Consider the following 102,410-nt stretch of genomic DNA (forward strand, 5'->3'; position numbering starts at 1 on the left):
GACAACTTTTAGAAATTAATTTTGAAATTATCGCATAACTACGTAGCGGTTGCTATGAAATTTTGAATGAGCCGTTTAATTTGATATTTCGGGTACATTTGTCCCTTATTTCTTTTTTCGGCGGAGTAAAATAAGTATCATCAGACACAAGTAACGTTATGCCTTTTTTGTGTGGATTCAATGGGGTCTTAAGAGCATTTGTGTCTTTTTAGTGATCATTATCAAAGAATTTCCTTTTTAAAACCACATTGAAAAATCGGCCAAGTGCGAGTTGTACTCGCGCACGAAGGGTTCCGTACCATTATACAGTAAAAATAGCTATAATTATCACTTACGTCATTGAATTCTTTATTATTACCACATTTTTCTTTGCTGTTATTATGAATTACTTTAGACTCGTCATTTTCTTTCATTTTGGCCACATTTATTTCTCTCCAAGCGTAGCACTAGTTTGAAATGTTAGCTTTGTTGTAAACATCCGTTTCTAACGTAATTGCTATAAGTAAAAGCGCAAATGACTTTTACGATTTTAGAGTTCCGTATAGTTATACAATATACAAAGTATACGAATCGGAAACTACCGCACTCAGAAACGTATATTATCTGTAATGAAATAAAATGTTTTACAGCTGATAAATGTATGTCAAAATCTTCAATTAAGGTGACGCCGCGTTAAAGAAAAAAATCCGTTTGGATTTGTTTCAGATCACTTGACCCATCCATATGAAGCATGTTTGCTATTAATTGTAGTTTGCTGTTTGCTATTGGTTGCCAAGCATCATTATGGTCCATCCATATGCTTGGCAAATAAAAGCTTGAATAAAAAAACGACATCGAAACCGAACAGTGGCAAACATAAACAAGCACACAAAGACGCACCTTCATGTTGGTGTTTGCTATAATTGTTTGCTAAGCGTGTATAAAAGCTTAAAGTAAAAAACCATGTTGGATAATATGTTTTAGGTTTATTGTTTTATATGAGAGGCCGGCCCCGCCTCTAATACACAACAAGAACCATTTATTGTTTTAGCATAGCATATAAGCAAGAAATGGAAAGGGCGTAAGCGACAAAATGGTTTTTGTCGCGTAATTTAAAAAACATAAATATATTTCATAATATAAGCTATGGGCAAATTAAAGTGTATGCTTGAACCAATCTATGTATAAATATTGGAGACTTAAATCACTCTCCTCTGTTGACAAAATTAGAATCCCTTTTTTTACAGAGGTCTTTTTGTTTGATTTTTCTGTGTTATAAAAGTTGACCAATCGTGTTATGCCATGGGTAATTCAAATATAAAGACATGATGAATACTGACAATAAACTTTAATTTCTTAGCTTTAGTCATTGTTGAGAAAAATCGATATCGCTGCAGCTAAATTATCAAGGCGTCACCTTAATTACTGTTAACTAATTAATATTTAGTCCCCCCAAGTAGGGACCGATATCAAAGTCCTTCGCATATTAATAAAATGACAGCCGAAAACTATTGTTTAGTTTTGGTTGTATTAATAACTTTGTTATTAAAAGGGAAAATTAAAACTCAAAACTAACGACGTGACATCATTTTGATGTAAGCAGATATCCCAGGATATCTGCTTACATCAAAAGGGCGCAGCCCCCCCCAAGTACGGACCGACGTCAAAGTCCTACGCATATTTATCAAATGACAGCCGAAAAGTGTATGTTTAGTTTTGGTTGTATTAATAACTTTGTTATTAAAAGAGAAAATTAAAACTCAAAACTAACGACGCGACATCATTTTGATGTTAGCAGATATCCCAGGAGGGGGGGGGGGGGGGGGTTTTCAACGTCAAAGTCCTACGCATATTTTTAACAAATGACAGCCGAAAAGTGTATGTTAAGTTTTGGTTGTATTAATAACTTTATTCCTAAAAGGGAAAATTAGAACTCAAAGCTAACGATGCGATATCATTATGATGTAAACAGATATCCCAGGAAGGGGGGGGGGGGTGTTTGGGAGGGCTCAGCCCCCCCAAGTACGGACCGATATCAAAGTCCTCCGCATATTAATCCAATGACAGCCGAAAACTATTTGTTTAGTTTTGGTTGTATTAATAACTTTGTTATTAAAAGGGAAAATTAAAACTCAAAACTAACGACGCGACATCATTTTGATGTAAGCAGGTATCCCAGGAGGGGGAGGGTTTGGGGGGGCGCAGTTTACTGTGCGGAAACCGTACATTTTTCCGGGACAAAAAGTATCCTATGTCCTTTCTCGGGACTCAAAGTATCTCCATACCAAATTTCAGCGAAATCGGTTCAGCGGTTTGGGCGTCAAGAGGTAACAGACAGACAGACAGACACACTTTCGCATTTATAATATTAGTATGGAAGTATGGATAAACACTACACCTTAATGACACTAATAAAATATTTTATATTCAGTTCCCATTCATAAATAAAAAACATATTATATTATTACTCGGAGTGTTGTAAATGAACTCTAGTATTGATAGATTATTTTGAATAACACGCAAACTTTCGTTTAACTTTAATCAAGTCTGTTGTTTTACAAATAGATCAATTTAAAATAATATGTTCCTTTTTAGGGTTTCGTAGCAAATGGCAAAAAGACGGAACCCTTATAGATTCGTCATGTATGTCTGTCTGTATGTCCGTCCGTATATCACAGCCACTTTTCTCCGAAACTTTAGAGCTTTACTATTGAAACTTGGTAGGTAGATGTAGTCTGTGAATCGCATTAAGATTTTGATACAAAGATGGAAAAAATTATAAAAAATTTTAGGGGTCCCCATAGGTACAACTGAAACAAAAAAATATTTCACAGTAATAACATACACTTTTCATGCACTTTTTCCACTTTTATTAATTTATTTTATTACAATTATATTTCACACGACCTATATGAAGATTTTAGAATTGTTGTTTCTAGATCATCCATGAAAATATCTGCGCACAGAGGAGACAAAGGGCCGCCCATCGCTAGTCCATCTGTTTGTTTGTAAGTCTTGCCATTGTATATAAAATAATTATTTTGGTCTAGGCAAACCTTAAAAATAGCCTTCAAATCAATAATCTCTTGTGCATCTAAATGTGAAGTGCATAATACAGGATACTTAACATTATATTGGACATAATTTTATTTTAAGTTTGACATTTAATTTAGTTATTAGAAATTTTATATAATATTGACATTGGCATTACTTTGACATGATTTATATGATGTAAATATTGTTTTATAATTTAATTTTTTTGACCTATTTTATATTTATGTTGCTATTTAAGTACAACTCCTATTTTAGTCATTAATTTATCAATAAAAAAGGTTATAGGTACATTTAAAAATTTAATTTGTAATTTTTTGGTAGAAGAAATTGTTTTTGGTAGAAAATTGTACTAAATGGTAGAAATTTTTCACGATGCTGACAACCCTATTTTTGTTTACCAATTTTTTAAAAATTTAAAATTACCTGCACTACACCTGATGATGATTTTATCGAAACCGGTCTTGTGAAATATAATTGTAATAAAATAAATTAATAAAAGTGGAAAAAGTGCATGAAAAGTGTATGTTATTACTGTGAAACATGAATTTCCACCAAGAAGTTACGGTACATTCAATATCATATACAAAAAAATATTTTCATCTAACCTATGGGGTATCTATGGATAGGTATTCAAAAATCATATTGAGGTTTCTAATATAATTTTTTTCTAACATAGTTTGTGAGTGAGACTCTTCAAAAGTGGTAAAATGTGTGCCCCCTCTAACTTCTAAAGATAATTCTAAAAATTGATAATTAACAAAAAAAGATGTACATTACTAAATAAACTACTAACGAAAATTGGTTTGAACAAGATCTAGCAAGTATTTTTTTTTATACGTCATAAATGGTAAACCTTAATTATTTAACTTTCATTAAATCAACTGAAATATAAAAATAAATCAAAAACCTTTTAATTTCATAGAAATAAACCTTATTGCTGATGCGGAACCCTTGGCCGGTTTTATAGTATTTGATTGATTTAAAATTGCACTACTTAGGTTGTTTAACTTGCAATGCTTAAAAAAATATTTTAAACCGGCTTCCAAGAAGGGAGAAGAAAGGTGAAGGTAGAAATATTCTTTTTGTTTCTTATTCGTAATCGAAAATTCCCCTTGACTTCTAATAAGCATCCTTATAGATTCTGTGTATTTGTCTGTCATAAGATTTCTAATAAGCCAGATAAAGATAACCAGACTTGTAATAGCTATTGAAATAAACATAATATTTAAACGCTCGAAATAATTATATTATGTTTATTATAAGGAATTCATAGGCATCTCAGCTGCTGTCTCGGCCAAATAAAATATCTGTGTCACAAAAAGTTTGGTCAGTTCGTCTTGAACTCCACTGGTTAAAATCGATACTTATGTAACAAATCTTTTTGCTGGTCTTTATTCAAAAACTTGTTGTGGCCGCGACGTCATCCCCGACGTTATAATATGTTTAAATTATAATATCGTACAGGAACCTTGAATTTGAAGGTGTAAAAAGTTACTTTTGTAATTTCCGGTGGTCTTCACTATGTCTGCGCACATCAAATTTCACGCGTGGTGTGACGAAGGTAAACAGGGTTTTTTTTATTAATAAAAGATGAAAAGAAAAAACGTTGCGTAACAATTATTTTATTATATATTATTATATTGTGAAATGTGCCCAGTAATACTAGTAATTTCCGGTTGATGGCGCAAACGTCGGTTCTTCAGCGTGTATCGTTGACGAGTTGAACTGCAGCATCACCAGCTCATACGTCACTATAGTGCCAGCTACCTGCACAAATTAACAATAACAATAACTAGACAGTCTAGAGAGTCTAATATACAGTGTGTTAGTGTAAACACCGTTATCCTTCTTCTTCTTCTTTTATTATAAACACCGTTATCCTTGAAATCATCAAATGAGCCCGACAAAATGAACCACTTTTTCTATGAGGACAATGCTGGGAACTCAAAAAAAAACCACTTTCATACCCATACAATATTATGCCCGACAATGATCGACAATATTTTGTATGGGTATGAAGACGGATTTTTTTGATTTTGATAATGGTGCTTACACTAACACACTGTATAAGATAAATGAAATTCTGCGTAAACATATATTTGTAGGCAACATCTAAAGTAGTTTATAAAATTATGTAATACATTTTATATTATGATTGTAAAGTTTATAAGAAAAGCAAACTATAACAGTAGACCCGAATTGATATTTTGATTTAAATTTTTTAACAGATCCTTTTTTAAGTGAAGTAGATATCTACTTTTAATAGTAGGCCCCGCGTCACACTGAAGAATTTAAGCCCAGTCAGAGCTATTTTCTCGCCGTTCACTTGATCTAAGAACCTCTGAACCTAAAATATTTGTAATTATTATTAATTGTATTAATCTTAATCGCAAAACATTTAAGTAATTATTTTGAATTTAAAATAATCGCAACTTTAATTTTAAAATTATTAACTATCTCTGCCTAATTTGAAAACAACTTTTTGTTACACTTATAATAATAAATAGGAAAGTAAGTCAAATACCTCTACGCAATACACTGGTGATGGGACATCGTACAGTACTATGGCTGGCACCAACGAAGCACTATGTACGTAGGACACTATCAGCGACATGGCTATAGAACGGGCCAATAGATATAGTAACGAGAAGACAAAGTATACAGCAGATTCGTAACCCCCCAGCAATACAGTTGACCTAAAAAGTAGATACTGATAAAATATAGGGGATTTGAAAGACAGGCTGCGCGTAGTGCAGGACCCAAAGTAGACACTACATAGTATAATAATATTGTAACATATGGTATGAAATTAAATTGATGAGTTGTATAAAGTTTAAGAAAAAGAGGTTGTAAAATATTAAAAAAAATAAAGATTTGGTAACCGCGACGTATTGCAGTGGACGTGTAGTAAAGATTCTTAAAGATGGTGTCATATGTGTAGAATGTAGAGGATTCACTACTACATTCAACACAATATACTACACCATCTAATAATAATCTGGATATAGTGATATGGATATAGATCTGGATATAGATAGTTCAGGAGGAGATACCGTTTGACGTGGCTAAACGATGCCCCATTACATGTAGGTGTATCTGTTATTCCACCACTGAAAATAGAAGAGTACTATTAATTAAATTAAACTAATATTATGATAAATTATTATGAAAATAAAATTGATCAGTAATTTTATTTTGAAAAAATATAGTGGAATAAATTGCAAAATATTTACGCCAATGTATTGAAGAGTTGTAAGCAGATGAAGAAGAGGTTGTTAGCGAAACAAATAAATATAACGCCGTTGATGACGTCATCAACTTCTCGGACCAACTGGACTACTCTTGCGAAGTCCTCACGAGCTGTGCGCCAAAATGATTCGGGAAGAAACTGCAATGCATAAAACATTATAATAACTGTAACGAATAGGTACTCGTAAAAGATGATTTTACAGAATTTAGCGATGAAACAATTAGATAGCAAATAAAAAGCAGATAGCGAACTTACGTTGTTTAGGGCCTGATTCACCACTTCCTGATAAGTGCCGAATAGGCTATCCACCACTTAAATTGACAAATGAAGTATGGGGAATCTGTCAAAAAAGCCTATTCGGCACTTTATCAGAAAGTGGTGAAACCCGGGGCCTTAGTCTAGTTGCTGATCTTGACGGAACCCTGCCAAACAACGTGAAAGTAGGTCCACCTCATGCATTTAAGTATTTTATCACTAGAAAGACCGGAATTCTGAACTTCCTAGAAAGACCAAGAGCGGTCAAATGACCCATCATATGTTTTTACATTTTTTTGTGTGTCTTACTATTTTGCTTTTGCATTTTATTGATCATGTAATTATTTATAAATGTAACTAAATTAAATTATAGAACAAATATTCAAGAAAATTATTTAAAAAAGCATTTTATAGACCTGCTACTAATATAATGACATTATAATGACTTTACAAGATTGATTGGTTTTGTTCCTGTATTTGAGCATAAAACACCGTTTTTTTTCAGATTTTATATTTTCTCATTTTAGTAATAGAATGGTAAAGTAACTCTTATGTACAGTAATTCACGTCTAGAAGGCATGAACATCTTGACGAAAATACCCTATTGGAGGACAAAACTATTGTTACGGTACATGGTATACGGACACGTGGTGCGCAAGTACATACTCGAACCTTCTAAAAAGGTCCAATGTTTGTTTACGTGTTTACCCTTTATTTGTTAGCGTGTTTGAATTTAGACCTTATGACTGAGTCCATAAGGTCTAAATTAAATTCAACCTACTGCACTATCGCAAGGACGGCAGTTTTATTGTGGCACATTCCGAGCCTACTAGAAATTTCCCACGGTTGTTTACTTGTTTACGTGAAATCGGGAAATTTCTGGAATTCGTCTCGCCATATAAAAAGAGCCGCAGGCACGCCCGGCAAGTCAGTTTAATCTAAGCGATCATCAAGGCGATTTCGGAGTGAACACAAGTGATCAATAGTGAGTGAACCAGTGAAACCTGCGACTTGGCTACGACCTAGGACAGTGATAGTGCTTAGTGATTGGACCTAGTGATTTGTGTTTGGACTTAGTGCTAAGTGTTGTGACCTAGTGTTTAGTGCAGTGTTAATAAAGTCTTCAAGAGAGTCACCAGGTCTTTCTCTCCAAATCCCCGAACCCTAGCACGTAACAACTGGTGTCAGAAGTGCGATTTGGAGATGCCATTGACTCCGAGAGAGGACTTCAAGGGGAGTGTCAGGACAAGGGCGCAGCGAGCTGCTGCCATTGACTCCGAGAGAGGAGTTGCGGAGGCCACATCCACTGGGGACCAAGCTCCGCCCACTGAGGGACAGGCCCCACCCACTGGCCCCGCCCACATGGCTCCGCCCACTGGCCACGCCCACCAGGCGCCGCCCACTTTGGCTGAAGCCACGCCCACTGGCTCCGCCCACCGGGACACGCCCACTGGCCACGCCCCTCAGGCTCCGCCCACTTTGAGCATGGCCACGCCCGCTGGCTCCGCCCACCAGGCCACGCCCACTCAGGCCACGCCCACTAGCTCCGCCCACCGAGCTCCGTCTGCTCAACCCCTGCCTACTGGCTCCAGCCACCATGCATCGCCCGTAGCTTCTGCGGCCCCTCAAGTGGCTCCCCAATTACAAAGCCTAATTGAGTTAATTCAGGCTCTGCAAGAATCACAAGACCGCAAGTTCGGCGCTTTACAAGAGTCACAAGACCGCAAGCTCGGCGCTTTACAAGAGTCACAAGAACGCAAGCTCGGTGCTGAAATCAGAGCGATTCGAGAATCACAAGAGCAACAAAAAGACCTCCAAGAAAAAGCGCTTGGAGCTATAAAGGATGTCAGTGACACGGTGGTTAAGCTTCGAAAAGATGTCGACGTAATGGACGAACGAGTTACGGGGTTAGGAGTGGATATGGAAAATGTGAAAACTGGCCTCACAGAACTACAGAAGTGGAAAGTGCGCGTGGAAACCACAGGAATCGCGACGTCTAGTGGAACTTCCGTAGTGGTACAAGGACCAAGAGTTAAAGTGCCACCATACGACGGTACTACTTCTTGGAACGCTTATCGTCAGCAATTCCAGACGGTTGCTTCTGCCAACGGATGGAATGATGAACAATGCCTGACCGCTCTCACAGTTGCGCTCAGAGGACAAGCTTTGTCGGTCCTAGAAGCGCATACAGGAAATGGGTTTAAAGACCTGATGGAGGCACTTGAATCCAGATACGGGGAGCGACACCTGGAGCACGTGTTCCGTGCCCAACTGCGTGACAGAGTCCAACGCCCAGGAGAAGGCCTACAACAATGGGCGTTGGAAATAGAAAAACTGGTCAAGAAGGCACACCCAGGAGCCGATTCCAAGATGATCGACACGAACATTGTGCAAGCATTTGTCGACGGAATCAGGGACCTAGAGGTCAGAGCTGCAGTGAGGCTACGTCACCACACCTCGCTTAAGGAAGCATTGGCGCATGCTTTAGAGGTCGAGGCTGTTCGGCGTGACATACGGCAGACATATAAGATCCGCGAGGTCTCTGAGGAAGTCAAGGAGGTTAAGGCTCCTACGAAGAGAAGTTCTGGAGCCATGTGCTACAAGTGCGGCGAGAGGGGCCATCTTCAGCTTAACTGCCCGCAGAAAGAGACCCAAATGGCAAGGATGAAAATGCTCGAGGAACGTCTGGAACAAATGGAGGAGCTGCAAAAGCAAGGGGCCTCGTTCCCTGCCCGGGATCAGGGAAACGAATAAAAGCCAGGACTAAGGGGCGAGTGCTGGCTGACACGGAGGAAGCCCCGATAACTGTTATCTCCCAAGCATGCAGCAGGAACAGTCTTGTGATTCAGGGGACTATTAACAGGACGGATTGCAAAATGACTCTAGACACAGGAGCCTCTAGAACGATAGTGAACCCAAATCTGGTAAAAACCGCAAGAAGGCACAAGAGGAGAATTAACTGTCGGCTCCTTACTGCCTCCGGTCAGCCAATACCCGTCCTGGGAGAAATGTCAGTTACGATTAATGTAGGGGGATCCTCATACCCTCATGACGTTATCGTGGCTGAGATTATGGATGATTGCATCTTGGGTTTGGATTTCGTGAAGAAGCACAACTGTAGAATTAATGTCGCTGACGGAGTTTTCAAGTGTGGTGAAGAAGAAATTTTCATCCTTGGAGGCGCCTGCGGGAAAGTTGAATGTGTAAAGAAAGTCATAATACCTGGACGTGCGGAAGCTCGGGTGCTGGTGAAACTACCGCCAGCTGGAAAGAAGAAGTTGAATAGATGCGTGTTGATCGAAGACACACCTACCAAGACATCAGCGCAAAAACTGATGACGGCGAGAACCCTTGTTAGTGGAAGCAGTAACGCTGTGGTCAGGGTTTTGAATCTTGCTGATCGCGAGATCTGCTTGAACAAAGGTGACGTCATTGGAAAGTGCGAGGAAGTTGTCTGGATGAGAAAGTGTAGTTCGATCACAGGCTCAGACTCAGCAAACACCAGCAACTATGGAATAGTGACTGAACTACTCGATGACTGCAAGAGTAATCTGACTTATTCGCAGGGCATGAAAGCTAAGAAGTTTTTACAACGCCACGCGAATATCTTCTCCAGTCAGGAAGGCGACCTTGGAAGAACGTCGATGGTTCAGCACAGGATAGATACCGGAAGCGAGAACCCAATTCGTCAACGAGCAAGACGGATACCCATTGCAAAGGAAAAAGAAGTTGAAGGCCTTTTGGAGGACATGAGAAGGCATAAGATCATTGAACCGTCTGCAAGTCCGTGGTGCTCACCGGTTGTATTAGTGAAGAAGAAAGATGGCAGTACAAGATTTTGTGTGGACTACAGACGTCTCAATGATGTCACCAAGAAGGACAGTTATCCATTACCTCGAATTGACGACACTCTGGATACCTTGAGTGGCATGAAATGGTTCTCGACCCTGGACCTGAAATCTGGATACTGGCAGGTGGAAATTCATCCAAAAGACAAAGAGAAGACAGCTTTCTCCACCGGTAAAGGTTTATGGCAGTTTAACGTCATGCCCTTTGGATTGTGCAACGCACCTGCCACATTTGAGCGACTCATGGAGTGTGTACTGGCAGGCTTAGTTGGAGAGGCTTGCTTAGTCTACTTGGACGACGTCATCATTGTTGGCCGCGACTTCGAAGACCATTTGCGAAATTTAGAACGAGTTTTCGCCAAAATAGAGGGGGCCAAGTTAAAGTTGAATCCGAAAAAGTGTCGTTTATTCAGGAGTAAGGTGAACTATCTCGGCCATGTTATCTCCAGTGATGGAATTCAGACGGACCCGGAGAAACTAGAAGCAGTCCAAAATTGGCCAACCCCTAAGAACAAAACCGAAGTGCGGGCATTTCTCGGCCTATGCTCCTACTACAGGCGTTTTGTTAAGGGATTCTCAGAGATAGCCAAGCCATTACATCGGCTGACAGAAGATAAACGACAGTTTATTTGGGACGAGACTTCCGAAGATTCTTTTCAGAAACTAAAGAAACATCTGTGTGAAACACCAATCCTGGGGTATCCACAACCTGAAGGTCAGTTTATAGTCGACACGGACGCAAGCAACACGGCCATTGGAGGGGTGTTATCTCAAAAACAGGGTGAAAGAGAAGTTGTAATTGCATATTTCAGCAAATCTTTATCTAAGCCAGAGAGAAACTACTGTGTGACAAGAAGAGAACTCTTGGCTGTCGTAAAGACGCTACAACATTTCAGTAAGTACCTCATCGGCAGACACTTTTTACTGCGAACTGATCACGCAGCCTTGAAGTGGCTACTACAATTCAAGAACCCAGAAGGCCAAGTAGCTCGATGGATTGAACAACTCCAGGAGTATGACTTCAAGACGGAACACCGCAGCGGAAAGGCACATGGGAATGCCGACGCACTTTCGCGAAGGCCGTGTTCGGAAGGCTGCAAACATTGTGTTAAGCAGGAATCTAATGAAGTAACATTAAAGTTAACGAAAACAAGTCCTTTGGGCCCATGGGAGAATGATGCTATGAGGGAGGCTCAAGAAACAGATGACGACCTTCGGCATATCATCACATGGAAGAAACGGGGTGATGAAAAACCAATCTGGAGTGAGGTTGCACCCACTGGCGCTGTCACTAAGGCGTACTGGGCGCAATGGGACAGTCTGATACTTCAAAACGGAATACTCTACCGGAAATGGGAGAAGACCAACGGCAGAGAGTTCCATCTTCAGATAGTTGTCCCAAGTACGAGAGTACCGGATGTTCTCCGTGAAATGCATGATGGCGTATCAGGAGGTCATCTAGGAGTAAAGAGGACGTTAACAAAAGTGCGAGAACGATTCTACTGGTTGCATTGTCGAGACGATGTACAGGATTGGTGCCGCAAATGTACTACTTGCGCTGCAGTGAAGGGACCACAGACAAGAAGCCGTGGGAGCCTGCGCTTGTATAACGTTGGCGCACCGTGGGAACGAATCGCAGTTGACGTAGCTGGGCCATTTCCTGTAACGGAATCAGGAAACAAGTATTTTATGGTTGTCATGGATTACTTCACCAAATGGCCAGAAGTGTTCGCCATACCAAACCAGGAAGCTACAACAGTTGCTTCTAAGCTAGTCGAAGAAGTAATATCTCGCTTTGGTGTGCCTCTAGAAATCCATTCCGATCAGGGCAGGAATTTCGAATCGCAGGTCTTCCAGGAAGTGTGCAGAATTTTGGGAATGCATAAAACGAGGACCACCGCGTACCATCCACAGTCTGATGGAATGGTTGAGAGATTTAACCAGACCCTTGAGAGGCATTTGGCGAAATTGGTAGATGACAAACAAAAGGACTGGGACAAGTATATACCACTCTTCCTTCTGTCGTACCGTACCGCCGAGCATGAGAGCATAAAAGCTACCCCGGCGTATGTCAATTACGGTAGAGAACTACGAGTACCAGTAGACCTTTTGACAGGAGGATCACCGGAAGAACCAAAGACCGTACCAGATTATGTCTGCGATTTAAGGGAAAAGATGCGCTATATACACGCCATGGTTCGGGAAAATGGGTTACAGTCAAGTGAGAACATGAAGACCAGATACGACCGGAAATCGAATACAAGCGGCTTCGAAGAAGGGTCACTGGTGTGGCTGCATAACCCAACTCGCCGAAAAGGCAAATCTCCAAAGTTGCAGACCAAGTGGGACGGCCCATACAAAGTGGTTACCCGATTGAATGATGTGACTTACAGGATTCAAAAGCAACCAAGAGGGACATTCAAAGTGGTACACATAGACCGTCTGGCGCGATACCATGGCAGTAACAATGATGCTCGGGACGAGCATCTCTAAGAGGGGAGTAGTGTTACGGTACATGGTATACGGACACGTGGTGCGCAAGTACATACTCGAACCTTCTAAAAAGGTCCAATGTTTGTTTACGTGTTTACCCTTTATTTGTTAGCGTGTTTGAATTTAGACCTTATGACTGAGTCCATAAGGTCTAAATTAAATTCAACCTACTGCACTATCGCAAGGACGGCAGTTTTATTGTGGCACATTCCGAGCCTACTAGAAATTTCCCACGGTTGTTTACTTGTTTACGTGAAATCGGGAAATTTCTGGAATTCGTCTCGCCATATAAAAAGAGCCGCAGGCACGCCCGGCAAGTCAGTTTAATCTAAGCGATCATCAAGGCGATTTCGGAGTGAACACAAGTGATCAATAGTGAGTGAACCAGTGAAACCTGCGACTTGGCTACGACCTAGGACAGTGATAGTGCTTAGTGATTGGACCTAGTGATTTGTGTTTGGACTTAGTGCTAAGTGTTGTGACCTAGTGTTTAGTGCAGTGTTAATAAAGTCTTCAAGAGAGTCACCAGGTCTTTCTCTCCAAATCCCCGAACCCTAGCACGTAACACTATTATTTTTTCGTGTCGTATTTTTGGTCACAATATAAAAATCTTTTATCACTATAGGTAAAAAAGTACAAAAAATATGCTTTAGAAATGAAATATACTTAAAATTAGCATAAATATAACAATTTTTATTATATTTTCATAGAACTATAATTCGCAACCTTTATTATGTTATTTGCTTCGTTTGTATAGGTAAAACAAAAAATAAAATTAACTCCGCATAAATATTTTATTGAAATTTGAACTACTAATAAACACTGGCTGTGTTAGGTCAACTCAGGCAACAATATTTTGGAAAATTGACACAGATTTTTGTAGTAACGTTGATAATTTTCAAAAAACGGTTTGATTAGGCAAAAAACTTGAAATACGTTACAATATCAAAACAGGCAAAGCAAAAGGTTTTATTTGTGCACATACTATATTTGTAAATATATTACCATTATTTTTATATATAAAAATGTGAAATTTTAGACCATTTATGTAAATAAAAATATTTATCCCACTATTTTCTTATGAGTCATTGACAAGTCTATTTCAGTCAAGTTTCTTATAAATTTTAAATCAAATTTCAAATACAATACACAAACAAAACATAATACCCTCAAACCATACTCATAACCCTCAAAATTCTGTATTGCACCTACGTCAGACCCCATTTAGAATATGCCTGTCAGGTATGGAACCCGTGCTATGATAAATATATTACACGGATCGAGAATATACAAAGGCGATTTATGAGATACCTATGCTACAGACTTAAAATATACTATAATTCAGATAACTACCTTACCCTTTGTAAAAAATTTCACATTCAAACTTTGTTTAATCGTCGGTACATTTCTGATTTCATATTCATTCTAAAATTAATTAACAACGAAATTGACTGTCCTGACCTTCTCAGCAAAGTAAACTTTTATGTACCAACTAGACCACGTAGATTTAATCCACCACTAGCTATCCCATATTATAATTCTAACTATAGACGTAACTCCTGTCTAGTGCGAGCTAGCATTGAATTTAATAATGTCTGTAACTCTTTCGATCCTTATACATTGCGGACCAAGAATGCAAGAGACAAACTGAACCTTAACTTCTTCGATTAATATTTTCTATTGATTTATAATTACTGTTCTATTCTATATTATATTCTCTTAAACATCATTGTACTTTGTAACCTTAGTATATAATTATAGTTACACAAAATTTTGTTTGTTGTGTTAAAAAATCATGTTTGTTTGCTAGATTATCTTTGTTAATGGTGAAAACCTGTCATTGGCTTCTTGTTTTATCTATAATTTAACTATTTAAGTAAAATTGTAAGCTGTTGGTTTTCCAATATTAAATAAATAAATAAATAAATAAATAATGATACTAAAAAATTGAAAGAAAAATAAAACTTGCTAGAAAAACCCACCTTCTTTAGAAATTTCATTCAAGCGGTCAATTGACCGCTGCGGTCTTTCTAGGTAGGTTGTTATTTAAAACTTATAATTATTGAGTAGTCATTAAAAACACGTTATCACAATTTAAACAATCGAAAATTATTAAATGTCACGAGAGGAAAACGAATTTCACGCAACGGTAACAAAAATATCGCAAATTAAAAACGAAAATGCGGTCATTTGACCGCTCCGGTCTTTCTAGTGTTAAAGCATATACATCTATATCCACAAGATAATATTATTATAATGACTAATTACGACTTTCATAAACAAAAACATAAAATGTATAAAATTGTATATTCCACTTTCAGGTGGTGATTAGCGCATTCAACAATTAACAAAATATTATACTTTTCCTTTGGCAGCCAGCAGTTTTCTGTTGACACTTTCTAATCTAGAAGTGAGGTAGTAGCTCATACAAATTACAAACAGATCCGAGAAATTCCAAACGAACGTTGATTGTAAGTGAAGGACCTTAAAAAGATGAGAAAATTTGGAAGGTTGAAATAACTTTAATAATATTTTTGACTAAAGTAGAAAAGGAATTTAAAATTAATATAAATGAATATTATATTTTATTACCTCTATGAAACCTCCAAGAACAGGGGAATAGGGGATGAAATTGAAGATCCAAGGGTAAATGTACTTTACGAATCTTTCGTATCCAATGTCTGGACTGCACGTCAGAATATCAGCGAGAGACGATTGAAGAGATAAAATGTGTTCTACTGTAAATTATTTACGATTTACTAAAATGTTTCTGTGAAGTAACAATTTTTTTAAAACTAAATCTAACTCCATAAAAATAATAATAATTGACATAATTTCAAGAACTGAACCAAATAATGTACAAGTACTAATTAATCGTAATAATTTTTGTGGCCTGACTTGAGTCATAAGATAAACCATAATCAACAGAATTCACTTTTTAGTAATTATTGTTTTAGTAAAGTAATAACTTTCTACTTACATATCGATAAACTAAGAATAACAGCACAAGTAACGTTACACTTATAAATCAGCCTGCTATCATAATCATAATCATGATCTTCTGTTCTGCTAATGTGATACACAAGTTTTGGCCATCGTCTGGCTATTCTCAAAAATAGTACCATGGTTATACAGGTTGTGGCGTAAAAAATGACAGATGCTGTAATATACACGCTCATGTTAATGTTTTGTTATTTCCTTCTCTTTAAATTTCTGTACTTTCCTCATTTTTTTATTCAGAAAGAAACATTTTAATTAAAAACCTTTACATAAAAATTAAAAGCACTTACTTTTGCCGTTCAGGTTCGTTTTCGTTATGAATACTCTATATATGCACATTATTGTAATGAACATCTGACCAAGTAACGATACCAATATGTACAAACATTTCCATGATCGCCAGGTAAATCTGCCATGGTTTAATAAGAATGAGCTTCTTGGATGTAATGTTTATCAATTAATTGAGCTAAAGCGTTTTAAAGTGATTTAAATTATTTTTGCTCGCATATCTTCTAATGACATCTTTAATTTTTGTGCTGTGTTATATTCTGTATGTCTCTCTTGGTTTACATTGTACACAATGTAAACCAAGAGAGAACCCTTGTTAACTCTTGTTAAATAATTAATTTGTCTGCTTATAAGTTAGGTTAAGTTTAGGTAATCCTAATACTACTTACGTAACTTTTTTATTGTTTCTACTGAATACTCCATTAACTGGTAGCAGGGAGAAAACCTGCCCAATCATCAACGTCAATCTCATTGATTGTTGGAAGAGTCCTACAGACTGAGATTTTGGATCACTAACGTTTACCTTGTTTTCTGAAACAAAAACTATAATTTGTGTTCATAAAAAAGTGTATTTGAAATTATTTTACCCCTTAACTCTAGAAGAGTTCATGCAGCTTGATGATTTTTTAGAATTTGATTTACAAAATATTTGAAAATGTCAATAAATGATTTAGCAAATAAAGTAGGCAAAACTGGCAAAATATTATATTTAAAAAGTATTTCTTTTAATAATTCTAATTACTATCAGGATTCATTCCGTATACTTACTTCTGGTTGGTATAGAGAAATGTTTTATATATTTCTGTCTCATGGTCCTCTTTCTTATCTTTCTTATTATGCTCCTCGAGTTCTTTAGCAGGAACATCAGCTTTATTTTTATCTTTAAATATTTCTTTTCCTATTTAAAAATTAGATTTTTTATTTTGTAATTTTATTCTCACGAAACTTTCATCGTCTTCTTTTATTCAACGAATATGTTTTAGGGATATTAAATCATTGAAACAATGTGCGTGTTGTGAACCACTATTTGACCACCGATACTTATCTATGATTTATTGATATTCTATTTGCTTGTCCACTGACACCTTAATAATATACCTACATCAAATTTAAGGGACCACTTTTATTAATCGGTAAACTATTTTCATTATTCGAATTAGATTTTAAATCACTATTTTGTTATCCAGCGATTTTTTCTGCAATTATACATTTTATGTGGTGTAACTTTTCTCATAAGTCTTGCGAATGCGACTCGACTCTTTTATAAGAAAGTCGTTACGATGTAAAGGCATTGTCCGGAAGTTCTTGGACTCTTTTGCAAAGTTGGAATTATTTTTATCTGAAAGTGCAGCGTCGTCATTTCGTTGTTAAATATGTTTTTGTCAGTATAGTTTACGTTAACCACATTACAAATTACAATACACGTGAATATTTACTATCAGTTTGTTGTTTGTGTGAATAATTATCTCATTAGTAACACGCGAGCAGAGCTGACAAACATCGTTTATTTGTAATTATTACTAGATACTAATTGTGTACAATACAACTGATATCCCATCGAAATATAATACAATAAATCAATACTTCCATATCCATACTAATATTTTAATTGCGAAAGTGTGTCTGTCTTTCTGTATGTCTGCCTGTCTGTCTGTTACTTCTTCACGTCCAAACCGCTGAACTGATTTTGCTGAAATTTGGTGTGGACACACTTTGAGTCCCGTTAAAGGACATAATATTATGATAGTTTGTATTCCGGAAAATTTTTACGTTTCCCACGTGATAAACGAACTTCGATGGAACGGAGTTGCGGGCATCAACTAGTATAATTATAATATAGTTTTATTTTTTCCTAGTGTAGGGTAAGGGCGCCAGTAGTCAGCCCCACACCAGTAGTCAGCCTTTTCCAGCTAAAAACCTATAGAAATAGCGTTCTATTGCAAATTAACCAATCAAGTTACTTTTAAAAAAGCTTGGCCTTCTTATTGTTCAGTTCAGAACGTCACAATGACGCTAAGTGGCTGCAAGAAATGGTAATCTGATTCCAATTCGACGTTGTCACTAGTCGAGCCAAGATGCGGCTTGCGCGCCAAAATTTTCTTAGTGGGAAGTGCCCGACAAAAAGGTGAGTTATTGTGATTTCTTCTTAACTTTTGTGTCATGTTTTATTAAAATATATTGTTATTACATTTTTTACGTCTAAATCAAATGAGTTATAGAACAGTTTCTTTATAGTTATTTAAATAATGAGGTGGCTGACTACTGGGTATGCGTTTCTTGTATATTATCTAGTGTTCGGCCACCCCCGGCTGAGTACTGGTCATACATAATTCCATATAAAAACCAGTAGTCGGCCGCCTAACTAGATACGGTCGAACCACGGCTGAGTACTGGTGAGGTATACCCAGTGTTCAGTCGCCAGTAACTTATGCTGCTTAATTTATTCATTTATTTATGAAGCACCTACCTACCAAGTAATTTCTTTAGTTTTTTGGCATTGTCAGAGACCAGACATGCATTGTTTATTTGTTTCAGTTCCATAGGTCTCTTTCGAGGCCTATCTAAGGAAAGGCTGACTACTGGTAGCTATTTGGCCGAGAACTGGGTTGTGACGGCTGAGTACTGGGGAAATGTGCCTTATTTTGAAAAATACTTTATTTTCAATACTTATTAAGAAAAATTATCTTATATGTTAATTTCATAACAATGTTTAATAAATGATTAAGTGAATGAGTACAAAAGGTTTTTGATTACTATTTTAAATAATTTTCTATCCACATTTAAACTTGCACTTTCCACTAAAAGGCTGACTACTGGTGCCCGTACCCTATATATTAGTTTTTACCTCTAGGTAAAGTAAGGTTCATGAACCTATTCAAATTAACTATAATAATATGGAAAAAATACCTTCAAAAAAATCAATACCTATACTAGGAATTTGGAACCTATTAGTAATTATTTTATTGACTTTATTTAGAAAAAGGTGTTCAACTAATGGAAGAGCTTAGCTTAATTTATTTTCTAACTTCCCAACGAAATTTTTTAAGACACAAAGTACTTACACAAAAATAGGTGTAAAGTGACGAATTTTGTGTAAATTCTACTGAAGTCCAGTGATTTGTTTACTTACAAAACACCAATATTATTTGTTTGAAGAATAAATGTTACCTTTGCCTACGTAAATACAAAATCGCCTTCAATATGTCTATCAAGTGAAGAAAATTAAAGGAATTTCTTAACTTTGACAACTGATGCAATGCCTTATAGTCCTAAATACAAATAATTTATATAGGCTAGGTCAGTCATATTTAAAAATTTTAATATACTCTTTCAACGCATGGATTTAATTAAACTTGAAAACAAAGTTTTGTTTTCCATCACGCAATTGAAACCGCGACTAGTAAAAAATCGAAGTTTAAACCACTTGAGTCCAGCGGTCTAGTGAGTCTAGTGGCTGGGCCACACAAATTCATAAGGTACCATCGAGGAAATTGATTCCTAGGCAGTCGACAGACCAGCATCATTTGGGTCGGATCATGTCAATTCAATGTGATTCTGTCGGCTAAGTTTTACGTAACGCGACCAAACTACGTAGGTGCCCCATCTGCCTAGGAATCCACTTCTCTGATAGCACATGACACGTGCATTTTGTCCCTTCTTGGAGAATGTACATAAGTACGGACTAGCCTTATAGACAAAAACGGCTTACCTTGGAAAGGAAGAATAATTTAATAATTAACGCCTGCCTTATAAAGCCCTCTTTTAATTTTTTTCTCTCTACCTTTCTTGCGTCACGTCAAAATCAACTTTTGTTCCAAGCTATGTAAGTTAACTGTTCTGATTGCTACAACCAAACTCGTGAGGACTTTTCGGTAGATCAAGTAAAACTGTGGTATTTCATCGGACACGGTAAGAAATTAATCTTTATAGAAAAGTTTATCACTAGCTTGGTGGTTAACCTACATCAAAATTAATCAATCTCTGAGGCCGTAAATAATATTAAGGTGCTTACTCACCGCGAGCATTCACGTGTAATGGAACATTTTAGATTCGACTTTGAGTATTACATTACAATACTACCTCCCTGACTGACGAGAATTCACGCGTAATGTGACAATATTAAAGATTTGACTTTGAGCATTACATTACAATACTACCTCCCTGAATGACGAGCATTCGCATGTAATGTACCATCGAGTAAATTGATTCCTCGGCAGTTAACAGACCAACGTCTTTTAGTCGGATCATGTCAATTCACTGTTAATTGTGATCTGTCGGCTGGGTTCGATGCAACGCGACCAAACTACGTAAGTCCCCACCTGCCTAGGAATCAACTTCTCTGATAGTACATTCGACTTTGAGTTGAGCATTCCATAGCTAGTTGTTTCCATAATGTCAGATTAATGTTACAAGTTGTATCAAGAATCAAGATATTACACACTGTATAAAATTTACACGTTGTGCATTGTAATACTCGGCTCTCCTCCCTCACTGATGTGATGCTCGACTCTGTAACATTACATTACAAGCAAATGCTCCCGGTGAGGGAGCACCATTACAAACCTCTGATATAATAAGCCTGACCTAAATGATATAATTAGTGAAATTGGAATTATTTCACTCTGATTAGGATAACTTTTATTTCCTCTAATTTAGCTCAGCGAGGCTTCATTTTACTAACGTTTTATAATACTGAATTGTAAATTATTATTATTACTTCCAGCCAAGTATGTTTAATTATAAACATTGTTATCTACTTATTTATATTATCTGTTTAAAATTTTTAAAGAGTAATTAAATATTTAACTTTAAAGGGCCAGGCCACAACACTGCGTTGCGGCGTCGTATCGCAAAAACAACATTTGAAAAGCAATGTAGTTTCTTGCAATGCGATGCCGCAACGCAGTGTTGTGGCCTGGCCCTAAGTTTTTTAACCTTAGGGCCCTAAGTTAACTTTGAAACTAACAGCGCCATCTTTTAACAAAAATATGTATAATATGGACCCCGGAAATGTTATAGTGCCATCTGTCGGTGGCAATAAGAACTTCGAGCTTATGTATAATATGGACCCCGGAAATGTTATAGTGCCATCTGTCGGTGGCAATAAGAACTTCGAGCATAACACAGTAGCGGAGGAGGTCTGAGCACAACCGATTACTAAGTAGGTACTGGCCAACATAGTTACAACTGCGGAATTAAAATATTTGGCGTTTAGATACTCTGCTACCTTCGAATCATATTACCACAATTCACACCAGGCGGCAGTGCCTGTGTTAACGAGCGACAAACTTATCTAAGCCCGCCCAAGTTTAAAGAAAAGATAATAAAAACATAATTTACTAAAAAACTGTCATAAATACATCACAACAGCAATATTATAATCATTTATTTAAAAAAATACAAAATAGAAACAATATTTTAATACGCGTCATTACGATTTGCTTCCTTGTTATATTTAACTCATCTCATGCGCTTAGATAAGTAATCTTTAAGTAACAAAAATGAACTTAAGATTTTACTCCAACTTAAATATGTCTAGCAGAAATTGTTTGTATTTCTCCGTCTTGTAGGAGTACACTATCCGCGCGTTAGCGTTTTCTTTCTCCAGAAACTCATTTGTAGTGATGCCTCTCTTTTCACCTGAAATTACAACCATATCTATATTAAAAACCTATGAATGGCTATGGAATTCGGTTGCACCTATGTTATAAAAATAGTGAAAACCTACCCAAACCTAGTAACAAAGATAGAGAAGTACCGAAAATTCTGCCATGTGAAGTGGAAAAAAAGCCATTCGCAGTCTTAAAATGGAGAGAGCCCCAGGCCCAGATAAAGTACCAAATGAAATCCTAAAAGGCAGCCTTAATTACTATTTAGGGAAAGTTCTAGATAACCTTTAAAAAATCTGGTGCTCATCGATGATGTCATTTTGTTTAGAATAATAGATGTTCCCAGATTGTCGGTCATTTTATCCCTGATCTTTTATCTTTTTCCGGGGCTCTTTAAAAACCAAATTGCATAAAATCGGGTAGTGTTAGTGAAAGTCACCGCATTTATAGAAGCGATCCTTAACAAATAAACTATGAGAGATATTAATCCTCACCACAAGTAACAATATCGTGTCTGGAGAACTTGAACTCATCCACCAAGCTGGGGTTGATAGCCGCAGCCACTGCCGCTGGGTCCAGCGCTTGCCAGCTCTCCTGCGAGGCCAGCGACACCTGCTCAAACAGGTTTTGGGCCCGCATGATGTCGGTTGGGATAGCTCCTAACACGTCTTTCCTCCACTCCTGTAAATTGTAAACAGCCCAATATAGGTAATATAGGAATCTTGCATGAAGGTTTCTAAACTAAGGAAGCTTTTGGGCACCAAAATCCAATTGCCAATTATACAGTTCAATTGTTTTTGAGATGAAACCTCGTAACTGCAGCAGAGCGATGCGACACTTCACATCTCATTCTTGGAGTATAATAATAGCTCCCACACCGGTTTCGGTGACGGTGGCCGGTTTCATTGAAACCAGGCCAGCTACGAAGGAGTAATTTTATAGTGCTCAAGTGTATGCGCAATACACAAGAGCACTCTCTATTCCTTTACTCTCATAACTCAGTGGGACGGAAGACCGACACGACCGGCGAGAGATCAGGCGCAGGGCCGACTTTTTACATGCCCATCCGACACATGGATCATCTGCCTGTATTTTCCTTACCAAACTTGGAAATAACATGTTTCCAACGCCGGAATCTAACCCACGACCTCCGAGTCAAGAGCCGCTCTTACCACTAGACCACGGAGGCGTTATTCTTGGAGTGAAGCGTCGCGAAGTACCGCTGCTGCGTCTTGTGATATGCCTCATAAAATGCACGTAAAGCATATTATATAGTCGTGACGTGTTGTATAGTTTTCAAAAGTTACGCCCATTGTGGTCTTTTAGGTACATTAAGTCGCCACTAGTGCAGCAGCAGCGCGTAAAAAGTGACTAGTAAAAAGAACAGCTTGACAGCCGCGCGACTCTTTAGTATAGAAGTCGCGCTGCTGCCGCACTACTGGCGGCCTAATGTGAAGGCAGTCTTAGCGTCATGCTGTCATACTTACACATGCCGGTAATGCATGCGACTTCTCATTGCTTTACTATCTTGTAGAAGTACTATCAGAGAAGTTAATTCATAGGCAGATGGCGGGCCTAAGTAATTTAGTCGCGTTATATCAAACCCAGCTTTAGCTTTGATTTGACATAATCCAACCACATGACGTAGGTCTTTCAACTGCTTACGACGCCTTATGGATCAATTTCTTCGTTACATTGGTGGCTATCGGCCACCACGCAATCAGTTTACACCTTTGCCTCCTATTTTCTAAAGAACATAACATGCTGCAATTGGTTTTCATTTGTCAATAGTACATACCACGGTAAAGTTGCAATGCTGCTGCACCTGTGAGAAGGGTAGGAAGGTGACGCGGTCAGGAGTCGCGTGCGCTGCTACCACGTGGTACGCTTCCACATCCATATGAGCATTGAATTCCGCTTTCGGCCAGGAATCATCTGAAATTATATCACTATCTTCTAAGTCTTGGCTTAAAGTTCCATTGATGACAGAAATGCTTACAATACATAATAATATTATAAATTTACATATTGAGTCATTCTGAGATGTTTAATTTGAAATTTGGACTTTAGCATGCTTTGTCAGATCTGGCTAAAACATTGAAGTAAATGACTCACGTACTATGGATATGCCCAGCACCAACGTACAGATGTGCTATTCGACTGAGAAAATCTGGATCCAGTTTTATCGCCAGTGCCACATTAGTCAGCGCACCCAAAGTCACTACCGTTAGTTGATCTGTAAGCAGTTTTTTTTATATGTAAGTAAGGTAAAAGTCAAAAGCAGGAATTGTCAATGTGAACTAAAACATGTACTGGTATAAAATTTTAAAGCTTTTTGAAAATTGAACCTTATCTATATATAAAAAAATGGATTTTCAATTGTGTTAGTAACGCTAAAACTCGAAAACGGCTGAACGTATTGGGCTAATTTTAGTCTTAAAATATTTGTAGAAGTCCTGGGAAGGTTTTAAAATCACACGTGACACGAAGTTCACCGGGACAGCTAATCAATTGATAAATTTCGAAAAGGTCCCATTTCCATAAACCTGGATTTTCGGTAAACCAATTTTGACTACCTTTATGTTCTTTAGATAGATCAATAAGGGCCTCTACGGCATTTTTGGTGTGAGCGGGCTTCAGACCGTCGAGGTATTTCCCCGAGTCTCCCAGACCGTCCTTGCCGTAGTAGTGACCAGCGTCCGGAGTCCTGACTAGCGATGACTTTGAACCACGGTATATGGGAACCTGTAAAGTGAAAAGGAAACATTGACTACTTAAGCCCAGAAAAGCTGTAATCCATGTTATTATTACTTATTTCTTCCGTATAGTCGTATTCTCATGGCTGAGGGACGTGACCACCAAAAATTGCTTTCCGGGATATAGGGCTCTCCACTTATCTCTGTTTTTGGCCTGATAAAATGCCTCCTGGAACGTGCATTCAGCAGCCTTGACAATCGCGTCTGTCTTGACTCTGCCTCTGCCTCTTTTCCGCTCTGATTTCCCAGCTAATATGAGACTCTCAATATTACTTATTTATTATGAAGAAAAAAATTTGTTTCTTTGCAGTAAATATGCTCCGAAACTAAGGCTGATCTTGATAAAATTTGGGGCAGTTAAAATAATAGTAAAGTAGACCACGGGCAAGAACATAAGACATTTTTATGATGCAAGAACGAACGATTCCCGCGGATTTTTCAACAACTTCTAGTCATTTTGAAAATGATTAAAAATGATCTAGATTTTTTTAACATACACACAATTAAAAATGGTTTCTAATTATTGTGACACGACTTTAAAGAATCTCATCTATTAAATAATTTGGACTTACATCTTGCCTCTTGATGATCTTTAGCACTCTCTGATTGTTGAGGCACACATTATCCTCATTCGTATTTCCATTAACGGTCGTCAGACCGATCAGTTTTGGACTGCAAATATAAAACAATATAATTTAGGATTCACTGAATTCAGACTTATTAGATTACTTTGGATTTTCTATGAGAATAATATTATGTTGGTGGGGCTTATAGTCATTAATTCGGAATGAAAATTACTTCTGAGAACAGATCTGTTACGGCTAATTTTATCTCAACAAGTACAAAAAAATCAACGTGAAAATATAATATCTTTATAGTCTACAAAAGCCACAGAAGACAGAACAAAAAAAAAATAAGCTATTGTTGACCTTAAATCAAGTTACCGATATAAAAACGGTGCTAATTACAAAGTTAAAAAGGAATATTTTTCCATTCATAATAATGATGCATCTTACCCATTGTAATGCTTCTCATACAACAAGGCGAGGAAAATCGCCATTGCATCGTCTCCACCCGCATCGTTGTCTATTACCAGCTTTGGTGAAGGGTCCCTGAAAAATAGAAGAATAAGAATTATTTTTTAAACACTAATAACTTTATGCATTAGGCTTCTCACAGACGAACGGCATTTGCCAACGGCAGATACAACTGCATTGCAGCCGTCGCCTGCACTTATCAATGGCTGCCGGCAACGCATCGACGGCTGCCGTCGACAAGGCGACGGCTGCAGTTGTATCTACCGTTGGCAAGTGCCGCTTGTCTATAAGATGTCTAGCGCACGCGTGTGCGTTACTGCATATAATTGCATAGGTTCTATTTCCACGGACTAAAAAGTGCGTCACGGATAGTCTGTCGACTGCGCTGCGCCTTATATACATTACAAGGTCCAGGTCACAACATTTCTTGTAATACAATTTTTAGCTGATTTTTGTGCTGGCCAGGAAAAACCTAAATTGTGTTGAACATCTGTCAGATGTTTGTACACGTGCGCTATTATCATTGAGCAGCTGATCATAATAATAATAATGTTATCGTAAACGTTATGTGCGCCGGTTCTTCTCATCGTCAAATATGGCACAATTTTGTAAAAAAAATATACGTAAGTACATAATTTCTGATACTAAGCAATAAAGACGCCTGTAACCTATTGCATGGCAGTCGCAAGATACGTATCACCCAGCATCCTGCCAAGCCCCTACTAGGTCCGTCTACTAGAGATCATGTAAAATAATCCGAATATAATATTATGGTAAAAGGTATTTTAGATGCCAATGGAAACATAATAGTCATAATATAATCATGTTATGACCTTTCTAATTTAGGTCACGAGTATTCTACCAAGCGACTTCTGATCAATGACCGGTTTTCAAATGCAGAACTAAAATGATTGAATGAATCATTAATAATGACAAAACAAATGAAAAAACCATTAGGTTGGCAGTCAGTCCATTAGATAGAATCTAAATTACTTGCACCAAAAAATTAAATGACGTGCTTCCGCTTAAACTAAATTATGCTATTAGAGTGGTTGTGTGTTATGTTTAGAGCAACGGAGTTAAGAGTCACTTAGAATAACTTAGCCAATATAATTTAGTTCTAATCATACTGGTAAATAAAATATAACTTACGTAATACTACATAACACGCAGGACAGATTTATCAACAAAAGCAACAGTAACAACATTATACACATGCGGACTGACCGATACAACAACTACGAATGGTCACTTAATAAGATTTAAACTAAACATAAGATAGAAACTGTGATAGAAATAAGATAAATATGAACTAACTGAACTACTGATAAGTAATAACTCGTTTTTAATTGTTACTAGCTGTTTGACCGAGCCTTGCTCGGTATTCGATAAAACACGAATAAAATGACATTTTCTAAAAATGATTCCTAGCTAGATAGGATAGAATATATATAATATAATCAAGAATTGAACCATAGAATCAAGAATTGCTCGTTTAAATATATAAGATTAACGATTACTAATTATTTATATCATTACAAAATACAGATATTTGATTATTGCTTTATGTATTTATTGTTTTTGTTATCTATTATAGGCTCTTTGTTGGGCCGTTTCTATTATAATATTTTATTGTTATATTACATAGCTATTACTGTTAAGTCACTAATTGTACAGTATATTATGATTGAATTATAACAAAGATAACAATGACTGTTGAATTTAAAAGCAAATAATAATTATTACTGTAAGGAAACCTAACGTAGGTATATATTTCATAAAAAATCTATATATGCATTTCGTATTATCACTTATAGCTCTCACATAAATATTTAAGGAGCGAGCTGGCGAACAAAACCGGACATGTCCACCAGAGTGCGAAAGTATATTTTTTTGGAATCGTCTTCACTTGATCCATCTGTGTCAATCCCTGTTATTATTTTGAATCAAAACCGGTTAATAAGGCTTTAAAAAGTCAATTTTCAAACAAAACCGGATTAGTTCAGTAGTAGTAGTAGTTGATACTTGATACTAGTATTTTAGCCAATGTGTAATTTTTTTTTCTCATGGTTTAATCCGGTTCTTTTCGCCAGCTCCTCATTTTATGTACGGCATAAATATTGTGATAATTTTAAGTTTTTAGCAGTTTCAGACTTTCAGTTCGTTCCTACTTTGACAATGACACTGATAAAGATGCAAACAAGGGACTGTCAAATAAAACAGCTGATTACAAAGCCGATAACATTGTTTACATCTATTTACATTTTATGGCTGCACCAAAATATTAAGGCACATTTTCTATTTCTATAAATAAACTAACATTTTATATGATAACAACTACTAATTAAAAACCTACGTACCTCATATTGCAGATTTTGTCAGAAAATAAACAAGAAATAAAGATAGAGCCGGCTTTGTTTCAGTCCCTTTACACTTCACGTATATCATTAGAAAAACACACACTATATAAAAGTCATAGTAAAGTGTAATTATTGTGCATTAATTCTAAGCACAGAATATTATTATTTTGAATCACAGACGACGCGACCGTGTGCGTCAGCAAATACCAGACATCTGCGATACTGAAAAGGACGCCAATATCTAATCTCGCTGAAAACAGAGCGAGATAGAACGCTGACCTAACCCGGCTTCGCAATGCTTTGTCTGACTTGTGCATATCAAATTAGAATTTAGGTCTTTGTTATGAGTTATGACTGTGTTGTTTAACTCATTTATGAACAATCCAATCGTCGCAATGGATAGCATCTTAGACTGAACTATGTTAAGTTTATAATACTAAAAGACGTCCACAACTCCGTTGCGCCAAAATATGTTTATCGCGCGAGAACCGTACATTTTTTGAGATAAAAAGTATCCTATGTCCTTTCCCAGGGCTAAAAGTATCTCCATACCTTTTAGCAAAATCGGTTCAGCGGTTTGGGCGTGAAGACGTAACAGACAGACTGACAGACGAACACACTTTCGCATTTTTAGTATGGACTTACCATTATCATGAATACTATAGTCGCCTCTGATCTGATATGAATACTACGCCTCTCCTAGGCAGATGGCGGACCTAAGTAATTTGGCCGCGCTAAGTCAAACCCAGCCATGATCCGACCGATCACACTAAACAGCGTAGGTCCGTCAACTGCCTAGGAATCAATTTCCTCGATGGTACTTATCACGAAAATAAACGACTATACAAATTTCACTCAATTTATTTTGTTCGTCTTTCTTTTTTTGATTTAGTCTACAACTTCCAATTCCATGGCGCTCTCTTGCTGTCCTTCGCGAAGAGTTTTAGCAGCAGATCCTGGTAAGGTTCCTTCTTTACTTCCGTCACCACTCTCGCTGTTGCGTTAGCGCTCTCGAAGTCGTATCTTGTGACGCCGCGTTCACTATCTATAATAGTAATTACATCCTTTAGGGCCTGTTTCACCACTTCCTGATAAGTGCTGGATAGGCAATCCACCACTTAACTTGACAGATAGGGTATGGAGAATCTGTCCAATAAGTTGTGGATAGCCTATCCAGCACTTTATCAGGAAGTGGTGAAACAGGCCCTGTCTTCACAAAACAAAAGCAAATAAGCACGGTTGTATACGATATTAAATGTCCGTATGATTGCCCAAGCACATACGGCATTATCGCAACATAAAGACGCCCCAGTCCAGAAAAAAGAACAATTCAATACGTCTGAGAATTCCTGTGTGTGGGTTTCTTCACGATGTTTTTCCTTCACCGTACGACCGTATTATACTTGATTATTGTACTTGAGATCAGAAAATGTCAGATTGGTACACGCCTTCACCCGGGATTGAACCTGTACCCACTACGAGTGCGAATCAAAGGTCTACTAACTAGACCACGGACGCTCTTTGCTTGATAATAACTTAGTTATTTCTCATCTTATTTATTATTCTGCGTTGTGAGAATGCACTTGGACAATACGGGCTCTTATCGCTGGCCCAAAACTTCCTTAGACACTGGAGTCATATTAGCCACGGAACCGAAATTCCTTATTTTTCCTCAAGGTCACTTACCACAAGTCCCAACAGTAGCTTTTGCGTACTTCGCCTCCACGACTATGTCATCTTCATCCAACACGATGGCCATCGCTGCTGGGTCCAGGAGACACCAGTAGGTGGAGTTGGCCATGCTAACTCGCTCGAATGCGTTCTGCCTCTTCATGATCGATGTCGGAAGAGTTCCGAGTTTGTTGATCCTCCAGTCCTGAAATCATTGTTTGGGACGATATTATGTTTGATATGAATGCTTAATTAATGTGTATTTTTATTATCCTTTGTTACTTTATACGTGGGAGAGCCATGCTTCGGGACGAATGGGCCGGCTCGACCGGAGCAATATCACGTTCTCACAGAAAACCGGAGTGAAACAGCGCTTGCGCTGTGTTTCGCCGAGTGAGTGAGTATACCGGAGGCCCAATCCCCTACCCTATTCCCTTCCCTACCCTCCCCTATTCCCTTTCCTTCCCATCCCTACCCGCCCCTATTCCCTTTCCTTCCCATCCCTACCCTCCTCTATTACCCTCCTAAAAGGCCGGCAACGCACCTGCAGCTCTTCTGATGCTGCGAGTGTCCATGGGTGACGGAAGTTGCTTTCCATCAGGTGACCCGTTAGCTCGTTCGCCCCTTATTTCATTTAAAAAAAACTTATTTATTTGTTAAGTTATTGCATAGCTTTTATCGCGGGCTTTAAAAAATTCAACAACAAAAACAAACCTAACACCCCTGTGTTAGGTTAGGTTAGGGGGTGACCCCTCCCCCCGATGGTTGCACGCCTTGTCGTGGCGGTGGGGCTCTAGTAACCGCGGCTTGGACAACCGCGGTGAAGCAAAGAGGCAACCAGGGCCGGCCGGTGTCGCCGCCTGGCCCGAGGAGGGCGCTCCCAGCGGACTGGAGGAGTCCGCTACGGATGCGCACCGAGGTGGGGCCGCAGAGGAAGAGGCAAGTAGGTATTACGGTGCGCCGCTTGCCCTATCCTCTGCGGCCGAGGACGGATCGCGGGGGGGAGAGGCATTGTGGTAGGTTGCCGCTTTCCCTACCCCCCCTGCGAGCTGGCGGGGCCGTTCCGCTTGAACGGCATTGGTGGGGCCGCAGAGGAGGAGGCAAGTAGGTATTACGGTGCGCCGCTTGCCCTATCCTCTGCGGCCGAGGTGTGGTCGGTGGCAGAGCCACAGACTTGATCTGCCACATGGCCTCCAAGTGGCAGACTCGGGGGGCGTCTGCTACAGCCTTGGTGGGGGCCGAGGAGGAGGGCGCATGTGTTGTGCGCCCATTGTGGAGTCTTCGGGCCGCTGGCGGGGTCGCAGATGTGTGTATCGTTCCTGTGGCCCCGTCAATATGCGGCGTGGCGGAAGATGGGGGGGGGGGGTTTTAGTGGGTATACCGTGGTCTCATTAGCTACGGGAGTCCCACATAACCGCTCGGGTCGCCCCCTGCGCCTGGGTGGTATGCGTAATGCATTTCCCCCTCCGGAAAAAAAAAAAAAAAAAAAAAAAGGGGGTGACCCCTCACTCCGACCGACTTAGCGGTGCGGCGTTGCCGTGCATCGTCTAAGGGTCGATTTATAATAGCTCCAATTTAAATGAAAAATATCTTTTCTATACGTAAGTTCAATAGTACGGGAGCCCTAGAATATTTTTTTTATTACTATCAAGCAAATTTTTTGTAAGTAGCTTCATTTTGATAAGACGAACAACCGACGAAAAATCTTGAAAGTGGTAGCTAACAGAAATAGAAAGGATTTCATACTTTGACTTGATGGTCCTAAAATATGGCAAGCTATAACAACAACGATCAAGTTCTATTTATAGGACAATATTACTCTTTATAACTATTAACCTATCAATATACAAAAAAATCAGCTTGTTAGGGTTCCGTTTTTGGCTTCAGTAGTCAACCAAGTTTTGTTCATTACAGAACCCTACAACGGAACCCTAACGAGCTGATTTTTTGTATATTGATAGATTAATAGTCATATAATTTAAGAGTAATATTGGCGCAGATTACACGCATGAATATTATCACGATTCCATGATAATATTGATAGTATAATAGGCCGAATCGCAGTATCACAGTACACTAATTGTGAATCGCGTGATACTAGAATAATGATAATGTTGATGCGTGTAATACCAGCCTTTCTCCTACAAATAAAACAGTCCATATTTTAGGACCATCAATTCAAAGTATGAAATCCTTTCTATCTCTGTTAGCTACCGCTTTCGAGATTTTTCGCAAATAAAAATATTGTTCGTCTTATCAAAATGAAGCTTCTCACAAAAATTAGCTTGATATAGTAATAAAAAAAAATGTTGTAGGGCTCCCGTACTACAACTGCCGTGGTCTTACTTCGGTGATGTTCTGGTTTGCGTAGATAGTGGTGAAGGGTACGAGCGTCAGCTTGTCTGGTTGTCCGTGGCTAACCACAATGTGGTACGCCTCTGGGTCCATGGCTATGTTAAATTCTGCTTCATCTGTAAAATATAACAGAAAAATTTCTTTAGCACAAAGCAGCAATCATTATAAATCTTCCCTTTCTTTAATAGCTAGAAGATAATCTAAATGTATACAAAAAAATCGGCTAAGTGCGAGTCGGACTCGCGCACGAAGGTTTCCGTACCGTTATAGAGCGAAAATAAGGAAAAATTGTATTTTTTGTATGGGAGCCCCCCTCAATTATTTCTTTTATTTTAATTTTATTATTTAATATTAAATAACACATAAAATTGAGGATTTTGTGAAAATTTCAAGTGTCTATATGTTGCCGTTATGGATTACGAACCAAAAAGACCAAAAAATAACGTTTGTTGTATGGGAGCCCCTCTTAAATATTAACTTTATTTTGTTTTTAGTATTTATTGTTATAGCGGCAATAGAAATATCTACATAATCTGTGAAAATTTCAGAAGTCTAGCTATAGCAGTTATTGAGTTACAGCCTGGAGACAGACAGACAGACGGACAGACATCGAAGTCTCAGTAATAGGGTCCCGTTTTTACCCTTTGGGTACGGAACCCTAAAAATGAGAGAGGCTCTATGTTCGGGCGTATGTATTTTTTTAAACTATTATTCGACCGTCCTTGGTCCGATTTTCATTTTTTTTTTTGTTTTATAGGGTAGGTATAACTCGAATTTGGTACCATTTTCATAAAAGCGGTGACTGGTGACATGATGATGGGACGGAATTTTGAGCAAAGTCTATATGGCGATGGTGAGTGAAAATACATGGCGATTTTAATTTTTTATGAAGTAATCTAATCGGTTTAGTGACTTTCTTTTTAGAATTTAGGTGAGTTTTCTTATGCCCGGTTTCTAAGATTTTTGACAGGGTAAGCCCATGTCAAAACATAGTGATTGGGTTTATTGGGTTCGAATATCGATTATTAGCTTTGTCCATACTGTGACTTTTTCTGTTCGTCAAGGGAATGCGTTATAGCGCAGTCAACAGCGAACGTGAGGCATGCCCGCGACGCATGCCCTCTGACCGCGGTATCCAAAAAACAAAAATGACAATGTTGGCGTTGCGTTCGTTGACGTATTCAATTATTGAATGCGCCAAAACGAAAGTTGAATGAAAGAAGATGACGAAAATTGAAGACGAAAGCGCATAGTGTGGACATAGCTATTGGGTTTTATTAATTTTTAATACTTACTTACCGTTTATATTTCCACCACCTATGTACAGATGTCCAACCTTGTTTATGAATTCAGGGTCCAGTTTGATAGCCAGAGCAATGTTGGTCAGAGCACCAATGGCAGCAACTATTAACTTTTCTGAAAGAAGGTAGAATTTTACAAAATATGTCTTTGTAGTATATAGAAATCAATTTATTTGTATTATCGAATTACATTTAATATACCTGTTTTGTAATGAATTCGTATTATATTATCTTATTCATATTTTATTCTAATACGATAATATACTTGTTTAAGTTTTTTAAACTATTAATTATTTTAATACAATATTATGTTACTAAGGTATAAATATACCCCGCGTTACATTTAGCCTTAAAAACGATCAAAACGCTTAAAATAGGAGGCATTTTGGGCGTTTTGATCATTTTTAATGCTAAATAGAATGCGGGTACATATTGGATACTAGATGACGCCCGCAACTCCGTTGCGCCAAAATTCGTTGAACACGCAGGACCTGTACATTTTTTCGGGATAAAGAGTATCCTATGTCTATCTCCATGCCAAATATCAGCAAAATCGGTTCAGTGGCTTGGACGTGAAGAGGCAACAGACAGACAGACAAACTTTCGCATTTTTAATATTAGTAAATTAGTATGGACAGCAAACTTCGAAAATTTTTTGACGGTTGGTAGTTTGTTTGGACTCTGGTTATTAACATATTTTGAAGAGCTGACTTTGGTTCTGGTTGTCAGTCTGGTTGTCAGAATAAAAAGGATAGATTGTGATTTAAAAGACCTTTAATACTCTAGATACCCTATTGTTTTTTTTTTTCACCCCAGAACATTTAGAGCCATACCTTACCGTGATGCCATAGTGACGTGGCCAGCGACGTTACCATGGCTATGTCTGGCGTCGCCACAAAGGGGTGTTTTTCTTAAATTCTATGAAGATTTAAGAATATACCCGAAAAAAAAATAATCTGAGGATATCACTAAAATCAGCGACTGATTGAGTGAAGGAGCATACAAAGACGCCACATGCGGAGTGGTCGACTCTGGCTATGTTGGCTACTTGGCAACGGCGCCAGTCAGTTGCCTGGTGAGTTACCCGTCCGAAAAGCGGTCTGCCGCTGGCAGACGACCGCTGGTGGAGATGCGGTCGCGGTGTCGTACCCGTGGCTCCGTCGTCGGAGAGAAGGCGCACCGCCAAGTTTTAGTGGGTAGGGCTTTCGAGCGAGTCCCACATATCTGCGTCAGGATCCCCATCCCCCGCGGAATGCGTAAATGCATTTCTTGGCGTAAAAAAAAGGTGAGTTACCCGTCATACATCTCAATAGAACTAGTTGGCGACGTCGCTGGCCACGTTGCAATGGCGTCCCGGTGAGGTATGGCCCTTAAGAAACGACTTATAAATACACATACCTCTATATCTAGAAGCCATCTGAATCAAACCCAGAGCCGCGTGCACATTTTGTGCCCTTATGGGTCTGTAGCTCTGAAGGCCGTTGTCTCCGAGTCCGTCCCTGCCGAAGAAGTAGTCTGACTCTATGCCTTTTACGAAAGGTTCGGTACTGCCTCTGAATAACATGACCTGGAACATTTTAATAATTTATGCATTTTAAGATCCCCGCAGAGTGTATCAGAAAACGGATGGCGCCGTTGCATGTAGATATGCACATAATATTATATGAGATGAGTTCTTGATTAGAGTATGATAACATGACTTTTTGCCTAAGCGCTAATTCATATAGGCAGTAGATCGTAGGCACAAAATATTCTTAGTTAATTTAACTTAAACATAATTTTTCCGTGATGATGAAGGCGTGATGGACTTACAGTGGATTAAGAGGGCGACTAACCCAAAAAATCAAACATCGTCCTTCTCTCTTCACACTCACGCCCGTCTTTCATATGCCAGGCGAAAAATGCCGCGGATTCATCGCCAAATTAGTTTTTTCTCAATAACTTGATAAATATACAACATTTTAAAAATCTACTAGGTAGGTCGGTTTCTCAATGATAGAATTTTATACAATGTGTTAAAATATTAACTTAGTTCATTGCACGGTTATGGTAATAAATAAAAAAATCGTGAAAATTAGATGCATTTTCGCGATTTTTTTCTATCAAGAAAATTTTAAGACATCGTGTTTTTGCTCAGATCGGATTCTTGGAAATATAATGTAGCATCTAATTTTAGACAATAAAACAATTCGGGGCTTATTTTCAAGTATCAAAATGAATTATAAAATCGACAATTTAGGGTTAGTCGCCCCCTTAAGAGAAAATGTAATCTTGGTACGCGACAAAATTAGATATGTAAATGAAACAAAGGATATGGGCGACTGGCCCATAGACGACCCTAATTATTGTAATAAAAAAATATATATTTTGCCTTGACTCAATCTCTTCAATCCAGTTATTTAGACGTGGGAGAGCCATGCTTCGGCACTTTAACGTTGTTAGTGGCGGCCGAAAAGGAAGATCTTCCGACCGAGCGAGATAGCATGCTCGGTCAGGCCGAAGCCCACTGACGTCATCTCAGACGTTGTATATATCTTGCCATTCTCCGAAACTTCGATAGCGCGATGCAGGATTGTTAGGCGAATTGTGGGTACCGCCACAGCACGAATGGGCCGGCTCGACCGGAGAAATACCACGTCCTCACAGAAAACCGGCGTGAAGCAGCGCTTGCGCTGTGTTTCGCCGAGTGAGTGAGTTTACCGGAGGCCCAATCCCCTACCCTATTCCCTTCCCTCCCTTATTCCGTTCCTTTTCCATCCCTACCTTCCCCTATTACCCTATTCCCTCTTAAAAGGCTGGCAACTCACCTGCAGCTCTTCTGATGCTGCGAGTGTCCATGGGCGACGGAAGTTGCTTTCCATCAGGTGACTCGTTTGCTCGTTTGCCCCCTTATTTCATAAAAAAAAAAAAAAACTAGGCGACTCAAGAAATAAAACCAAATATTTTTTCTTTGTTTCCACTTACATCAGACCGTCCAGCTACATCCAGTATGATCTGTGAGTTGATAAAGGCTTGGCTCTCTTCTACATTACCGAAGGTAGTTGTGAGCGCTGTGAGTTTAGGCCTGGAATAAAGAAGAAGCTCTCTAAACATCCACAAACTTAACAGAAAATAATATCATGGGGTAATGTAGTTAAAGATTACTAAGTTAATAAGTTGGTTAGATTACATTAATCATAATAATATTATAATGTAAGTAACAACACGATTGTTCACACTAAAATTGATTAAAATTATAAATTTTAATCAATGTTATAATGTTGAACCAGGAACATTGAAAATTTGTTCCGTCGGCGGGATTCGAACCCGCGATCCCTGGCTTGAGCTGCCACACACTCAACCATTGATCCACAGAGGTCGTCAATTAATATTGCTTTAACAGTTAACTTATACCCTCCAAAATTTTCATCTTTTAACGACGCCATGAATATGGCCATGGCATCGTCAGCTCCGCCATCGTGGTCTATCACCAGCCTCAGTCTGTCGCCATCATTAGTCGGTCTGAAAACATTGTAAACTACCGGTTACAAATCGTTAAGAAGGTATACATTTTTTCATTCGACGTTGGTAAATCAGAGGCTGGTACCATCATCATTTTTAATGTGTGTATTTTTCTACGCTATCTTTTTCTGCCGAAGAAATTCAGCCACTGTCACCAGCTTTTCACATTGTAGAAGGCAATTGTATTGTCCTTATCTTGACTCTATTAAATAAAAACCGATCGGTTTTTGTTTTTGATAAAGAAACTCGTTCTTTAACTTCACGAGGAAAATAAAATTTGTCATACTTAATTAAAAAGGATACTTAAAATGTTATCTTTCAAGATAAAACACGACAGCAAGGTTAAAATTGAACCATTAACTAAAAATAGAGTCGTAAAAATTTGAGATCGTTACTATGTCATCGCTAAAATATTATCGTTATATAAAACAATAGCATCTGTTCACGAGAGATAAAGATAATAAATACTGATAATGTCGAGTTATATCGTCTCATCTATCATTCTCAAAGTTTGATAAGAAGACCACTTGGTTACCTAGACCCCCCCTAGTATGATTATAATAATTTTCGTATCTATTATAAATAAAAATAAACATGGGCGTACCGAGGGCTGGGGCAGCTGCCCCCCCCCCCCCCCCCCCCCTCCTGGATCATGTTGACGTCCCTACTAAGTATATTATCTAGTACTTTTATCTATAAAAATTAAGAAAACGAATTTTTGCCATTTGTTTGCAATATAATATTTTTACAACTAAAAATTATATTTTTTTTATTCTTTATAAACTCCTAGCTTATAAAAAATCTGGCCTGGCCTAGAACCTGGGTTATTTGCCCATTTGCCCCCCCCCCTGGCCCAGACCTGGGTATTTTGCCCCCAATGGCCCAGAACCTGGGTACGCCCATGAAAATAAATGTTGTTAATCTTGCTAAAAATATAACCGCTGCGCCGATTTGGCTTGTTAACCTATTTAGAAATAAATATTTTTCATTTTCATTTCATTTTTGTTTACTTTGCTGGGAATCTCAATATCTCTATAGATATTTTAAAAAGGGCATAGGATGTTTTATTGGCAAAATTTTCGGTCCTATAGAAACGATTTTTTTAATAACAAGGTTGCGGATATCTTGTTTGTTAAAATCATTAAATTTGTTAAAGATTATTATTTTTATTCTTACCTTACTCCAGTACAGGCCGCCAAATAAAAATTCAATAAAAATACAATCGAAAACATATTATTTTTCGCGTGCCAACCACTTTCTACGGACAAAAAGTCGAGACTAAGATCTCGATTTGAATATCAAGGATTTTAATACATTCAGACTGGTTAATCTCGCTTTGTTTACTTGTACTGTGTTTCTAAAAACGATAATACTAATCCTCTACGTGTAGATGATTATCGTTTTTAGTAAGAAGAAGACAAGAAAAAGATGATTTTTTTTTGGTTCTACGGTTTCAATAATACCTAATCGTGCGGAAACCATTAATGCCTAAGGGTGGGTTGCACCAGAGGCGTAGTTATAGTTAAGGTTAAGGTTATTGTCAAATATGGCGTCCATTATGGACTTTTACTAGGAATTTGACAGTTCATTTGACATTTTGTTATGGTTAAAGTTAAAGTTATTGTAAGTTGGTGCAACCCACCCTTAGTATGTCCGTTACGTTTGAGGGCGAAGTAAATTGGATTTAAATCTAGAATCGACATCAATAAAACTTGCTTATGGATTTAATTTTATAATGTTACCAAAATGGCAAAATCCCGAAAAAAATTACTGATGTGATCTCACCCCTATATTTAGGTCACTCTCCATGTCAGGCTCTGGTGGTCGGTGGATATCCATGATTGTACAATAGCAAAGCTATCATTAACGAATATGATGCTCATCACACACCCGCAATAGCTTTTATTGGTCCATCTGAGCTACCAGCTGAGTACACTGTCATAAACACAATGATTACTACTCTTACTGCGGCAGCTAGTAATATTGCAAAAATCTATACTTAATACTATAAAGCAGAAGAGTTTGTTAGTTTGTTTGAACGCGTTAATCTCAGGAACTGCTGGTCCGATTTGAAAAAATCTTTCAGAGTTAGATAGCCCATTTATCATGGAGGGCTATAGGCTATATTTCATCACGCTAAGACTAATAGGAGCTAAGAAATAGAGGAAAAAGTGGAAAAAACAGACGAAATTATTTAAAATTGTATATTATCTTAAGCAACCACTGAAGCAATTTTTATGTTATTTTGCACACATGAAGAATAGACCACGTGAAAGGACATAGGTTTCTTTTTTGCGGAAAAATGAACGGTTTCCGTGACATTCCTAAATTACGCGAGAGAAGCCGCGCGGAACATCTAGTAATAAATAATTTAAACGATTTTAATATTATTATGATATATCTACGATATCATTTAGCGAAATATTTTAATTTATTTATAGATGCATACAGCATCTATAATAAATTTAAAAAAAAACTAGATACTTAATCTGACATTAACGAGTCCTCCACAAGGTCACATACGAGGTCAGCTCAAGCCTCTTGTACAGATCTAGATTAATGTTAACCCTGGATTAAACAGGTTATTCTTCGTAATTTTGGAATAAAATTTTGCACGGAATATACAGGGTGTAACAAAATTAAGTGATAATACTTTAGGGTCTGTACATGTTCCTTGTAATGAGTTCACTGTGAAAGTAGCAGCGTTGAAAGACCAAAATTTTTTTTCACTTTTGTATGGGGAAACTCGTGACGCTCGGGCCCTTGCCCATACAAAAGTGAAAAAAAAATTCGTCTTTCAGCGCTGCTACTTTCACAGTGAACTCTCTACAAGGAACACGTACGCACCCTAAAGTATTATCACTTATTTTTGTTACACACTGTATTTTCATCACCAGTACCATTTGCATGGGACAAATGGTACTGGTACCACTGAAGCAGTCATATCAGAGTAGACAGAAGTAGTTATGTCTATTGTGGTCATATCATGTCATATCCAGTTTTTTTTTTAATTTAACGTATCGATTAAATAGACAACGTATAATATTATTTAACCCGGTGTCTAGACACACGGTAGCCAAGTTCAAGTATAACACGATTGTAACAAAACTTTTCTTAATATGGGCGTTTTTTTTTTTTTTTTTATAACAGAACTGGCTAGCAGCACCTAGCAGTAATACTTATTAGATTTAATCAGGATCCGGGAAAGTGAACCTTAACCCTCGGTTGATCGCGTGGGGTCTTTAAAAGCCCGGAGTTTGCGACAACGAGAAAAAAAACTATATTATTTAAATTAATCGTAGCAAATCCGCTCGCTTCTTTCGCTCTCCGGTTGCTTCCTAAAGTATATTTCGCTATAATTGCCACTAATCTGAGCTCGCGTGCATGTATTGTGTGTTACAGATATTGTGTTTATTCACGCTAGGATTTCTTTTGTGATTTTCATTGTATTTTAATAATAAATCAATTGAAACGTTCCTGTGTTAGTTTTTATTGTTTTATATCGCTTATAAGAAGTTTTAGACGCACTATTCAAGAAATGCATATTTTGCTACGTAGATCAAAATAGTGATGATTATTTTTTGGTGATGATAAGACCAACACACTCAACGTGCCACACGTTTAAGGTATATGGGTTCCGTACCGTTATAGAGCAAACATAGGCCAAAAACAGTGTTTTTGTAGCCCCCCTTAAATTTTTATTTTATTAAAATATTATTATTAAAGTACACATATGATTAAGGCTTTTGTGAAAAATTCAAGTGCCTACCTGTTGTCATCATTGATACCGAGTAAAACATGTTTGAAAAATTACGTTTCTTGTATGGGAGCCCCCCTTAAATATTAATTTTATTTTGTTTTTAGTATTTGTTGTTATAGCGGCAACAGTAATACATAATCTGTGAAAATTTCAACTCTCTAGCTATTACCGTTCTTGAGTTACAGACGGACAGACGGACAGACATCGAAGTCTCAGTAATAGGGTCCCGTTTTTACCCTTTGGGCACGGAACCCTAAAAAATTCAAATTACTTAAAAGATCTTTTTTTTTTTCACTTTTATATTTTGGCTTACTTACCTGTAATGTAAAAAAAAACTAGTAAGTACTTAAATCTTACCTAGTCAGCACAAAAATGAGTGTTATCACGAATACAACTACTAATATAGGCCCTAATGCTATCAACAACCTGTAACTTTGATTCATTTTTAAAATAAGTAGTTTTTTTTTTTATTTCACTGGTACTTATATATTTCAATATTTAGTTCACTTTATTAGTAGCGATTCATTTTTCATATTTTTAAACATTTTTCTGTTACAAAAACTTTTTTGTATGATGGTACTATTTTTGGGAATTTTAATTTTGAATATTTAACACACAATGTACCTATTTCACTTCTAAACAAATATTATGACATCTTCATACTAAACAGAATTGATAACTGTTTTGTTGCCTGTTATCAGCAGTTGATTATTCTAATCACTGAAGATGCCGTGACGTATTTATCATTATTGTATTACTTTACTCAAAGTAATAAACGCCTGCCTTTTGATAAAAACAATTTTAAATATCCAGACAAAATAATAAACGCCTGCTTATATAAAGTAGCAATTATTAATTATTTAAACAATATAAAATAAATTTTGTGTTTTTTTTGTATATTCTTGGATATTTGAAATTCAACTAAGTACTTATAATACAAATAATATTATCATTATTGTTGTACTGGTATTGTAATAATTATTTATCATAATATTATAACAGCGTTATCTTCTGAAGTTTTTTGGAACTAAAAAGCTTCCCTTCAAAATATAAGGTGAAACGTGTCGTAGTCCGATGACAACGTAAACGTACTGTTGCTGCGTATTTGCTGTAGATGGCGCTGCACACCATTGTTAATCAGGGTAAATTCGGACACAGGAGGGCAAGTCCGGGTTAATTCAAGTTAAACTACAGTACTGTCACGGTACGGTACTACAATTTGCGATCAATAAAATATAATAATATTAATAAATAATATTGGCAATCGATATTTTTATAATATGATTAAACTACAGTAACTAGCAAAGGGCAAAAATAAAACATCAATTATGTAGTGTATAATTTATTGCACTAGTAATAGTTTCTAATTCAGAAACGGCTTGTAATCATCCTGTAAAATAAAAAAGAAATGAATTAATATTTATATTTAATTATTCTTTTCACCACTTCCTGATAAGGCTATCTACCAATTAACTTGAAAGATGAAGTATGGAGAATCTGTCAAAAAAGTTGTGAATAGCCAATTAGGCACTTTATCAGAAAGTGGTGAAACAGGCCCTAACTCTTCACTGACGGAATCTGTGTCTGATACGATTCTAAACCATTCGACAGACAGACAAAACATTATGTAATTATGAAGTAAACGTAACTCTATACACAGTGTTTTTATTTGTAAGATAGCTGTTGAACAGAAAGAAAGAAAGAAAAATAAAGGCCTATGGGGGATTTTGTATGGACCCCGTCCTCACCCTTCAACAGTCATGGGATGCATCTCGATTTGTTCACTGGGACCCAAAAAAGTCTTAAGTACCAGTGTCAGTTTCAAAATCAATGGGGCTTATTAAAAAAATAAACTTTTCTCCAAAAAAAAAGGTGTTTATTTTTGAACAAAAAAATACTTTTTTCTACAAACATAAATCATATCAGGGTTCCATAGTCAACAAGGAATCCTTAAAGTTTCGGTCTGTCCGTCCGTCTGTGTGTCTGTCTGTCTGTCCGCGGTTTTTCTCAGAGGCTATAGGTCCTACAAAATTGTAATTCGGCTGGTATGCATATTATCTTAATGATGGCGACAAAATGGTATGTAAAATCTTTTTTTTTATGGTACCTTCCCATACACATCAAGCAGGGGTGATTTTTTTACGCGTTCATCCTATCGTGTGGGATGTCGTAACGGGTCGGCGTCGGGTACGTTTGTAAAAAATATTATTCAGAGTATCCAAAGATCATTTTCCGATTTAGGGATCCACTTGTGAAATATGAAGTTTTAAAGTGGAAAAAATCGTCAGAGTCCAGTCCACCCCCCACATCCATTAGCTCATTCCACTAGCTCAAATTGTTTTAGCTCAGGTTTCAGGCTCAGGTTTAGCTGTTTAGCTCAGGTTGCTTCTGGAAATGTGGAAAAATTCGCGGGAGTAGGAGATATTATGCTGACTTAAAAGGAAAGCTATCACGGCTAAGAAAACTTCTTAAATAATTGAGTAATAGTCGATCAACTTAAAAAATGTATTCGAAGAAGTATAAAGAAACTTTTCGTTCAAACTCTTTTGAACGTAACTGAGATGGTATTGTTGGTAGTGAAAAACACGTTACAAATGTAGATTCATTGATGATACAAAAATTATCAAAAACTAGCGGTACTACAGAGCACTATATTGCGCGTGACCCGATACGTACTGTGCTGGTTTTTAATTTCATGTACAAACAAATGACGATTTAATTGAAGACAATAATATTAATATGATCTCTATATTTTAACACTATTTGCACATTAAGGAAATGCGTATGTAAAAGAGAAAAAATAAAATAAAAACAATATATTATTATAAAATATAAGGCCGCGTCACCATCAAACATGGCGTCGCATCGTTACCGTGCCACGATACGTCAGGGTGACGGCGTCGTGTCATGGCACGATGACGGCGTCGTGTCATGGCACGATGACGACGTCGCGTCAAGTTTGATGGAATTGCACTGTAACCCCACATATTTGACAGATGTCGCCATAGTAAAAAATTCTCTATTCTAGTAGATCTTTCGAATAACACCTGTTTCTGCTCTGTTGGTTGGTGGGGACGTTTCTTCTCATAGTCCTTTATTTGGTACTAATTGTATGATTTAGACGTGAGAGAGCCGTGCTTCGGCACGAATGGGCCGGCTTGACCGGAGAAATACCACGTTCTCACAGAAAACCGGCGTGAAACAGCGCTTGCATTATGTTTCGCTGAGTGAGTGAGTTTACCGGATGCCCAATCCCCTACCCTATTCCCTTCCCTACCCTTCCCTATTCCCTTCCCTTCCCATCCCTACCCTCCCATATTACCCTATTCCCTCTTAAAAGGCCGGCAACGCACCGGCAGCTCTTCTGATGCTGCGAGTGTCCATGGGCGACGAAAGTTGCTTTTCATCAGGTGACCCGTTTGCTCGTTTGCCTCCTTATTTCATAAAAAAATGTGCGCAACTCAAAATAAAAAACGAACAAAATCAGTACAGCGGTTGAAGCGTGAACAGTCAACAGACAGACCGACAGACAGATACTAGTGTGGCTAGCATTATCAAAGATATACGAACCTGATTATAAAACCACCACTTCCTTTTATTATTATTGTCATCCGACGGTGAATTCGGAACCAACTGTTGAATAGTAGGCGCTCGGTCACTTATTTTGACATGGTCAAAGTCACTCTGGAAAAAAACCGCACAAGTTTACACCTGACAACGTTTAACCTGTAGGTCCCTTGGGTCATGATTCATAATGGAAAAGCATAATCCAATGAGTTTCTAAAATACTAGAGTAGCAATGTCTTACAAAAGATTCTCAGAAATGCGTAACCACTTTTTTGTTCAAAAGACAATGTCAAGTCATAATATATTCGTTATGTCATTATGTATGTGAGATATGCCTGCAGGCATCTTCGAAGTGGCAACGCGTCGCTACCGTAAACTTCCAATCTAGTTACGTTAGTAACATAGAATATCATTGGCATAATCAATATAAGTGATGTCTATTTTATTGTAGAAGTAGTCTTTAGTATGTATTGATTCCTAGGCCGTTGACAGACCAACGTCATTTGGTCGGATCATGTCAATAAAATGTTAATTATTGTGATCTGTCAGCTGAGTTTGACGTAACGCGACCAAACTACGTAGGTCCCCCATCTGCCTAGAAATCAACTTCTCTTATAGTAACTACTATCAGAGAAATTGATTCGTAGGTGGACTTTGTTACTTGGTTGGGACTTGGGTTAATATGCAGCCAAGCCAGGGATACACGATTGTCTTGACATAACCCGACCAAAAAGCGTGGGTCTGCTATAATAGATTACCATTAATTTCTATGACGATACCTATTATATCAGTGATGCTTTTTTTGCGTATAATAATAATATTATGCTTCAAGAACTACGAATAATAAAAACTACAAGAATCTAGCATTCTTGTCAAAAGTTTAGGGAAGTAACTCACTCTAGTATTCAAATAGTCGAGGAGTCGTTGTGGTGGTACATCATACTTTTTTCTTTCTTCTGACCTGGATCCTGGATTTATAAGTACTGGTACCGGTTTCAATTTTGCGGCCCTTAGTACGTTTCCTCTTTTTGGTATGGGCTGTTCCTGAAAGATTGGATATTCTTATGTTTATATACTTACCCAAACCAAAATCGTTTCTTCAGGAAAAAAAATATGGACATGCTTTTCAGAATACTAAATCTCTGAACTGACTGGAATGTTTGAGATAGTTTGAAATGTTATTTTTATGTAAATTGTTTATTTTTCTTTCTGTTGTTGTTGGCTACTATACTTACACCTGTACACTTTTAAACTTTCACATAGAACGGCCCTCGCCTAATTTGGGGGATCGTTTTTTGTCAAAATGCTAGTAAAGATTATTAATACAAATATTAACTATTTGTATTGATTCTCGCATTAATTCAATATCTCAAACAACTATGTTTAATTTTAATTTAATGCTATGTATAATTATTATAATTACTTATGTTTTTCGAAAATTTGTATTGTTCAATGCAATTAACTGTATTTTTAATTTTTAATAATTTTTTTTTTATGAAATAAGGGGGCAAACAAGCAAACGGGTCACCTGATGGAAAGCAACATCCGTCGCCCATGGACACTCGCAGCATCAGAAGAGCTGCAAGTGCATTGCCGGCCTTTTAAGAGGGAAATGGGGTAATAGGGGAGGGAAGGGAAGGGAACAGGGGAAGGTAGGGTGGGGAAATAGGTTAGGGGATTGGGCCTCCGGTAAACTCACTCACTCGGCGAAACACAGCGCAAGCGCTGTTTCACGCCGGTTTTCTATGAGAACGTGGTATTTCTCCGGTCGAGCCGGCCCTTTCGTGCCGAAGCATGGCTCTCCCACGTTTAGTAGTAATTTAATTTAGTTTTACTTAGTTTAAAATATTGTTTATTATTTAATGTATGTTGAGGCCGAATGTAACTAGTTATTGTATAGCTGGCTGTAATTTTTTATTAATCATGAATTAATGCATTTAGTGATACAAAACTGTATTTGGTCCTTAAATAAATAAATAAATAAACTTGTTATTAACTATAAAATTGTTCAACAACGGGAATAATTCCCGAATTATTCGGGATATAAAAAAAAATCAGGAACGTATATCCATTTTTTGGGAAAATAAGTAAGTTAAGATAAAGCCCGCTTTTAAAAATCTAGCGCTCTTATTTTAGTGTAAAAAACTTACTCTAGCATTTGAAAACTCTACAATTTTGTCTGAATTTACGTTGATTTTTCCTATGCCTTCTTCCTTTGATTTATCGAATTTTATTTCTTCCTGCTTTTTAGCGGGTTCGTCATCAGCCAAAATTATAATATATTTCTGAAAATATAAAATAATGATATTGGTTAAAAATAATAATAGTAGATTTAAAACCTAGTTTAAAACATATTTTATTTATTACTACATGTTTCTCTATAATATTTGACGTCAAACTATCACGTCAATTTTTCGGTATGAAACTATTAAATATACCTACATATTATAATATTATATCGTTTACTAGAATTCAACGTCTCTTACGGCCGTTCCCAATATTTGATCTATCTCTGGTTTTGCCCTACTAGAGATAGGAATAGCTCACAATTGACATAAACTATATGTCTCTAATGTCTTATGTGAGCTATTCATATCTCTAGTAGGGCAAAACCAGTGATAGATCAAATATTGGGAACGGCCGTAAGTCCCTCATACTAAATTTCATCAAAATATGTTCTTTGGTTCGAACATAGATAAGGACGTGTCTAGCAGATAGTAAATTTTTTATAGGGCATAAAGTTGTGACTTACGGAATGTACAGGTATAAGTTTTTTATCGATATTTCTTATTCCCATGTCATTGTAGTCTTTCTGAAATCATAATATAATTAAATAGCGTAGCGTGGCTTATTCACCTTTTTTATTTAAAAAAAAGTGGAAAATAATAATTGCTACCATGATTGCTCTGTCTATATAACAAAATCTGTATGTCTACTGTACTACTGTACTCGGCGAAACATGGCGGTAGCGGTCATGGACCTTATGGTATATTATATAATATTTGAGAATAAAATTGACCTCTCATAAAGACACAGATTATTACAGATTCATCGGAAAACCTCTTGGTAACACTTAGAATGATAATCTCCAACTTTTATGAGTTCGAAGTGATATGCTTCATATTCAGCTCACATCGAGTATGCAAAATACGTGGACTGATTTGCTTGCGTACCCTGCAGCCCAGCCGACATATCTCGACTAACATAATAAAGCCAAATAAAGTTATGAAAGTAGCCCGCATCCTTCTATTTTAGATGTTTATCCTGGCATGCGGGTTACATGCGCGCGGCCAGGCTTCCCTTCCCATCTCTACCCTCCCCTATTACTCTATTCCCTCTTAAAAGGCCGACAACGCAGCTGCAGCTCTTCTGATGCTGCGAGTGTCCATGGGCGACGGAAGTTGCTTTCCATCAGGTGACCCGTTTGCTCGTTTGCCCCCTTATTTCATAAAAAAGGAGCATGTTGTCACCCGCATGCGGACCAGATCCGGGCGCAAGTGACAATACGCAGCACGCATGACAGGAAAAACGCCCTCAGGAAGAAAATTACTAACTTAAATAAAACACTGTGAAATTCTGGAACTGTCACCTGCAGGATTTCTAGACCAATACGACCTGCAAACCTTGAAGAGAGCGTATTCCATCTTAAAAGGCCGGCAACGCACCTGCAGCACTTGTAATGTTTCGAGTGATTATGGGCGATGTTAGTTGCTTTCCATCAGGTGACCCGTTTGCTCGTTTGCCCCCTTCTTTTGTAAAAAAAATACTTACCCTAGTATTTGGAAATTTAGATCTCATGACACCTTCATTTTCCTCCATAAACATTGCACCCAGTACGTATACTTTTTTCGAATTTTTTGGTTTTGGCTTTTTTTGTGGCTGCAGAACATAATATGGAATATTATTAAGAAATTAAAGATGCATTGGAAAAATATATGTATGTACTATCAGAGAAGTTGATTCCTATGCAAATCGGGGACCTAAGTAGTTTGGTTGCGTTACGTCAAACCCAGTCGACAGATCACAATTAACATTGAATTGACATATTCGACCAAATAACGTTGGTCTGTCAATTGCATAGGAATCAACTTCCTCGATGGTACATCATCTTTGACGCCACGTAACGATGGCTTTAATTAGGAAGATGCATATACTTATACTACTTAATATTGCGCTTGCAAGCTATTCTTTGCAACTTCGGTCACAAGAAAGAAAATCCCGCAAAAGCCATGGTTAATTTATTTATTTCTTTATTAGACTCGCCAACAGCAAAACACAGAAATACATTTAGACTTAAAACTTAAACTAAAACATGCACTTATGTGTAAGCCAATTATAGGCGTGTACGGCATTCATTAGAACAGTAGATATATTATTTATTAAATGTAATAATGATTACTTGATATGAGTTTTAATTTTCGAAAGCAGAAGTTTGAGTATTATAATTGGTTAATTTGGTTTTTAAACTCTTACAGGAATCATTAAAAATATCTAAGTCTCTTACAGATGTGCAAGCTAGGTTGTAATCAGAACAGATATTAGATAAGGGAGAGTATTTTAGGATGTTTGTTTTGCTTTTAGGAGTGTAGAATAATTTGGTAATTGGATAACGAGGATAGTGATACGGGACATTTAATTTTATACAACGAAGTAGGTTGTCGCAGTTAATAATTCCGGATAATATCTTTTTTAAGAAAATTATATTAGTTATCATTCGGCGATTACTAAGTGTCAATATTTTAAAGTGTTTTAAGCGTAAATCATAAGTAGCACGATGAGAAATACCAGGAGAGTGAAACGCGAGATGTCTCGTGAATGCACGTTGGACATTTTCTACGCGCATGGAGTGGGAAATATATCGAGAGCTCCAAACTACTGATGAAAACTCCAAATGGCTACGAACTAATGAGTTATATAGAATAATTTTAGGCTTAATACTTAAAAATCCTGTAGTGTTTCTTTTAAGAAATCCTAACATTCTATACGCTTTTTTGACACACATATCTATGTGTGACTTGAAATTGAGCTTGGAGTCAAAAACCACGCCCAGGTCTCGAATCTCTGTAACCTGTTTAAGTACGGCAGAGTTTATAGCATAAGTTGCGGTTACATTATTTTGTTCACGTTTTCGTGTAAATTTAAGATAAAATGACTTTTTAGCATTTAGAACCATACCGTTACTACAGCACCAGTAATATATACTATTTAAATCTTGCTGAATAAGATCAGCATCCAGTGCGCAGGTTACCTTCTGTATATTTTAAGATCATCAGCAAATAGACTGAACTCACTATTGTGTATGGCATCTGAGAGATCGTTTATAAAAGCTAAAAAAAGTACTGGACCAAGGTGGGAGCCCTGAGGTACACCAGAAATTGCTGTGTAATCGTCAGACATAAAACCATTAACAACAACATATAAAAGTCTCTTTGCTAGGTATGATCTAAACCATTCTAAAAGAGATCCTCCAATGCCATATCTTTTTAACTTTTTTAACAGCCGGGCATGACAAACCTTGTCGAAGGCACTAGAAAAGTCCATATAAATTGTGTCTACTTCCCGACCACTGTCTATTTCATTGCACAAGTAAGTTTTAAATGTTACCAAGTTAGTTTCCACTGAGTAGCCTTTTCTAAACCCGTGTTGGTGGATGGAAAGATTTTTTTCTAACTGATGCGTGATTAGAGGGCAAATTATAGACTCAAATAATTTAGGGATACACGAAATGATTGCAATAGGCCTATAATTACTAACATCATTGCTATCGCCTTTTTTTAAAATGGGAATTATCTTGGTTCTTTTCCAAATCTCCGGGAATATTCCGTCCCGCAATGATCTGTTAAAAATAATTGTTAGAGGATGTGATAGGGCAGAACTACAACGCTTTACAAAGACAGGGGGAATTCCATCTGCGCCAGCACCTTTTCGTATGTCAAGTTTCTTAATTGCTCGTGAAACCTGGTTCTCGGTAATATAAATGTTGTTTAATGATAATGTACCATCAAAAGTTAAATCTGTATCATTGTCTAAGACAGTGTTAGAAAATACGGACGAAAATTTATCAGCAAACATTTGGGCAATTTCGGTACCATTTGTTGCTATCGTGTCGCCATTATTCATGACTGTCGGTATAGTGGTGTTACCCTTCCGTTTATCTTTAATAAAACCCCAAAAGCTTTTCGGGTTAGCAGAAATGTTGTATTCTATTCTCTTTTTATAATTTAGAAGACACTGTTCACTTAATTTGTGGGCACGTTCGCGCAATATTTCATATTCAAGACCGTCACGCGGATTGTTATATTTCCGAAATCTATTTCTAATTTTATTTTTTTCATAGAGCAATTTTATAAGAGAACTACTGAACCAGGCAGGAAATTTTGTAGATTTGGGTTTTAGTAACGGCACGAAAGAATCAATAGCACTTTGTATATGTTGGTAAAGAAGATCAGTCATTGCACTAACATTAGGACAGTTAGCAAATGAATTATTCCAATCAATATTCTTTAAGTAAGCAATAATCTCACTGTAATCCGCTCTAAAAAAGTTATGGCGACGATTGCAATGTGGTTTTAGGAATTGAGGAGAATGATTTGATAGGGAAACGCAAATAGGGGGATGCTTGGGATCAATTTTACTTAGTGAATTAACAGATTTATATACATTTATACCATGACAGTTTGATAAAATAAGATCCAAAATTCTGTTATCCACATTTAACACGTCATTGTATTGATAAACATTATTCATTGACATAAAATCGATAAGTGCTAAACCCAGCTTACAATCATAGTTTAAAGGACTACATGGACCAACAATATTTTGCTTAGACCACTTAACAAAACCCAGGTTAAAATCACCTAATATTATTACTTGATCTGATTGATCGATCACAGAGGTTGCACTCTCAAAAAAAGATGTCAGAACCTCCAAAGAGACGGGAGGTGGTAGATACACAGCGCAAATAGATATTTTCTTAGCAACATTATGAATTTTGACTGTGATTGTTATCCAAAGATCTTCAGCAGTACTCTCCCAATTTATTTGTCTAACCGAAGGAATAGCTTTGGATACCGCGATTAAAACACCTCCACCGTCTTTTTTGGAACTGGTTGTGCATGAACGATCTTTTCTGTAAACAAAGTACCTTTCGTCTATAAGTTCTGCACTAGATATATTACAGGTTAGCCAGGTTTCGGTGAATACAATCAAGTCATAATTACTAATCGAAATATTTCTTAATACATCATCAGTTTTGGTACGCAGACCTCTAGTATTCTGGTAGTATATATCTAACGACATTTTAAAGAAAGGTGTACTATAATATCATTGTAAAAATTTGGTAATGTAGGTTAAACAATTAATTTTAAACTATCTTCGTCTCTTATGAATAACACTTTACTTTGTTCGTTTTTTCTTGCAAAAATCCTACCATCTCTAACCCAGATAAATTTAAAGCCTGCTTCTTTTGTTTTCAGTCGAGCAGCTGCATGTAAGTGTTTATTTGAAGGGGTGAGATGCTCAGATACAAAAACAGGAATCTTGCATCCACCTATTCCCAAATGTTCAGAGTTTAACTTATCCACGTTTTTTTTATTAAATTTCATGACTGCAGCCAATATTTCATCGCGTCGTCGTTGACTGGAGAGTTTGACAATAACGGAGCGTGGACGGTCAGAGTTTTTATTGTGCTTAGCTATACGAGTCACATGGAGAATGTCCTTGTCTTCAATAGGAGATTCAATAATTCTGCCCAATTGTTCTATTGTCTTGACTAGATTTTCTGAATGATGTTCCGGTATGCCATTTATTTCGAGATTCGGTGAACGCATGATTTGTTCAATGTTGTTCACCTTTTCCGTCAAGGTTTTAACCTGCTGAGATAAACCTTCATTTTTCGTAACAAGTCCTGCGATAATTTTGTTTTTTTCATTTACAGATTGGAGAAGATCATCGTACTGCTTACTAAGAAATGTTAATGACTCATGAAATCCTGTAATTTGCTGAGAAATATTCGCAAGTTGCTCCGAGACCAGTTTTTGTATGGTGGATGTCATCTCCTGTTTAATCATATTGCGTAAACCTTCCTCATTAACTGAACTCGGTTTGTTCTTTGGTCGCATTGTTATATTCTCCACCTCACGAACATTGTCGTCGTCTGATGTCATAATGTTGGTACGGTTCTGCATTCGTATAGGAGTGTTTGAGTTATCAGACTTTGGCAATTGACTTTGACACTCAAAACACTTCCAACTCTTCTTATACTCGGATGACATAGTAGAAAATATTTTCATAGTCATATTTGCACAAAACAAGTCGTACAATTTTTTTGAAAAAAATTAATGTATTATAAATTAGTATAAATTGGTTCACGTGGTCTCCTCAATATCTCTGTCAATTTTCATTAAAATCGGTCAACCGGTCACGCTTACCGCCTCTAAAATGACTGATTGATTCATTCATTCATCAAAATTCTGGTTTCTTTTACTATATTACAATCACCGACTATAACAAGAGCACTGAGTGGGCTTGAGAGCTGCAACTTACAGCGTGCGAGCCTTTATAGTAGCTGCTGTTCTTGATTCAAAGGATATTAAAGCTTTTAGAAACAAAGCACGTCAACAGGTATCAATTTTCAAGCTTTGCTGTGCAAATTTGGAATCTCGCTAAACTGAACTGATTTAGCTTATTAATAATTAGTGATTTTAACTGTATAATTGGAAAATTAGTGAAAAAAAAGTTTAATGGCGCACTTTCATTGGTCGATGCGGGGTGCGGGAGATTTCTGAAACGCATGCTACAGGGCCCGCATTCGGGGAACCGTTTACATCAGTCGATAGAGCCCGCATGTCTTTCAACTATAACAAGCACTTGTGACCGACCGATGAATTTAATTGGTCGATATCACGGTCGGTATAAAGCACGCGGGAAATCCCCGCAGGCGGTGTAACGAACACGTATCGACTTGTAACTTTCATTAGTTGTTATCTCGGCTGCGGGGACTGCCCGCATGCTGTATACCGAACAAGTTAACGACCAATGAAAATGAAGAAAATGATTAGAAAACTTACGCTACAAGATGCAGTATTGCCATAGGAGTCAGGCTGACAATTATTAATAAGAAAATTTTGACTCGGATTATAAACAATATCGCTTTTGAAATTCAAATAGTTTTCGTCGCTTGAATCTTTGTTTACTTTCTTTAAATATTTCTTCCCGGGGGCCTGAAATAATTTTAGAATTACCGTGTTAAGTTTTTTAAATCATAATAATTACTCCCGCACCGGTTTTGGTGACGATGGTCGGTTTCATTGAAAGCAGTCCAGCTACGCAGGAGTAATTTTATAGTGCCCAGGGGGGTGAGCCAAAATCTTTTCGTTTTTGCTTCGTTATAGAATCGCCGATGAAAATGTATGAAATTGACATAAGCGTTCGTTAATATGACGTTGACGTTCGACTCGTCTAATGTCAAATCCATACATTTTGATCGGCGATTCTATAACGAAGCGAAAACGAAAAAGTTTCGGCTAAATGGCCAGGTGTGTGCACAGTACACAAGAGCACTCTCTATTCCTTTACTCCTATAACCCAGTGCGACGGACGACCGACACAACTAGCAAGAGATCAGGTGCAGGATCGACTTTTTACAATTGCATCTACCTCGCTATTTCTGCATCACTCCGAGTTTTGGCTAGAAGAAAATGCCACGTGGCATTAAACTTGCCTTTGCACCACTATGTGAAAGAAAGTTTTAATAAAAATATCCATAGTAAAAAAGTTTCGGTTTGACGACCTGAAATTACGAGCTACATGTAAAATTGTAATCTAAAACTCAAAGGTGACTGACTGATTGACATAGTGATCTATCAACGCACAGCCCATACCACTGGACGGATCGGGCTGAAATTTGGCATGCAGGTAGATGTTATGACGTAGGCATCCGCTAAGAAAGGATTTTGATAAATTCCATCCCCAAGGGGTTCAAATAGGGGATGAAAGTTTGTATATAATAATACTTCTTAACGCGAGCGAAGTCGCGGGCAAAAGCTCATAATTTCATAAATTTGTATTTGATTATGTAATATTAAACAAGTATTAGATACATAATACACCTTAATCAAGTTTCCATACTAAACAAGACCTTGTTTCTGAAGATGTTCAGAATTTCTGCGCTTCTTTGAAACAATCTATTATAGAAGTTTAATGTAGAAACAAAGTAAGTACTTTTTGTTACATTGCAGACGTTCGGAGTTTATTAGCTGGCTTATTTGTTGGGAGCTATACCCCTTTCAGAGTAGTATGACTTGTTTATCAAGATCTCGGCCTAGTAGGACGAGTTTATGTGACGTGTAAATTCTTAAATTTTTGATGGGAAATCTCGTCCAATGTAATTTTTTATAAGATTAAGGGGCTGTTTCACCACTTCCTGATTAGTGCCGGATTCCGGATAGGCTATCCACCACGTAACTTGACAGATAGAGTATGGAGAATCTGTCAAATAAGTTGTGGATAGCCTCCCCGGCACTTATCAGGAAGTGGTGAAACAGGCTCTTAATTGTATTTGAAAAATTGTTATGAAAGTGTCCTCAAATCATTATCAGGTTCTGTTGTGATTTTTTTGGATGTTTAACGTTATATTTAGTGCGTGGTCTACTTTTATCTGTGTCATAACATAAAAATTGCTCCAGTAGTTCGTGAGACAAGCCCTTTCAAATATTTTTTCCCGTTTTTTCCACGTTTTCCTCTGTTTCTTCGCTTCTATTGGTCTTAGCGTGATAATATAGAGCTTATAGCCTTCCTCGATAAACGAGCTATGTAACACTGAAAGAATGTTTCAAGTCGGACCAGTTGTTCCTGAGATTAGCGCGTTCAATCAAACAAACTCCTCAGCTTTATAATATTAGTAACTAGTATGTATTATAGATGACTCCCATCTAGCCCTCTTGGGCTTGATAAAATATAGGCAACCAATTCTACTAAGCCAATTTTTTTTAATTTACCTCATCTCCACCATCTTCGTCACTATCATAATCACGACGTGACCTTCGGAATCCTGTGTTAATAATCCTTTCGTTGTTACCGATGCTGAAAAATTAAAAAAAAAAAAATTAGTTCTTATTGCAATTTTTGTTTTCATAGCTTTGCGTTATAAGTTTAAGAAAATCATCTCAGATTGCCTGTTTCTCTATACTCTCTGTCAAGTACCCACTTACTGATAAGTGCCTAACCGGCACTTATCAGTAAGTGGTGAAACAGGCCCTTAATCTTTTATGATGTGAATTTGCCTAGCAATCAAAACCTGAGCAAAAGTCTTTTATCAGAAACACCAAATTAGTACATTCTCATATCAACGCTCCCTAAATAAATAGCGTTAATTGACTCTTGGGCAGAACTACACAATTTGGTCGGACATCAACCCCATAACCTAACCTAAATGCATGCTGTTTGCCATCTGCCTAATAATCAATTTTCTCTGATCGTACTTGTTAAGGTGCTCCCTTACCGGGAGCATGCGCTTATAATGTAACGTTACATAGCCAAGCATAACATCAGTGAGGGAGGAGAACCGAGCATTACAATGCGCACCTTGTAATGATACAGTGTGTAATATCTTGATACAACAACATCAACTAACTATGGAATGCTCAACATTACATTACTCGCGAATGCTCGTCAGTCAGGGAGGTTGTATTATAATGTAATGCTCGAAGTCGAATCTTTAATGTTACAATACACGTAAATGCCCATCGGTCAAGGAAGTATTTTTGTAATGTAATGCTCAAAAACGAATCTATAATGTTACATTACACGTGAATGCTCGTGGTAAGGGAACACCTTTTAACACAACTTGCCTAACTCCTATAGACTTGATATTTCCGTATACTCTCGCGCCATCTTCTAGCTCTTTATTAGGGTACCTGATGGCAGACCTCAAGGAGTCCATGTCTGGTCTGATCAGCGTGTGGCCTGGGAGTATATCTCTGGCCCGGGGAAGGTCACTCACGACGGAGGGGAGAACCACATGCCTGGATACCCCAATAGGATTGTTGAAGGTTTCCATCTGAAAATACTCTTATGGGGAACAAGCTGAACTGAAAAATTAAGAGCGTGCAAGAGCGCCCTTTATAAAGTTTACTTTGAAAGTAGTAAAGGTAAAAGTGTAACCTTTTAAAACTTTTGTATGGGAAAAGTCATGAAATCTTGGGTGCTTGTCCATACAAATCATAAAAAAATACTCTTTAAGCGCTGCTATTTTTACGGTGTTTTATATAAGTGTAAAGACCACAACCTAAGTTACTTTGTTTTGTTACGCCCAGCTGTTTATTATACTTTCAATGTTATTAAGTATCACCTTCCATATTTCGTCTGACAAAACTCGTCCAACCTATAATACCAGAGTTGACGAGAGGTGTATTAAGTCTTAACTGAATTTACGTCACAGCTTATGAGCTGTAACTTGTAAGCGAAACAAGCCAAAGCGACGCGTCTAATTTTATAAGCGAAATAAGCGAAAATGACTCGTCTAACTTTACAAGCGAGCTAAGCGCTTGTTACGAACAGCTTGTGATCACTTAAGCTTGAATTCCAGACACATTTATGTGCAAAATATTATTTTATGCTTCGCGATATTATGTCTACATAAAATAAACTCTCTTTTAGAGATACTAGGTATATTATGCGGCCCGCAGCTCCGTTGTGTTTGCGTCAAAATTCATTTTTCGAGCGGGAACCGTAAATTTATAGTAAAGTATCTCAACACCAACTTTTAGCAAAATCAGTTTAGCAGTTTGGGCGTAAAGAGGTAACAGATACACAGACAGACATTTTTACATTTTTAATACACACCTTAAAGTATTAAAAAAAAATTGTGTCACTCTGTATATTTATTTCCAACTAGATGACGCCCGCAACTTTGTTGCGCCAAAATTCGTTTGTCGCGCGGGAACCGTACATTTTTCCGGTTAAAGGTATCCTATGTCCTTTCTCGGAACTCAAAGTATCTCCATGCCAAATTTCAGCAAAATCGGTTCAGCGGTTCGCGCGTGAAGAGGTAACAGACAGACAGACAGACAGGCGGACAGACAGACACACTTTCGCATTTAAAATATTAGTATGGATTCAATTGAAATATCATTAAATATTTTAATGATATTTCAATTGAAATAATATAATTAAATATACAGTGTGTAACAAAAATAAGTGATAATACTTTAGGGTTTGTACGTGTTCCTTGTAGAGAGTTCACTGTGAAAGTAGCAGCTCTGAAAGACGAATAATTTTTTTCACTTTTGTATGGGCAAGGGCCCGAGCGTCACGAGTTTCCCCATACAAAGGTGAAAAAAAATTTTGGTCTTTCAGCGCTGCTTCTTTCACAGTGAACTCTCTACAAGGAACATGTACACACCCTAAAGTATTATCACTTATTTTTGTTACACCCTGTATAGATGTGAACCATACAGTGTCGATGAATGTGTTGTGTAGATTTTTTTTACAATGCAAAATGCAATTATTAGGTAGATAATAATTATGTGATTATATGTTATAGGTAATATTTACCGGCTTATAGTCCGGCTGCCGCAACCAGCTCGACCCCTCACATTGCAGAAAAAACTGAAACATTGATAATCCACTTCAAAGTACTTCTTCCGCCTAGTCGTGTTTTTGACAGAAATATTATTATTATAAGTAAAGCTTAATTCAAAAATTGCAAAATTAAACAAAAAAATATTCGTAATGCGGGCAATCATGCTGATGTAAAAACGTGACGGTGCCTTGAGATCATTGGGTAAATCAAAATTTCCAATGACTAGGGTGCATTTTCATGTGAGTTAGTAATTTTTATCATAAGGGTAATTTTTCCTGTCATGCGTGTTGTTAGCATGAGTCGTGAGTCGTGACAGAAGAAAATATGATAGAATGCGTGCTACATTTATACAGATCAGATCCGCGCGCAGGAGATGACAGGAAAAGCGCTCTAAATATAGCTAGCCGAAAGTCATAGCTACGGATGTATGGCAAATGACCATAGCACGTTTGATCATGGGTCAATTCAGACCGCAAGGCGACGCGTAGATGCATTTCTAAATTTGCATGGATATGACAGATTTGCAAGACGTCTCGCGCAATTGAAAACTGTCAATTCAGTACAACTTTAAAAGTGCATCTATGCGTCGCGTTGCAGTCTGACTTAACCATAATAATCGTCCAAATGCGTGACCAATCAACAATGCTATTAAATGGATAGATTTCTGTAAAAATAAAACAATTTTAAACAGAAAAAAGTACTTTTACCTGTTAATTGAATAAAAAATTTAGGGCGGGTTGCACCAGAGGCGTGGTTAAAGTTAAAGTTAAACTTAAGGCTAAATTTAACTTTAACTTTAACCTTAACTTTGACCGGAGAAATTGAAAGATGTCTGTTGCGTTTATTTTTTTATTTAAGCTACAGGTCACGGGATTGAGAGTATAAAAATTTTATTATCCGTAAAAATCAACAGGAAAATTTTTTCTTATAACAACACAGTAAATTTTCACGAAAAAATGTCGATTTAAGTGGGGATGAGCGATTATAGTTATAGTTAAATATGGCGTCCTTTACCAGAGATTTGACATTTTGCACTGTTGTTATAGTTAAAGTTATAGTTAAAATTATAGTTATAGTTAAAGTAAGTTGGTGCAACCCACCCTTATAGTTCTTGCATACGATTTAAGGTGATATTGCAGCGTAGAAGGAATTGTTCGCATGCATACTGCTCGCAGACTGAGCATACACAAAAACCATCCAACCAACCAACAAAATCTTACAGTTAATCTCCGATGGAATAAGAATAATTATTATTCTATTGCCTATTAATTGTACCCTAATTCTAATACGTTAAACTACATTAGAGCGGTTTCGTTCCTGGTTCGGTCGAGCCTGTTCCTTACTAATCCACAACATGAAATACTCATGTTCACATGAAACTTGGTGTTTTAAAGTTATCAAACATTATTTTGTACTTTCATAGGACTGAATAGGGATGACGACAACGTCAAAGATTAGCTGATTTTTTAGATAAAATAAAGACACAGCAACAATAAGTATTCTGGAAATTTCAGCTTCTTAATTTTATGTTTTTTTTTTTTTTTGTAATGAGCCTTCAAAGACAGTCAAGTCGATTTTTTTTAATAAAAATATCTTAACTTTTGTATACCATTAGATAATTTATGGAATTTATTACAATTTTTCTTAAAAGACCACTTTCATAAATGCAATATTTAACATAGCTGTCGAAAAAGTCTTCCCGCGATGCGTACTTAAACAAGCTAGGCGTGACGTCATAGTTACCTGACATGTTGTATGGAGCGTTTTAGGAAGGTCTATTAATTTATGTGAGTTTTTAATTTGTTATATCTTTGAGAGTTTTTAGCTGTCAGACTCCGATTATTCTATTTTTGAATTGGCTGTAATCTATATATATAAAACTCAAAGGTGATTGACATAGTTATCAACGCACAGCCCAAACCACTGGACCGATCGGGCTGAAATTTGGCATGCAGGTAGATGTTATGACGTAGGCATCCGCTAAGAAAGGATTTTGATAAATTCCAACTCCAAGGGGTTAAAATAGGGGATGAAAGTTTGTATGTATATAATAATCATTCATAACGCGAGCGAAGCCGCGGACAAAAGCTCGTGTTGAATAAACACAGAAGAATTGGGGTATCGGCGGCCATTTCCGAGCTGATTAACGTCACTATTGTTCCACGAACTTCAATCTCTGCCTCTTTGTGCCGAAGATTCTTCAGGTTTCATAACATGAAAAGTATTTAATTTCTAGAAAGAATAAATTCTTTATCGATATTAAGTTCAGTTCACAGCATTGTTAAATTTCGGGACTTCCGACGCATACAGTATTCATACCTTCAGGTATGTTCACTAAATAAAGGTATGTTCTATCAGATGATACGCGCTTAACGCGCGTTTAACAACTTTTAAGCTATGGCATAGCTTTAATTGCGAGCGCTGAGCGCGGCGACCGAATCAAAAAATTCCGTAACGAAAACCAACTAACATTCGTCTAATGTAGTTTCAGTTTGCAGACTTCATCTCACACCGAGCTCGGGGTTCGGAGTGTGGTGCTCGCCGCACCGATCGGCACAACGGTGCGGCGGTCGGTGTGACGTTGCCAGACTTCGGCACGGTGTTTGTGTGCGTGAGACTAGACGTAGGTATGCAAATTATAATTCCCTAAGTTGATAAAAAATGCTATGCAATAGCTTTACCGCGGCAGTCCCCGAGTGCCACACGTATTTTGATAAATTTTATCCCCCGTATAAGACTGTAATTTTTACACGTTTCTTGCAAAATCTATACGCAAGAAGTTAGCTTTCTTGCTTTTTGGGCGAAATTTAGCCAATAAATTTACAATAAGTACAATAATTATAGTAAAATGTTATAAGCAAAAGTTGAGATGGCTTACGGTTATAAGAAGTTTGACAACGTGCGTCTTCATCCCGCGCTGGTGTTGTAATTAGACGAATAATGAAACTTAGCCGGCGTGAAATTGAATTTCATTTCTGATTGAATAACTCTTATAACTCGATAAGAAAGTATCAGTGGCTTGAATTTATTCATGCGTTAGATTACTTACTCGATAAGGTATCCTAATTTAATGCAAAGTCAGCAGTCGATCCAGTCGTTTTCCTGTAAAACTTTAAAATTTATGTGTATTGAAAAACGAACCCTGTTGTGTGTTTAAACTTTAAAATTTATGTTTATTGAAAAACGAACTGGATCGAACAAGGTGCGATCGTAATGTTGCACTACTTAAGTTTAGTTGTAGTAATATATTGTTACGTGCTAGGGTTCGAATAATTTGAAGAGAAAGACCTGTTGACTCTTTTGAAGACTTTAATCACTAGCACTAGGTCTAGCATAAAGCACTAGGAACAAACACTAAGCACTTACACTGTCCTAGATCATAGCCAAGTCGTAGGTTTCAATTGTATCACATCTTGATTACTAAATTTCACTCTGAAGTCTCCTCGAAGATAGCTCAAACTGAACTGATTCCTGGCTCGCCTCCCTGCGGCTATCTATATGGGACGAGGCGAGCCCCAGACTGTTCCAGAAAGTTCCTTTCTAGTACGTACCCGACTCTTAGAGGTGTCTGGAATTCTAACGCCTAATCTAGTATCGAGTAAGGGTTTTATTGTTGTCTTTTGTTCTCCAAGTAGTTCCACTGGTCGACGCAAGATGGCGCTGTGTGTTCGTAATATTCTGGCACGTTTAACTTTTAGCTTGTATTATTATAAGACAGAATTTAATGATACAAGATAACGCCCGTAGCTTCATTGCGCCAGGGACGGTTTTTATAATGTTCACCGGGTCATTTTTTTAAGTTTAGATATAACAATTCCAACCCATGAGACGAGACACCTAGGACCTAGGTACAGATAGATTTTTTTTATGAAACCTTCTTTCACGACGAAATTTCTATGTGATTAGTGAGTCGTCTACTGGTTCTGAATATATTATTCAGGTTAGTTTAAACCCCCGGTGAATATGTCCCGTCTAGTCAACATAAATGGAAAATGAGACGTATGTCACCAGCATATACTGCAGGAAATGTACGGTCACGGACACATCAAATGTCACATAACTTGAATCTTAATACCAAGCATTACAGTCCAAACGTAGTGCTTGTAACATGTCCCGTGGCATTTTGTGGGCAAATAAATTCGGTCACTTTTAACGAACAGCCTAAATTGAAGAGCGTTCGCGTTATGCAAATAAGGTTGGTTTGCACCAGAGGGGTGGTTAAAGTTAAAGTTATGGTCAAAGTTATGGTTATAGTTAAGGCTAATTTAACTTTAGCCTTAACTTTGATCACAGAATTTGACAGAAGACGTTGCTGGTCCGACAAGTATTTATAAGAACGTGGGCGGGGGCGCTGCTGGTAAAGGAGAACTGTCAAAAATGGCGTTTTTGTATGATGACAGCGTTAGTTCCTTTTTTCGCCACGTGCATTTAAAGCCTTGTCGAGCTCTATGGTTAAGGTTAAATATGGCGTCTTGATGGCGTCCATTTTTAACTGTAACCAAAGTTTTGACATTTTGCATTGTAGTTAAAGTTATAGTTAAAGTTACAGTTATAGTTAAAATAAGTTGGTGAAACCCTGCAATAAAGTACCCAGTTTTTAGACTGTTTTGTGTCTTTTTTATTCTGTGACTTTTTCCATTCCAAAAACTGGGTAGTTTAGTTTTTGGAGTAAAAACTAAAACGGCTATCCTCATTCTCTTGGAGCCCATTCACAACTAATACGAGTTTTGAGGCATACTGTAGTCAAATTGTAATATTTTAAAATTCATAACAAGATTGTTCTGCTTTCTTGTAGTAATTATTATAATTATTATTACTGTCGTAGTAAAATCTTCACTTAAGTGCTATAAGTATATGCCATTGATATCAAACTCATAGTTAAATACCATCTTTAGACGAGAAAAGGAATATCGGCATTGTGAGTCAACGGTAATTTAAAATACATCGCAGGCGGAATCAAGCCGAACTTCCGCCGCGGAAATTCAGCATAGTGTGTTTAGACACTAAAGCCCGTATTTAGAGGATACACCAAGTATTTGTAAAATCTATTGCTGTCTGATGTCTCCCTAACCTCAAGCCTCCCCCCCACAGAGCGCTATTATAGAGACGACTACAGCATTGAAAATTCTGAACCGAAAATCAACAATTCGTTCGATTTCGTCTCCAAAGCTTATCCGATTTAAGTACTTTTTTCATAAAAAATTAAAGCTAGGCTTGAGCTGTGTTTCTGTGTTTTTTTTTTGTATAATCTAGCCAAATTTGTTTTCTGAATCTTTGAATACATAACATAACAGCGGAAAATCAGGCCATTTTTTGGGTTTTCAACGTTCATATCTTTTTTAAGAAAACATAGGGACATGCTAATAGTGGCCATAATTATTCAGGAAACAAATTATAACTCTACCATGACTCTACTGGCATTATCCAGGGAGGAAACAGGGGACAACGTTTGTATGGAAAAATGGCCCTAGTGTCTCCTCTTAAGACAGGTGTATATATATATATATATATATATATACAGGGTGTAACAAAAATAAGTGATAATACTTTAGGGTGTGTACGTGTTCCTTGTAGAGAGTTCACTGTGAAAGTAGCAGCGCTGAAAGACCAATTTTTTTTTTCACTTTTGTATGGGGAAACTCGTGACGCTCGGACCCTTGCCCATACAAAAGTGAAAAAATATTTTCGTCTTTCAGAGCTGCTACTTTCTCAGTGAACTTTCTACAAGGAACACGTACACACCCTAAAGTATTATCACTTATTTTTGTTACACACTGTATATACTTCAGTATCATCTCACTATCATCAGTATAGCGTTAATGGCCCTTTTCTAACCGCGAATAGACCATAGTCTATAGTCTTTAATAGAAATTGGTAGCTTTATTTCCGACCCGTATTGGTTTGTACCAAATGTACAAACACATGTTTGTACAAACTGTATTGTTACAGTCAAAGCGATAAATAACACGAAACTTCCCGAAATATACAATCACCGTAATAAAATATTGCTCATCATAAAATATTGTTTGCGCTGAAATTAAATGGCCCGTTCTGTTTGGCTACGGCCTTTATCATTATGATTTATAATTATTATACTAGTTCATCATCATCAGCTTGTTCGTCCACTGCTGAGGTCTTCACCAGCAAACGCTAACTTTGGGCAGCTCTCATCCATCGACCATCTTCTTTATCCTACGTCCTACGTTTGCCTAATAGTGGTTCAATATACTCGTTGTTGACTGTAATTGCCCATCCTTCTTAATAACCAAAGTCCTTGGGACTCAAATTATATCTCATGGACACTCGCAGCTCTTCTGATGTTGCGAGTGTCCATGGGCGACGGAAGTTTCTTTCCATCAGGTGACCCGTTTGCTCGTTTGCCCCCTTATTTCATAAAAAAAATGTATACGAGTACCTTTCATCAATAAAATTATTCATGTAGCACGAGAACACAACGCAATAAAGTACACAATATCTCTAGATAGGTACCTATAGTTCTAGTTATAAACTTAATCTTATTATTAGTAACTAGATAACTCGTAAACTTTGTATCACTTCCCTCCTACAATATCAACCATCTCTGGACGTCCATAAATTACCCAACATGATGAATAAGACCAAAATTACCCACTGGGTTCAGCCATTCTCGAGTTTGGATTAGAATAACAAAATTCAAAATTTATTTTTATTTATACAGACACCTTCTACATTCTTTATACATTTTCATCAATCTCTAAAATCGTAATCCCAAACATATTCAGCACGATCACCTTATTATGTCGTGTTTGTATGGAATCAGTAACTCTAAACTTCTGATCCATTTTCCAATTTCAAGAAACTTCTTAAGTGTGGGGGATTCGCGGCTCTGTAAATCACGTTTTCAGCTCAGGGCATGATAAATAATTGCTAAGTGCTTTTTGGAATCTTTATTTAAAAAAAGGGCCGCGCATAAGTTTAAGACCGCTCTCAAATTTAGGGCTTCTCATTAAATAAATTGTGTTGGAGTAAGTTTACATTTCAAAATGTAAACTTACTTAGTCGATGCAAAAGTGAAAGCTCATTTAAAATGTGTAAATTGCGTAGCTTTACAATTTAAATTATCATTTATATTTTGGAAACTAAAAAAGCGATTAAATTGTAGTTTCTGGATCAATTCATTGGCAAGTAGTCGTCCTGAAACAAAATGTTTATGATGAGTTATAATTATTATGGACATATTTGGACATATTTCAGGTGCCAGGAAATAATAGTTTTCGTTTCAAAATAGTGTCGGTTTGCAACACTATTTGCGGGTAACAACCAGTTAACCATAAAATAATTATTACAAAAATTTGTTTAGAAACCTCTTATTTGATAGGATTCGGACTGGATCCAAACTAGAATTAATGTTGAAAGACCACATGAGCCCATAGAACTTAACAATTCATCATATATAACAATTTTATGTGACTTTTATGCAGCGAACAGAAACTCATTTAGGTCTGAATGATTGAATGCTGAAAAATGAAAAACGCTCCGGGCGATACTTGGAGCTTTTGTGTGGGGAAATGCGAGAGGAATTTTCCTTGGAATATAATTTTGGAGATTTAATACGAGACCTATGCGATCTTCTCAAGTCTATATTGAATCCATTTTGTGCAAACTCTATCTTGAAAACGTAGATTTTTCCACAATTTTTGTTTATTATCCTGCACATAATATCGCGTAAAAATGTTGTACTACACCAACGGCCGTTCCCAATATTTGATCTATCTCTGGTTTTGCCCTACTAGAGATAGGAATAGCTCACAATTGACATATTAGCTCACATTAAAATATATGTCTCTAATGTCTAACGGCCGTTCCCAATATTTGATCTATCTCTGGTTTTGCCCTACTAGAGATAGGAATAGCTCACTACATGGGGAACTCACATGGGGAAACTCGTGACGCTCGGACCCTTGCCCATACAAAAGTGAAAAAATATTTTCGTCTTTCAGAGCTGCTACTTTCTCAGTGAACTTTCTACAAGGAACACGTACACATCCTAAAGTATTATCACTTATTTTTGTTACACACTGTATATACTTCAGTATCATCTCACTATCATCAGTATAGCGTTAATGGCCCTTTTCTAACCGCGAATAGACCATAGTCTATAGTCTTTAATAGAAATTGGTAGCTTTATTTCCGACCCGTATTGATACAATACAGTCAAAGCGATAAATAACACGAAACTTCAAGAAATATACAATCACCGTAATAAAATATTGCTCATCATAAAATATTGTTTGCGCTGAAATTAAATGGCCCGTTCTGTTTGGCTACGGCCTTTATCATTATGATTTATAATTATTATACTAGTTCATCATCATCAGCTTGTTCGTCCACTGCTGAGGTCTTCACCAGCAAACGCTAACTATACCTTGGGCAGCCCTCATCCATCGACCATCTTCTTTATCCTACGTCCTACGTTTGCCTAATAGTGGTTCAATATACCTACTCGTTGTTGACTGTAATTGCCCATCCTTCTTAATAACCAAAGTCCTTTTTTTAAAAAGAAAATGTCCCATGTCCGTGTTGGGACTCAAATTATATCTCATGGACACTCGCATCTCTTCTGATGCTGCGAGTGTCCATGGGCGACAGAAGTTTCTTTCCATCAGGTGACCCGTTTGCTCGTTTGCCCCCTTATTTTATAAAAAAAATGTATACGAGTACCTTTCATCAATAAAATTATTCATGTAGCACGAGAACACAACGCAATAAAGTACACAATATCTCTAGATAGTTTTTTTTTTATGAAATAAGGGGGCAAACGAGCAAACGGGTCACCTGATGGAAAGCAACTTCCGTCGCCCATGGACACTCGCAGCATCAGAAGAGCTGCAAGTGCGTTGCCGGCCTTTTAAGAGGGTAATAGAGGAGGGTAGGGAAGGGAAGGGAAGGGAATAGTTGAGGGTAGGGAAGGGAATAGGGTAGGGGTTAGGGGATTGGGCCTCCGGTAAACTCACTCACTCGGCGAAACACAGCGCAAGCGCTGTTTCACGCCGGTTTTCTGTGAGAACGTGGTATTTATCCGGTCGAGCCGGCCCATTCGTGTCGAAGCGTGGCTCTCCCACGTATAAATACCTATAGTTCTAGTTATAAACTTAATCTTATTATTAGTAACTAGATAACTCGTAAACTTCGTATCACTTCCCTCCTATAATATCAACCATCTCTGGATCTCTACCCAATGGGTTCAGCCATTCTCGAGTTTGGGTTAGAATAACAAATTTCAAAATTCATTTTTATTTATACAGACACCTACATTATCTACACATTTTCATCAATTTCTAAAATCGTAATCCCAAACATATTCAGCACGATCACCTTATTATGTCGTGTTTGTATGGAATCAGTAACTCTAAACTTCTGATCCATTTTCCAATTTCAAGAAACTTCTTAAGTGTGGGGGATTCGCGGCTCTGTAAATCACGTTTTCAGCTCAGGGCATGATAAATAATTGCTAAGTGCTTTTTGGAATCTTTATTTAAAAAAAGGCCGCGCATAAGTTTGAGACCGCTCTCAAATTTAGGGCTTCTCATTAAATAAATTGTGTTGGAGTAAGTTTACATTTCAAAATGTAAACTTACTTAGTCGATGCAAAAGTGAAAGCTCATTTAAAATGTGTAAATTGCGTAGCTTTACAATTTAAATTATCATTTATATTTTGGAAACTAAAAAAGCGATTAAATTGTAGTTTCTGGATCAATTCATTGGCAAGTAGTCGTCCTGAAACAAAATGTTTATGATGAGTTATAATTATTATGGACATATTTGGACATATTTCAGGTGCCAGGAAATAATAGTTTTCGTTTCAAAATAGTGTCGGTTTGCAACACTATTTGCGGGTAACAACCAGTTAACCATAAAATAATTATTACAAAAATTTGTTTAGAAACCTAGAAACTTCGGACTGGATCCAAACTAGAATTAATGTTGAAAGACCACATGAGTCCTTAGAACTTAACAATTCATCATATATAACAATTTTATGTGACTTTTATGCAGCGAACAGAAACTCATTTAGGTCTGAATGATTGAATGCTGAAAAATGAAAAACGCTCCGGGCGATACTTGGAGCTTTTGTGTGGGGAAATGCGAGAGGAATTTTCCTTGGAATATAATTTTGGAGATTTAATACGAGACCTATGCGATCTTCTCAAGTCTATATTGAATCCATTTCGTGCAAACTCTATCTTGAAAACGTAGATTTTTCCACAATTTTTGTTTATTATCCTGCACATAATATCGCGTAAAAAATGTTTTACTACACTATAGGCCGTTCCCAATATTTGATCTATCTCTGGTTTTGCCCTACTAGAGATAGGAATAGCTCACAATTGACATATTAAAATATATGTCTCTAATGTCTAATGTGAGCTATTCCTATCTCTAGTAGGGCAAAACCAGAGATAGATCATATATTGGGAATGGCCGTAAGGCTGCCTTCACATTACTGCAGCACTGCGGCAGCAGCGCTGCAGCCGCGCGACTTCTACAGTCGCGCGGCAGCTGCTTGACTCTCTCTTGTATATAAGTTGCGCGGCTGCATTCTAAATAAAATATCCAGTCCTTTATTAGGACTGAGTATTGAGTATCCATACCAAATATCAGCAAAATCGGTTCAGCGGTTTAGGCGTGAAAAGGTAACAGACAGACAGACACACTTTCACATTTGGTGGTTGGGGTTGGTTCCACGAATTTCCTCTGTGGATGAGTGTTCGTCGTAACCAAGGTGCCTGTTTCTGCTCTGTAGTAGAGCAGGACATTCAAGGAGGCGGTGTATATATTAAATTTTAATATTACTAGATGTTACCCGAAACTTTGCTGTGCCAAAATCTGTTGGTTAATGTGAAACTGTACTTTTTATTGACAAAACGACTATACCTTGAAAATTCCAAGAACTTAAACGCTATCATACCAAACAGCAAAATCTGTTCAGTAGGCTTAAGCGTGGAGAAATAATAGACAAACGCAATTTAAAAATCAGCATGAAAGAATGGATTCAGCTTAACGACATCCAAAAACATGGTTAAATAGCTACCCACCTGGTTAAAGTACCACCATTTTCTACCGCGAAATAGCTTGACTGGGGATGGTTCCATGCTGCCAAAACTTGGGGCTTTGGGGTTCAGATTCAGATGGTTACCGCTCATCTACAAATAGATGAAATGCTACGTAAGACAGACTACGAAACACTGCTAAGTAGTATGGCGTTTCTTCAACACAGCACAATACTGCATCGATTTTATTTGATTGCCCGCTGCTGTCGACAGTCCAGAAATATAATTTGGCTTAGGAGAGGACATCCAGGATTCATTGGAATCTCTAGTACTGTGTACCGGTTGTGCAAGCGGGCGTTGTTATGTCACAGGTATTGCAGGTGACTGTTGCAAAATATATTCTGATGCCTGTAAAAAATCCTATAAAATTTTTCTGACAGCAGATATTGAATCATAATTCAAGACGAGATTGGGAGAATAAGATAAGTAACATGAAAAAACTTCCCCTTTTTTGTTGTTTAAATGGAGGCGTTAGGGCCGGAAAATTTATTTGAAATAGAAAAACTATGGATTATGTGTGTAGCCAGATATAATAGCTAGGTTATGAAGTAGATAATAGACAAATTTTATCAAAATAATTAGGGGAAAAATGAGTTATTGTCCGTATGTTACGAAATGTTACTTTTGCTATTCTTCCATTCACGTTTTCATTATTATGTGTATAATAACTGCTATCAAATACTTGTTGTGTTGCTGTCGCGAGATATAGTAATCACCCCGCGGGTTTGCTGGCTTAAATCCTTACAGCGGCCGCAGACTTACAATTTCGAGTTGGTAAACTAAATCGCAAACTAATAGCTATAGTGACTTATGAGAGCTCGCACATTGAATCCAACTAAATTGTTCAACTAAATAATTGGACACCGATCGTATAAGAACCGCGATTCCTTTCCAATTATTACTTACGAACTTACAAAAATAAAAAGTTGTCCAATTAAATTGCGAAACTACGCAATTTCGTTGTATTGTACTTTAATTTAGGCCAACTTGAAATTGTATAATATTTGCGGTGATGTTTACACCTACCGAGTAATGTGGGAAGACAGCGTAAACGGACATTTTGATTGGCCGCGAGCACCATCTCACCACTGTCTTGCCACTTTAATCGGTAAGAGTAACAAGGTAACCCTTAAGCCTCTCATCATTGTTGTGAAATGTTATTATCATACTTGGTAATTCCAAACAGTGTTAAGCTTGTACTTATTATCCCGCGTGCTGTACGGGTTGTCAGGATTTCTGTCACCTCTGCTCTCCTTTGAATCGTCCTCTTCAGAACTGCTGTCAGAACCTCGTCTTCGTGTCTGCTCAAATAATTATTAGAAGCAGAAATATAGTTAAATCATATATCGTGGTTAAAGAGTAGACATTATGATACAAATAAAAAAATTACGGTACAAAATTTCAGATAATTATTTCTGCGTTTGCTGTTTGTGCATGGGTATTTCTTTAAAAATTTGAGGTACATGTTGTGTTTTCTGGTGTGTGCTTAAACACTTTCTGTGGCATTTATTTCTCATACCATTGCAAATGAAGTTGTTAGCATGCGAAACAAAACGAAACAAAAGAGCTGAAGTTACCAAATAATCATTAAGAGCGAAGCCATACTTCTTCGTTGCACTGCGGTGCGTTGTGTTGTCGGACCAGGTAAGGGCCAGGCCACAACACTGCGTTGCGGCGTAGCATCGTAAAAATATACGATGCCGCAGAACGCATCGTGTAAATTTCCGATGGGACAGTGACTATTTCCAATGAAACTTTTAGCTCCGACACGCATCGCATTTCTGCGGCGTCGTAGATTTTTATGATGCGACGCCGCCACGCAGTGTTGTGGCCTGGCCCTAAGGTCATCTCTCCACCGCCGCGATCGTCACTGGGACGTCGACGTGACGGAACCGATTGAGCGATTTTCTATTCTTTTCATTTTCCTTGACGTGACGTCCCTGTGACGGCAACGGTGGACAAACGGCCTGAGTGTAGCCAAACCTTTATGTCGAAATGCAATGGAGTCAAACGGCCTGAGTTAAGCCAAACCCACATGTTGAAATGCAATGGAGTCATATTATACCACGTTGCCAAACGCGTTGTCATTCCGCTTAGAGTCAGTCCACACGGTGCGTTGAGTCGACGCAGCGGTGCCATTGCGTAGTTTTGCATACAAATAACCAAGGTGTTCACAGGGCGCGCTGCGTCTTCGCAACGCACACATGACCCACAGCATACCCCTCCTCCCACTTCGCTCGGGGACTGTTGACTGTTGACGTGACTGCTTTGTAATATCGCGAACGCTGTGATAGCGCAGTGCCCGTGTGGCCGGCTATGCGTCAAAATATTTGCGTTGTGACGACATCATGCAACGCGATGCGCCGTGTGGATTGGCTCTCACTTCATCTCTTGTCGGACGTTCTGTCAAAAGACTCGAACGAGTGACGACGTAACGCATCAATGATGATAATTATTAATCTATAGCGCATCAATTTAATTGTAATTAAATACTTTTATTTCTTCATTATACAGGGTGTGACAAAAATAAGTGATAATACTTTAGGGTGTGTACGTGTTCCTGAAAGACCAAAAAAATTTTCACTTTTGTATGGAGAAACTCGTGACGCTCGAGCCCCTGCCCATACAAAAGTGAAAAAAAAATTTGTCTGTCAGAGCTGCTACTTTCACAGTGAACTCTCTACAAGGAAAACATACACACCCTAAAGTGTTATCACTTATTTTTGTTACACACTGTATATTTGAAAAAGGTATATAACATAATCGTTGGACCATCGCCGCTGTGTTGTCGCAACGAAATGGAGTATCGTGGCTTCGCTCTAAGATTCTAGAACATTTCCTCGTTATTTTCCACAAAGGAATGTTTCACGTTTCACGTCTTGCGTCCGCAAACAGGTCTCAGGGGGCTTATTGCCTTCACGTGTACCTTAATTAGTTACTATTCGAGTCCTCTAAATATACTAAGGACAGCACACCTTGGGAATAGGGTGGCTCCATGCAGGTTACTTTTCTTTTAATTTTGTTACATAGCTGTAAGCCATAACATTGTAATTTTTCATTTTTTTTTGCAAAAGATGGCCCCGTGCGAGTTTCTTACGCCGGTTCTTCTCGGCGGGGTAGTTCCCGAACCGGTGGTAGGCAACGTAGTTTCTTCGTTCGACTTTCAAAAAGTGTATCATGATACCCATTTTGAATAAAAAGATATTTTATTTTATTTATTTTATTTATATCTACGGGGAAAATTACTTGTTTATTTTTAACTGAACGTATTCTAAAATTTAAAAATTTAAAAATAAGCATAAAAATGTATAATTGTTATAATAAAAATAATAAAAATTCGGTACGAAAATAGACTCTTGAATAAAAAAATAAAAAAAATAAAAAGCATTGACTTAAAAATATAATACTTAAGTACCTATATGATAAATTCCAACCCCAAGGGGTTCAAATAGGGGATGAAAGTTTGTATATAATAATACTTCTTAACGCGAGCGAAGCCACGCGCAAAAGCTCGTATAATATAAAACTCAAAGGTGACTGACTGACATGGTGATCTATCAACGCACACGGCACAGCACAAACCACTGGACGGATCGGGCTGACATTTTGCATGCAGGTAGATATTATGACGTAAGCATATGACAGTTTGTATATAATAATACTTCTTAACGCGAGCGAAGCCGCGGGCAAAAGCTCGTTCTATATAAGATCGAAATAATATTATGATCGAAGTCATAAAAGTAGGCTAATCACATTTCTTAGAATATCAAATATAATTTGGTATTTTTATGTTTTCCCCAACCACTGATCGATTATCGGAGATTTCCTCGTTCGACAAAGTTTTTATGACGCCGCGCCGCCGTGTTTATTTGTGACCGAGTGCGGACTTTTGAATTGGTTTTCCATATTCGGAATTATAAGAATGCTTTTACTTCAAATCTTAGAATTCTTGTTCAAGTCAGTTAGCAGTTAGCATCATGTAATAACATGAACAGAATTTAAATAGCTTGTAACTATGTTATGAAGCTATGTTATGAAGTTATAAAGCTCGACAAAGAGGGGCCAATCACAAGATCGTGCAATATGGAAAAAAAGAGGGGAAGCCCTGACCCAGTAGTGGGACACTGTAGGCTGGTAATGATAATAATAGTATGAAGAACTAAACTAATAACATTGCTGGAGAGTCTTCTACATAAAATGTAAATCATGTTATTTCTTTTGATTACTACATACCTTAGCTTTATTGGCGACATCCCTGAAAAGCAAAAGGCAAATAATAATAATATTATAATACTATTACAATAATGTCGATTAACTAAAATAAAGTAGTGGCTTATAATAATTGAAATAGCTAGATCATGTCCTTCTCTCAACATGATTCATGTATTCTGAATATTCTCAAATTAAAATCATCAAAAAAGTGTCACGCAATTTCTGCCTTTAAAGTTTGCCTAACGCTGGCCGCATAGGCGGCATACATACTTTTTCCGTATTCGATTTCTGAATTCGTAGTCGTTAGAAAATACATAAACTGAGACACGAGTTTTTTTCCGAACGAAACGAATTCCTCACATACGAGTACGTTTCAAGTGCAAGGCGGCGCGTACGCGAAGGAAAACGAACGTTAGCTATAATATAGCGCCTCACGTCTCACGGAACTTGAAATCGGAAATTGGAAATTCCACATTATGAAATCGTATATGGAAAACGAGTGTATGCGGCCAAAAATATACTTGAAATTGGTGATTTTTGGGAACGAAGACCCTTATGGCGCGTTCGGCGTTGTGAAAGGAGGCTAGACAGAACGATAGCATAGTAGTGGCAAGGGGCGTTGATGGTATTCCTGTCGTTGATGGTATAGGTGGTGTTTTTTTTTTGAGTGTATATTATAAACAGGGTTTTTTGAACATAAGAAATAACTTCGTTCCATTCGGGTCTCCCTTGACACCTCTCAAGTTTTTTATCAATATTATTTGGTCGCTGTTAAGCATTAGTGTCCTAACCCACAATTTTTTTGTTGTTAAATTTTGAATGCAGTCTTGTTCTAAATCATCTACAGAACATAACTGCATTCATAACTCAATATATTATATGAATTATATGATGAGAGGTGTAGCAACAGTAGTGAACCATTTAAAGCATATGTTAAAAATTATTCTAAAACCTTCAGAAAAGTTTGTAAAGCTGCTAAGGCTCTATATATCAAAAATAAAATTAAAAAATCTAAAAATAAAATCAAAACTACATGGAAGGTTATATCTGGTGAGACTGGAAACGTCACCTGTCGTAACACTGATTTTGAATTATACTTTGAAAATAAAAAGATTACAAATAATCTCGAAGTTGCGACGGTTTTTGAAAAGTTTTTTGCTGACATTCCGGTCTCAACTACAAAAAATCTAAATTCCTCACCAGAAGCTGCTGAAAAGCTACTCAGAGACAATGTAAAGGAATGTGATGTCAATTTCAAGTTTAGGGAAATTAGCCCTAGAGATATTATTGATACCTTTAAATTGTTGAATATTAAAAATACTACTGATCTCTGGGGCATGTCTACAAAAATTATTAAATCGATAATTGACATCATAGCTCCTCATCTGGCAATAATTTTCAATGACTGCATTAAGAGTGGTGTTTTTCCTGACTTAATGAAGCACAGTAAGGTCGTACCTTTATTTAAAGCGGGAATTAAATCAGATCCGACTAATTACCGGCCTATTTCGATTTTACCGACTCTTAGTAAAATATTTGAAAAAATAATTTTACAGCAATTACTGTTACATTTTAATTTAAATAATTTATTACACAATAACCAATACGGTTTTACTAAGGGTCGTTCCACAACGGATGCTGGTATAGGTCTTCTTTGTAGCATATTTGAAGCTTGGGAGGAGTCACAGGATGCCTTAGGTATTTTTTGTGACCTCTCTAAGGCATTTGACTGTGTCGAGCATGCTACTTTAATCAAAAAATTGCACCACTATGGCATAAGGGACTCAGCACTCAGCCTTTTGACTTCTTACCTCAAAAATAGGACTCAAAGGGTTGAAGTTAATAGTAAAAGATCCAATGGGACCAAAATAGAATTAGGTGTACCACAGGGATCCATTTTAGGACCATTTCTTTTTCTCATCTACATTAATGACTTACCTTATCTAGTTAAGGATAATGAGATAGTACTTTTTGCTGATGACACTTCACTTATTTTTAAAGTGAAGCGACGGCAGTCAAATTACGACGAGGTAAATAGTGCTCTCTCAAAAATAGTACATTGGTTTAATGTTAATAACTTACTTTTAAACTCTAAGAAAACCAAATGTTTAAAATTTACTTTGCCCAATGTTAGGCAAGTTCAAACCAATTTACTATTAAATGATGAGAAAATGAATTTGGTGGACTCCACTGTATTCTTAGGCATTACATTAGATAGTAAATTACAGTGGGGTCCTCATATTGCTAATCTTGCAGGTAAGCTCAGTTCTGCAGCATATGCAGTCAGAAAAACTAGGGAAATTTCTGATGAAGACACGGCAAGACTAGTTTATTTTAGTTATTTTCACAGTAGAATATCTTATGGTATCCTTTTATGGGGAAACGCTGCCGACATCAATACAATTTTTGTGCTGCAGAACCGAGCTATACGCTCAATTTATAAAATGTCAGCTTTTGAATCTCTGAGAGAAAAGTTTAAAGAAATTGGTATTCTAACTGTTGCTTCTCAATACATTTTGGATAATGTATTGTATGTTAGAAAGAATTTAACTAAATTTAAAACTAAAAGTGATAGTCACGGTAGAAACACTAGAAATAGGCACAAGCTGGAAATACCAGTGATCAGACTTAGCAAAATAAGTAAATCTTTTAAAGGTCAATGTATACGCCTTTACAATAAAATCCCAGAAAACGTTCAAAATCTATCAATTAATAAATTTAAAAAAGTAATTAAAGAACGTTTGTGTGTCAAAGCCTACTATACGGTCAAAGATTTCCTAAACGATAGCACATCTTGGGAGTAGGATGGCTGCTTGCAAGGCTGCTTCTACATTTATTATATGTGACTTACAATTGTGTATTCATATTGTATAGATTAAGTTATTTACATTCTAAATTTTATTTTTTTAAAAGACAAATTTTCCACTTTTTTACTAAAAAGTTGCGAGTTTCTTACGCCGGTTCTTCTCGCCGGGTTAGTTCCCGAACCGGTGGTAGGCAACATGTAGTTCAACATTCTGAAAATATTTGATTCAAATTTATTCAGAAATAAAACAATTTTTATTTATTTTATTTATTTATTTAATACGTAATTTTTGTGTGGGTTAGTACACGAATGCTTAACAGCGTCCAATTTATTTTATGTGTCGTTTTCTAAATGTCTCAATCTCACAGTCATGAAATCTAAAAAAAAGTCGCATGAAAAGTATCATGCTTACTTGAAAATTTTGGACGCCCCTATCTACGTTTACTTAATCTATCAATTGTCTTTGGCCGTATAAAACCTGACAATAGTTATAGAACACGACTGTCCGGTATTCCAATTTGGACGTTGATTGCTTTTTTGGCCTGTCGAAATACATTTTATCCGTTTGTTGAAATATTTAACTGCAGTAGCCAAATGGCTGCTGAAAAAACCGTTAATGTAATTTCCTAAAAAAGTATTTTTAGGAAAATACATTAACTAAGGACACTTATCTATATAATACTAGCTGTCCGGGCAAACGTTGTTTTGCCATATAAATAATTTTTGGTATGAAAAATAGATGTTGGCCGATTCTCAGACCTAATGACCTGACAAAATTTCATGAGAATCGGTCAAGCCGTTTCGGAGGAGTATGGCAACGAAAACTGTGACACGAGAATTTTATATATTAGATTATGTATATGGTATGGTATGGTATGGTGTTTATGTCAAAATCTTCGTTTGATTTCTATTATTAAGTTACTCTCTGAGAACGGTAGTAACTCTCTAATTATAGTTGTCACATAAAATTTTGTGTTCCATGCTGTGCCCCGCTGTGCCCCGCGGTGACCCGTGATTATTAGGTAAACTAAATTGTGTTTTCATAGGTAATTGGGGGGGCGCAGCCCCCCAAGTAGGCGCCGGGACGAAAGCCTATTAATCAAAAGACACTCGAAATCTATACGTGTTTAGTTAAGGTTAGAATAAATTCACATTTATGATAAATAACTTAGTTTCATCCTTTTTTTTAAGGAGAGGAAATGCATTACGCATCCCCCGCCCTCTCGGGGGAAAGGGCAGGGGTATGTCGGACTCCCTCCACAGAGGTTTACCGACTAAAACTGCCCTCGTCAACACTACACGCGGAGGAGCGGGATCGCTACGCATTCTACGCGTCCTCCGCAGCGCTTGCCGCTTCCGGCACCACAATCACTGCAGCAGCCTATGCTGCCACCTGTCTTCACCGAGAGGCTCCCCGGGCACCGAGGGAGCCTGTCTCCTCGGGGTCTATATTGTGGGCGGTGAACCCCCAGACCTTCATAGCGGGGGCGATTTCACTCGCCCCGGCTTTATCGGCTCCAGGCCGCTTACGCGGCCGAGCCTTGGAGGAAAGCCTTACGCTTCTGCCTCGTGCCGGGAGGCTTGCTGGCTGCTGTGATACAGCCTTTAGTCCCCAGCACGTGGCCGCTCTCTTTGCCTCAAGCCCCGCCAAGCACATGACAGCTATGTGTTAATCCAAGATGTCAGCTACCTTCTTGTAAAATTTTGTCGCAATCGGTCTAGCCGCTTAGGCGTGAAGAAGTAACAAACACACAAACTCACATACTTTCGGCTTTATAATATTATAAATTGTTTTCTGATGCTCCTTATTAGGTTTTAATGCGAATGCGTAAGGCTCAACTCACACTAGGGCAGAGTCGAAGCGTTCATAAAGTTGTGCTAGAAATATACTTACAAGCTGCTCTTTTCTTGTTGATTACCAGTTAAGAACATGAGCTGAAAATGTAAAATAAAATATTTTTAGTATATATTTATACCCTGTACCGATGTAAGCCTAATGGCCTTAAAATAATACTGATATTAAAGGAACAACCCTAAAAGAGTATTTTTTTAATTTTGTTTGAAAAAATCCATAACGCTGGAGCGCTTTCTCATAAAAACACAAACAAATCCTTTTAGTGCTTCTACTTTACAGTGACACCTAAACAGGGGACTCATACACACCCTAAATCACATTATTTTGGTCCATCCTGTATAATAAGTATGGAAAATCCGGTCACACTGATCAAAGTTCGATCTGACTGGACTTGTGCGCACGCACTATCGATGTACTGTCAAAATTAATTCATAGGCAGATGGCTGACCTACGCAATTTGGTAGCTTTATGTCAAATTCAGCAGATCACAACCAAGGGTCAATTCAGACCGCGACGCGACGCGTCAATTGAGTACAAATTTAGAAATGCATCTTCGCGTCGCGTTTCGGTCTGAATTGATCTTAAGGGTTAAATCAGACCGCAACGGGACGCGTAGATGCTTTTCATAATTTGTATGGATTTGACAGATTTGCAAGACGTCTCACGCAATTGAAATCTGTCAACTCAGTACTAAATTTAGAAATGCATCTTCGCGTCGCATTTCGGTCTGAATTGACCATAACAGTGAATTATTGACATAGCCCAATCAAAAGACACAGGCCTGTCACCTGCCTAAGAATCGATTAATTCTTCAATGGTACAAAAGAGTCCGGTCAGGTCCATATGGGGGCCTAAATGTTTAAAATTTAAACATACTTACTATCAGCGGAGTCTTCCTAAAATACAATAATTTAATTACTAAGGGTTTTTGGAGTCCAAACAAGAAAACCTTTCAATTTTGCTCTGTTCATCAGTTAGTTGCAGATATAGAATCAAAATTCCAAAGTTTTCACCCTTTCCGTAGCCAAATGGCAAAAAAACTGAACCCTCATAGACGTCTGTTCGTCTCTCCTGTATATTATAATATTACAGCCACTTCTTACGACATACGGCTTAATCAGGGCGAGCGAAGCGAGCTCCAGTATATCATACAACCTGAGCACTTTTGCGCTGCCGTGGTATGACTATAATGCCGTTAACTACCAAAACCTACTTTTGAGTTATAAGCAAAAAACGCGGTAAAAATTTAAACCTATGTAACTCCTCAATGACAAAACCGATTTGAGATCGAAAAGCACCAGAACATACATAAAAGAGATACTTATTATCTATTAATATGTGATCTAGAATTTCTTTATGAATAATAAAAAAAACCCGTTTTTCGTTTTAGTTCATCATTAATGTTTCTTTCTTTCATCTATAATTTGACTTAAATGCCGTTACGTATACCTTAACGGCATTTTAGTGTTTCTATTCCTAATAAAAACGTTGTCTATTAAAACACTACAAACATTTTCTCATAGGTTTAGTTAAAATGTCGTTATAGTACATAACCCTGATTTAGTTTAATATCAAGTAATACAGAACCAACTTATGTTAGTCTTTAGTGCTGTTATTGGTATTTTACCGCATTTAAGTCTAGTAAGCTACAATATGTATATGAATAACTCCACTCATTGTTCCGCTAAAACGCCGTTACACTATTTACTTTTTACGTTAACGGCGTTATAGCGATACAAAGCGAAAAATATTGCATTGTGATATTTAACTATACGGAGTTAAAGTATTAAATAGGGATCTTATTTTGTAATAAATTAAAACTCAAGTTAGTAAATCACAATATTTATTATGTACTTTATTGAGCATCTTAGATAGCTCTATAGTATATCTGGGAGCACGGCAGTGCTCCAGCCAAGCTTTTTAGCAAAGGCACGGCCGTACCATACTTTTCTCGAAGCGGTTCGCGGCTTTTTCACACCCCATTTATCTTCGATGTTTACAAAGCTAGGAATTTAGAATTTCGGTGACTAGGAGTAAGTATTAAAACTAGCATAACCTCAAAATTACATAACATTTCGATAAATAGTTTAATAGTTACGGATGATCAAAGTAACTACATTTTGTCACTCACTGACAGATCATCAAAATTCTAAGGTACTTCTAGCAGACTTAGAACCTTGAAATTTGCCAACAAGGTAGGTCGTTATCCACAATGAAAGGAAATATTATGAAACTGGCCAAGTGCGAGTCGAACTGGCGTACATAGGGTTCCGTACCGTAAATTTGTATGGGAGCCCCCCTTAAATCACAAGTTTATGTACTTTTTATTACTTATTATTAAAGTGGAAATACAATTAAGTATTTTCTGAAATTTTCAAAAACCTCACTTTTACCATTATGGATATAGGGCAAAAAAGGGCAAAAAAACGTGTTTGTTGTATGAGACCCCCCATTAATCATTCATTTTATTTTAGTTGGACTATTAGCTTTTATAGCGACAATAAAAGTACATAATTTGTAAAAAAAATAAAATATCTAGCTATTGCGGTTCTCGAGATCTAGCCTCGTGACACACTGACGGACGACAGACAGACAGCGAAATCTAGACTCATTAGGAATAGGCTCCCGTTTTCATCCTTTGGGCAAGGAAGCCTAAAAACTGAAAAGTATAATATAACTTTATTAAATAAAAGAAAAGAATTTTATTGTTTGTGGCTTTGCAAGAACATTAAAAATGAGTTTAGACTTCATAATAATTATTTTACGTACAAAAGGAAAAATAGTGAACAAAGTTAACAATGAAACTATGATAATTAAATTAGATTAAATCTCAAATCAGAACTGCGAATTACGATGTACACTCCATACTCGCTCGATAGATGGTGTAGCACTCCCTTTATATCGCGGTATCGCTTGTTTGCGGAGTATAATTATTATGGTTTGAAAAAAATCCGGAATAGGTCGTAATACTCAATCGAAAGTAACATCGATGCACGAATAACCTCTTGATAGTTCAAAAGTTATCCTGAAATTCTAGGCTATCGTCATAGAATTTGTACTTTGTAGAAGTACCTACCTGTTATTATCAATTAATTTTACGACATAGAATATATACCTAGAGATAGAGAATGTGTGCTAAGCTAAGTACAGAAACGTTTTAACGTGACCTGAAAAGAAAGGAAACCTTAAAAAAAGAAATAAAATCCCACCAAAACATTAAATGTTAAAAGGAGCCAAGCAAAATATTGCATAATATTGCATAGCCATGCAATATATCTATCGTAAAAAGTTTTCAGATCACATTCAAGCCAAGCCTTCAGCTTAATTAATTTATAATTCATATTGTGTATGTATTTTGGTGCGCAATAAAGAGTTTTATTATAATTATTATTTTGTAATTTAAATCAACATTCAGTGAATTTATATATATAGTTTTCTTTATTTTATAATAATAATTATTATAGTGGCTTGGCAATGAGCACTAGAGAAATAATCAGCGACTGATTGGGTATTTATTGGGTACAATCGTCGACATGCGTCATTACATACGGTACTAAAAAACACTTTACGCTTGCCGTTTGTGTAAGTATGAACTACCCTAAATATGAAGTTTTATATTTGTTTTTCTTGTGCTCGTTGCCGAGCCACTATAATAATATATAAAATAAAGAAAACTATTGATAAATTCACTTAATGTTGATTTAAATTACAAAATAAGATGAAGGCTTGGCTTGAATGTGATCTGAAAACTTTTTACGATAGATATATTGCATGGCTATGCAATATTTTGCTTGGCTCTTTTTTACATTTAATGTTTTGGTGGGATTATACTTACAACTAATTTGTATGGACGCTTAGCTCTTTACTTAATACAAATATCACATTAATTGGGTGGCTAAGAGGCACGATAACATTTCTACATAATAATATTATAATTATAGCATGCTCTTAAGACGGCCGTTTTTAAGTCTTTCTGTCTCAAATAAAAACAACACAACTAAATAAAATAAAACTTACTGAAACTACAAAATACAAATCAAGTCAAAATTATCAATTCGACGTGTACATATTGTATGTAATATTTCCAGAACTGTTGTATAATATTATATCAATATATGACAGCTTCTGAACAAATGTGGCAAATTTCAAAAGTGTATGTATGTATATGTATGTATGTTTTGTGCACGCATATCTCCGGAACCACAAGTCCGATTTTAGTGATTATTTTTTATTGTAGTAGGTATTGTTCAACTTAGTTTATTATTATTATTAGGAATACTGCAAGTTTGTTTTTTGAGATAGGGAATTTTAATTCTTAATTACGTAAGCGCATTCGGTAAGCGCCTGCGACGCACTGAATACTCCTGACCTCTGACCGCGAAACTAGGATGTCACCGGGTGAGATTTTTTAACGGCATTATAGCGTATTATTGTGAGATAGCGACATTTAAATCTAATATTTAATTTAAAATATGTTTTATTTCACTTTATAAATGCCGTTACTGGCTCGTAGCGTTCATTGAGTAAAAATATAAATGTACTAAATGCTAAGCTACAATGCCGTTAAGACTCGTTAGTCACATTTAAGTCTAATTTTTTCACTTTACGGCATTATTGTTTAGCAAACATAAAGTCCTGCATTAAAAAAGAGTTACAATAAAATAGTTAAAGTACTTTAATCACTTTACAGTGTACAAAATACCGTATAACGGCAATCTAGTGAAACAATCACAAGAAAAAAGTATAATAAAAATACAAGTTAATGAACATTAGCGGCTATATTGACTCCCAATATGACTTAACGTCATTTAAGCGTATTACATGCACAAAAAAGGGTAATATAACGGCATTTTCATTATTATTATTTCGGAAACTATTCAACTTATCAGAAAACCGCTTATATAGGTCGATAGAGAATTTTTTTCTTATTCATGTACAGTCAAAACTTGAAAATCGACCAAATGTCACTTAACGGCATTTTTGTTATACCACGGCAGTGCGGTACACTTTACGGAAAAACTATCACGCCTATTGATTTGTGCTTTAACATGGTGATTTTTATTCATATTCTTGGTCAGTCAAGTGGCTACTATTAAATAAAAAAAACTGCCTTAAAGATTAGCAGCACGAAGAAAAACGACGCGAGCACTTACAAAGCTCGGCTTTAGGCTAGTTAAAGTAGTAAAAGTAATTACTTTTCTCCTACGCTTTTTGTTTCGGCATACATAGAGGCTCTACACAGCTCAGCACACCGTTCTTCGCTCGGGTACTCTGTTGGTAGCTTATTGTAATTCTCATCGACGATTCCCACAGCACACTTTTTGTTGTCCAGCTGCACCGGAAATTATAAAAATTATGATTATCTAGATGAAGCCTGCAACTCCGTTTCGCTGAAATTAGTTTATCACGCGGGAACCTGACTTTTTTCAGAAATAACGACAGGATAAAAATCGACAGCGAAAATATTTGTTATAATAACACTTTGAGCCGTACCAGAGGCCGTACTTAAATTTTATGAAAAAAAAATCGATGCACGTATAAGCGTTTATGGTTATCGTTAAATATGGCGTCCTTAAACAAATATTTGACATTTTGCACTGTAGTTGTAGTTAAAGTTATAGTAGAAGTTACAGTTATAGTTAAAATAAGTTGGTGCAACCCACCCTGTGTATGGATATTGTTTTATTCAAGCCAACTTCCTCCACTTCTTGTTTATAATGTTGCTTACAACATACGACAGCAAAATGACGAAGCGTATCTTTGTTATAATGTTTTTATTCCGTATCAATCAAGGCATTTTTATGACGTATCGGACTAGGATCACACAATGAAAAAGAAAAAAAAAATATTTTTTCTTGATTTTCAAAGACGACCTGTGGCTCAGTGGTGAGCGCGTTGGTAGCTCAAGCCGGGGGTCACGGGTTCGAATCCCGCCGACGGAACAAAAAGTTTTCAATGTTCCCGGGTCTGGATGTGTATTAAATATGTATTTGATAATATCATACACATCCAGAATTATAATAAAAATCTTAAATATATGTATAGTATAAAAGTATTAAATATATTTCCGTTGTCTGGTACCTGTAACACATAAAGTCCTTTGGGTACTTAGCACGGGGCCAGACTGACGTGGTGTGAAGCGATAGATATTAAAAAAAAGAGATTTGAAAACGTATGTTGAAACGTGACCCTGATTAGCAATCAGAGATATAATTTCACAACTGCTAATAAAACAGCTGAAATAGAGCAAATAAAATGTTGCAAAAACGCCGTGCGGGCTTTGTTTCAATGTTAAAACCTTAATTAAATGCTACGTTATGTAGAGTGACCATAGTATGCGATAAATTTAGGAAATATAATTTCATTTTATCCTATTTATAAAAAAAATGACTTTAAAATATTATGTGAGTCTCGCTAAAATGGCTGATTAAATATTAGTGGAAGTCCAGGGAAGATTGTTTTAGGAGCGAAGTGATACGAACTTCACCGGGTCAGTAAGTATAATATTATGATATTTTCGTGTCACAATATTAATTGTTGTCACAATCTTCCGAAAGGGCTGAACCGATTGTGTTAAAATTTTATGTATCATGAAGGTCTGAAAATCGGCAAACATCTATTTTACGTTCCCGCAATAACATTGTAGCAGACCGGGCATCGCAGAATCCTGAGCGCTATTAAATTTTGTCACTGAGTTGGAGGTTCTGAAAGAAATTTTTATGGTTACTACTCCTTTACCTGGAACATAACATTTCTTTCAGGTTCTCAATCCCACAAAATGGCAAATCAACGTTAATAGGGAATATTACGAAAAGTTCGGAGCAGAGGGCGCTTCTAGCACTTACAGTTAACTAACTAAAAGCCGAGCTTTGTGAGGTCTCGCATCGTTTTTCTGCGTGGTCATAATCTTTAAGATTTTTTTCATATATAAAAATTTAGGCGTGATTGTTTTTCCGTAAAGTGTACCACAAAAACAACCTGAGCGTTGTGGGATATACTAGGGCTCGCTTCTGATAATCCGACCAAAATCCGTGTTGCATAATGCGCATGTCATATTAATAATAATAATAATAATAATGTGTCATTGCCGGATAACGTCTTGTAAAATTATAAAATAATAGTCACCCTACAGTACATGCACATAACGGATAATGGAAATTGAATTTGTAGTTATTACGTTATAGATTTATGAATGTGGGCTTAAGAGGATGGATATAATTAAGTATTAGTGTAATTACATTTATTATATTGTGACAATTAATATTTAATTAATCAAAATCATTAATTCATTACAATGATACTGTGGCGGTACCCACAATTCGCCTAACATTCCTGCATCGCGCTATCGAAGTTTCGGAGAACGGCAAGATATATACAACGTCTGAAATGACGTCAGTGGGCTTCGGCCTGACCGAGCATGCTATTTCGCTCGGTCGGAAGATCTTCCCTTTCGGCCGCCATTAACAACGTTAAAATACCGTTTGAGCGCATAAGGGGATTTATATTAAAATTTAATCACAGCAACAAATGTTTCCTGGACTTTCACGAATATCTGAAGATTAAAATTAGCCAAATCGGTTTAGCCGTTCTTGAGTTTTAGCACTACTAACAAAATTAGAAATTTATTTTTATTTACATAGACTAGCTTTTACCCGGTGGAATATCCTTTCATTGTATGTACATCCTAATTCCAATTTTTAGACATAATATCTAAAAATTGCAATTAAAAATTATTTATTTTAGACGTCCACACTTCTAACACTTTTTTCATAATCCAATACGTCAGAAAAGTACGGCTCTACAGACAAAAAAACTACGTCTGTAACACCAAGGACGTTTTATTAGTATTATTCATCCTAATACTTGCATTAGGATAAATGCTTTCAAAATGAACAACGTGGAATTTGTACTCATGCTTAGAATTCGAATCAAATGAAACAAAACGCCCCATTCCAAACAATAGTCTATAAATACAATGAAAGTGGCACTAATCGGCGCTTCAAACGTTCAAGTTTGTTAACTTTGACAATAAAATTATACAGCGCTATCCGTTCCAGAGTTCCAGTGTTGTCACCCTACAGATGCTCTCCAAGCTTTTATGCTTAGTGAGAGAAAAACCTTTAACATAGTAACAAGCTTAGTGTTAAACAAAATATAAAAGTGTCTAAGGACAAGTGCGTCAACAATTTTTTGCTTTTTTACACGGCATGGCACCGGGCACGGCACACGTTTCCCAACACGGCAAAATCGGAATACGTTACTGGTGGGATCGCATTGAGATACATTTACTATTGCTTTATACGTGGGAGAGCCGTGTTTCGGCACGAATGGGCCGGCTCGACCGGAGAAATACCACGTTCTCACAGAAAACCGGCGTGAAACAGCGCTTGCGCTGTGTTTCGCCGAGTGAGTGAGTTTACCGGAGGCCCAATCCCCTACCCTATTCCCTTCCCTGTCCTCCCCTATTCCCTTCCCTTCCCTCCCCTATTACTCTATTCCCTCTTAAAAGGCCGGCAACGCACTTGCAGCTCTTCTGATGCTGCGAGTGTCCATGGGCGACGGATGTTGCTTTCCATCAGGTGACCCGTTTGCTTGTTTGCCCCTTTATTTCATTAAAAAAAAAAAATGTCTGTGTTTCCCCCTCTCGCCTGTCGCCCTAGCGAGTGGTGGATACATCGGCACATGGCCATAGTAAATGTATTTATTGCTAAGTACTCACATACGGTTTTGCTCGATAGTTTTACTCCAAATCGAGTAATAATTACTGTGTGGACCGCAAAACTCACAGCTCGAAGGCTCGCATCGAGCTGGCTCGATTTAAAATATATCGATTTAGAATAAAACTATTGAGCAATGCTAAATGTGTGGACGAAATCCCGAGCCGCAGGTTTTGCTCGATCGAGCAAAACCGAATGTGAGTACTTACCATAATATAGTTAAATCGACGACGTCATCTCATTCTCGTTCACGTCCCGGTAACGGCGGGGGTAAACGGTAGAATACCGTGAAGTGCCACGGGAAATTAAAGTGACCGAAACAGGATAGCAGAAAATTATTTTTACTTACGCATTTTATAGCACGAAGGTATATTGGACTAGCGTCAGATAACACCGATAGAACCTAGGAAAAATTGTAGTTTATAAATCTACTCTTCGTGATTGATAATTGTGTAATTTAAAAATATTGTGTAAATTAAAAAATTGACACAACATTTTTCAGACCAAAAATAAATGACGGATAAAAGTGAATGAAAAAACTAATATTGCACTAAGTAAATACCTGCTGAACGTGACTTACAATTAGAGGTACAAAAACTCTCATTATGACTAACTTCGTACTGGCTTTGCACAAAATTACATAAACTTCAGTATAAACAATTTCAATCGAAGTGTACTCGGTCGGAACCCGATCGCAAGCCGTGAAATTGACTTTGTATTCGTTGTCAATAAATTTCATTGCACTTTACCTTCCTACAATATTAAGGTAGAAAGTCAGTTTTATATTTCGCTGCATATTTTAGATATGGGTTGTTAGAACTAAGGGTTAATTCAGACCGCCACGCGTAGATGCATATCTAAGTTTGTATTGAATTGACAGAAATATTGTAAAACTGTGCTAAAATCGTTACTAGTTTACTAAATTACGCAACTAAAACTGTATTATATATGTAAACTTTAAATATTAACGAGGGCAAGGGAGCGTAATCGTTACGGACGATCTCTTTCAGGAATCCAGGAGAGAAAATGACTATATTATATTTAATTATAATTTATAACATTGCAAGCCGAGTAGTAGGTAGGTACTGCATAAAAGTAATATTGTTAAAATAGAATGCTTGAATAATATTATAAAACTGAACATGTGCCTGCTTTTAATATGAAAATTAATGTCAACTTATAATGTAGACGACCACTGTGGCTCGGTGGTGAGCGCGTTGGTAGCTCAAGCCGGGGGTCGCGGGTTCGAATCCCGCCGACGGAACAAAAAGTTTTCAATGTTCCCGCGTCTGGATGTGTAACTATTAAATATGTGTATGATATAATAAAAATCTTAAATAAGTATTATATGTATGGTATAAAAGTATTAAATATATTTCCGTTGTCTGGTACCTGTAACACAAGTCCTTCAGGTACTTAGCACGGGGCCAGACTGACGAGGTGTGAAGCGTCCATAGATATTATTATTATATTATAATTGTTGCCGTTGCATAGATTATTCTATTGTTTTTGCAAGTTTTTAATACATTTTATACAACAGTCAACAGCTACAAGTTGTGAATCAATAAAAGTCCCTTGTCAATGAAATACTAAAAATACATTCTAGTTATTCATGTTCTATCTACATCAATAAGAAATGCTTCTAGTCGTCTGCGGGTCAAGGGCTTTCCCTTTTATATATTTTCTATGAATACTCACTACACACATGCGAAGTTCCTCCCGTAGAGCACGACTTATGAGCTGCGAACACGAAATCTTTCTTGTCACATGGCAAGGCTAAAAAAACAAATTTCGTTGCGAAGGACGTAATAAATCAGTAAATTGTCCTCACATCAAGTATATTGTGATAATTCATAAATATACGGTTAAGTAGACTGTAGAAACAGTGAAACATTTTAACAAAATATTATGTATAACATTTTATAAATGAGCAACATAAAAGTGAATAAAAATAAAACACCCATGAAATAAATAAAAGCGTATATTCATCGTTTTCTCACTTTGTATTTCGTGAAAAATTCACTTTATCAAAATTTTATTCGTTTCATTATAATCTTCTTATCCTATATTCTTAAATTAATCTCTCTTTTATGTACAAAGGTCTGTGTAAAAATAAATTACTTCTTTGGAATGTAAAGACAGTCTTTGGTGAATTTACTTTGGGATTTTAATTTACGGGGGGTCGTACTTTTGTAGCGAAGCTCCCTATTACGTTACCCGGTGGGAAATAATTTGCGACGACGTAGATTTGGCCCTCCTTGGTTTTGGCAACACCGACTCCTACTTCCTCGGTGTCCTCCCATACGACTTGGGTGAAATGCCCGGAACCCAAATTGTCGGGATCCCGACCGAAAGTGTGGTCCTTTATTTCACTATACCATTTCTCCACTGGATCTCTTCCCGACAAGGAGAAGTTCGGATCGGAAGACCAAGCGTAGAATATATTCTCTCCGTAGTCATTCTGATCTCTGTGCTCAACTTTTCCTCGTTTCGCGATCGTTTTTGCCCACTCCTCTGCATATTTGTTGAGTTCCTTCTTGATCCTCAGTGGGGGCACTCGATGTTTCTTTCTAAGATCGTTGTGTGCTTGTAGGAATTCTTCCTCAAATTTGTCGCTAGTTATGGAAGTCGATTTGAATTTTGCCACCAAGTCGGAGGCGATTTCACCGAAATTTTTACTGTTTCGGTGATTCGGTGAGGGCGGTGCTAGGTTATTGTTCGAACCTCTTGGAGTGATCGAGTTGCTCACGGTCAGCGACGACTTGAACTGAAAGGCTCCTGGCGGGGGAACGTTGTTCACAAACTGGTTGCTATAGTTACCCGGTGGATAGTAGTTGGCGACCACGTAAAGTTTCCCAGATTTGCTCTTCGCGCTCCCGATGCCGAGTTCCCTGGTATTCTTCCAAATCATTTGAGTGAAGTGACCGCAGTTCAAGATCTCTGGCTCCTTGCCAAACGAGTAATCGTTTATTTCGTTGTACCATCGATCGACACAATCTTTTGCTGTGATTTTGACGTTCGGGTCGGGAGACCAGCCGCAGTAGATGCTCTCCCCGTAGTTTTGATTGACGCTGTAGGACATGACATCTTTTTTCGCGAGTTCCTCTGCCCATTTTTGGCTGACTTTGCAGATGTCCTTGCTGAGCACTAGTGGGGGTACGCCATGTTCCTGTCGATGCTCGTTGTGCGCCTCCAATGCCTCTTTTTCGAAATCACTCGACTTCGAACGAAAGATTTTACTCTGAAACAGAAAGATAATGCATTGAGTATACGTATTTTGACGTGGGAGAGCCATGCTTCGGCACGAATGGGCCGGCTCGACCGGAGATATACCACGTCCTCACAGAAAACCGGCGTGAAACAGCGCTTCCGCTGTGTTTCGCCGAGTAAGTGAGTTTACCGGAGGCCCAATCCCCTACCCTTTTCCTTTCCCTACTCTCCCCTATTTCCTTCCGTACCCTCCCCTATTCCCTTCCCTACCCTCCCCTATTACCCCTTAGAAGGCCGGCAACGCACCTGCAGCTCTTCTGATGCTGCGAGTGTCCATGGGCGACGGAAGTTGCTTTCCATCAGGTGACCCGTTTGCTCGTTTGCCCCCTTATTTCATAAAAAAAAAATAAAAAAAAAAGACTAGTATTTACATACCGAAAATATTGTTTAAAGCCACGAATTTGTGCTGGTAATTATTAATCTTAGTAAACTTTTGTTTTCCCAAATATATTTGCCTAATAATTAGACTTTATTGTATAGTGATAAATATTATGCTTGTTTCGTGTTTAGCGGAATAATTATAATATAAGTAATAATTTATTGAACTTATCAATATTTTAATGAAATGCTGTTTGAAAGAAAGGAATAGAAATTGAATATATTAATATTCATATTGTAATTACTATTGATGAAAAGAGAAGCTACTAGTGGTTTTATTAAACTTATTGAACAAGATTTTAATTTAAAATGTAGAATTATTTTCACGGAAACAGAAGATTAGCAATCAGGAAGTATTATTCATGTGTTCAGTGTTACTCACAAATTACACAGGAAAATATTTTTCTATCGCTATCAGTGTTGTAAATACCTTAACATTATATTATGTTCGGTAATCTTGGATACAATTTATCGCTTTATTGGCGGTGTGACGAATATTTTTACCTAAATGCGTCAGAAGGGTTAAGTTTTACAACTCGTTTTTATGTACCATCGAGGAAGTTGATTCCTATGCAATTGACAGACCAACGTTATTTGCTCGAATATGTCAATGTTAATTGTGATCTGTCAGCTGGGTTTGACGTAACGCAACCAAACTACTTAGGTCCCCGATTTGCATAGGAATCAACTTATCTGATAGTACAATCAGAAATAGATTCGTAGGTATAGGTCTACCAGGATCTGATGGCAAATTTTGATTTTCAAAAAGTATACTTGATAATTGGATAAATTTTTATATGTGCATGTTTCACATATAGAGCCACTATAAGGAAAAAAAAGGATCAAAATGTCTTATTCCAATCACCCCGGTATTGCTAGAGTCAATTTAATTATCATTTTTTGCCATCAGATTCTGGTAGACCTATAAATGCCTTACATTATTTGGTCGGGTCATGTCATAATTAAGGAGTCATGATTCGCTGGGCTTGCATTTGTATTTATTTCCGAGAATACAATACTAACAAGGAAGACTACCATTTCAAATTACACTAACAATACTTATTAAAATATTATATATATGATATTTATTTTAAAAGAATTTCTAGAAATGGATAAAGAGTTGAAGTCATATACATACTTGTAGATTATCCAGGATTAAAATAATTATACCGATTGCTGACTGTCTGTTTGTAAAATAGAATTGTTGGAATCGATAACGTATCAATAATTTCAAGGGCGCGAGCGAAGAAAATGCTTTTTTCAAGCGGAAACGGACAAGATATAGGTCGTGCACAAGTTTAAGGACGTTCCCTAGCAATTAGCGTTAGTTAGTAGTTTACAGTTCCATTAATGTACACTGTACAGTAGCTTTTAAGTTTGCTTGATCTACATGCAATTAGAATTAATCTTTACTACCTAACCTGCCAAAAGTGGTCGTGTGCAATTTCGGATACAAAAATTGACGTTGATTAATTTTCAGACTTGCTTAAGCACACACAATTTCAACAAAATTGGTCAAGTCATTTCGGAGAGGTTTAATAAAACATTGTTTTGCTAGGCGGTAGAAAAAGAAGACATAAGACGTCCGGACGCTAGTTTAACCCTTTTTCCAAAAGCCCAACAGTGGTAAAAGGTCGTTCATTGTTTTTTTTTTTCATAACAGACCAAGGGCTATGAAATTAATGTCTAAAACCGGCAAAAGCAACTAAAATGAGAAAGCGAATAAATAGTTTGGTTTCAAGTCGCTGGCAACAGCTACTAATAACTGTACAATTTTGCCGCAAGTGCAGGCAATTGACAAAGTTCTGCCGCCATCGGGTGAGCAAACTTTGAAATACAAACAAACATGTTTTAAGTTTCATATTAGTGCTCGATGCTTTAATTCCCGACTTTGTTGCGTATTTTAACATGACTACAACAAAATTATAGAGCGCGGCTCTTGACTCGGAGGTCGTGGGTTCGATTCCCGCGTCGGAAACATGTTATTTCCAAGTTTGGTTAGGACAATGACAGAGAGAAACTTACTAGATTATAGTGATATAATGTTGCGCGTGGTGAACTCTCTCAATTAGACATAAGTTATAATTTGTATTACATAAATATATAAATAAATAAATAAATTGATAAATACATAAATATTGTGTCTTTTCGTAATCAACCATAATATAGGTGGAGCCAAACGAGCGCAAATGTTGTATGTCACATCACAAGACGCAGAATTTCGGTCGCGTAAATAATTTTTAAGCTATTGCATAGCTTCAAACGCGGGCATTGAGCGCAGCGACTGAATCAAGAAATCATGTAACGAAAAAACTTAACACACCCCACTCCGACTGGCACAGCGCTGCAGCAGCGCCGTCAGCGCAGCGTTGCCACACTTCGGCACGGTGTTTGTATGCGCGCGACTAGACGTATGCGAATTATAATTGCATAAGTTGATAAAAGTGCTATTTTTTTATGAAATAAGGAGGCAAACGAGCAAACGGGTCACCTGATGGAAAGCAACTTCCGTCGCCCATGGACACTCGCAGCATCAGAAGGTTTTCTGTGAGAACGTGGTACTTCTCCGGTCGAGCCGGCCCATTTGTGAAAGCGTTATGCAATAAAGAAAAGAAAGAAAGAAAGTGCTATGCAATAGCTTTACCGCGGCAGTCCCCGAGTGTCACACGTATTTTTCATACTAAGTGTGAATGAACTATAAAGTTTATTTGCCATATGAACCTCTAACTTCTGCGTTTATTTATGCTATGACTACAGTACGTTCCCACCATAATCAGGAATGATCTGGAACGAGCTCTAATATACGGAATTAGCTCACACGGTCGCCACTAATTTTATTTGTTTTAGACTGGATATAATTGACATGGCGCTTGTCATAACCCACTCAGGGTTATGGCAAAGTACCTATACATTTGGAACGCGCCGCTCCCGTGCCGCCGCCGCTCCCACCCCGCTGCCCACTGATTTCGAGACTAAAGTCTAATGGCTGTTATACGCGCTACGGTCTACTGGAGAGGTCACCTGTGCAGGTATGCATGCGCAGGTGACCTCTCAAGAGCGTCCGTGGCCTAATGGGCAAACCTTCGGTTCGCACTCCTAGAGGGTGCAGGTTCGAACCCAGGTGGAGGCGTGTACCTATGAGACATTTACTGATCTCAAGTACATAATACGGACGCTCGTACGGTGAAGGAAAACATCGTGAGGAAACCCGCACATAGTTGGTCCCAGACGTATTGACTAGTTCTTTCCTCTGGACTAGGCCGACTATGATGCGAGAATGCCGTATGCGCTTGGGCAACCATACGGGCATTTAAAAATCTTGTCCCAGGCACTGCAGTATTTGAGGAGTGGTTACTTCGCTCTGAAAAATACTGTATAAATCATCCACAACGGATGTAAAGGCCTAGTTTTCTCTATTCCTTTACTCTCATAACCCAGTGGGACGGAAGACCGACACGACCGGCGAGAGATCAGGCGCAGGACCGACTTTTTTACATGCCCATCCGACGCATGGATTATCTTACTTGTCAGACAATCAGGTGATCAGCCTGCATTGTCCTAACCAAACTTGGAAATAGCATGTTTCCAACGCGGGAATCGAACCCACGACCTCCGAGTTAAGAGCCGCGCTCTATACCACTAGACCACGGAGGCGTTCAAAGCACCCGTTACCCGTGGTTTATTAAGAAAATAAATTTTGATATTTTCCCACAGTAAAAATAGCTGCTTAATCCAAGGTATCAACTAACTAATACCAAATCATAATATTAATACGCGAACGAAAAAGTTTGTAACCCTTTTTACGAAAAATGGGGAAACGTAGGTGAATGAAATTTTGCACTGTTACTGTTTATTATATGGTGAAGGAGTGCATCGAACTAATATTATTTTGAAATTATGCTTTTATTTTTTAACAAATAAAACATTACACACACTACAACACACACACATGAGAAATGACAGATTTTTGAATGACAAGCCTATACATACGAATTATACTCTAATTATAATGGTTGAAGTCTGTTGACAACAAGTTGACAAATTGAAAATGGATTATAGTTTTTTTTATTGAATCTTAGATACTATTAGACAATGCTTACACGGCCAGTCTGAGATCAGGTAATTCCCAGAGACAAGAGTTGAAAAAAAATTTATAAAGTCAATGTTTTTTACAAAATATAGGTAGGTAATAGTCCTTATAACGTTGAAATTAAGGTCGAATTTCGACCATTGGGCGATCTCTAGTTATATTAAAATCGCTTTAGCTGTTTGGACGTGGAGAAAAAACAAACATATAAACTCTCAAACTTTCGCCTTTAAAATATTATTAGTGTGATATCCATGCTTTAGTTTTGAACCTAATTTGATCATTATTTTATTATACTGGTCCATGGAGGTCGAGGACGACGCCCTCGGCGTCGTCAACTACATCAGTAAGAAGACATCCCTCCACTTGAGGGTCGAACGTCTGCAGTCTCGCCACAAGGTCAACTTCAGTTCCTTTGTGGTGAGAGACCCATCTTCTATCGACCTTTGAAGCGGAGAAATGCTGGCCGACTGATGTGGTCTATCGGAGGTTCCGGGGGAGACTCCAGAACGAAGCGAGTCATGTCGCCGGCAAAACGTGACAGTGTGAGTTTTTAAGAATATATATAAAATATGTATGTTAGTTTAAGGTATTTGTTATATGGGCCTCTGATGCCCGAAATAAATGATTTGATTTGATTATTATTTGTTTGTAATCAAACAAACGTACTGTTAACTATTAAGTAATGTTAATAATATTACATTACTTGATATAAGAATATATGTCATTTCTTCTCTCTTCACAGTAAAGAGGTCACATATGGCGTTGAAAAAGAGAGTAAAGAAATATGCCGGACATGTCCCGAATAACTTTACTTTTTTGTTTTATTCTCAGTCGTACTTATTTTTCTTGCTGATTCTTTTTGTCTCCGAGGTAAAAAAGATTTAAGGAACTTTTTAAAGTAAAAAATATATAGACAATTGCAATTACCTGCCGTTAGCATTAGGGTCAGTATACACCAAAACGCAAAACGCAGAGCAGCGGAGGTAAAATTTGTTCTTCATGAAGTAAATTAAGTTTTATTCTTAATTATAATATTATATTTTTGTGTTTTTAATCGCCATTTTTAAACTGCAGTGTCATGCCGCGTAAACATTGTAAAAATTATTAAAAGTAATAAGGGGAAACTATTTTATTTTTTGTTCCTTTTAAATGAACCCGAAAACCTATCTGAATTAATGACAAAACTTAGCACTCTCTTATTTAGACCAAATTCAAAAGAGCGTTTGCCATTGTTTATTAGGGCAAAATGTATAAAACCTGCCGATTTTACTCCAACAAAGCACAAAAGTTAGCAACAAAAATATTATTAATAGCAATTTATGCTGACATAGTATGATATCCCATATCAATATATACGTCATATCAGAACGATACCTAAAAAGGATAATTTTGTAGGATAATTGTGTAGGTTTTGATAAAAAATCTATGTGTAGCGGGCCATGGAACCCAAAGTAGCATAGGTAAACCTTTCTTTCTTCTGTAAAAATTAAGGACCATCTAATATTTGGAAAGTTTCTGCCTACAAGAAAGTAAAAAAAAGTCGTCTAATAATATGATTGATAGTCTGTTTCACCACTTCTTGATAAAGTGCCGAATAGGCTATTCACAACTTTTATGACTGATTGTCCATACTTGATCTGTCAAGTTAATTGGTGGATAGCCTATTCGTCACTTATCAGGAAGTGGTGAAACAGTTTAATAATTCATTAAAGAACTTGATGACGCCCGCAATTCCTTTGCGCCGAAAATTGTGCGTGGTATGGTATACCAAATTTTAGCAAAATCGGTTTAGGGGAATTTTTTAAAATGAAATAAAGGGGCAAACGAGCAAACGGGTCACATGATGGAAAACAACTTCCGTCGCCCATGGACACACGCAACATCAGAAAAGCTGCAAGTGCGTTGCTGGCCTTTTAAGAGGGAATAGGGTAATAAAGGGGTTGTAGGGATGGGAAGGGAATAGGGGAGGGTAACGAAGGGAAGGAAAACTCACTCACTCGGAGAAACACAGCGCAAGCGCTGTTTCACGCCGGTTTTCTGTGAGCCCGTGGTACTTCTCCGGTCGAGCCGGCCCATTCGAACGGATTGGGATTCGTTCACACAGACAGACACACCTTCGTATTTGTAACATTAGTATGGATTTATCATTTTAATTTTAAAATTAATCTTTTTTTGAAACATTTAAAATATGATCAAAAGTAGTTAATTAAAAACTCGACTAAAACTTTGAACGAATCAAATTTAAAATTTCAAAATAAATATAACCTTTCCACTTTATTTTTTCCACTATTGTAATTTTTTTTTCATTTCACACATTCACATTGACCTTTAACACTTTAAATCAGTCCTTGCGGTTTTCAAAAAAAATATATATTTACCATTTTTGTTTCTTCTCGCGCAGGTCACAAAACACTTCCAATTGCTTTGCCCTACTTCTTGATCCTTATGCCCGAATACGAATGCTACTAACATTATGAAATGTGTTATCAGGATGTTTGCTGTCCCTCTCTAATTTGATACTGCTGATAGAGAGCTATATACCCGATAAGCCGAGATTACAGTTCAATGGAGCGACTTCATTCATGTTCTTTTTATTTCTCGTAATGTTATTTAATACGGTAAAAATTTTTAAGTACCTAATTGTAATGGGTTTTTACTACTCGGCCTTAATTATTACAATTATGTTTATATTTAGATATTATAATCACAAAAAAATATAATTAAAATGTGATTAAAATTATCTATGTTTACTTTGTACACTTTTGTTATTCATATTTCATTGTACAAAATAAATCAGTTCTATGTATAAAATAACAAAAACAAAGATAGAGTCGGTTCTTCCTTGCACACATAATAAATTTAATTTAAAGTTACTATTAAAACTAAGTAAACTATAGTGTCATACTAACCGCTTTCACCATTTTAACACTTCAAACGCGTCAAAAAAAACATTTTTGGCAATGTACCGTGTCGGTGCTTCGCGATGACTGAATAAAAATCACATAACAAAGCCATTATTGTTATTAGGTAGTTAGAGGATTCCCTCTACCGTCACGCAAAAATTATATACCACGTACGCTCAAAATGTACCATTTTGAACCTTAAAATCACAGTTATAGGATTCAAAAGTAGCACACTGGTCAACCAACTGTACGCAGGGGGCATTGACTCACTTTTGACCGCATTGTGAAAATATAATTGCAATTTAAGATAATTTATGTAATTGTTGAGTCAATTTATTCAAAACTTTTTATATGTATCATAATTCATAACACAGATGTGGTTGATACGTCTATCAACTACGCAACGTAACGCCGCGTCGCGCCGTCAGGTTAGGGGGCGTTTAGAATTATATTAACCCTTAATGACAAGATATCGGACTTCATGTAAGACATATTATGTTTTGACTACCATCTTTCACCAATCTTACATGAGATTTAGGAACAAGATTTTAACAGCAAAATCTCACAAAATATTGGAGAGACCTTATCACTCTGTGAGATTTGGCTGGACATAATCCTCCTAAATCTATACATCTATACATCTATATACATACATACATACATATAAATAAAATTGGAGTGTCTGTTTGTAATATTGAAAGAACCGTTTTTTACTACATGCATATGAATGTATATGCGCTACATACACCAAAACAACATTTTTTACAATTTTTGTCTGTATGTCTGTCTGTCTGTCTGTTTGTTCCGGCTAATCTCCGAAATGGCTGGAGCGATTTTGACGGGACTTTTTTTGGCAGATAGCTGATGAAGTAAGGAATAACTTAGTACTTTTACTTTTTAACCGAGTTCCGAAAAGGAGGATGATATATTTTACTTTTTTTGTATGCAGTTTACGCGGACGAAGTCGCGGACAACAGCTAGTTCTTAATGTAATTCGTGGACGCCATACTTTCTTGAGGAACATTGTTCGTAGAATCCACTCGAGGATATTCTGATGTTGGGTCGAAACGCACGTTGAATTTTCCAAGTAGCATGTGACGCCTTGCACGTATTGCAATTCTGCGAGTGTACGCATAGGCAGAGTATAGGAAATAAGGGTGGTGTGGACATAATATAAAATATAGTACTTATGCTTGCAGCTATCATAATAATATTTCTAACAAATGTTATTATTTTTATCTATATTTACATATTTTTTGTTAAATGTTTTGACGTAATACAGATAACTTATGAACTCTAGTGTCTGCTAGTGTTTTGCTCTCTCGACAATAATTGACAAAATATTGTCGAGAGAGTTTATACGTGGGAGAGCCATGCTTTGGCACGAATGGGCCGGCTCGACCGGAGAAATACCACGTTCTCACAGAAAACCGGCGTAAAACAGCGCTTGCGCTGTGTTTGTTAATAATTTAGGGTGTGTAAGTACACACCCTAAATTATTATCATTTTGTTTTGCTACATGTATATTGTATATCCTATATTGTACCAGTGGTGTGAGGTTTATGTTACTTCATTCTTTTATGAAATAAGGAGGCAAACGTCACCTGATGGAAAGCAACTACCGTCGCCCATGGACACTCGCAACATCGAAGAGTGCGTTGCCGGCCTTTTAAGAGGGAATACGCTCTCTTCTTGAAGGTTCGCTGGTCGTATAGGTCCGGAAATAATGCTGGTGACAGTTCGTTCCAGAGTTTTACAGTGCGCGGCTCATAGCTGCTCTCATCTCTACATTTTTATTTTTTAATTTTTATGAAATAAGGGGGCAAATGAGCAAACGGGTCACCTGATGGAAAGCAACTTCCGTCGCCCATATACACTCGCAGCATCAGAAGAGCTGCAGGTGCGTTGACGGCCTTTTATGAGGGAATAGGGTATAGGGATGGGAAGGAAAGGAAATAGGGGAGGGTAGGGAAGGGAATAGGGTAGGGGATTGGTCCTCGGGTAAACTCACTTTACGCCGAGTGAGTGAGCAAGCGCTGTTTCACGCGGTTTTCTGTGAGAACGTGGTATTTCTCCGGTCAAGCCGGCCCATTCGTACCGAAGCATGGCTCTCCCACGTCTAAATTTAAAAAACAGACAGCAAAATCCTTATGTAATACAAGCTGTGGCTACTTTCTGAAGAAATATTAATGACACTGGGATCTAGGCACAAAGAATAATAGACTTATCCTCTGTCAGAAAACAGTCGGAGGCAGCTGTTTTATGGCCAGTGTTTTGCAAGTCACAAGGACTTGCCAATATTTTATCGAACTGCAAACGTAGCGGGGCTTGGGCGGTGAAAAATGGGAAGTTAGAGCTCCTCAAGAGACTTTATTAAAACCCCGATTGCGGATTATTTTAACCGTTTCGTAGGTTTATTGTATACTTGTTTAAACTTATTTTTTGTGTAATAATTAAGTTAAAGTAAGTGTACAATAAAATTTCCATCTTTTCCTGAGTAACTGTTAAAAATTACAAATACTCATACTTTTGCATTTTAAATGTATGTAATAGTTTTAAAAAAATCATTTAAGAATCTCAATTTTTATAAATGAACGGACGTTTCTTAAAATTAAAAAAAAAAATTTCTTCTGTATAATCTTAAATAACTATATTTTCCGTTAGTTTTATCTGTCTCATAATTTCGTACGGTATGACAAATACAGCAAAAAATTCACATACATGTCACGCAACGTCAAATTATGTTCCCACAATCCAATTGTCGTTCGTTCACCTTGTTTGGGATGTAAAACTGTGAACTGACACAATTAAGGTGAAACCGAACTTGAGTGACACGATACGCCGCGACACTTCACTTCCATAGAACTGACGTTTTACAAACGTCAGTTCAATAGAAGTGAAGCGTCGCGCCGCGTCGTATCGTGTCGGTCGGTTTATGCGGTCTTACCTTTCCACTCATTTTGACCACATCATAGTATTTTTTTAGTTTACATTCTGACTTTACAGTCCGAGAGAGAGTCATACAGTCAGAATATTATTGTTGTCTAATAGACATTCACCATCGCATATATTTTGATGATTATATTTTTATTATTATCGCCTTGTCTCTGTCTCTCTCCTTAGCTAAGAAAGACAAGGCATTCGACAAGCTATAGCCGTTAGTAAAATTGTCAGTTAATACGCGTAACGTTACTCGATAGGATGATGCACGATAAAGGTAATTTGTAAAGTGAATGTATGAACTTGGCTTTACGCATCTGAAATTCGTATTGTTTGTGACGCCTCATTTCGTTTTGATTAAAGACGTATACTTAAATAAAATGTTATTAAAATAAAATCAAGCGCTATTTAACATTTGAACTCTATATTCCTTGTGTTGCCTTGTTTCATTTCGACTAAAGTATATTACTTAAATAAAAGTTACCATTAAAAATATAATATGAATCGTCTCTACGTGTTCTGTTTCTTCAATGATTAATCTTTATCAAAGTCGATAAGGGCCTTAGTAATGCTCTGATTACGCCGTGCGAAATACACCTCAAGAATTATTGTTCTCAAACGGAAAATGATTTCACGTCTTGCCATTACTAAAATAAAAATACGTGTGGGACTGTAGGGATTATTTTTCCGACCCAAATATCGACCAATAGAATTGCACCATTCGACGTCACGTGGTACAACCTACATGGTATTATACTGATTATTTTTCCGACCCAAATATCGACCAATAGAATTGCACCATTCGACGTCACGTGGTACAACCTACATGGTATTATACTGATAATTTTTTGAAAATTTTCTCTGGTAGTTGCTATATATAAAAAACAAATTCTAATTCTATTGGCCGACATTTGGGACGGAAAAATAATCCCCCGAATACCACACGAGCTTCAAAATTATCTGGCATTTCCCTCAAGGTTCCCTGCAAACAAATAAAGTCGTCAAGTTTTTCAGAAAAAATCACTCGCGCTTCGCGCTCGTGATTTTTTAACCTGAAAAACTTGACTCCTTCATTTGTTTGCAACGAACCTATCGGGAAATATCCGATAATTTTGAAGCTCTTATGGTATTATAAGTGATAATTTTTTGAAAATTTTCTCTGGTAGTTGCTATATATAAAAGACAAACACGTCAAACTGACAGGTTGAATTCAATTGTGTCTCATGGTGCAATTATATTGGCCGACATTTGGGACGGAAAAATAATCCCCCGAATACCACACGAGCTTCAAAATTATCTGGCATTTCCCTCAAGGTTCCCTGCAAACAAATAAAGTCGTCAAGTTTTTCAGGAAAAATCACTCGCGCTTCGCGCTCGTGATTTTTTAACCTGAAAAACTTGAATCCTTCATTTGTTTGCAACGAACCTATCGGGAAATATCCGATAATTTTGAAGCTCTTGTGGTATTATAAGTGATAAATCTATTGCATAGCATTTTTTATCAATTTATTCAATTATAATTCGCATACGTCTAGTCGTACGCACACAAACATGTCAAATGATGCACTGCAACGCCACACCACCAGCGTTGCCCCACCGGTGTGCCGGTCGGAGTGTTAGGTTAGGTTAGTTCGTTCGTTCGTTACGCAATTTCGTCGTTAGGAGCCGCGCCGCGCTTAAAGCTCGTAATAAAAGCTATGCAATAGCTTAAAAACAAAAATTGGATACTAAAGTGAAAACGGCAGACTAGCAGCTGGCCGATTCTGTATCGCACATTTGTGAGTTAATCACTGAGTTAGTAACGAAACGGAGGAATGAGTAACGGAAAGTCTCACTTTTGTATTCACTTGCATACAAAAGTTAGACTTTCCGTTACTCACTCCTCCGTTTCGTTACTAACTCAGTGATTAACTCACAAATGTACGATACAGAATCCGCCAGGAGGTGGCATTTGGCCCTGCAGTAGGGGGAATATTACTTCTTCTCCTAGGCCGTGTCGACAGTCTACTCTTATTAATTTTCTTGCGAATTTTCGAGTCACGTACCCTGATGCGAGTTTACTACTACGGCGACTACGATAATGAATACTCAAAGAGTCTCAATATTAATTATTCGATACTATCAGAGAAGTTGATTCATAGGCAGATGGCGGACCTACGTAATTTGGTCGCGTCATATTGAACCCAGCCGACAGCTGATGGCAACCATTCAATTGACATAATTCGACCAAATGACGTAGGTCCGCCATCTGTCTATGAATTTTCTTCGATGGTACCTAAAGATATTTTATTCCATAGACTTATTTATATACTGTCGTATCTTGTCTATTTCTCACCGGTGTAAAAACCCTAATGCAGTGAGAAGGATAAGCCGATATAACGACCAACGTCAGATAAGCGCATGATCAACTTTAAAAAAAAAATCTATGCAGCCTGTATTGCCTTTACCAAACTTGGAAAAAGCATTTTTGTTCCACGAAAAAG

The 102,410-nt window shown here is 37.2% G+C and overlaps 7 protein-coding genes and 1 long non-coding RNA gene across 20 annotated transcripts; 1 reads left to right on the top strand and 7 right to left on the bottom strand.

Moving 5' to 3' along the window:
- Window positions 1-4,675: 4,675 nt before the first annotated feature.
- LOC121729222 (gustatory receptor for sugar taste 64e-like) lies at window positions 4,676-17,030 on the bottom strand. The gene is made up of 11 exons (XM_042117657.1): window positions 16,936-17,030; window positions 16,557-16,710; window positions 16,170-16,288; window positions 15,860-16,039; window positions 15,472-15,617; window positions 15,241-15,363; window positions 6,267-6,421; window positions 6,087-6,143; window positions 5,558-5,729; window positions 5,291-5,380; window positions 4,676-4,800 (listed from the first exon to the last, which is right to left on the bottom strand). The coding sequence occupies exons 1-11, from the start codon at window positions 16,976-16,978 to the stop codon at window positions 4,696-4,698; spliced, it is 1,344 nt and encodes a 447-aa protein (XP_041973591.1). The 5' UTR covers window positions 16,979-17,030; the 3' UTR covers window positions 4,676-4,695.
- On the top strand, window positions 11,861-18,719 carry LOC121729231. Its single transcript, XR_006035940.1, has 3 exons — window positions 11,861-11,871; window positions 18,024-18,292; window positions 18,703-18,719. It is a non-coding gene; the product is annotated as an uncharacterized LOC121729231 (long non-coding RNA).
- A 2,846-nt stretch (window positions 18,720-21,565) lies between these two features.
- Window positions 21,566-28,133, bottom strand: LOC121729226 (inosine-uridine preferring nucleoside hydrolase-like). 2 transcript variants are annotated; one of them, XM_042117672.1, is made up of 8 exons: window positions 27,930-28,133; window positions 25,549-25,644; window positions 25,105-25,204; window positions 24,353-24,521; window positions 23,896-24,012; window positions 23,575-23,711; window positions 22,271-22,457; window positions 21,566-21,807 (listed from the first exon to the last, which is right to left on the bottom strand). In XM_042117672.1, the coding sequence occupies exons 1-8, from the start codon at window positions 27,932-27,934 to the stop codon at window positions 21,683-21,685; spliced, it is 936 nt and encodes a 311-aa protein (XP_041973606.1). In that variant the 5' UTR covers window positions 27,935-28,133; the 3' UTR covers window positions 21,566-21,682. The 2 variants fall into 2 exon arrangements, with proteins under 2 accessions (XP_041973606.1, XP_041973605.1); XM_042117671.1 differs by lacking the exon at window positions 27,930-28,133 and adding an exon at window positions 26,722-26,829.
- Window positions 28,134-28,774: 641 nt separating this feature from the next.
- LOC121729225 (probable uridine nucleosidase 2) lies at window positions 28,775-40,984 on the bottom strand. 4 transcript variants are annotated; one of them, XM_042117668.1, is made up of 8 exons: window positions 40,875-40,984; window positions 36,650-36,757; window positions 36,221-36,320; window positions 34,655-34,823; window positions 33,255-33,371; window positions 31,950-32,071; window positions 29,616-29,808; window positions 28,775-28,974 (listed from the first exon to the last, which is right to left on the bottom strand). In XM_042117668.1, exons 1-8 carry the CDS (start codon window positions 40,958-40,960, stop codon window positions 28,823-28,825), a joined length of 1,047 nt encoding a protein of 348 aa, XP_041973602.1. In that variant the 5' UTR covers window positions 40,961-40,984; the 3' UTR covers window positions 28,775-28,822. The 4 variants fall into 4 exon arrangements, with proteins under 4 accessions (XP_041973602.1, XP_041973601.1, XP_041973604.1 ...); XM_042117667.1 differs by having other exon boundaries at window positions 29,616-29,805; window positions 31,947-32,071; XM_042117670.1 differs by lacking the exon at window positions 40,875-40,984 and adding an exon at window positions 38,543-38,563 and having other exon boundaries at window positions 29,616-29,805; window positions 31,947-32,071.
- Window positions 40,985-41,841: 857 nt separating this feature from the next.
- Window positions 41,842-60,651, bottom strand: LOC121729223. Of its 6 annotated transcripts, none has more exons than XM_042117660.1 (11): window positions 60,545-60,651; window positions 57,639-57,692; window positions 56,012-56,142; window positions 55,082-55,166; window positions 53,153-53,305; window positions 47,856-47,963; window positions 46,837-46,896; window positions 46,235-46,369; window positions 44,982-45,128; window positions 44,088-44,201; window positions 41,842-41,907 (listed from the first exon to the last, which is right to left on the bottom strand). In XM_042117660.1, the coding sequence occupies exons 1-11, from the start codon at window positions 60,575-60,577 to the stop codon at window positions 41,881-41,883; spliced, it is 1,047 nt and encodes a 348-aa protein (XP_041973594.1). In that variant the 5' UTR covers window positions 60,578-60,651; the 3' UTR covers window positions 41,842-41,880. The 6 variants fall into 6 exon arrangements, with proteins under 6 accessions (XP_041973594.1, XP_041973593.1, XP_041973592.1 ...); XM_042117659.1 differs by having other exon boundaries at window positions 56,000-56,142; XM_042117658.1 differs by having other exon boundaries at window positions 55,934-56,142.
- On the bottom strand, window positions 50,811-52,391 carry LOC121729227. Its single transcript, XM_042117673.1, has one exon. It carries the CDS (start codon window positions 52,379-52,381, stop codon window positions 51,434-51,436), a length of 948 nt encoding a protein of 315 aa, XP_041973607.1. The 5' UTR covers window positions 52,382-52,391; the 3' UTR covers window positions 50,811-51,433.
- A 6,510-nt stretch (window positions 60,652-67,161) lies between the features above and the next one.
- On the bottom strand, window positions 67,162-87,032 carry LOC121729228. 3 transcript variants are annotated; one of them, XM_042117676.1, is made up of 9 exons: window positions 86,961-87,032; window positions 86,696-86,749; window positions 82,825-82,961; window positions 78,510-78,525; window positions 77,669-77,709; window positions 72,990-73,011; window positions 69,926-70,057; window positions 68,742-68,849; window positions 67,162-67,422 (listed from the first exon to the last, which is right to left on the bottom strand). In XM_042117676.1, exons 3-9 carry the CDS (start codon window positions 82,854-82,856, stop codon window positions 67,399-67,401), a joined length of 375 nt encoding a protein of 124 aa, XP_041973610.1. In that variant the 5' UTR covers window positions 82,857-82,961; window positions 86,696-86,749; window positions 86,961-87,032; the 3' UTR covers window positions 67,162-67,398. The 3 variants fall into 3 exon arrangements, with proteins under 3 accessions (XP_041973610.1, XP_041973609.1, XP_041973608.1); XM_042117675.1 differs by having other exon boundaries at window positions 86,927-87,032; XM_042117674.1 differs by having other exon boundaries at window positions 86,909-87,032.
- Window positions 87,033-88,313: 1,281 nt separating this feature from the next.
- LOC121729224 (secreted protein PRY1-like) lies at window positions 88,314-97,028 on the bottom strand. 2 transcript variants are annotated; one of them, XM_042117664.1, is made up of 2 exons: window positions 96,994-97,028; window positions 88,314-89,587 (listed from the first exon to the last, which is right to left on the bottom strand). In XM_042117664.1, the coding sequence occupies exons 1-2, from the start codon at window positions 97,003-97,005 to the stop codon at window positions 88,514-88,516; spliced, it is 1,086 nt and encodes a 361-aa protein (XP_041973598.1). In that variant the 5' UTR covers window positions 97,006-97,028; the 3' UTR covers window positions 88,314-88,513. The 2 variants fall into 2 exon arrangements, with proteins under 2 accessions (XP_041973598.1, XP_041973599.1); XM_042117665.1 differs by lacking the exon at window positions 96,994-97,028 and adding an exon at window positions 96,463-96,577.
- Between the last annotated feature and the right edge of the window lie 5,382 nt (window positions 97,029-102,410).

The sequence above is a fragment of the Aricia agestis genome, chromosome 8 (genome assembly GCF_905147365.1).
Source record: "Aricia agestis chromosome 8, ilAriAges1.1, whole genome shotgun sequence".
Taxonomy (NCBI): domain Eukaryota; kingdom Metazoa; phylum Arthropoda; class Insecta; order Lepidoptera; family Lycaenidae; genus Aricia; species Aricia agestis.

Excerpts from the sequence above, each read along its gene's own strand:
- LOC121729225 (XM_042117668.1), bottom strand. The coding sequence starts at position 40,960 with ATGAATCAAAGTTACAGGTTGTTGATAGCATTAGGGCCTATATTAGTA. Across the intron at positions 36,758-40,874 it reads CTCATTTTTGTGCTGACTAG|ACCGACTAATGATGGCGACA; the intron begins GTAAGATTTAAG and ends CAATGTTTTCAG. Across the intron at positions 32,072-33,254 it reads AGGTGGTGGAAATATAAACG|ATGAAGCAGAATTTAACATA; the intron begins GTAAGTAAGTAT and ends TATATTTTACAG.
- LOC121729226 (XM_042117671.1), bottom strand. The coding sequence starts at position 26,786 with ATGTGTATAATGTTGTTACTGTTGCTTTTGTTGATAAATCTGTCCTGC. Across the intron at positions 24,522-25,104 it reads AGATCATCAAGAGGCAAGAT|GTTCCCATATACCGTGGTTC; the intron begins GTAAGTCCAAAT and ends TTCACTTTACAG. Across the intron at positions 21,808-22,270 it reads ACACGATATTGTTACTTGTG|GTGAAAAGAGAGGCATCACT; the intron begins GTGAGGATTAAT and ends TTGTAATTTCAG.
- LOC121729228 (XM_042117674.1), bottom strand. The coding sequence starts at position 86,950 with ATGAGAGTTTTTGTACCTCTAATTGTAAGTCACGTTCAGCAG. Across the intron at positions 86,750-86,908 it reads TTGTAAGTCACGTTCAGCAG|GTTCTATCGGTGTTATCTGA; the intron begins GTATTTACTTAG and ends AATTTTTCCTAG. Across the intron at positions 67,423-68,741 it reads AATGGTGGTACTTTAACCAG|GACGACTACTTGCCAATGAA; the intron begins GTGGGTAGCTAT and ends ATTTTGTTTCAG.
- LOC121729223 (XM_042117658.1), bottom strand. The coding sequence starts at position 60,577 with ATGAAGACGCACGTTGTCAAACTTCTTATAACC. Across the intron at positions 46,370-46,836 it reads AACTTATACCTGTACATTCC|AAATATATTATAATTTTGGC; the intron begins GTAAGTCACAAC and ends TTATATTTTCAG. Across the intron at positions 41,908-44,087 it reads AGTGGTGGTTTTATAATCAG|GATGATTACAAGCCGTTTCT; the intron begins GTTCGTATATCT and ends TTTATTTTACAG.
- LOC121729222 (XM_042117657.1), bottom strand. The coding sequence starts at position 16,978 with ATGAGACAGAAATATATAAAACATTTCTCTATACCAACCAGAA. Across the intron at positions 16,040-16,169 it reads AACGAACCTGAACGGCAAAA|CATCTGTCATTTTTTACGCC; the intron begins GTAAGTGCTTTT and ends TGTATATTACAG. Across the intron at positions 5,730-6,086 it reads TCGTTTAGCCACGTCAAACG|GTCAACTGTATTGCTGGGGG; the intron begins GTATCTCCTCCT and ends TCTACTTTTTAG.
- LOC121729227 (XM_042117673.1), bottom strand. The coding sequence starts at position 52,381 with ATGACTATGAAAATATTTTCTACTATGTCATCCGAGTATAAGAAGAGT.